The 113798-nt window shown below is 37.7% G+C and overlaps 3 protein-coding genes and 1 non-coding gene across 4 annotated transcripts; 2 read left to right on the top strand and 2 right to left on the bottom strand.

The window, feature by feature from the left end:
• Window positions 1–7062: 7062 nt before the first annotated feature.
• TRNAG-UCC (transfer RNA glycine (anticodon UCC)) lies at window positions 7063–7134 on the top strand. Its single transcript has one exon. It is a non-coding gene; the product is annotated as a tRNA-Gly (tRNA).
• Window positions 7135–9917: 2783 nt separating this feature from the next.
• On the top strand, window positions 9918–19402 carry LOC149012912 (uncharacterized protein At4g15970-like). Its single transcript, XM_089158977.1, is given in 4 exon segments — window positions 9918–10400; window positions 14150–14512; window positions 18249–18512; window positions 18514–19402. Coding segments are annotated over 4 exon segments (1101 nt in total). The 5' UTR covers window positions 9918–10145; the 3' UTR covers window positions 18733–19402.
• Window positions 19403–24017: 4615 nt separating this feature from the next.
• Window positions 24018–82239, bottom strand: ARC3 (GTP binding protein). Its single transcript, XM_089159661.1, has 16 exons — window positions 81765–82239; window positions 73778–73836; window positions 67331–67395; window positions 55332–55466; window positions 51938–51986; window positions 39897–40009; window positions 39748–39819; window positions 31224–31334; window positions 30802–30983; window positions 29974–30225; window positions 29787–29878; window positions 29075–29475; window positions 28397–28501; window positions 28167–28304; window positions 26544–26710; window positions 24018–24429 (listed from the first exon to the last, which is right to left on the bottom strand). Exons 1-16 carry the CDS (start codon window positions 82097–82099, stop codon window positions 24360–24362), a joined length of 2346 nt encoding a protein of 781 aa, XP_089015787.1. The 5' UTR covers window positions 82100–82239; the 3' UTR covers window positions 24018–24359.
• Window positions 82240–88144: 5905 nt separating this feature from the next.
• On the bottom strand, window positions 88145–93347 carry LOC149012910 (protein indeterminate-domain 4, chloroplastic-like). Its single transcript, XM_089159660.1, has 3 exons — window positions 92646–93347; window positions 92018–92414; window positions 88145–90413 (listed from the first exon to the last, which is right to left on the bottom strand). Exons 1-3 carry the CDS (start codon window positions 92797–92799, stop codon window positions 89126–89128), a joined length of 1839 nt encoding a protein of 612 aa, XP_089015786.1. The 5' UTR covers window positions 92800–93347; the 3' UTR covers window positions 88145–89125.
• Between the last annotated feature and the right edge of the window lie 20451 nt (window positions 93348–113798).

Raw genomic sequence — 113798 nt, 5'->3', positions numbered from 1 at the left:
ACCTCCATGTACACTCACATGTAATTGCACTCAATTGCATCAAAACCACATATATCATGTCATTAGATTGACCTAGGACATATTAGGAAAGTGTATGAGGACATAGGGTTGGCTAGGAATCTCTAAAAACCCCTAAAAACCCTTTATGTACAAAAGTTAGGCTCCTTGTTGCAGACGGATGACTATCTGGCACCAAATAGACGTCCGTTAGGTCATAGTGTGCCAGACGAAATTTTCGTCTAGACCAAATAGCTATCCGTCTAGTCACAGTAGCCCAAATGGAACTTCGCTTGGTTAAAATAATCCTAACGACTATATTTTAACAATTACTTTCTCAGACGGATTTTCGTCTGAATTAGACAACCATCCATCTAGATTGAAATTTCACAAAAATTTCTAACCGTTGGGAAGTTGGGCCAAGCACTTGAATGTCATCTTTATAAGCCCAACCAACCCATTTGAGAGCCTCTACTATTGAGTAATTACTCCCCAACAACTCTCAAGCTCTCAAATATGCAAGATTTACTTATTGTTGCCTTCCATCCTCACTCAACCTTGAAGAACGTACCAAGGTGTCTAAACAAGTTCATTGGAGCCAAACTTGAGGTGATTGAAGGCTTTTAGTGTTTCATTGGTGGTGCATCCATTCTCATTTAAGCATATACTTCCATTGCATCACACTCACACAAGGGGTAAAGTATCATACCCCTTGTTAGATAATATCATTTCATCTCTTGTATTGTATTTATTCAATTATAGTTTAAATTGATTAAAATTGGTTAGGAGTGCTCTTGTCCTAAGATAGACAAATATTGTAAAGGGTACTCTTGCCTTATTGAACATAAATTGTAAGGGTTCGACCTTTATCCACCGTATTGAAAGAGAATCACTAGTAAAATACTCTCTTTAGGACAAGAAGGAGTGGACGTAGACTTATATAGTCGAACCACTATAAAATCTTTGTTTTGTGGTTGATTGCAATAGTTTAATTTCATTTGAATTTACAATTAATCTTGTATTTGCAATTAAAACAAAAAATTAGGCAAATTCACTAGTTGAAACCTATTCACCTAGGTTGTATTACCAATTAGTATCAGAGTGGAGCTCAACTTGTGACTGAAGTCGATATCTAAACGAGTAAAAGACCATGGTATCATCATCAAATCAACCTTCCTCAAGACCCAAAGGACTTAACACTTCTAGACCTCTATAATTTGATGGATAAGGGTTTGCATATTGAAAAACAAGATTTGAAGGCTTTGTGTGTGCCTTTGATATGATGTTTGAGATACTTTTACTTGTGGACCAAATGAAATTACCAAAATTGATAAAGACAGTAATAAGATACCCAAACCCAAGGTTGATTGGGATGCAACTGATAAGGCCAAAGCACAAGCAAACCATAAGGCAAAAATGTTCTTGAGGGGGAGAGCTTATATTAAGGAGTATAATATGCTTTTGGTCATATTTGTTGATAACAAAAGGGGGAGAAAGTGTTAGTGTGTAATACTTCATTTTCACATTATAATTTACAAAGAAATGTAAAAACATGCATAATAATTGATGATTTTGTTGTTTTTAATGATTATTCATTGTTCCATCACTCTTGTGTTTGTCATCATCAAAAAAGGAAAGATTGTTGGGAAATGCAATGTCAGCATTGTACTACATCAGCCTCCATTGGTTTTGATGATAACAAAGCTACATAAATACATCAAATTGTTGGGAAATGCAATGTTTATACTAAGTTGTGTATGTTCAATTTAATATGCAAGCAAGTGGACTTAATCCAACTCACCGGATGCTCAAGCCCAAGTCAAGAAAAAGCCAAGTTGGACATGGAATCTAAATCAAGATGAGCACGAAGATTAAAGCACAAGAAGATTCAAGAATATCAAGTCAAGCTAGCTCAAGCAAAAAGACTTAGAAAATTTAGGACTTTAGGACACCTTCATATACACTCATATATAATTGCACTCAATTGCATCAAAGCCACATATATCATGTCATTAAATTGACCTTGGACATGTTAGGAAAGGATATGAGTACACGGGTTGGCTAGAAATCCCTAAAAACATGTCATGTACAAAAGTTAGGCTCCTTGCTACGCAGACGGTACACTGTCAGGTCACAGTGTGCCAAATGGTAGTTTGTTTGGTCACACTATGCTAGATGGAATTTTTGTTTAGACCAAATGGCTAATTGTATGGTCACAGAAACGAGACGGAATTCCATCTAGTTAAAATAAGCCTAACGGCTATATTTTAAAGATTACTTTTGGAGATGGAACTCCATTTACTTGTTGTTAAAATAAGCCTAACAACTCTTTATAAGCCCAATCAATCCCATTTGTGAGCCACTATCTTGCCTATTGAGTAATTACTCCCGAACAACTCTCAAGCTCTCAAATTTGTCAAGATTTACTTGTTGTTGCCTTCCATCCTCACTCAACCTTGAAGAACATACCAAGGTGTTTAAGCAAGCTCATTGGAGCCAAGTTTGAGGTGATTGAAGGCTTCTAATGTTTCATTGGTGGTGCATCCATTCTCATTTAAGCATATACTTCCATTGCATCCCACTCACACAAAGGGTAAAGTGTCACACCACTTATTGGTATAATATCCTTTCATCTCTTGTATTGTGTTTGTTCAATTATAATCTAGTTGACTAGAATTGATTAGGGGTGCTCTTACCCTAAGATAAACAAAAATTGTAAATGGTGCTCTTGTCCTATCTAGAACAAAGATTGTAAAGGGTGTTCTTGCCCTATTGAACATAGACTATAAAAGTTTGATCTCCATCCACCATATTGAAAGAGAATCACTAGTGGAATACTCTTTTGAGGCCAAGAGATGAGTGGATGTAGACTTGTAAAATCCCCCAGATTTCTAACCTATAAACCCATGATTTTAGGACCGCGAACCCGGGCCTCGAATCGGAATCAACATTGTAGACCATTCAATTGGAGCCCGAAGTTTCTCATGTGGATCCAATGCAAGTGGATGAACCTTGTGATGACTCAACCTCTCTCCTAGGGTTTGAGAGGAGAGAGAAGGTCAATCACGATGGCGTTAGAAGACGATTTTGTCACATCCGTAGACCGATGATGGAGAGTTCAATTGACGAGGTAAACATACCCAAACGAAGACATTCGATAAAATTTCATTCTAACCAAAAATCATCGGATTCAGACCTTGGTTGAGGGGTCAACTAGGGCCGGTCAATTGGACCAGTTGACCACCCTGAACCAACTGCCTCTCCCCTGTGACGAGGAAGAATCGGGATTTTGTGTGTTTAAAACCCTATTTTAAGCTTCTATTCACTCCTACATGCATTTTATAATGCTAGTGCGAGACTGAGGCTTAGGGGAGAGGAGAAACCAAGGAGAAGAGTGGATTCTACCCTCACAAAGGCAAGCTGGGACCCGGATCTTTGCGGAATCATTGGGAAAGGTAAGAATCCCTCAAACCCTCTTCTTTAAACATAGGTTTGTGTGGTTTCTTCACTTTGAATGTTGGATTTTGGTAGTTGAAGCATGTTAGGTATATTGACAGCCTCCAATAGTTGTTTTTATACTTCCCTTTAGTTTGTGAGTAAATTTGTGCGAATCGTTGCAAACGATTTCGCATCTTGCATCTCAATGACTCCTGTGGGCACTCGCGAGAGCCAAATTTGGGGCTTTTTGATTTAGAACGAACTGGGTCAAATTGATGGTACCCTTAGGACCCTATTAGTTCCAATTAGACATTCCCAAAGTTTCCTTTCAACTTCAAATCGGTGGTGAAATAATGATTTTTTGCCAAAACTAGGTTGAGAATGGCGAGCTTGAACCTATATGATAGATTAGGCTTTTGTTGGGTGATTTTGGAAACTCTTTTGAAACCCAATTGACTTTTAATAAATGTCTATTAATTTTCTTACATGATTAGGATTTTTACGGATATAATCACCAACTCTTGTGAGCGAAATTGTGACTTTGAGGAATGAAATCAAGTTGGAAGGTGAGGAATGACTAACTATGTCTAGTATGCTTAAGCATTGCTATTTTCACTCTATTGATGATATAAATTGCTTTAAATTAATATCTATCATGATATGCTTGTGTGAGACTTTGCGCGAACGGAAGGTAAGGTTACATAATTGTGTATTATTCTTTCTTTTGAATCTTATATTATCAATATGAGAATGATACGAGAATACATGAGAATGAATGATATTGCTTGAGATTGATGCTCTTATTCTATTTTACCAACTAGGGTTGTGGGCCCGCCCATTACCCTAATGACTTTCTTTATATGGATGCATCTAGACCTAGGTACATGAATGCTTGGTGTCTAAAAGTGTTGGCTAGATGACCCTATGAGTACTACTGCCCTTTTGGTAGAGGTATTGAAGCCGGTTAACCCATTTTGTTAGTGGCTGGGTCCTAAGTGTCAAGCAGACCTACTATCATCATAGAGCAATAGGGTTGCATATAATAGATAAGGGCTCCTGGGCGCTCAAGACCGGTAACCAACCCGTGAGAGGATATGGAGAGCATCTTGTCCATTATATGTGGATGACCACTGTGTTAAGAAATGGGATTCCAATAAACGCCTCTCATTGAAAATACCATTCATAGGTGGGAAGGTATCGAACCAAAAGGGCAACAGGCATGAGGGGAAATATCTGGACCATATGTTGTACAAGACCGTATGACTTTGCATTAGGGCCTAGGAGTATCCTTGACATACACCAAATCTCATACCAAAACAATGATGTGAGAGAGTGGAGACCTATATCCCAACCATGGCTTGATAGGACTTTATCCAACAACTGCGGAGAACCTAATAGACGCTTTTTGTTGAAGGAGAGTGACTGAGACCGCCCAAAGGAGATTGGTGTTTAAACTTAATATGTGTCAACCATAGAACTTCATGATAAAGTTAGGAACATCATATCATAATCATGCATCATTTTATTTATATTATCATTTACATTGTTATCTTATGAATGTGATGTGGAAGTTTCTCTTTGATGCATGACATGAATGTTAGTTAATCTCATTGAGTTTTGTGGAACTCATTCCTTTATATGTATGTGTTCTTTAGATTTCTCTATAGGTTATGAGGACTCCTCTCAAATGGGGATTCATCCCAGGGAGGCTTTTTGGAAGGAACAATTGAAGAAGAAGTGGAAGCGCATGAGGCTTCATGCTCGTGCTTTGACTATTCCTAAGTAGCCGGCCTTTAGTAAAAGAGATCTCGCCGTCCTTAGGAAAACTCTTGTGTCATCTATGATACTATTTTATATCTATACTTCGATTTCTTTTGAAGAAAGGCGAGGGTATCTTTTACCAAGATTCCTGAATATTTTCCGCTGCAGACACTCTTTCTTTCTTGAACTTTGATGTCCTAACCTTTGGATTTGAGTCTTGGATGATTGTAATTGATATTTCACATTTTAGAATTTGATATTTGAACTTGATTTATTCTTGTCCTTTCGATTATGCTATATCATATATTTGTATGAAATTGTTACTGAACCTAGGTCCTACAATGTATCACTCCCTCGGGTATTCGGATATGACCGGATCTAGCTGGGTGGGATGTGACACTTATAAAGTCGAACCACTATAAAATTCTTGTGTTTTGGTTGATTGCAATAGTTTAATTTTATTTGAATTTACAATTAACCTTGTATTTGCAATTAAACTAAAAAATTAGGTAAATCTACTAGTTGCAACCTATTCACCCCTCTCTAGGTTGCATTAACAAAGGACATAAGTGGGCATAGCATCATTTGGTGTAACAATAATTTCCATAATGTTGGAAGAAAATTTTCAACTATCAAATGTGCAGACGCATAATCACCTGAAGTAGAAAAGTTCTTCTAGTACAATGATGACAACTTTCTATATAGAGCTAGTAAAGTGCAAGGAGGTTATGAGTTTGAACTTCCACCCCTACCACATCTTCCCCCTCCCCCCTTGAGCATGTGGGCCCTCACTCGTTATGATGAATTCTTTTTTTTTTTTTTTTTGGGTAGCAGCAGTATGGAGTCCTCTACCCCAAAAAAAAAAAGAAGTATGGATTCCTCATTGCGGTTAGTTCCAGATGTAGTTAAGAGGTGGACCCACGGGAGAAAGTGATGACGTGCGGGGGTTTCAACTTGTTGTAGTTAAGTCCATTTGAAATGCAAGTGACCTGGATAGACAACCTTCAACAAAATGTTAGAAGTCAAATCCAAACTCCTTGACCATTGTGCAATGTTCAAATCGGTTTTGTTTACAGTCATATGTTTGGATTGTTGTAAGCCCTATAATTGTTGCAAGTAACTAAGTCCCCATAGAAATTTCTTGGGTGTTGTGCAATAAATGTGCAGTACCGCGCAATGCATAGCCGAGATCAAAACGAGGGTCGAGATGTCAATCTCAGCCATTCATTTCGCAAAAATTTCTTTGACACTTGTGGGAAATAAGCAGTCAAGATTGAAATCTCCACCCCTAGTTTTAATCTCAACTCTCCATGTTGTTAGCGGTTGCTTGTCCCGCCGGAAAGTCGAAGACCTAAGTCTACCCACACCCACCCACCTTTCTTAACACGACACCTTGCAGGGGCCTACAAATGATTCAATGCGCCTTTGTTGTTGCTTTCTACTTCACTTTATCGGGGTAGTTTAACTTTGAATGGGTTTGGGGGGGGTGGGGGGGGGGGGGGGGGGTTTTGGTGATTGATAATTTTAAAATAATAAAAAATAAAAAAATTAAATTTCATTTTTATATTGTTTTTTGGGTTGGTTTGGTTGGGTGTTGTTTTTGGGGGTTGGGGTTGGGTTGGGGGTCGGTTCGCTTTCTTTTTTTTTTCTGCGGGGGGGGGGGGGGGGGCCGCGGGCCCCCCCCCCCCCCCCCCCCCCCCCCCCCCCCCCCCCCGCACTTGAGTCTCCACCACCATAGACTGGAGATTTAACTATTCAATTATTAGTATTTGTCAATTAAGTTTCAAGAAAGAGCGGCAACTGACAAGTGCTGATGGTCATTTTTTAACAAATCTTCTAAATACAGAGACTCATTGCACTATAGCAGCGTTTGTAGTCCAACGGTTAGGATAATTGCCTTCCAAGCAATAGACCCGGGTTCGACTCCCGGCAGACGCATTTGTTAAGTTTATAATTTAGCTAATTTTTTTTTCCCATTGGTTTTTACTTTTTCTTATATTGTTATTTAATTACTCAATTCAACTGGAAACTAATACTGAATTTTATTCATTTGGGTAAAAGTCGTGAATCAATGGAAAATTCTGAAGAATAAATTCTGAGCAGGATCCCAATTTGCCAAACCAGGATTGCTATTCCTCTTACTAGAGGACTTACCTTGCGATCAAATTGCCGAGAAAGGATTGGCGTCTCCCAAGTTTTGACTTTTATTGTTCTTGTGTGTCTAGAGGTGACTATGTTGGCATCGATAGCATCTTTCTAACGGTTGGATTAGTCAAATGTTAAATGATTTACAAAAGGAAGAATCTAATAAAAATAAGCATAAGTGAAGTATATAATTGTTATAAACTAAATAAGAAAAAGGAGATGAAGCGAGGAATTGAATCGCATTTAAGTCTTAATTAGTCAAATGCTGTTGAACCGAATACCAATTGCCAAATACACAGCACAAATCTATTTAGGCGGCAATACAAGTGTGACTGTGATTAGTCCATCTTATCCATGTCATTTTTCTTGACACGATACAAAAGAAGACTTTCAAGAGTCACTTAGCCCCCCTGACCTCTTATCTAAAAAAAGACACTGTGTGGGCAAGTTGATCAAAGTAAGAGTGGGGAGGGAATGTTTACAGCTGTTGTAGTACGACTTTGAATTTCTTGTTCGGTCTTTCAATCGCAAGCCTTGTAGTCAGCTAAATTGATTGAAGCCCATCCCAAGTAATCGTCGTAGAGGTTAACATCGATCTGAATAGTCGTAGGTTCAAATCCTACCTGGGAAGCTCCATAAGTCGTGAATCAATGGAAAATTCAGAAGAATAAATTGTATTATTTGAAGTCGGAGAATAATGCAAATTAAATAACTATGCTCTTGACCTTATATAGTCAAAGTATGTCAAATTGGTACACATACCTCCAAATGTTACTTAAAATTACAATATAGTACTCCACTTTAACATTTTCCGTTAAATTATAATTATATTATTTTATAATCCCTAAATTAGCTTTTGTCTTCGTTGCCCTCTGTAAACTAGAATGGGATTTTCTCCCTCGTACCCAAATCACTATAAAACCTATGTTCAAACGATCAAGACATGAACAAGATCTGATCAAAACTTAAATAACAGATGGCAACAAGATACTTACTCATTGGACTAATAATAAAATAATGAAATATTGAAGAAAAGCTTCCATAGTTTCATTAAAAAAAAAAGAAGCCCAAATTGATTTCAAACCTTCTACAACTTAGGTTAAGTTGCAGGTTTCGATTTTAGTATAAAGATGCTAGAAGATGCATAATGATAATTTTGATTATTAGTTGTGTTGCTACGTAATCTTGCTCGTTCAATCAATTGAGAGTACCTGCAAAAATGTGTTTGATTGGGGTGGTCGAGTAACACCTCCGACGATCAAGTTAGACAAATTTCCTTGACAAAATCTTGGTAGGAATGCAACAAGCAATAAGAATAATAGCTTTTTCAAAAACATACCTCATTCCTTTATTTATTTAGTGGTGCAAATTTGCTTTTTCATATCCAGGAAATTTGGGTATTACATATTTCGTCAACAAGGATTTGATCCACGACATCTTTACTAAGAGTTTGTTGGTCTTATAAATGAGTAACTCCTGTGTTGATTGCATATATATCTTAGTACACACAAGGATGTGTATATGAAACACCAACCATTGGATGCTCACTCAAAGAGTTTCAATGAAAATCTAACGACTATTATATGATTTATATCTAAGGGTAAAACCAAAGATTAAATATTGGGGGCCAAATAATAAGTCCGATCACTTCCCCAACAATTAATTTAATTAGTTCAGTAATTAATAAAAATTCAATTTGGTGATTGTTTTTTTTAAAAGGAATAACAGAAAAAATAGAGATAAATAATATTTTTTTAAATAATGTTAGAAAAAAACAATTAGTTCTATAATTAAATTAAAAAAGAAAAAATGAATTGGTTCATGCCTTCTTGGTTTTCTAAGTTTTTCAAAAGAATACTAGAAAAATTGAGAGAGAGAGAATATTGATAATTGTAAAAGAAACTTTTAAAGTGTACAAGCTTCTTCAAATTTTCCTGAAGTACCTACGTAAGTTGCTTTGTGAGAGATTTGAGGAAAGAAGAGAGAGAAAATAAAAAATAAAAAGAGACTTAGGAGAGAATAAATAAAAATAAAAATATAAACATCTCTTCTCAATGGATAGATCGTAAAGATCGTAATATCTTTATCCCCAATTTCAAATTGAGAGAAATTTTTGGATAGTGGGTTTGTGTAAAATAGTTTTTACTTTGAGATTTTATTTTTTGTTCAGTAAAAGTAGGAGTTTAGTAATTATTAGATTACGATTAAAAATGACATCTATACCCATCATCATTATCGTAAAGATTTATTTTTAGTATTGAGGGGCAAATAGTAATATTTCAAAAATGTAGAATGAGCAAAATAAGATAAATAATAATAATAATAATAATAATAATAATAATAATTAAAGAAAATAATTAAATTTAAATAATTATATCGCACTCACATCCAGATACATGCACCACCACACTATAGCTGTTGGATGCCTTATAGATTCCCACGGTACATCCTCATGTACGATTCCACGCTACAACATCATGTACCTTATCACTTCTCATACTAATCTCACATGTTATATCTATTCTATAAATATATATTTTTTAATTTTCTTCTTTTTATTGAAATAGCAACTGTTCCGTGATACTATTAACAAATCCGAGTATTTTCTGCAACAGAGATAATCTTCTTCATCAAATCCCAACAAATTTCACCTGAAAGTCACTGATGCTGTTAGGATCGTTACAGGAAAAACGAAACCAATCTAGAAGAGGAAAGATGCTGGATTGGTCAGTTAAAACCCTAACTATATTCTTGGATTTATATACTTCTCTTCTTCCTCTTCTCCAATTTTTAGGTTGAAGTTTATGAGGAAAGCAAGACGATCGTGGTTACGAAGAAGACGATCGATGACAATGCTTATATCTAATATCGAAAACAAAATCGATCTTTCCACGGATTATGTCGCAGTCCGACGAGTTCTTAAGTTGATTCTTGTCTTTGCCTTCATTGTTTTACCTTGTCTCGTGGTATACGATATGGCGTATAATTCTTCTGTTTCATACGATTCTTCTTTGGCAATGAGTCACGTCTACACTTACGGGGGTGATTCTTATACAGTAGTGAGTCCTCTATTCTTTCTCTCTCTACCATTGTTGTAATCTGATCTAAATTAGTCGAAAATACCCCGTAGCTATGCAAACTAGGGTTTTTTCAAGTCTGAAGGAGTGAAAGGAAAGGAAAGAAAAAAAGAGTTGTCTGTAATTATGATTGTAAAACGTACTTAGATCTGTTACCAAATTTAGTCGCTAATGTAATCTTTGTTTTATATGTTTATTATATTTAAGGAATTTGGTTGTAAATTAATGCTTTGAAGTCAATTACTTTATCATGTTTGGTAATTATCATGTTGAAGGTAAAAAAGGGGCAGGAAGAGGAGGGGAATTGACTTAAAATAGGAAATGGTAAATAATAAAGCCAAAAACAGAAAGTGACAAAACGCAAATCTTTGAATATTAGATAATATTTATGATCTAAAAAATTATTAAAGATGAAAAGTAGCAGATCATCCTTGCCTGTTAAAGTTCAGTTTGTTTTGGCCAATCCTTTACTAAACTATGATCACTGTTGGCACATTCATACCTGGAAACGTTCCAAAGTTCTTAATCTTCATAGCTTCAACCCATCTCTCAAACATCGGCAAACCAATTGATTTTCCAAATGAACCTAGCATAACCTGCATATTTAAACCCTAACCCTATTTAATCCATAAACCAACTTTGACCCTTCAAAGGTGCCTCTTTATTAAAGATTGTGGAAGAATTGGCTCTTAGTTGATCTCTCAGCAATCTACAACTACATCAGCCTACATTTAGTAAAAAGTTTGGGAAGTACTGTATAGTTTAGGAAGTATTTATAATTTATGCCATTTCACTTGCTGACTTCCTTTGTATAGATTATAATTCCAAATGTATACCAAAAAGATTATAATTTCAAATAACAAGTGTGGAACTCTTGGATTACTTCAACCACCACTGCTGCCTATTTAGTTACTGGCTGATTTGTTATCCATATTGTTAACTTGGCAATGTCACTATGCTAACTTGACCTGGTAAATGCCCTTCTTGACGAGACTGGAGCCTTTGTGTCTTGATGAAGATTAGAGAAAATATTAGGCATTAACTTATCCCCCTATTGGCATGAAACTGTGTCACCATAGTGTTTAGATTTGTCAGAACACTTTGGTATTCTTCTTTTTTGGGGCACCGTAGTGTTCTATCGTAGGGTAGTCCAACTTAAGCCATTTGATGGGATTGAGCAGTCGTCTTAGTAGTTCGATGTCAGCAATTCAGCTCGTCTGACGTCTCTATCTCCTATCTCTGAAGTCGATCTTATCTTACCCTATTCCATAATATCTTAATTCTTGACTTCACAATCCAAACAAGTTCAAGATTCAATTCATTCTTTTCTATTCCATGCACTTAACATTGATTACAGGCATTTGAATAATAATTGAAACAAACTTCAATAATAAAACAATTATACTAGGTCTCATAACAGTTTTAAAACTTACAAAAACTATTCATTCTTATGTATCTACCCAAATTAAATACCCTTTTGCATAATTATATTGAAAATATAAATAATAGAGCCCCAAATATCTACTCCTAAAACCCATATTTGGACCAAACAGATTTGGGTTGGTCCAAGGCTGTGCTGCATCAGTTTTGGACTGCAATAAAATTTTAATCCAGCAGACTAACTTACTCCCCTTTTCACCAACTTTCCTCAAGTATAATGTCTGGAAACTTTCAATTAGGGAATACTAACATTTCCAAGTCACATTTCAGATATATTCCAGCCCATTGCTTTAAGATATTGATAGCCATATGGTTTGAGAATCCCTGGGACTTGCAGATGATTGCTCTCCTTTGGTTCTAAGATAAAAACATGGATTATGTAGGGCACATTATTCTAAAGGCAGAGTGGCAACTGAAGCTATGAAAAGTGTTTTGTGCCTGTTAAAACTAAGGTGGATGCTTTAGAAAAATAGCTATCGCAATAGCAGAAGTTGTCCCTTGGAAGTTACCTATTTTCTTAATATTTCTTTATAGCATGGTTTGGAATGCTAGAATGTATGTAAAAGCTAAAAACCATAGCTTGTAAGACCCAACATGACTTTACCTTCTTCATGCAAGAAAGTCCAGGAGGAGGATAGTATATAGGCCATTAGGCTGTGCCAACAAGCAAGAAGAAGATGTATGTACTAAGCTACCAAGCAACGGCTGAGTAAGCTTCTCGTAGACTATTCTTTCCTGATGGTTGGGCTTATCTGCGATCACCTCCTCTTTCTGCCCACTCTTTTGGAAAAACAGAACAGAGTTGGTCGAATGGTCTATGCTAACAGTAGAACAGACATGCAGAAGTTAGAAAATTTTATAGCAGTAGAATGGAAACAGTAGAATAGTATCAGTGGTAGGAAAATAGCAGAAGTGAAACTGAAGTATTAACTAATATGCTAAATAAAAGATTCAGAATTTCAGACAACTGGCAGTCAAAAACTAAACTATCAATATATAACTGGAAAGAATATGGGCATCAACCTTCAGCAGTAACATGAAGGAAAACAGGGGAACAGCAGATTTGTAAAGAATTACAATTCTGATGTTTGGAGTAAAATAGATAGGATAAAAGAGATGACAGATAGGCAGGAATCCAGCTCATGCCTTCACTTGGAATCCCACAAGCAGCACTTTAGAATCCGCTTTGACATATTTCCGGCTCCCACTTGAACTGGTAGCAAGTCTAATTGATAATAAAAGTAAAACAATTAAAAAGTGGCAACATAATGGACTGAAAATTTTCTGTTGACAGCAGCTAGACTTCCCTATTCTATAGAATTCATATTAAGATTTCAAGTATCCTATTGTATCCACAGATGTTCACCAATTTGTATTGTATCTTCAAGGTTCTGATATGACACCTTAATTATAAATTGATAATAAAAATGTATCTAATATATCAGTTTGATACATGACCTGTTAGGATTAGTCTACTTGATTTAATAAGGGCAAGCCAGTGCATGAGGCTCCTGCCACTGCTGGGGTCTTGGGAGGGTCATAATCCTTACCCTTGCTTTTGTAAAGAGGCTGTTCTTGATATCTCTTATTAACCATAGAACATGAGCTTTGAATTGCGATATATTAGCTGAGGGTGGCAAAATCAACTTTGTAGCTTGCTTCTATGACAAAGAAATAACTCTAGTGATATTAGTACAATTAATCATTTGGGGATTAAACAACTTACCATCAAGGAGTTGCGGTTTATGCTTTGTGATACAACACAATACGTCTCATGAAATCACCCTCTTTGTACAATACTGGATAACGTACTTTAAATCTTGTGGCATACTAAGAAGGTAAATAAGACCGAAGATCTAGCAGCTGCCTAATCCAGTCAGGAACAGAAATTAAAAAGAATTAAAAGATGGCACCATTACCCTGGACATGGCTTTTCCTTCTTCTTCCAGTATATCTTAGGACTCTTTCCTGTGATCTTTACCCTTGGGCTTGATGGAGTTTTAAACCAATGCATACCCTAAAGCTCCTGAGGAAAGATAACTGAATCATCTTTGCCTCTTCCTTGGTAGATTTCCATTTGTTACTCACTCCATGTTTCTGTCACATATTTGAGCAGCACTTGAGTTCTGCAAAATCTGATGTGCATACCTTTGGAAGTTGGAAAGAATCTTATTGTTCTGTAGCATTTTATTATTCTTGATCATAAGGGTAATCTGAGTCCTGCCTGGAATGTCGTTAAAATGATAAAAATGTGTTTCTCCCTAATATTAAATTTTTAAACCATTTTGTAGGATACTGAGGAATTGAGGCTGGAAAGAATTTTGAAGGATGCAGCAATGGATGGGACAGTTATCCTCACTACGCTAAATGAAGCATGGGCAACTCCTGGTTCGGTTCTTGATCTTTTTCTTGAGAGTTTTCGAATCGGGGATCACACCAGTGGCCTTTTGAAACACTTGGTAATTGTTGCTTTGGATGAAAAAGCATATACTCGTTGCTTGGCTGTACACAACCATTGCTTTGCTCTTAAAACTGATGGGGTAGATTTCTCTGGTGAGGCGTATTTCATGACCCCTGATTACTTGAAGATGATGTGGCGAAGGATTGACTTGTTACGATCTGTCCTTGAGATGGGTTATAACTTTGTTTTCACGGTACTCTCTCTCTCTCTCTCTCACACACACACACAAACAAAAGACACACACTAGACAAACAAAAGACATGTTTCTGTGCATGTGCAATAAGTTTTACTTGTGGTCTTTCAATTGGTAATGCATGGCTTTATACCTGAGATTGTTCCTTGTATTTATTTATAAGTTACTGGTTTTGCTTCAAGAATTGGTAAATGGTGTGTTGATGGAATCTTCATGTTTTAACCTTTTGTGTCTGCTTCATTGTCTGAAGAGACATCAGTATTAATCTCCACTCAACCTGGAACTATGTATAATAATCATATGGTTTTCCTTGGCCGAGTGCATGCTAATAATCTCGGTTTAAGGAAGAATCTGCTGAGCAGATAATGCACAATGTGATGTCACGCAATTCTAAGGGGGTTTTGTGATTGTTTCCCTAGAGTTTAGGGTTGGGCTAGAATCAGTCCACTTAGACCAGCAAAATAAGTAACAATCTAGGGATGGGATGGATAAAATCATTAAAAATGGGTATGGAGTAATATGGGATGTAGATATGGAGAAGTAGATAAATCTGGGTCTAAATGGGTATACTTGAGATAACTAGAGATGAACAATTTAATATGGTAAGGTTTTGGGTAAGATTTGGTTTAACAAAACTAAATGGGTTGGTTTGAGAAAATAGGCTGTGTTTGTTTGCAAAGGCTGGGTGGAAAAGAAAACATGTGGGTCCCATGTGTAATGGGGTGAGGGAGAAGGAAATGAAAGGAAATGAAAAGAAATGATTTTGTGGAAAAGTGTTAAATGTGGGTCCCACTTTTTCACAAAATTCCACATATTTGTGGGGTTTTGAGAAGGCATGGGGTGGGAAAGTTATCATGCTACCTCATCAGACAAGCTTCCTTAACCTTAATTTAAGGAAGCTTGTCTCCAACTTTCCCACCCCCATCAACCAAACAAACCACACTTTTGGGATTTAATGGAAATTTTTGCTTTTTCAAAATTTTTCCCACCCCACCTTTATTCCAACAAACAAACACTGCCTTTGTGTTTTAACAAATCAAGATGGTTGTGAACTTGGGATACCCAAACTTGTCCTAGGATGATTAGGGAAGCCCACGGTTGGGTGGGAGGGCTTAGGGATGATTTGGGTTGGTTTCTTGTGAATCTTGGAAGGGATTTCTTGGATCTTGAAGGGTTCTTGGGCACTCTTTCTTGATTCTTCCTTTCTTTGTTCTTTTCTTTTCTTTTTCTGATTTCAGATCTGCCGCAAGAAAGCGGGAGGAAAAAGAGAGGCCGAGTGGAGAAAGAAGGGGAGGGGGTGCTGCAACACTTAATTATCCACAAGGAATCTTAATTAAAATTAGATTCCTAGTGGCATTCCAACTCTAGCTAGTATTCACTTAAATAACTCTATCAAGGAAATAAAAACAGATTTGGACTCATAAAAATAAAACAAGATTACTGGAAATAAAATAATGAACTAAATAAGAGGGGAAAATGACCAAATTGTCCATAGTGGGTTTTAGCCGACCCTAGTTGTGCCACACTAGTTGGGCCTTGGGCCCAAATTAGGGTTTCCTGCTTACATCACAATGACAGATGGATGAAATTTCCATCACCTGGTACAAATCACATGCCATGTGTCTTTTATCTGTTGCTTGTTTTGTGTGGCTATCGATCGGTGAGAATTTCTCCCTCTTCTATATTATGCTAGTCATATGCATGCCTTGAATTCTTCTCACCAGTTTTGAAGATTGACCTACTTAGAAATACTTTGGTGGAGACTTGAATTTTCAGAGACTTGTGATGAAAGCAGAGGGCTTGTGCCATTTTGCTGATTGAAATACTACTTCTGCCTTGTGCTCTGTTGTAAAGTCATTGTGAGGTTTGGGGATTTTTGCCTTTAGCATTTTGGGTGAGAGTCTATAACATCACTTTGGGTGTTTTCAGAGATCTCCAGTGTAATCTTTCCATACATGCTGAATGTTCTTCAGCTTCACATGTGGACATAGTGCACCATTTTAGTTGTGAACCGTGTTGCCTTGATTTGCTTCCATTTCTGTTCTGTTCTTTCTTAGTGCTTGTTCTCACACTAGTTAATCTCCAAATGGAACCTTGATATGAAGCATTAAGCATGGTCCAAGGACGCAACAAGTTTAACTGCCTATGTAGGCTGCACATTATAGGCTTAGAACAGGAACACCATTTGAAGTAATTAGGTTGCTAGGGTAACCACAATTGTCTAAAATTTTGAAGGAAAGCAATAGGCAATTGTATGGATGAATTATGATGTTGCATGAATGGTAGAAAATAGAGAGACTAGAAGTAAGGGAAGAAGCAGTAGGAGGAAGAATTTTTTTTTTTGGATGAATAGTTGGAGGAAGAACTTATACAAATAGAATGAAGTAAAAGATGGCCAGAAACTCTGATATTGCAATATCCTAAAGCAGATAGTGATAAGACTTTCATTGTTCTTATAACTTCACCAAGAACAAGAATATACTCTGAGGGTGCATATGGTAATAGGCCAAGGAATAGTTTTTAGCGTTCTTTCATTCTCAAAAAAACGCCAAAAAGCATTTGGTAAAATGGGTCGTTCTTTCATTTTTAGGAAACAAACCGGTTCAATTTTCGTGTTTGAGAAGGTTTTTAAGAAAACAACTTTAACTTGTTTCACCATTCTCAAAACAAAAAGCACGTGTCTAAATTATGCATAAAGAGGGACACTCAACCCAAATTTCAGTCAACACAACTTCTAACTCCTTCCCGCCTTCATAAGGAGGAAAAAAGAAAAAAAAGAAGAAGCTAGAAAAAGATTCTCAAGTGTTCTCAGGACAAATTTTACCAAACAGTCAAAATTGTGCTTTGACCGCTATTCTTTGATCAATACATTAGAAATGATTCTTGAAAAGAATGCCGTTCTCAGAAAAGACTGTTACCAAATGTGCACTTAGTTTTAAGTGCATTAACACCTTCATGGGCCACTTAGATTCCTGCAGTGAATTGCTGTCCTGATTTTGTTTATATGCTTGAAAGCCCTGAATTACAACAAATTACAAATTAGAGAACACAATTCTCAATTTGCATGAAGCTGTATGTGAGTTGAGGCCGCTGTTGTTGATGTAAAGCTGCATCTGCATTACTCTGGTTACAAGAGATGAAGCTGCTTTGGGTTACAGAAAGTGTGCTACGTTGTGTTGCATGAACTCTATTGTTTCCAACTGTATTTAGTTGAGTGGAGAATACTGAGGTATGTAATCTCATTGGTGGGGTGTTCTTGAAAGGTGCCACACTTAAGGTTTTAAGTATACTAATGTCCGCTGAAACTAATTGATATGTATCTTATTTTCACGGTATCACACTATACTTGAAAGTATCAACTGTATTTTAGTGTACCAATACGGCATCCATGTGATACTTATAAAATGTATAAACCATAGAGGGTTGACATGGCCTGGTATGGTTAACACTCTGTTACAAGATAATGCATCTCCTAAATTCATCTTTCTGATACAATATCCACTACCGATACTATAATCTTGGTCATAACTCTCGCATAATTGCGAGCACATTGCTTGTACACTGTGCTCTTTATTCTCTGCACATATTTTCTTTGAAATGGAATTCTTTACTATGGGAAGGTGTAATTTGTTATTATTCTTTGCACTTTTCCTCAGTTATCCCTGTCAGCACAGTTGAACTTTCTTCTTAAATATATGTATATCAATTCACTCCTTTTGGGTATTTTCCTTTTCAGGATGCTGATATCATGTGGTTTCGGAACCCATTTCCACGCTTTTATCTAGAGGCAGATTTCCAGATTGCATGTGATCACTACACTGGGGACTCCTATGATGTACAAAATAGTCCCAATGGAGGATTTAATTATGTAAAGTCCAATAACCAGACAATAGAGTTCTACAAGTTCTGGTATTCTGCTAGAGAGACCTATCCAGGACGCCATGATCAGGATGTGCTTAATATTATCAAATTCGATCCTTTTGTCTCAGAGATAGGTCTGACGAATGAGATTCTTGGACACTGCTTACTTTGGGGGTCTATGTGAGCACACCAGGGATTTTAATAGCATATGTACAATGCATGCAAATTGTTGTTATGGTTTGGATAGTAAACTCATTGATCTTAGGATCATGCTTGAGGATTGGAAAATTTTCTTATCTCTGCCAGCAAGTATGAAGACATCACCGCTATTATCTTGGAGGGTTCCGAAGGAATTGTAGGTATGATTGATATTGTGCTCATCTACTTCTGAGATAAAATCGTCCTTCATTTTTTAATGTAGTTGATAACTGATGTGAATTTTGGTGATCATGTTTTCTTCAGTCTTGAACATCGTCGCTCTCCCCAAAGTAGCATGCCACCCGAACAAAGCGAATCGCAAGAATGAAGTTTTTTCTTATGTTTCAGGATGTCTTGGGATCCATTTTGTAAAGGTAAATATTTATATTCAGGTAGTATGTACCTTGTGCAGAAACGCCAAAGGTTAGGACCATCTCCTATCCATCCTTGGAGATGAGGGATTTAGTGGTCACATTTTTATTTTCCAAACAGTATACGAATTACTTAATAGGAAGTGGTGATTAGGTTGCTTTGATGTTCCCCCCATGGGCTTAACTTTATCTTGTTGGGCTGAGTCTATTCATCATATCTATGGAAGTCTTCTGATGAAGACTTGACAATAAAGAGATTCCTCAGAGTGATTGTTTTAGGTACCTAGGTTCAATCATAAGTAAAAGAGGTGATTTAGAGGATGAGGTTTCCCAAAGAATTAAAATAGGGTGGATGAAGTGGAGAGGTGCGTCCGGGGTCTTATGTGATCGGCGTATTCCATTAAAGCTTAAAGGAAAATTTTATAGGACCGTTGTTCGACCAGCTATGATGTACGGTGCAGAGTGTTGGGCTGTTGAAAAGAATCATATAGATAAACTCAGTGTAGCAGAAATGAGGATGCTAAGATGGATGAGTGGCAAAACTAGGATGGATAAGATAAGAAACGATCATATTATAGTTGGTTTGGGAGTTGCTCCCATAAGTGATAAACTTAGAGAAAGTCGTTTGAGGTGGCACGACCATGTTCAACGGAGACCTATAAATGCTCCTATTCGGAGAAGTGATATAATCCATATTGAAGGAACTAGAAGAGCTAGGGGTAGACCTAAGATAACCTTAGGAGAAGTGGTGAGAAAGGATATGTATAGCTCATGCCTTGTATCTAGCATGGCCTCGAACAAAACTGATTGGAGGGCAAGAATCCATGTAGTCAACCCCATTTAGTTGGGACAATGCTTATTGTTGTTGTTGTTATTATAGTATAATTTTTGTGCATTTGATTTCCCTAAAATTTTAGTACTTGCTCCATAAGCTTTGTCCATCCTTGTTACTATTCTTACTATTTGGATCTGGTACACTTTGCTTATCCACTTTATTTCATAATATCTTAACTCTCAACTTCACAATCGCAATACACAAACTTGTTGAACCTAGTGAGCCAACCTGATTTTTTTTTGCCTCCATCTCTAACTTCGGTTGTAGGTTCACAGATTAACAAATACTAGTTGTCTTGGATTTAGAACTGGTAATCCTGGAATTTATTTTCTTTCTTTTTTGGGTAGGAACTCCTTGAATTTCAATTTTGTTATACACGCATTATATGGGAATCGTTGGACATATGCCTCAAAAGACTGTTTGGACTTAGATGCAACTGAAGAAGGCAAGGTGCAGGTTTTCACAAATTAACAAGTAGAATATTTTTCTTTCTTTTTTGGGTAGGAACTCCTTGAATTCTAATTTTTATTGATGCATATTATATGAGAATCACTGAACTTGTGTCTCAGAAGATTGTTTAGAATCAGGTGCATCTGAAGGAGGCTCATGCGGCGTCTCTAAATTTTTGGGCACCTCTCGCGTTCAGCTTCTTGATGTACAATTTGTTATTTCTGTACATGAAATAGTAGCGACAATGGCAAATGTCAAATTTTGAATATTTTTTTGGCAACTGTTTTACCTCAGCAATGAAGGTTTCACTTAAAATTCAAATCTGGTGTCACTTTTTAATTTTATGCATTTCTTTTTCAGTGCTTGTTTTTGCTTCATGGTTATTGGTTTATATAGAAGGTCCTCTATACTACCAAAATATCTGCAATGTTGAAATAGAGTTTTCTAAAAGTTTATTCAGACAAATGGATGATCTTTCGAGAGTATTTGTGTAGAATCACCAGAAAACTACTAGCCATAACACAATGAAGAAGAACCAGTGTGATAAACATATCACGCGGCTGCTCAGGTGAGTTCCACTTTTATTAGACTATAATTAAGATCTTGGATATTCCAGTGTTTGATTAAATTCAGGAAAAAATCAACTAGACGGCCACAGATGTTTCAAACAGTCAATATATATATATATTTATATTTTTTTTTGGTACTGGTGATCAACCAGTCAATATTTTTGAGCCATGTCCAAGTCTAATCTGTACTTATGAAATATATTGAAATTTATCACATAAAGTAGGGACGTTAACGAGTGAAATTGGGTCGGACTAGTATAATGATAACTCACTGAAAAACAGTTTTTTGTATTTCTTGCATTGAGAAATAAAAAAATTAGTCGAAAATCATTTGATAAAATTGCTTTGTTTTTGTGTGATTTTTAAAGATAAAATGAATTTTATGAAAACATCTACGTCAAAAAACAGTTTTGAAAATAGGTTAGAGAGGGGTATTTATGGAATCTGACATTTTAAACATAAGAATTTTGTTAAGACCGTTCGAATAATATTTCTACTTCTAAAAGCAAGTTTTATCGAATACAAAAGTGTTTTTGCTTTTAGAGAAACGCTCAAAATACATTATTTTTTCTTTTCCGCATCCACAGGTTAGTTTATCAATTCTGCTCAGTGTTTTATAGGGCAAGATTATTCTCAGCTTCTTTTTCCCATGTCAAAGGAGATGAAATAGAATAAATTACATAATAAAAGGAATCACTCAAACATTGGGTCTTGAACTAAGTGCATGGGAATTATGGATGGGTAGAGAATTGACCTGGCTTTTTTTTTTTTTTTTTTTGTTGTCAAGATTAGTATATTTTAGAACCTACAAAAATCATTTTATTGAAAGAAACAACAAACATATTTTTTTAGTATGAAACTTATTTATATATTGTTTATCAAAACTGAATTTTTTAAAATAGATAAAAATAAAAAGTAACACTATACCGAGACCTTAAATCAATTTTCTCCAATATCTCAGTCTTTGCACTTAAAAGTTTATCATCACAACTCTATTCCATATTATTCTCACAACTTTTATTTTAAATGTGAGAGAGAAACCCGAAATAAAAGCTTTACAAAGATTGATATAGAATCATATGAACTTGTAACCGTATTTTATAACAATTATACATGTTAAGATTATGGGTTTATTGTTCATAATTAAAGCATGCCTTTTTTTATATATGTTTTGACAACACATACGGTAGGGGTGTCAATGGGCTAGGTTGGCTAAACCCAAACGCTACCTTAGGGGTGTAAACTTAAACTTTAACTCTATCCAACCCTATTAGGGTTTAAGAATTCCAACAAAAATCCCATTAGGGTTCGCCACTGGGGTGGTGGTCTAGTGGTCCCAAGCACACTCGCAAGTGGTTTGGTAAACCTCATGTCCCAAGTTTGAATTTCCTCTACTCCTCTGTTTCTTGCATTGGACAGTTGCGTGTTCTTTGGCCTGGGCATGAGTATTACCGGTTTTTGTGGACTATACTAGTCCTCCGGTGAGGCTCCGCGAGGGGCCGCTGTGGGAATGCCGGACAATGCTCTGGTTGCACTCAAAAAAAATCTGAATTCGGGCGGGGGGGGGGGGACGGTTGTTTCCGGATCCCCTCTTTTATTTACAACAAAAAAAAAAAAAAAAATCCCCTGGTTCTTCTACCGCCTTTTCTTGTGTCGGGCCAAGCTAGCCCCGATATACACAGACCTAGATTTTTAACCCTCCAAGCTGACACACCAGCATGATGTGTTCCATTGAGAACAAAACAACAAGCATATGATACAATTCTAAATATTTTTAATTGAAAAATTAACTATAGATATCTTAACCCAAGAAAATGAAAGAACCTCATTAAAAGTGGTTATGTGGAGAAAATATTAAGGATGAAAAATTGTTGGAAATAAGAAAAAAAAAATTTGACTTTTCATTCTTCAAATGTGCTATTACAATAGCAATATCATGAAAAAAAGTTTTAAGAAGATATCATGTCTTTTTGTGATTGAGTAAAATAATGGACTATAAATGAAAATTCATGAAGCTCATTCTATTGGTTCGGTTCCATTCCTTGAAGTGAAAAAATATATATATTCTAAGCAAACCTCTTGGCTATCTCTGCACCCCTACCTCCTTTATCATTGAGCGGTCATTTAGGGGCCTTAGCTGGTGATCTGGGCTGTTTCCCTCTCGACGATGAAGCTTATCCCCCATCGTCTCACTGGCCGACCTTGATCCCTTTTGGGGGGGGGGGTGTCATAGCTAGTATTCAGAGTTTACCTCGATTTGGTACTGCTCTTGCGGCCACCGAAACACGGCTCTTTACCCCTAGATGTCCAGTCAATTGCTGCGCCTCAACGCATTTCGGGGAGAACTAGCTAGCTTTGGGTTTGAGTGGCATTTCACCCCTAATCACAACTCATCCGCTAATTCTTCAACATCAGTCGGTTCGGACCTCCACTTAGTTTCACCCAAGCTTCATCTTGGTCATGGATAGATCACCCAGGTTCGAGTCCATATGTATATATATATAACAAAAACAAGAAAATTATAATAACACAATGTATTAAATAACCTAAGAAACATTTTAGTTAGGCCTGTAAACGGACCGGATTCGGCTCGGATACACCAGTATCCGAATCCGAATCCGATTAGCAAATCCGCTATCCGAATTCGAATCCGAATCCGGCAAAAATTTAGAGAAGGCATCCGAATCCGAATCCGAAACTTTATCGGATATCCGATAATAATCCGATCCGATAAAATATCCGATTATTGATTGATAATTGTCACTTTTTTACATTTTTTACTATAAATTTCTAATTTCCGATTACCGAATACCGGTATCCGAATCCGATTACCGGTATCCGAATCCGATTATCATCTATTTTTAAAGAAAAAATGTTAAATACTTTACTCTATCCGGATAAAAATTTATCCGGATATTATCCGATCCGATAAGCAATTATCCGAATCCGAATCCGGTTGCTTAACGGACGGATACGGATATTTTCCGATAGAAAATTTCGGATCGGATACCCTACGATCGAATGCGATTGGGGCGGATTTCGGTTATCCATTTACAGGTCTAATTTTAGTCCCTCCACGTTTAAAATTTGAATATTCTTAACAACTAACGGTCTGGTTAGGACTCACACATAATATATTACACTAAGAGGACCCAATATTAGCTTGCAATCCACTAAGGGACCAAACAAAAAAACTCAAAATAAAAAAATAAAAAATTGTGTCCAAGAGGGTTGTAGATAAATAAATAAATAAAAAGAGAAATCAAAATGCACGATCCTCCCACAAGAAGTTTGTGTCGATCAGATTTTATGTATTTGAACATCACAATTACACCCCACACTCAAACTTAACAAGACACTTTTCTTTTGATTTTGCATCATTAATTCTAATAGACGGCGAAATCCTAATCTGATTTTCACTATTAGATGGAAAACACTAATGTACCGTAACAAGTGGATACAATTTATGAGCAAATGTAAAAAAACAAAATACATGTAGAAAGACATATCCATGCAGATACAAAAATTTACAATCATGCATGGGCCGTTCTGTATTTTGAAACTTATAAAGCACTTGAATCAGAGTCCTGAGTACGGTTTAGAAGCATTCCTTCCTGCCAAATTTCAATCCACCTGAAAAGAAAACCATTCAGATAAATATAGAAAATTACTATTTTATTCATGAAAGCTTCAAGTTTCCAGAGACCTTACATGCACAATCATAAAGATGAACAAAATTGCAGATGATCCCACAATTCTTAAAAGGGACAATGGTCCAAAACTTCTCAAAATAATCCGAGGGGTGGCTCGATTAGCAAGAAACCAACACCTCCAAATAGATGGTCAGAATTCCAATCTCCTCAGGCCAAGGGCGGAGCCTCGCCTTATATTATTATGTAATACCCATTCCCTCTCATCTCTTCATTTCATGCAAAAACAGACTGACTATGATAGATATATCAATACAAATTTAGATTTCTCCAATTAGAGTTAAATCAGAGAAGTAGTTAAACCATCAGTCAGAAACTATAGTAGTTTCCCTTGCCATGAGACCTGAAAAGCAGCATCAGAAAATGAACCGACTTTCAAAGCTTCAATGGAGACTATAACAATGCACAACTGTGTGCGAACGGGATAACCCATAAAGTGATACTATAGGGTACAAATTGCACCACTGCAATTGTGGACAAAACAAACCTCACTTGTGCAATCCACAATAGCATTATGGTCATTTTACTTCTATGGGAAAAAGTTCAGACAAGGTTGCCAGATTGCAAAAGACTGCTCAGTTGTGAGTTCTCTTGGATTGCTTAAATCTGATTTATATTGAAAGAACTATGTTCTCATCAAACATTATTTGGTTGGGGGAATGCTGCCAAAATCACTTTGGGTGAAAATATTTTCTAAGTTGCCAAAACAAATGTTGTTGCTGCTTCAGTTTTATATATATTTTTAATTTTTACGTTTTATCATATAAAGATTTGTAGAATTTTTAGATTTGAAAAACCCTAACATAGAAAGTTAAAAATCTCAGCCACAACTAAAAATCCAGCTTTTGTTCTTGAACTTGTTGACTGTTTTACCTTTTGGAAGCTTGTTTACCCTTCTATCTATCTAGTCTATTGAATGCAAGCTATATTAATCCTTTATTTCCTCATAACATTTATTAATTCTAAGCTCTCACCTGTTAAAGATCCTAGCGTCCAAGATATCAATCTAATCCTATGTTTTCGGACTAGATTCTTTATTAGTACTTGTCAACGACACCAGACCCTTGCCTTCTTATTACCACATCTTGGCGCCAACATGGCATTGTCACTTATGGGGGACACCCTAGCTAACCCTTGCCCACCTATCACTACACCTAGGCCATAGTGCAACGTGTCGCTTATTTTGTCAAGAAATGCCCTAGCGTAGCCATCTAAGGCTGTTGAATCCATGAATAATATAGTAAGCAAACATAAAATAGTTAGTTAAATGACACTTGGCATAACTAAATCACAAAATACCACATAAACCATTATATGTATTCTCGATGTAAAACTAATACGTGGATTCATCTTCTTTGATGTTTCCTCTAAGCTTCAGCTTTATCCCCACCCTTGGTTTTGGATATCCTAAGGAACAAGCACTTTGTTGTTACCTAGGGTCTTGGTTCTTCTTTGCAGCCTTTTAGTAAGTTGTACGCTGCTTCACCCACACCCACTCTCCACATCTCCCCCTTTACACATTTTCTCCTTTGGGATTTAGTAATATTATGTTATTCACCCAAAAAAAAAAAAAAAATGCATGGGCTAGGTTAAAAATGTCAAAAATAGGAAACACAACAAAAATCAGGGCAACAACTTTTGGGCCTTGAAAGTCAGAACCAAGGTTTTAAGTTGGCCAAGAGAAAGAACTAGGTTTTGACCGAAATATTGTTAGAACCTAACATATCTCCCTTTCGGGCTGGCTGAAACCAAGACTTAGAGAGCCTTGTTACTACTACATTTTAACACATTGACATATGGGAAAGTTGAGGTGGACCCCAGCTATGTAAAGTTGCTCCACTGCAACCTGAAGGCCACAAGCTCGAGTCAGAATACAGCCTCCCCAGGAAGCAAGTGGTTAAGCTAGCATACATATGAACCTCTCCTGACCCCCTGAGCCTGGGCCCCGTGCGCTGGGTACACATTTTTTCACTGTCACATGAAGAACGGATAAGGAACTAAAAGAAGACCAATGAGATAACAACTTTACTCACATACCTTGTTCCATCAACATCAATATAAAGGAAGTGACCATGCCGCCAGCCATCTTGAAAATGGCCAAAAAATACATCTCCTGACTTTGAATAGAAACGGGCTTCACCATTAGCTTTGCTTTTCCAGAAGTTTGCGAACCACCGATCTCCAGTGTGAAAATAAAACCAACCCTAAATGGTATAGATATCAAAGTTTAATGCAAAAGTGACACTTATCTAAAATAGTTAATAACAGCAGATGATTGATAAAACCTAATACTTAGAAATGGAAATAAAAGTTTCCTATTACAAACTCAAAGGAACAGAATCAGATAATATAAGGAACTCAAATGCGCACGTGGAAAAAGCACCCAATATTGTTTAGTGGATATTTGAATTCTGAAGTTCAATATTTGTAATTTTACTAAGAATAAATCTTTTTATTCATTCAAGACTTTGCATAAATATCAATAAGGGAAACAAGCAACATGCACTAAACGACCATATCCTACTTCAACATCATGGCTCCTACTCACGTGCCTTCTCATGGAGCCTAGTTTGACCTAGGGAAATCTCCTCATGTTGTTTGTTTATTGTCTCCATGTTATTTGTTAGATCCATACTTCAATTATCATTTATAAAGTTCAACCTTTTATCCGGCATCCCATGCTAATTTGTTAATTATGAGTTCTGCATATGACAAATCCATGTTATATGCAGCTTTGTTTGACAACTATGGAAATCTATCTTGGAAACAGTGAAGGCACTTAAGTAGCAAGATGGGATATCTAGAGAAGAATAGGACATGGTAAATTGTGGAGTTTCTGAGGCAATTACTGGGGTACAAATGGATCTCATAAAGTTGAAGGTTCAACATAAAAATATAAAATTGACTTGGCAACTGCTATACTCAATGCTGAGTGAATTGAACATGATACATCATACTTTTATTGCCAAAACAGAACTGAGTTATAGTCCTCTCTCCTATGATCACCAAATAAACTGGCATTTTGTATTATTGTGATGCCAAGATTTTCTTAAAATGTAATATTTCATTAGAGTACCAAATTTAGTTGTATTTTGCATTGAGTAATTTGCTAATCTTTCTCACCAAGAGGTTAAATGAATACACATTTCCATGACATTGCAAGCATACATCCATGCACGGTATTCATGCATAAAATTGAAGGGGAATGTTTGGTAAGGTATTGAACTCTGTTGATAATGTAGTATGTGCATTCCATAAGCACTTAAGTTTTCCAAAATTTTCTTTCATTTGACAAGTTAGACAACCGTTCAGTTTTCTAAATTTATTTCTAGTTCTTTCTTTCTCTGTCTCTATTTTATCCCACACAACATCTAAAACTAACAGCCAAAGAGAGGAAAGGGTGGGGTTGGTTGACATGCATGCATAGGTAAAATACTAAGAATTGGATGCTACCAACTTAGATCAATGATGTTATTTCAATTATCACAAACATATCCAAAAGACAGAAGAACAACATGCCTACTTGTGCTGTTGTGCAGGATGGAGTGAGATATAAATAGTACCGGAGAAGAGCAAAGCAGATACGCCAAGGATCAAACAAATTTATGTATCACAAGTTAATAGAGAAGAAATATCCATGTGCACATAGAATACATGTACCTTGCCATGCATCAAGTCATCCCTCCATGTTCCCTGGAACACATCCCCATTACTGTAGTATAGTGTACCAGGACCTGATTTTTTACCATAGCGCCACATACCATCATATATGCTTCCATCAACAAAGGTTATACAACCCTGCATAGTAGAACAATTGGGATTGCTAGAAAATGACAGAACAAATTATTTCCAATTCTGCAGCAAGACATGTACTGGCCATTTCAAAATACCTTTCCTTCAGGGAGACCTCCTTGGCAACGCCCCCTGTAGATTCCACCTCGATATTTCATCTCAGTAATAGGACTCCATTTCTTCTGTGAATCCCTTTCAGCTTCCTGTATTGAAGTCTTCATTTAAAATGGAGCCCCAATACTGAAAATAGTATTCAAAAGCTACCAATGGGCATCATATTCCTGTTCTCAAAGTTCTTCAGAAAGTTGAAATGAGAAATATGACAAAAGAATTTTCGAGTTCATCATCATTATCAACAAGGAAAGCATCAACATTCACTAGATACTTTTCTATGTCCCAAATAAAACCACTATTAAAGAGGATCACAGAATAGCCTTGGCCAAACTTAGTCCATGAAAAATATATTAAGCTCAAAAGGAGAAAAGCAAGCAGTCACCCTACTGGTAATACCAACTATGGTGTTTCTCAAAGAGGGACTACCATCTTCTTGCCTATTGCTCCTTTATACCCACAATTTTTTATGCATTCATATTATGATGATTACCATAGAATAAGTTTTCTTTTGTATTTACACATAGGATTAGAGTCTACTCCCCCACCCCACACCTCAGGCCACTAGAAGGCATTGAAAATTACAGGAAGTACAAGTAGCTCACTGGAGACTTACTACCAGAAAGAAGAACGCCACCAGAATATAAAGGAACTTCTTAATTTACCAGCATGGATGCTGCACGGACAGAAAGTTGTCCTTGTTTTTGAGCAGCCGCAGCATTTTTCCCCTTCAGATATGTAGATGCAGCATTGCGAATATCTGCTACTGCTTGAAAACCTACGTCTTTCAAAGCACCCCAAGAAGGCAAGTCTGAAAAGCCCAGTGTCTCACCCTTAACAGCATCCAATGTCGTTGGCTCTGAGGGCTTTGTAGTGTTAATAAGCTGGGGAATGTTTCTAGATTGTTCTGAGGGTCTCACACCAACAGGAAGGTTGTAGACACTTAAGCCATCAAATGTGGGAGTCATGGAGATAGCGGCCCTTTCTTTGGCCCATTCTTCTGCAATGTAGAATCCTGGTCCAACATTCCAGCTAATAATTTGTTCCCTTTCCAGAGCAGTTCCTCCTAGACAACCACAACATATCTAGTGTAAACATGTCTCCCCGGAAGACAAAGTCAGAGTCAAGCCAAAAAGAATTTATCAATGATAATCAACAGCTGTCAAGGTACAGCATTGGCATCCAGGTGCCTTTATTGCCTTGGTTGCCTTGATAGTTTAACCTCACATCTAGGCCTCTTCAACACCTTGTGATGCCCAGATGATGTGACAACTATAGTGACAGCTCAAATTAGCCACAAAAAAAAACTAAACTATAGTGACAGAAGACTGCTAGTAATTCACAGCCTCAACGCCGAATGAACACAATGATGCATACCTGCTGTTCCGTGATCATTAAAATTAGAATCCAATTCTGTGGTCGTATTAAAAAGTCCAGCATCTTCACTTTCACTTTGATTACTACACTCACTACAAGCACAAAATAATATCACATTTGTCATGAACAGTAGAGAGCTTCTTTCCAATACAAACCCTTCAAGGTCAAGAAAAGCAAATCAACAAACCTGGAAGCAGAAATTTCATCATATTTGTCGCTTGATACAGTGTCAAGTTCTTCAGAGTAAGCATGAATTTCTTCACTTGAATGTTCAGCAGCATCTGAATTGGACATATTCTTACCATCTGGTGAACTCAATAATTCTGAGGACTTACTTGCTTTTGGGTGGTCTCTATCCCATAGAGAAAAAATGAATGGGAAATGCAGAGCTAATCTGGACAGAAAACTATTTTCCAAAGAAACCTCTGGTCCATCACAGCTGACAAAGAAATTTAAGCATCAGAGAAAAAAAGGAGCATAACAAAAAAAAAAGTTGATGTAATCGATGGCCTTAAACTTCAGATAAATGGCATATTATTAAAATGATAAAAATATTATTTTGCCACTTGAATGGATGATCTAAAACAATCAAGAGAATCTCACAGTAGGGCATTTATTAAAAAAAAAATTGAAGATATGAATCGTGCATGCAACCACTTAGTGCAATAGGATAACTGATCACCATGAGTCTAATTTGTATAGGCAGAGAAATTTAACTTTTGGTAGCATGCTAAATTGTATAAGGAATAAAACTAGCAGAGCATAGTGGCAAGAGAAAGCAATGGCAGTACATCATATCAGTTACCAGCATGATATCAATCATGCATGCAACCATTTAGTGGGATAGGATAACTGATCACCATGAGTCTAATTCATATAAGCAGAGAGGTTTTACTTTTGGTAGCATGCTAGATTATAAAAGGAACAGAACTAGCATAGCGTAGTGGCAAGAGAAAGCAATGGCAGTACAGCATATCAGTTAACAGCTTGTGCTGAGTGAAGTGAGGTTCCTTACCCTAAAACTACAATTGTTGTTGATATAAGGTTTGGCTCCAAAGTAGGTTCACAAGTCCCAGAAATAATGATTTCCCCACTGCATCCTGTAGACTGACGGAAGGTATGCAAGGAAGTGCGAAGATCATTGATGTCTATGATACTGGCACTAGCCAACGTGCAGAGAACCACACCATCACAACTCTGTGCACAAACAAACAAAATGAGTAGATGACTCTCAGACAGTAAACAAATGCACAGAAGAAGAGCTACTTATTCCATTTGGTGGGAAAGGAGGATTTTTATGTTTTGAAAATCACAGAATTAATGAAGCTCCACTGGAAAGTGTATATATTGGGATCACACTGCAACTATTATACTCTTAACAGGAAATGATGAGAATGAGAGAAGTAGGATCATTGGGAAAAAAGTAACAAACCTTACCTTGATATCACCACCGAGAAAAGGGCACTCAAAGATAGCTCGTCTGATTGAGGATTTGATATTGTAACCAGAACCAAATCCAACTTTGGCTGTGTTGTAGCTTTTCAAGATCTGTAAATGATATGTTCAAATTTTAATATGTGAATGGCATAAAATCAGTGATTTAAAATGAAAAAGTCATGCTACTAATACAAAATAAATACCAAAGATACACAATAAAAATTCGTACTACTAGCTCAAAATAAAAAGAACATAAGTCACTGTTTTAGTGACCTTAAAACTCTCCCACTGATTGCCAACCTATGACAAAGATTATTTGGAACTATGGACCATGAAAGGCTTAATTTAGCAAAAGGGTCACTCTGTTTGTGTGTGTGTATAAGATATTTCTACAATCAAGTGAAGGAATGCTACACCATGCATCCTTTGCCCTTGGTCCAATATTAGGTGGTTTGAAGGTGACATCCCCAGCCATAGCTTGACCACTAGGAGAACCCTTGAGCTTTCCTACCCACTCATCCACTCCCTCAACCAGCACATCCCTACTCCCTTCTTGTATTATTTGTTAGAATACATAGAGAACACCAACCAACTTCCACTAGCAAGGGGAGTGGCTTTGATCAAGTAGTGCCTTCTTGGGCCACACCGCTGGTAATCTTGTGTTAAGTGCTACTACATCTCAGATTTGGATGGAGAGGAATCTCCAAAGATGAATCTGCAAATCTTATTCTATAGACATGATTTTGAAATCCATCATCCAATGTCAATTCCAGCTCCACCTACCACTTGATGATACCCTAAGGTACGGGTTTACTGTAGTTGCCTTGAGCTTACATGTTCCCCTCCTCCACCCTTTGGACCAATCGATTTAGTTTTGTGAGATGCATTCCACCCCCCCCCCCCCCCCACAAAAAAAAAAAAAAAAAAAAAAAAAAACCCAGAAAAACAATGGTTCAGTTCAAATAACTGAATATTATCTCTTTCACACTTGCACACACACAAGTAATAATAGAAGCTAAGCAAGACAACATAGCAGGCAGTTTGAGTTGCATAGTGCAATGAGTTCTGGTCAGTTCAAATTACGAATATTACTGATTCAAATTGTGCGTCACAAGTAGATAATAATTACAAAACTAGCAGGCCTAAACAAAAGGATGAAAAATTGAAGGGAAGAGAGAAAAGAGGGAAAAATCAGCTACCACCAGCAAAGTGTGTAGACTCAAGTAATAACGGTATGGATTAAAAACAAGTCTTCTACTTATTTTGGGAGATTTGATGCAAAATAGGCTACAAAGTAATTCAGACCATTTCTTGTTAATCAAACATAGAGTCGGAAAGGTTACTGCACTAATTATTTATGTAGATTATATAGTGATCATTGGAGATGATGACAATGAAGAGATATCTCTTCTAGAAACTCAATTGGCAACCCAAGTTCAAAAACTAAGATCTAGGGAACCTCAACTACTTCTTGGCATACAAGAAATTTGGTTGAAATTGTCAAATTTCGAACGAAATGCCTGCATTTTTTAAAACCGAGACAAAATTCCAATTATGTCGGAAAAGTAATAGGTTTCGACCGAAATTTCAGAAATTTTCAACCATTTCGGAGGTTTCGACCGAAATTTTGACCATTCCAACTTGTTTTTCCTCAATTTTTGTTGATTTCTACCCAATTTTCACCTAATTTTCACGATTCATTTGCCTTCAAGCACCTTTTTTGCTCATCTTTTGCCTCCAAACACCATCAGCAGCAAAAGAATGTGAAGCATGAGCCATAACCAACAGCTCAAAACTTTCCTTTTTTATATTTTTGTTTTGTTCATGCCCTAAATGATCTTGTATTGCCTTGAATTAATAGATGTTTAGCCTAGGACTATGATCTATGATTGTGTTTTCTTAAACTTATTATTTTTATTATTTGCTTCCATCTTTTTCATTTTATGATTTTAATAATTATTTTCTAAATTATGTATTTTGAAAAAATACGTATGTATATATGATATATGGGCTTCAACTTAATATATGTGAGACACCAGCACTTGATCTAATTGGTCATTTTATTTGATAGGATGGTTACATAATTGGTTATTAAAGCGGCAAAGCAACCAAAGCGCCTGGGGCTCCGTCTTGGTGTTTAGGCGACTAAGCGGCGCTTAGGCGGCAATAAAGTGACCAAAGCGGTTTAGTCAATATTTTTAGTATAACTACTTTTAAACTACTTTTTAATACAAATACTTTTTATAATAAACTAAAGTACTAAACAAACATTCAACAATCACATTCATAAAAATAAAAAAATAAAAAACATTCAAGAATCACAATTATGAAAAATTATCCAAAAAAAGAATAAAAACATAACTTCATCTCATCAAGCATCATAAGATTCATAACAATAATTATGTAGTATGTACTAATGTACTATATCAGTAATCAATGTGAAAAAAAATAGTATGTACTATGTCAGTAATCATTGAATATGGCTCATGCTTCACATTCTATTGCCGACAGACACTTTGAGCCTCGATTCCGAAATGGCTCACATATTTAAATTTATATACGGCATTGTAGAATAAATTATGATTAAAAAATAATAATAATAATAATATGCACAAATTACAAAATGTAAAAAAAGCGGCTGCTTTAGCATCTGGCGGCGCGGTGTGCCTAAGCAAAAAAGCGACAAGAAATTAGCCTGTTAGTTAAGCGGTCACAATCCGCTTTGTCGCTTAGGCGCGCCTAGGTGGACGCTTTGATAACCATGGTTGTATATGTAACCATCCTATCAAATAATTCATGTATGTTGATGATCTTATGCATGTATGCAATACAATTTGTACTTGTTGGAACCAGTCATTTATTAGTATACTTGAATGATAAATTTTAGTGGTTTTTTTTTGGCAAAATACTAGTTCCATTGTGTTTATTATGCTTTAAATAGGTAAGAGCCAAAAAATCAGATGAAATGGATGTCATATAAGGCCCGAAACCTAGGATCGAATTTTTTTATAAAATCATATGTTTCAACCGAAATTTGTTCCTTGCTTTTTGGTTATTGAGACAGCTAGATCCAACAAATGAATTCCAAACAACATATGTTCTATACCTTTGGAAGAGATTGGGATGCTTGGTTGTTAAGCCTGCTGATTCTCCTATTGCAGTGAACCACCACTCGGTAGCACCAGTTGAACTCCCTAAAAAAGGAGTCTACATCAAGCGGGCAAACTTGCTTTTTTATCTCAAACACAAAGCCATATACAACCTATGTCATAACAGTTGTTAGTGATTTCCTACATGATCCGAATAATATACATCTTGAAGCAGTTCATAGAATCCTTCGATATTTAAAAGTCCTATTCTGCACAGGGTATTCCAATCTAAAATAATGAGAATCTGAAGCTAAGATCTTTCACTGATGCAGACTTGGGCTGGTTCTATTGATCGATGAACATCCACCTTAGCTACTATACATTCCTTTGAGGGAATTTGGTGACTTCGAGGAGCAAGAAACAGTCCATAGTTTCAATGCCTAATGCTGAGGGCTTTACAAACTCATTCAGCTGCAGAAACTTTTCCAGGATCTGAAAATAGCACCAGAAGGATCTAGGCTCTACAGTGATAATAAAGCCAGCATCAATAATGCTTATAACCCTTGTCAACATGATAGCACAAAGTATGTGGAGATTGAGTAACACTTCACCCACTTCATCCATAAGAAGATTAAAGGTATCCTGATTTGCATTCCTTTTGTTACAAACAAGAATTAATTAGCTCATGTTTTCACCAAAGGTCTGACTGTCAAGTCCTTCCATCCTATCAATTTCAAGCTGGGTACGTGTAATATCTATACGCCAACTTTTTATTTTGGATTTTTTTACATGCACCCCCTTGAAAAGTAGGCCCCACTTGTGGCACCTTTCAGAAAATCACCCTTACATTTAGGTCCACCAAAACTAGCGGTGTCAGTTGCTTGTTAATTGTTCGTAGGAAAAGACAATTATACCTCATTCATAAAAAGGAACTTTCTTCAAAATGACCTTTATACCCTCACTTGTTATCAGTACAACTGAAATTACCATTTGTTGTCACCTTGTTATGGGCATCGCACAAAATCGATCGAAACCATCGAATGTTTGATCGAAATTTTCCATTTTGAGAACCTTGAACAAAGCCTTGGGAGATAGAAAAAAAAGTCCCAGGTTTCAATTGAAACCTAAAAAGTTTCAACCAAACCATGCAAAACTGGGAAATTCCCCCCAACTAGGTTGAAACCTGGTTTGACCCAGCTAGAAACAAAGAAAACAAACACACAACGGAAGAGAGAGAAAAAGATCAAACAAGAACACAGAAGACTTTATGTGTGTGTGGGGGGGGGGGGGGTACCACCCCTGCAGTCACAGAGAATCGAGCCCACATACATAACAACCTGGGACTTTTTCCTACAAGTTTCATGATTTCCCCAAATTTTTTATTTTTATCTTTCTTCATGTTTCCCCAAATACCATGACTAATACCCCCTCCATTAGAACTTCCCTATCCAAATTGTGTATTCCCTCAGACTAGTTATCTTAGGCATGTTGATGACCAGACTTATAAAGTTGCAGTTGTCTATTACCTCGACAACCATAGGCATAACATGTTGTGAGATGTCTATGTTTGTTGGTCGGAGGAAAGGATGTTACAGGCATAGTACTACTCCGCTTACAAGATGGATCCAAGGCAATTCTCTTGGCACTAAGTTGTACTTTCCTTTTATTGTCAGTTACTTTGTATTTGATGTTTTGAACTTAGAAGTTATATATTGAATGTTATGTACTTAAGTAATTAACTTTATAGTGTACTTCTCGAACAACTCTACATTGATGCTATGTACATTGAATGACTTATCTACATTGATTTTTTTAGCAAAATGCATGTGCCAATATGTTCTTTATACTCTAATTAGCTTAAATGCAGAGTCTCACCCCAAAATACTCCCTAAAACCTGTCGAAACTTGCACGAAAGTTTCCTCGGTTTCCACCTAAGTTTTCCATTTTCATCTGGTCAAAACTTGAGTTTCCCTTGAATTTTTTCTATGGTTATGGGCAGAGAGAGAGAGAGAGAGAGAAGAAGGGGGAAAAAAATCTTCCCTTTCTTCAATTTTATCCTCTTAACAAGATATTTTGCTGAGAGGTGGTTGAACCTCTGTCCCAACCAAAAATATCTCTTACCTTTGGTTCCATTCTTCAACATAGTTTAGTGATTAGGTTGGAAATTGAAGGCATCAATATTTTAATTTTTTGTAAAATATGTTTCATCTTTTTGGTAGAACAACTCCACATTTTGGTTTCTACCCAAAGAGGAAAACATTGCATCATAATAACCAGAAAAATTTCCTGAAAGTAAAACCTCAAGAATCCATCCATTTATGTGATGAAAAGAAAGGAAGAACCAAAAAAAAGAGACAGGATGAAAGAAAACTTCATCAAGATTCAAGACTAAAATAGGAGATGGGATCAAAGAAAACTTCATCAGGATTCAGGACTAAATAGAAGAGTGCTTGTTGCAATGTAAGAGATGTAATAAAAATCAGGACCTCCAATTTCTCTCTTCCTTTTCTTCCTCTGCTACTTGAGACAAAGCAAACCGAGAACATCGCTACCTGCCCTCCTCCCATTCTTTTTCCTATTTCAGTTAGGTTGCTGTATAGGAGTGGCACAGTGGCAATGTGGTTGGGGCTGTGGCGACACAGATAGTGGGGACAGTGGTGCCCTGCTGGATCTGGAGAGAGAGAGAGAGAGAGAGAGGCAAGGAGGAGAAGGTGGCTATCTTTGCCAGCAATGGAGGCGATGGGCAAGGGTGATGAGTGGTGGTGATGGGAAGTCCATGGTTGAAGCTGAGAACACAACATTTAGTTAAGGGTGGTCACTTTACCCCCTATAGGGATATTATGGCCTTCAAAATTTTGATTTGAATAATAAAGGCCTTTTCTTTGTGGCATGTACCACTGTCAGTTTTGGAGCACCTAATTGTAAGGTATGGTTTTCTAAAGGCTTTAAACTTAGTAGATCGAAGACAGAATATCTAGTTTGTAACTTTAGTCATGATCGGGCAGATGATGAGGTGGTGATACTTGACGATAAAGAGATTCCTCAGAGTGATTGTTTTAGGTACCTAGGTTCAATAATAAGTAAAAGAGGTGATTTAGAGGACGAGGTTTCCCAAAGAATTAAAATAGGGTGGATGAAGTGGAGAGGTGCGTCCGGGGTCTTATGTGATCGGTGTATTCCATTAAAGCTTAAAGGAAAATTTTATAGGACCGTTGTTCGACCAGCTATGATGTACGGTGCAGAGTGTTGGGCTGTTAAAAAGAATCATATAGATAAACTCAGCGTAGCAGAAATAAGGATGCTAAGATGGATGAGTGGCAAAACTAGGATGGATAAGATAAGAAACGATCATATTAGAGTTGGTCTGGGAGTTGCTCCATAAGTGATAAGCTTAGAGAAATTCGTTTGAGGTGGCACGGCCACATTCAACGGAGACCTATAAATGCTCCTGTTCGGAGAAGTGATATAATCCATATTGAAGGAATTAGAAGAGCTAGGGGTAGACCTAAGATAACCTTAGGAGAAGTGGTGAGAAAGGATATGTATAGCTTAGGCCTTGTATCTAGCATGGCCTTGAACAGAACTGATTGGAGGGCAAGAATCCATGTAGCCGACCCCATTTAGTTGGGACAAGGCTTATTGTTGTTGTTGTTGTTGTTGTTGTTGGTTTTCTAAGGGGGTGCCACATGAGTGTGGCCTGTTTTTCGAGGTGTTGCATGAAAGCTCTCCTTTTTGTTTTTTGGGGGTGGGGGTGGGGGTGGGGTTGGGAGTGTTGAAGAATGCCCATATGCTGGACGTAGAACCCATATACAGTGACTGTCCAGGTTCACTATATACATTTCACTCATATGATTATGCTAGGATTGTACTTCCATAATTCTAATGCTTTGTAATCATGAATAAAATGGAGGTGGCCTTTGTCAATTTGACAAGCCAAATTTTCTCTCAACTATTTCTATTCACCATCAAAAGCATAACTGCACCATTTACTGGGATCAGAAGGGAATGAGAAAATAGGGGCAGGCCTTGGCACAACTTCAGTGGAACACAACTGTAGCCTAAGGTCGACCTATCGAAATGGCCTCTCAGCAAAAATTGTTGGGTATGGCAGCATAGAAAAAATTGACCCCCCCCCCCCCTGAACTCTGCTTGTGCAGAAGCCTTCAGCATCGGATTCACCTTAGAAGGAATGACAAATTCTATAGTCACATGTAAAAGAAGAAAGAACCATCGGCTAGAAATTGCAGAAGCTACCAGATAACCAAGGGAACAAAAGTCGTTTCCAAACTGGTTTGGGTTTCTGTATCTGCCATAGCACAGTTGTCATTTGTCAATGCATCACTCAAGTGGTGCCTAGGCAATTGGGCTCTTTCTTGGTCTGAAGCAATAAAATGCGTTGCTGACACATCATGAGTTTAGTGTTGATTTTCTCATATTAAGGCTTACAACATAATTACATCATATTGCATCGATATGGCTTCCAAATTGCATATAAAAAGTAACTATGATATAGAATTACCATTGTTATACTACTGTAATTTATTACATGCCTAGGTTGGTTCCTTGTTGCCACTGCAATGCCATGAGTGGCCTAGTCACCTTGAAAACTATTGTTATAGCGGAGGAAAAGCACTAAAAGAACAATTTAGATAACTTGAGAAGCAAGTTGCACCACCCCGCCAACCTACAATTTTATCAGGTCCATTTCTGACAAAGAAATGGACCACCCATTTCCCTTTGGATGGAGGACACATGTCCATCAGTCACATCCAAAGATTATGATTAAATTAAAATAAAAAAATTTATATCTTCTAAATCTTACCTCAACCTTTGGATGTGACTGATGGACATGTGTTCTTCATCTAGAGGGAAATGGATGGTCCATTTCTTTGTTAGAAATGCACCTGATAAATTCCCCCCCCCCCCCCCCCCCAAAAAAAAAAAAAAATATATATATATATATATATATATATATTATATCTAGGGATCCAAGACAATCCACTATTGTCATTCAATATTAATGGATGGCTTGATTTTGACGACAACCAAAAAAATGTGAATCAACACCGAAGTCAATAATTAACAAATAATCTCATTACAGTGTGAAAAAGGGGCAGAAACAATTGACTGAGATTATTGAGTACAGCTACAGCAACTGTGTATCCTTGGATATAATATATAGAGTAAACCAAAATTGGAAATTGCATACAGGTCCAACCTGGATAAAATATCTACCCTTAGACAGCACTAGATAGGAGGGGTTCAGCTCAGGTTCAGGTTAGCCTCAACAGACCTGATTGTAGGTTCACCAGAAATATAACTCCAAAACCAACCACAGATAACAATTAAAAGATCATTGGAATACAAAAAAGCTAGTTCAAAATGCTTGCTTAGTGACAATTCCTTTGATAATAACTTTCTGAAGGAAACACACCTCCAAAACTTCAGGGACACTGAGTTCCTTTGTGTTTTGACAGGATGCTTGAATTAGTTTGGTGTGCCTGTCCTGCAATCACAAGGTATGTAAGTATTTTGCATAGAACCAGAAAATACTAGAAGCTTAACAAATTCTCAGCAACTTACAGATGCAAGAACAGAGATGGCATTAATACATGACAAAACAGCATTGTTTGCACTTTTTAAAGCATCTGCTAAAGTTACTGCTTCCTTTTTGAGCAGAGCATCAGGGTCAACCACTGGCAATCAAAAGACAGGGCAGTGAAAAAGAAAGCAAATACAAGTTATCGAGTTATTGCAGTATATAATGAAACACAATAGTTCATGAATACCGATCAGTTAAGAAAAGGCAAATTCAAGGCTGTTCCTTTATTACAAACTTCCTGAGTTATCATAATGAATCAGAACACTGCATATTTTTTAACTCCAGGGACCAATGTGGAGAAATCATGAAGAAAAACATCTACTCTGACCTTCTCAGGCATATCCAATCAACTAAAAACAGAAAATAGTTGCAGTACATTTTTACCATGCTGCAACAATATGAGATTATGAGTAGATCCTGAATAACATTAGTAGGCAGGATCAAGGTAAAAAAATCGATCGAAATGAACATTTCGACCTTGGAAAAGGTCGTAGGTTTCGGTCGAAATTTCGACCAAAACTGGATACTTTTTTCCTGATTCTTGAAAACTCAATTTCGAGCCTCAAATACACTCAAATTGATTTGGATTTTTGCATACTAGCTATTTCAAGCATAATAAACACTATAAAACTACTAGTTTATTAAAAAACTACTGAAAAAGTAACATCCAAGTATCTAACATTCCAAGTATATAGTACATGAATCAAAGAAGAAGCGGGAATGTTATTACTTACAAGTTACAAGTCTATTCTAATCAAGCCTCAAGGTCTCCCTCTTCCGTCTGCACCCAATACAAATGACAATATAACTCTCATGATGTTTGCCCCCGCCCCATATAGTTTTGGACATAGTCAAGAACTGCATCTCTGTATGTGGCCTCATCTACATGCATAAGATTTCCTAACGGTGGGAAGTTGTGAATCTCCAAAGGAACTGGTGGTGGTGGGGCTTGTGGCTGTGGAATAGTGTGGAAGATCTGCTCAACAAATGAAAGAGCACCTTGCCCCCTGGCTCTCAGGAGAAGGATAAGGGTACTGATAAGGTCGCAGTGGCTGACTCCGATAATCGACAGTGGGAGGGACACCATAAGCTCCATAGGCTGCTCCATAACCATAAGGCTCCAGTCATGGCTGACTGGCCTGACCCTGAATCTGATAGCCAGGAGGGACACCATATGGTCCATAAGGACCATAACCATAAGTCGACTCGGTAGAACCAATACTCTCCACAACAGTATCATATGAGGACTCTGCAGGCCTATGCCATCTGGATCCTCTGGAGGTGGAGGAGTCTCTAGCATCATCAATGCTCATTGATCTCATAGATCCCACCAAGCTCTCGGCATCGGATGGACAGTATGACCCATATGATGGCGTGTCGTCTGTGCTCCAGCCATGCTGTCTCTCCTTCCCCTTCCTCGAATATGTAGAGGAAACATTTTTGCCTCGAGATGCAGCTTCAGTATGGTCTGAATCCTATGTCGCGTGGGTGAACTGACTCTCTCCTGTGAATCTCGGTGGTCGTCCTCCCCCACCCTTGACTCTCACGTACTAGTGGTGGTGGTGGTGGTGGTGGTGGTCTGTCCCTATGATCAGCTGAATCCTGATCATGAGGTCCCACACCCTCCTCATCCCCTCCATCATCACCGTCATCATCACCACCATCGTCATCATCGCCGGAGGCCTGAGTCACCTCATCCTCAGTGTCGGACTAGAAAATCAAATCCTCACTCTAGGTGGATGCACTAGGGTGTGGCACGAAGGGACGGGCGGGCTCTGCATGTGGCCTCCCCTCCTGGGCAATGAAGTCCCCCACATCAGCCCCCATCTCCTCTGCAATCTGACTATTGGAAAGACCTCCATCCTCATCCAGCAATCCATCTCCACTATCCCTGATCCAGTTAACTACTGGGTTATCATCATCATCCATCTCAAATATGTCGGCCAACTCGATATTGGTGCTCTCTTTATCCATCCTCTGTCTAATATGATCCTCTCTCAGTCTCATATTATAGTGTAGGTAGACAAGGTCCTTTAGACGCTTCACACCCAATCGGTTGCGCCTCTTCGAGTGAATGAGGCTGAAGGTGCTCCAATTTCGATCACAACCAGTGGCAGAACATGTTTGGGAGAACACTTTGCTGGCAATCCTACTCAAGTTGTGAGAATCACGTCCAAATTGTAACCACCACTCAACTACAACAAACATAGACTCCAAGTCATTTTAATACTTAAATAATTAAATTAAAGATAGAATATAAATGTATAATGAAATAAATGAATGAACTTACCTGCAGGGGCGGTTTCCCGTCCCAATACGGCCACAGCACAACCAAAGCTCCCAGTGGCATCCTTAAAAGCCTTTATCTAATATATAAAGAGAAAAAACAATAACTAGTTAGTAGGTTAATGACTTAGTATAAAACTACGAATTGTGAATATCAAATGATTCTAATCACTATCTCACCTCCATAAGGATGACTGCTTGTTTAGCTGTATCCGGTTCGAACTTCTCCACTACAGTTTGGACAGCATCCATCAAATCTTACCTCATCCCAAGATTGTCCTTGTAATGGTACTTGGGATTTAAATAGTATGCTGTGTAAAGAAAAGTATGTCATAAAAGGGAATAGCTAATGCTTAATAGTGTGAAAACATAATGAAAATTAAATTAAATACTAGACTTAACAACTCACTAGCCTTATGCAGTGGATGCTGCAACATAGACTCCCATTACTGTTGATGATTTGAAGGACTTTCTTGTTGCCGTGTGGGTGGACCTGAGCAACTTGCTGCTTTATCCTATCTACTGCAGCAAATATGTGTGCTAGAGTAGGTTTTCTTTGCTGATCTACCATCCTCAACACATTCACCACAGGCTCAAACATCTTCACCACTATCCTCACATTGTGCCAGAAAGTCTCATCAAGGATAGTCAACTGAGCTCTCCTTCCTCCCACTGATGAAGAACCCTCCCAGTTAAACCACTCCTCTGATGCAAACATACTCCTAAGGCCAGTCTTCCTACTCTCAAAGCTCTGCAGTGCTATCCAATTAGTAGCAAATCTGATTATGCCTGGCCTCACTAACTCACCCTGACACTTGTCCCTCATCATCCTTAATGCATAGGTGTGGTTATATATGAAGGTGCTAACATGTCGAGCTTGGTCCACGGTATTCTTCACAAGCTTGACCCTTCCAATCCCCTTCAACATTAAGTCAATGCAGTGAGCAACACAAGGAGTCCAAAAGAGCCTATATTTGTCCATCCATCAAGGCATCAAGCCATCAATACAAAGTTATAAAGTGTACATGTATATGTGTAATGTAAATATATGTATTTACAAATGAAAATTAATACTATATGTTTAGACTTTAGATACCTGGAGTTCTCCTGCATCTTCAACCCAGCTTTCTTGTAGTTTGAGCCATTATCAGTCACAATTTGAACTACATTTTCCACTCCAACCTCCTTCACCACTTGCTTCAGTAATTTGTAAATATATTTTGCATCCTTCTTCTCACCAGATGCATCTACTGACTTAAGGAACACTGTCCTCCCATCACAATTCAACATGAAATTGATGATGGACTGTCTAGTGGGACCAGTCCAACCATCAGCCATCAGAGTCACTCCATAATGATTCCATATGGGCTTTAATCCTTTAATGTACTCATTTATGTCCTCTTTATGCTTAGGCAAATACACATTATATATCTCATATGGAGTGGGGCCCTGTACACCACTCCCAGCCCTGCCTATCTGCTCAATCATATCTCTGTAGTAGGGCCCCTGGGCTGTATGTGCTCGAACACTATGGTAATGCGCCCATTTGGAGAAAGCCATCCCCACTTTCTCCTTCACACTCCCCCATAAGTGCTTCAACTTTTTCTGTTTATGCTCAGGCCTCGCAAATAGGGCCGGATCATTGCGAAGAATCTCAAGATCCGAATCTGTAGGATGTGCTGAGGAAGCTCGACCCCTTGTAGGGGCCCGTGGGATAGGAGCCTCCTGCCTCACACTCTGAGACCTCCTCATAGGGACTTGGGAGCCACCTGTGCCTCCCATACCTACTGGCTCTCTAGAGGACCCACAACCCAGACCCCTCTGTCGCCTCTTGATGTCATCAATCCTCTGTTACTCCCTACTCATCATCATCGCCCTCCTCAGCTGATCGGCCTCTGGATCAGGGTCACTGTCTCCTGGCTCATCCCTACCATAACCCTCAGGATCTGGAAGGTCATCTAAGCAGGCATCCTCGAACTCATCCCTCTGTGTTCTCTTCTCTTTCCTCTTTTGCTTTCCACCACTAATATATGAGGCCATTGCCCTCTTGACCTCTACAGGCACCTTTGGGCACCCTGTTACATCCCTGTTGCCACCAGCTAGATGCACCTTCAATCTAGTGGCCCCACCTCCTCCTATTTGTTTCTTGCAGTAATTACACTCGCTCTTCCTCTTATCAGCTGTCAGTGGCCTCCTATGGTCCCAAGCTATGTCTGACATCTTTAAAATAGAGTGCCTGATACAAGAAACACACACTAAGTATCTTGAAAAGCTCCACAATATGCTCCAAAAATGACATACATGCTTCTAATAATAACCTCCTATATTTAAATATAAAAAAAATATTTATAACTATATAAGTTTTTTTTAATATATAAATAATTTTAAAATATATAAAATACACACTATCTTAAAAATATCCACAACATGCTCAAAAAATTACATACATGCTTCCACTAATACTCTCCTATTTTTAAATTTAAAACAGAAATTAAGATTTTTTTAATATTTAAATATATTTTTTTAATTATTTAAATATATATTAAATACAGTAAAATTACATAATTAACAGAAGAAAAAAAAATTAATTCAACACCATCACAGCAATATGGTGTCTTAACTCTAACATACATTCATTTGAAGCTTATACATGTACTATACATATACATTTTTAACAATATACATAATTTAGTAAATAATTTTTAATAACAGAAAAATAAAAAAATAGTAGGAAGAATAAAAAAATAATTTTGACACTACAAATTCATAGATCAACACTCTAAAGTAAACATATATAAATTTGGAAGCAATCTAACATGATTTAAGGCACAAATGAAACAAAAATAAAAAAATGAGAAAGTTGGTTACTCACCTTGCAAGATTTAAGAAAATGCACAAATGGAGGAGCAAATCAAGTGTTTGAAGGAAATGGAATACTAGAAATTAGGTGTAGAATGGGATGAAAGCAAGAGAAATCAGCAAAATCTTCAAAAGGAGGTCGAAATCTCCAAGGCGATATAGCTCGAAATGTCGAAACAGCGTCGAAATGTCGAAAATGACTCGATTTTGGGTATTTTATAACCTGTGGAAGTGTCGTTTCGGCCCGAAATATCGACTCGTATCGACCGAAATTTTTGGTCGATACGAAACGATATGGATACATTTGGTGCCTACTACGACATTTCGTTTCGATTTGGATTTTTGCAGGCATTTCGATCGAAATTTCGACCATTTCGATCGAATTTTCTTCCATGGGCAGGATGAATCCCCATCCCCAAGTAGGTTTAACACTGCCCAACCCCATGTTTATTTAAATGACTGACATCATCATTTGAAATGTTAGGGGTCTCAATTCCCTAGCTAAGCAAGCCAAATTAAAAAAATGCATCCGTCAGTCTAAGGCTTCTTTTTATGCACTGCTTGAAACCCATGTTCATTGTGACAATGCCTGTTGGATTGCCAACTCCATTGACCTTCTTGGTCTTTCCTCTCCAACTCCTCTCACTCTCCTAATGGCCGAATCTGGATCCTTTGGGATCCCTCAAAATTCCAGCCCACTCTTCTTTTCTCCTCCTCCCAGCTCTTACACTTTCATTTATCTTCTACCTCCTCCCCCTCTTTCTACCTCTCCATAGTTTATGGCTTCAACCGCCCGACCGATAGGACCCCTCTTTGGTCTAATCTTCGCTCTATCTCCTCTTCTTTGGCAGATAAACCCTGGGGTATTGGGGGTGACTTCAATATAGTTCGTTTCTCAAATGAGCGAATTGGAGGCAACCCCCTTGACCCTATGGCTGTTGATTCTTTCAATTCTTGGATTGACGATGTGGGTATTTCTGATCTCCGTTGGTTTGGCCACCGGTTCAGTTGGCAAAATCGAAGATTAGGAACTGCCCGTATTGCCTCCAAGCTTGATAGACTTCTTGTCAATACCCCCTAGATCACTCATTTCCCCTCCTCTCATGCCCTCTTCTCCCCCCCCCCCTCTCTCAGATCACTCTCCTTGTCACCTTAATCTCCTTAATCACCCTTCTTCTGGTCCTAAGCCCTTCAAGTTCTTCGATATGTGGACCTCCAACCCCTCCTTTCTTCCCACAATCACTAGTGCATGGTCCCAGCCCGTCCATTGCTATTCTCTTCCCCTTATGGCCTTTGCTCGTAAGCTTCATAATACCAAAGTGGCCTTCCGTTCCTAGAACTTCGCTACTTTTGGTAATATCTCCTCTAGAGTCTCCTCGTGTTGTCCTGATCTCTCTAGAGTCCAATCCCTCCTTCAGACTGACCCTCTTAGCCAATCTTTGGCTGAGGAGGAAAAGTCCCTCTCCTCGCTCACTACCCAATAGGAATGTTTTCTCCGCCAAAAATCCCGAATCAAGTGGCTTGAGCTTGGATCAACATTGCTTTCTTCCACCGCTCTCTTAAAGCTCGCCACAACTTCAATAGTCTTCCTTGCCTTCTTACTAGTAGTGGTGATTGGATCTATGACCCCCTAGTATCAAGGCTGAAGTTGTCTCCTCCTTTTTGGATCTCCTTCCCCCCCCCGGTCCCCCCCTTAATCCCTCCATCCTAAACAGGTTCATTGACCCTTCCCATTTATCTTCCCTTTGTTCTATCCCCTCCCTTGAGGAGATCCGCACTACCTTCCGATCCCATAAAGCCAAAGGGCTCCTAGTCCTGACGGCTTTAGTATGGGATTTTTCCTAGCCACTTGGGATTTCATTGAGCTGGACCTCATTCATGCTATCCGTAGCTTCTTCCTTAATCCTTCCCAACTATCCTCTATCAATAATACTTTCCTATGCCTCACCCCCAAAAAGTCTAGCGCTTCCTCTCTCTCGGATTTTCGCCCTATTTCCCTCAGTAATCTCCTCTATAAATTCATCTCCAAAGTCCTAGCCAACCGAATTAAATTGGTCTTTCCTCTCTGGTGAGCCCCAATCAATCAGCTTTCATTGCTGGCTGTAGCATTTCTGACAATATCCTCCTCTGTGCTGAGATTATCCGAGGATTTGATAGACCTACTCATTCCCCAGCTGCCCTCTTGAAGGTTGATCTCCATAAAGCTTTTGACTCTATCCGTTGGGACTTTATTAACGAAGTTCTCTCGGCTATGGGCTTCCCCCCCCCTCCTTCATCCACTGGATTGAGACCTGTATTTCCACCCCTCACTTCTCGATCATCACCAATGGCTCCCCTGCTGGATTCTTCGCCTCTCGAGTTGGTATCCGCCAAGGATGTCCTCTCTCCCCCTATCTCTTCACCTTAGCTCTTGAAGTTCTCTCCCGCCTCCTTCAATCCATAACTGATCAAATGCTCATTTCTCCCATTCCCAAGTGTAGATCCCTGAAGCTCACCCACTTGTCTTTCGCGGATGACCTTATGATTTTTTCTAAGGCTGACCATTCATCTATCTCTTCTATCCTTTCCACCCTCTCTTTCTTTGAATCCCTATCGGGCCTCAGAGTTAACTTTGAGAAATCCACCATCTTTCTCTCTGGCATCTCTGACTCTACTAGAGCTGCCCTCCTCCAATTAATTGGGTTTACCCCAGGCTCCTTCCCTGTGACCTATCTTGGTCTCCCCCTTATCCCGGGTAGGCTCACTCGCCACCACTGCTCCCCCATGCTTGATCATATTCGGAAAGAGCTCCAACTCTAAAAGAGTAAGCTACTTTCATTTGCTGGGAGAGTGGTGCTTATCCTTTCTATCCTCCAATCCTCCTATCTTTATTGATGCGGTATCTTCACCTTTCCCAAATCCACCATCCACTCTTTGGAATCCATCTTTTGTGCCTTCCTCTGGAAAGGCCAAGAAGTTTCCCGTTTTCTCCACCCTATTTGTTGGAAGACCATTTGCCATCCCAAATCCAAAGGAGGTCTTGGAATTTGCCGTATTTTTTATATGAATATGGCTTGTCCCATGAAACTCATCTGGAAGATTGCCTCCAAACATGATTCCATTTGGGTCTCTTGGGTTTATTCCTATCTCTTCAAGAATGACTCCCTTTGGACTGTCCCGCTCCCTTCTAACCCCTTTTGGATCTAGAGAAAGCTCTTGCTTCTCATGGCCGTGCTCTTCCTGCCATTTCTATCCAGATTTCCACTGGTGTCTCCACTTCTTTCTAGCTCAACCCTTGGCATCCAATGGGTATCCTATTCACTCTCCTTGGCCCCATAATCATGTACAATTCTCGTATCCCAAAATCCACCCCCCTCTCCTCCTTTATTTCCTTTGGATCTTGGTCAACCACCCCTCCCAAGTCTCACACAGGTTTGGAACTCCCTCCCCCCCCCTCTCATCCCACTCTGAGGACCGCATTACATGGCTTCATTTCCTTTCTACCCCTTTTTCCACCGCCTCGGCTTGGAACCTCCTTAGAACCCCCTCCCCCCTAATCCCATGGTGTCAGCTTGTTTGGTTTAAAAGCCACATCCCTCGCCACTCCCTAACTCTTTTGAGAGCCCTTAACCTTGCCCAACCTACCCAAGCATTTCTCATTAACTGCCACATCCCCGCTAGCCCCAATTGTACCATTTGTTGGAATAGTTTAGAGGACCTTGACCATCTCTTTTTTTGTTGCTCGCTCTCCCGCTTTGTTTGGACCCTGCCCTTGGCCTCCATTTGGCCCAGATCACCACGTTCATTTGGCTTTGCTCGAGATTGGAAATAGATCTTGAAAAACTTTGCTAGTGCCACTATCTGTGACCAAGTAGGTAAGCTTGTCTTTGCTGCCATTATCCACCATCTTTGGTGGGAGCGTAACTTGAGAAGATGGACTTCCAAATCCCGATCCCGGGATATGATTAAGAATGAAATCTATTTTGATGCTTCATCAATACTTCTCTCTTCCCCCCACCCCCCCTGTTGTTGATTCTTCAAGAAATAGGCTGATTGTTAGTTCTTGGAGTCTATCTTCTCCTATCAAGTCTCCTCCTTGACTGGCTCCCCCCCTTCCCCCCCCCCCCCTTTGTACATGTCCTCTTGTTTGCTTTCAGTAATTTAATTTATTATTCATCCAAAAAAAAAAAAAAACATTCTGGCTGATCTAAATCCTTTTTTTCTTCAGCTGCTGAAGGACTTCATTTTCCTAATATGGAAGATTGTGAAGCATTTTTCTTCCCATGGAAGATCAGAACAAGAGGACTCAATTGGAAAAAGTATAGAGGTATTATCCAACTTCCAAAATAGAAAAAGGGGAAGAACAAAATTTATTTTCTTTCAATTTAATTAATGGAGAAATTCTTTCCTTGGGAAGTGGCATTAAGAAGAGATGGAAAGAATAACTTGCAAGATGTTTCTTATTGACTAATGATGAAAACATGAAGAACTCTTACTTCAACTTGCCAATGTGAAATCATAGTTGTTAAGGTGATCCCTTGGTTTTCTTGCTGTGTCGACTTGACATTTTTGTACACCCCCCCCCCCAAGAGAAAAGAAAACAGAAGAAGAGAACACCTTGAATCACCTAGGCATCACTATTGTGGAAAGTAAACAAAAGTTACAAAATTAATCAAAGGTGAATAAGGAACCCAAGATCAATAGTGATGAAACTTCAAGACTATGACTTACTGTTTATTTTAGAAATTTGATAAACTTCAATGATCTCAATAGCAAATTCACAAGAATTTAGGAACAACAACAACAATAAGCCTTGTCCCAACTATGGGGGCGGCACATGGCCTGCCCTCCAACAGCGTTCGAGGCCTGCTAGATCAAGGCCTAACACAAAATTTGGGCTAGTCTTGGGTTGTGGAAAAGATGAATTGAAACATACAATCTTTGTTTTATTCCAAGCCCAAGCTTTGCTGGGGTCCCATAAACTCAAGTTTCATTGGTGGCAGGTTTACTGGAGCACCTTTTCTTTCAAATAACAAATCACAATCACAAAAAGACTCCTTGAAGGCCTTCTTAGAAGTTGCGGTGGGCACTTTTGAACTCTGGGAGCTGGGAGCCAATACAAGTAGTCCTCAAGGTTCAGAGTTCACAATTTAGACTACCTACATGTGGCAAAGGCAATGGGGTTCCCATCCCTGAGGTGTAAAGATGAATCATGACCAGAAGTTTGTATAACTAGTCATGCATAAGCCTAGGAGGTCATTTGGTCATGTTGACATGTTGGTTGCCACAGATGAGATGAAAAATAAAAAAGGGATTTCAATAACAATTGTCTGATCCAGGAAAAAGTACAGTAATTGGCTAGGAACAAGTAAGAACTGTATGTATATCAGTAAACGCCTGATATTCTGGCTTGATACTCTTTAGGAATCTAAGTAGCACTACCCAACCATGGATAGCTTCCAAATTTGTCATCCCTGATCTCTTTTGTCAGTTTAAAGTTTTTTTTCTTTCCTTTTTATTTAAATGAATAGACAAACAAATAACATTTAAAGCATTGATGGTAAAATGACTTTGTTAAAAGAAAGAGACAAGACACAAGATAACCCCAGAAGAGAAAATATAACTGAGAGGCACCCAAACAACCATTAAAAATAATGCACCAACAAAAGACTATCCTACCCACTCTCAACTTTTTTACAGCAACCTCCAACCTCCCAGAAAAGGAAAAGAAAAGGTTCATCCCAAGAGAACCCCCAATAATGGCATCAAGCACCTCTCCATTGATAATCCTTTTTCTTTGGGACCAGCCATTTCAAAATTTTCCATTTATTTATGTCCTGGCCCTTCAACAACAGAGTTGTCATGATGCCCAAGGCAGCAAGGTGGTCCTTAAGGTCCAAGGGAACCAGTTGCCTTATGTGCCAAGGCTCTGATAAGCCACTGGTAGCTAATGTATACACCCGTAACAAAAGGAGGGGAAGCAGGAGATCAATCCCAGCTGCGTCCACTGGTGACAAAAGCAAGTGAGAAGACAGGTGGCAAGCAAGCATCAGGGAGCAACCAGCAACCATGCACACTACAGCAGAGCTGGGACTTTTCAGAGGTTGTGGCTTACGTGGAAAGAGGAGTTAGTCAGGAGTACTACAGGTATATTGGGACGAGAGGAGGAAAGGGAGAGCAAGGAAGAAGTAAGGAAGAGCAAGGTGTGCTTGCTGGGGGTGGGTTCAACTCTTGGGTAAGGTGTAGGAAGGTAGGAGACCTCTGGTTAGCTAGTTGAGTTGATACATTGAGTTTTGAATGTAATGAACTGATTTATACTACTGTATTGTTCCCTTTTGATGAATGAATGAATCAGTTCTTCCCCAGATCTATTCTGTGGGTGGATACTTATGTTTATGTGTGGTGCATTGAGTGATTCAGCTGAATGAGGAAACAGGGTTTTATCAGGCTCCCATATCCAAAACCTGATGTTCTTGCAATCAAATGTAACTTTTATAATTTCTCCCATTATATGATTTATTGCCTCTAAAGTCTCACTTTTACCATCCTTATGTTCAATTTTCACTAGAACGTTAGTTGTATTAACTATTAAGAAGAGATGAGAATGTACAAAAGTAGAAATAAAACCAAACCCCAGACCTGACAAAACACTAAATCAATGCAAACATCCCTATGTCCTGTACATTGACTTTATTACCTTAAAATAATTTATTTTACAAGATGAGAAATAGCTGAGAATATAGTCTTTGATATAATTTTTCCTTTTGATGTCCTTTCCTTTCTTATATCATTAAGTTCTCAGTGCATTAATACAAACTTGGGTGTGTGTGTGTCAACACTTCAATAGAAAGGGAAATTTTACAATTAATAAGATCCAGCCTTAGATATTGAACCTCACCAATGCAAAAGTTTGTGTGCTCCTGGAGTTTGTTCATCAAATCCTTCACCTATAAACTCAGAAAAAATTAAAGATTTAGTAAATGCATACAAACACGAAAAGCAAAGCATCATAAATTATAACTCACTAGATACCTAACAAAAAGAAGAAAGAAAATCAAGATGCTAAACAGAGAAAGGGAACACCTATTGAGTTCAATATGTAGAAAATCATAGCACTAAAAATTAAGAGAACAAATTCTTGCAACAGTAATGTATAAATAACCTGCCAGAATGAATCTGCACTGCATTCCTCCAAAGAAGTTTGAATTTGGCCTCATCAGTAGAATTGATTATGTTTTCATTTTTTTTCTTCTTTCCCAATAGTTTCTCTCAAAACAGATAAATTAGAAGTGGCAAATTAACTTTTATTGGCCTCATTTCAAAAGAAGATTGCACCTCAAATCCTTGAGAGTACAGCTAACCAATCTAACAAAGATCTTGAATTTAAGATTCTCTCAAGTAGAAACTGAAAAGTGGAAGACTTTACACTTTTCACAACAGGTGCATGGTTTCAAATGAACCACATCCCTAACAAGTCTTAATAGTCAAGTTTATCAAGAATTAAGAGAGAATTTGAAGAAAAGGGTAAAAGAAAAAGAAGATCCACCTCCCATATCCAGAAAAGGAATAGAGAAGAATAATAAGTGGCAGGATAGAAGAAAATATAGAGTAGGGAATTACCTCCAACCCTACAACAACTCAATCTTTATCAACCTTAATGGGGTTGGCACCATGGATCCTAGACTAGTGAAGACAACAAATGAAAAGGAACACAATCAGCGACATAAATCAGACTAAAACAAACTAACTGGGGTTGGCTATGCAATTCCTTGCCCTCCAGTCAGCTCTATTCAACATAAGGGCATCATATTGAAACTTAGACCTCAGCTATATGTCTTTCCTCACCACTTATCCAAAGGTCATTTTGGGATTGCCCTTAGCTCTTTCAGAACCTTCATATCTCCAATCAGATATTCGAAATCTGATTGCTCCTCCAAAATGGGGCGTCTGAGGCCTCTATGAACATGGCCATGCCACCCAAACAGCTTTCACATAGCTTTTCTTAGAATGGGACTACTCCCATACCAGCTCTAATTACCTCAAACCTCCTGATAGCAATATATGTATCTCTAAATGTTTAACTAAGATCAAAAGACCCATACGCTCAACTAAGAAAATAATAAAACACAAAACCAAAGCACACAGAACATAGGGATAATGATTAAAAAATCAATGTGGTACAGAAAATAAATAAATAATATTAAAAATAGACTTAGAGAAACCTAATGATAGTGATGATGGATGTTTCAGATAATGTAACAGACCAAAAGAAATTTCTGATAGATGGTGAAATCAGATGAGTTTTTATTGAAGAACTTTGCTAGAATTCTTTACTAATGCCTTGCCAATGGTGTTTCCTAGTATTTCCTTTTCCTTGTCTGAGCAATTGGACGGAGGGCTTTTACAGACAACCAAAACCTGTTGGGTATTCCCTCCATGTCAAACCTGTTTTAGAATCAATATGGTTTTCAATGACTAGTGTTAAAAAAAGTTTCCTGGAAGCATCCTATATGTGTGCTTCAAGTACAAGGAAAGTGAGGGGACAATAACATCCACCTTTCAACAATCAGCAGAATTGACTGTTGAACCAGATTCAAAAGCCAGATCTTACATTATTTAAGCTAAAAATCCAACAGGACCATCATCTGATGCCTATGAATAATCCATTTACAGGCATCACCGCGGCAAGGTGACCAAGGCATTTGAGGGCCTTCCAAAGCACTGGTAATAGGGTGGCACAAAGAGCATATTATGTGCACCCCTTTAAATCTGACTACTTAAATTTTGATCTAATAAACCCAGGGTCAATAGGTTAATGGACTTTCAGTTTTTAGCAGTAAAAAATACTTTTACCCCTTCTAAAAGAGACTACTAACCCTTAAGTTCTCTAATCCCATTCTTCCCCAAAATTGAGTTTGCAGCCCCAGAAGTGGACTTTGAGTCATCTCTGGTGGAAGCAAGGCTGTATTGAATGGGCTGCAGGTCTCTGATCTGGAAGCCTTTCACGTCAACCTCTACATGTTGCTTTTAAAAACTCATGAATGTAGTATTTTCATGAACTAATCAAGCATGGGCCTTGCTGTACAAGTAGTTAACAGGGGAACAGGCTGATGTCTTTTTGAAGAAAATGGAGAACAGACGTAGAATATCAGCATTGATTCTCTAGTTTTTTTATTAATGGCTATTGATTTCATGGTCTTCTGATGGTTCTCTAGGATTATCTTCTGTATAGCTCAAGCAAAATTCTCAAGAGAGTGGGAAGCTCTTTTTCCTTTGAGTTTTGACTGTGATAATCTGGGTGCCAATGATCTTCCAAATTGTTCTTGCTATCCAAGGTCATCATGCATTGGATGAAGCTACTACATTGAAAAAGCTAGTATTAAGGTAACTCAGTTTGGGATTAAGAACTTGGATGGATACATTTCTGATTTGCTTTCAACGTTTGTTTTCTGTTTCTAGCATCTTACTCCACTTGTGAAAAGAGAAAAAATATAAAGAAAACAAAAGGGTGGTATATTACCCCCTTTGAAGGTTAATATGGCCATTTTGAAATCTTTTCTTTGGAAAACTAATGGCCAAGGGTAACAGACTGGATATTTTTGTAACTAAGACCCCACTGTAAGGGGACTGCATACAATTAGTCCAATTTCAAGGGGACACATGTAATTGGGTCCAAAACTAGGGCTTGCATATAGTAATCTACAAAAAAAAATTATTATAACAACAACAACAAACTGAGTTCATTATACTATCATAGAAAATAGCATATATTAACATCAAACAACATATATAAATTACTTGATATAAAAATAAGAAAAATAATCTGGTAAAATATGTGAAATAGAGGATGTTTTTTCACTTAAGGAGACTGCTTTATGCCCAAGCTGTGATAAGGTGACAATGGCATTGCGCCCACCTTTCTTGCATTCAGAAAAGCGGCCCACTGCCTTGATCTGATTTTATAGCCTTGACTGCTTGATAACTATACATGGATTCAGTGTTATGTAGTTTGTGCATTTTTCAAATTAGCATAAATTTTAGAGTTATTAGGGAAAAAAATAATGAACTTTCCTGTAAAGAAATATTCAAATAAAAAGAGATCAGGTCCAATTACTTTATAACTGTAAAGGTATGCCAACAAGTGCCCATTCAATGGTTCCAAAAATAACTAGTGATAGAAAATCTCATAACAAGATAGAATATTGTCACTAATTCTTTCAGAGTACACTTGTATATCTTCTTCCTCATAAAAAAATTAGCAGGTTGAAGTATAACTCATGGACATTTCCTACCTCATCCTGCCGTCTTTGTCCTTCAAAGCTGAAAGGCTTCAGAATAATACCAACAGCTAATCCATTAGCTGATTTTACTGTTTCAAGAAGTTCAGCTGCTGTGATATGATCTGAGCCATAACCTGCACTTGCCACCTACAACAAAAACAAGTCTGTCAATGAGAATATCAAACGAAGGGAGGGTTAAAAAGAACTGAGAAAAAGAAGAAGAAAAAAAAATTAACAATGAGAAAAGGAAGCCAAAAAATTAACTGAAAAAGAGAAGCATTTTCTTTTTCTAGTCCATTCTTAACCAACCAATAAAGTTACATGGGAGGAAATGTCTGGATACAGCAACAAAAATGGGCACACAACCAGGCACAAGGCTCCTGCTGCAACAGGGTCTGAGGAGGGTCATAATGTATGTAACCTTACCCCTGGCTTGGCTTTTGCCAAAGGGCTGTTTCCAGACCTGGACGGGACCTATGGCCAAAACGTCAAAATGGAAGAACCCTTACACAGTTGCACAAAGGCCCACGCTCTACCTAGAATACAAAAACATAGCCAAAAAGGAATGCATGGGAGACTAATCAAAAAGGAATAAGGACTTATAAGCAATGAGTATTCCTCACCTCCTCCCTTAGCCAAATAACAGTTGGCAGACCTCTCCCCTTGTTCTGCAAGAGATTGAAAAGTTCCCTTGAAAGCTCAAGGACTGAGCATCATGGGTGTGCCAAGTCAACCTGCTGAGTTTTACTGAGCTATCAAAATAGTCCCATTTGAGTCACCTTCTAATGTAGGATGGATTTGAAAACTCCAATCACTCACAGAACAAGATATTAAAATACTGAAAATAGGTAGGTGGAGTACCCAAGTAGTAATGGATTAACAGAATGGAAGAGAATAGAAGGTTAGGCTGTCAGGTTACAGCAAGGGTTTAGCTCTCAGTTTTTCCACCAGCTTCACCAGGACACAAAACCAAAACTCTGCTGAGATCTCAGCTATTCGGTGTCCCCCCCCCAAAAAAAAATTAAATAAATAATGACTTGGTGGTGAGTTTTGGTGGCAGTCCGGCCAATATAAATTTGATGAAGACAGCATTAGAGTAATAGAGTTGATCTCCCCCTCTTCCCATTAGAGTTGGATTACCCAACCCCCCCCCCCCTTTTTTCTTTTCTTTTCTTGAGTGGTTCTTCTCTCACTCTCACAGACTCTTCTTCCTATTTATCTGCCAATCTCTTTCTGCAGGTGCTAGGGTATGTCTGCAGCTTCTTTCTCTCTCCCTATTCTTGTTCTACCATTTTCCCTTCACTGCTGTCCTTTCTTAACAATCTTGTCCCATATAGATAAGATTCAATCAGTTTCTCCTTCTCCTGTTCTTATCCCTAACTATTAACACAGCTCCGAGATTTATTTGCATTGACAGTTTTGCTTTGCCTCAAAATTGGCCAAAAATTTAGGAATCATAGAGCTTCTATTGAGATTTGGGACATTGAAAGAACATGTATTCCTAGGATGCTATGCTGCCTGTGTTCCCCACCCCCATATTTCCTAATGAACCTTTGTTTGACAAATGCATATCACCTAGGGTTTTAGTTGCTTATTACTTTGTAAAGAATATGGGTCTCAATTTTCAAGTTTTATATGCTCCTTCCAGTCACTAATTCAGCAGCTTCAGCCTATAACTAGGGTTCAGTGGCTTCCACAGCCTACCCAAACCCAACCATCTTTCTGAAGATCCATAGTTCCTAGCTTTTTCCCTACATCATTATCAGTACTGAACTGATCTTTCTCAGTGATTCAACCTCTTCCCAGCCTACATGGTACTTGGAAAGGCCAAACATTTATCCCGACTTTTACTAACTGATGTGAACCCAATTTTAGGGTTAGGGTACTTGGAAGGGTTCCCTAAAATTAAGTTTTGCCCAGAATCTTCCAGCAAATAATTTTAAAATCCTATGGGTGGAATAGGTATAGGAAGGAATCACAGAAAGACAAGGGGATAAAATTGGGATCCTAAGGGCTGTAGGGTTTTAACAAATCTATGTGGGTTGGGATAATTGGGGAAAAGGGTAAAATTAGGGTTTTATCAATACTTACAGGATGTAACAAAGTAATGGGGGATGGATAATACTGTTAACAAAGATGAAGATCTAACTATGGTTTGGATCTTGAAAGGAAAAGAATCTTTTCTATCTCCTTCTTGTTCTTTCCTCTTCTTTCTCTCCTTCTTGTTCTTTCCTTTCTTCTTTTCTTTTCTTTCTTTTTCTTCCTTTCTTCTTTTCTTTTCTTTTCTTTTCTTCCTTTTTTCTTTTCTTTTCTTTTTTCTTTCTTCTTCTGCTTCTGCTTCCTTTCTTTCTTCTATCTTCTTCTTCTTCCTGTTTTTCGTTTCTTGTTCTGCCACAAGAAAGGAGGGGAGGGGAAGGTGCAATGAAGAGAAGAGAGGGAAAGAAGGGCTTCCATAGATTAGGGGATGGATGGGGAGGGGCTAGCCTATGTTGTGGGGAGGTAGGGGAACGGTTTAGGGTGTCGCAGGGGTTGGGAAGGCTGCTGCTAGAATGCTAGGGCTACAGTAAACAGGGGAAGGGGGGAGGGGCTTGGGCAAGGTTGGGGAAGGGGACTAGGGGCTGTGACTAAGGGGAGAGGTCTTAGGGCGGCTGTAATCGAAGGGGAGGGGCTGTGCATACCTGAATTGGAAGAGGGAGAAGACTACTGTAATTGCTTGATTGATTGCTTGATCGCTTGGAATTAGGAGAGAGCTAGAAAATCAGCAAGGTCCTACACAAATAGGACCCTTTTGCTCCCTCTTGGCGGAAATTCTCAATCAATTTTTATTCATCCAGGCTTAAGAAACACAAAGAAAGAATAGGCTATTTATAAGGGCCCCCCCCTTCCGAGGGCAACCCCCCCCCCCCCCCCCCCCCAGGGGGGGCCCCCCCCCCCCCCCCCCCCCGCCCTACTAAAAGACTATTGGAAGTATGATTGAGGTTTCCTAATTGGAGTAGACTGCTCTTTTAGTTATATCTTTTGTTTTCTTATATTCTTTCTATTAGTTTCATATTTTTCTATTTGCTTTGTATTTCCTTATCCTACTCCAGTAGGTTTTTACTCAAATTGAAACTATAAATACCCCACTATGGGCCTATGGCTATGAATGAAAAATATCTTTTGAGCAATAATTTCTTCAAATTCCAAAATGAAATCAGAGCCTAATTTCTATTAGGGAAGAGAAAGGGAACTAGAGGAATCAAGTCCCTCTCTTTTCCTTCATCGATGTAGCCGCTACTACCCCTTCCATCGCTGCAACCAAACCACATCACTGCCACTGCTACTATCCCTTCCACTGCTGCAACCTGAGCCATTGTACCACCAAAACCACGTTGCTGCAACCTGAAAATTCTTGCAGAACCACCGCACCACCAGAACCATCACCTTCTACTTTTTTTTCTCCATTTACTACAACCTGAAACTCATAGCCTCTTCTTCTTCATCATCCTGCAACCTAAAACCTTCCATCGAATCTCCTCTCGCTGCCACTGCAACCCTCCATCGAACCTCTAATGAAACTCCACCTGCCGCTGCAACTTGCAACCTACAACCTCCATCGAACCTACAACCCACAAATACCATCACCCAAACCTGTAATTACCTAGGGTTTCCCCTCTTCTGATCTTTTTCTTCTAATCACCATTGAACCAGAACCAGACCTTCCACCATCTTCAAAATTGCAAGAAACATAATCTGTGAGAACTTCTTTAGCCATCCATTCACCAGAATCTCATTCCAGATGAAGCCATTTTATACTTCTAAACCAGATCAAACCACCTTCCATTGAACCGACATGGAGTCATGGACCAAACCAAACCAGGGTTATTTGTGAATCTGCATATATTCAAGGATTGTTTTGTGAATTCACATATATATAGGAGTTTTTTTTTGTGAATTTGCATATATTCAGGGGTCTATTTGTAATTTTCTATATATCCAGGGTCTTTTTTGTGAATGCACATACATTTAGGGGCATGTTTGTTATTTTCCATATATCAAAGGGTATTCCTGAAATTTCCCATATATACAGGGGTCTTTCTAAAATTTCCCATATGTACAAGGGTCTTTCTGTAATTTCCTATACATACAGGGGTCTCCTTTGAAAACAAAAGGTCAAAGGAAAAAAGATGCAGCCCTTTGTCCTATGAATCTTATTTACCCACCATTTTTTTTTTTTTTTCTTTCAGCTCACATTACCTCTTTTAACTTCTCCTTTTTTTAGGTAACTTATTTAATGATTTTTTTTCTTACCCTGATTTCTATCCATACATTTTCATGCTACTTTCATCTTCCTCAATTTCTTTCTTTTCAAGTTTATCCATTGGCTTAAATTTTCTCTTCTAAGAATTCTCCTAATTACATTTGGGCTATTATCTTACCTTGGTGGACCACGGACCATATCATTTAGGGATTTTCTTTGTCATTGTTTTACCCACATGTAAAGCTACACGTGAGGGGGAGATTGAAGATATCTACAATTCAATATTTACTTCAACAATATTGTCTACATATTTTAGGTCATTATTCATATTGAAGGAACTATTGAATTGTACGGAGAAGTGATATAATTCATATTGAGGGAACTAGAAGAGCTAGGGGAGACCAAGACCTGGAGAAGTGGGAAGGATAGTAGCAGGCGTCTGCCGACAGGAGGGCCCAGGCCCCCCATTAGTTGGGCGGCGTGTTGGTGTTGTGTTGGGGGTTGCGAATGCCTTTCTTTCAAACTTCCTCATGTAGAAATTTGATCTTTGTCACTTTCAGACTTCTTTATGCAAAATTTGATCTCTATTACCTTCAAATATTTGTCCCTTACCTTGGCAATCTTCCACTTTGGAGATCTAACTTTTTTGACCTATGTAGAACATGATCTCTTTTACCCCTGGAGATTTGCCCCTTCTCACTTGACGTCTTCCACTTTGGATATCTAACCTTGTTGAAGATTTGGTGTTTGACCTTTGCAGAACTTGATCTCTATTACCTTTGGAGATTGTCACTTATCTTGACAAGTGTTTCCCTTACCTTTGGAGATTGTCCATTTACTTGGCAAATTTTCCCTTTAGAGATCTAACATTGCTACAAATCTAAAGTTTTACTTCCGCTGCTTGTACCCTAGTAGTCATTACCCCAAAAATATATTTTCCCTCAAATTTGTGCAAAAATTTGGTCTTCTCAACATTTGAAGATTTTACCTTTTTCTTGGGCATTCTTCCTTGGAGACCTAAAGTTGCGGTAGAGATGAGGACAAAGCAAGTGGAAGTCTATAAGATAGACATAATCTATAAGCTATTAATGAAGTTTGAAGATCAAGTTGTAGATGTTTACCTGGATAGATGTTTACCTGGACAGATGTTTTATACTATTTTGGCCAAGTTGGGCATATGTGATATCCATGCCTCAACTTGAGGAGGAGTGTTGGAAGTATGATTGAGGTTTCCTAATTGGAGTAGACTCCTCTTTTAGTTATATCTTTTGTTTTCTTATATTCTTTCTACCAGTTTTATGTTTTATGTTAAACTAGGTTCCCTAATACTAGGATTGGTTTTTCTATTCTATTTGCTTTGTATTTTCTTTATCCTACTCAAAGTAGGATTTACTCAGATTATAACTATAAATACCCCATTGGAGCCTATGAATGAAAAATACATTTTGAGCAATAATTTTTTCAAATTCCAACAAAGACCTTGACTCTAAGTGGGATTCCTATAGAGATTAGGATCCCACCATGTTAATCACAACCGTCTAAATAGATAATTAAAGCTCTAATGGCATCTCCTTGAAAATAATGCTCCCTAAGACATAACACTAAAGGAACTCTTCTTGTTGGGAGTCTAATCATTACAAAAGAGTCCCAAGACCAAAGAACTCTTTCTTAACATAAACTGGACTTTTAACTGACTGAAACTCTTCAAGAAAATTCATTAAAAAACAAAAAGAATCTGAAAAATAAACCAGCTAATGTAACCCAAGGTCTGGTTAGATCTACCAAAATCTTCTAGACAAGAACCAACACTAATAGGATCTGATTGATAGCAGAAATAAGGGTTTTCAAGATTTTGAAGTCTTATACTCACTGCAGGAAATTCTGAAAAAAAAATTGGTTCCTTGTTCTCTATCTTGGATAGAGAAGATAGAGAATGGGGGTAGGGAGGCTCCTAAAGGTCTGTGATAGGGCCCTTGGGATCACGGTATTATGTTACATTGAGAGGAGGGAGAGAGAGAGAGAGAGAGAGAGAATTAGAGTTGATTAGGGATATAAATGGGGTAAGATGTGAGGAATGATTATGTATTATTCAAGTGAGTGTTTGGGAAGCCGTAGGCTGAGGGGCAGCGATGTGCTGCTGGGGTGACTGGCATCATTGTAACCAGTTTATCATTGTTCTTCATTATTTTATTAATCAAATATTATTCTTTTTCATGTTCGATTTGCAGTTTCCTAACAAATTGGTTTCAAAGCGAGTTTCGATCCGCGGGAAGCGTTGGAAAATGGATTATCCATGTTTCGGGCGAAGGCAATGTGCAAGAATAGCTTCTCGAAGTTTTGTTATTTTGTTGGGAACACAAAATTGAGGAGTGAAGGTTGAGTATGGCTCCCCAACACCTAAAAGGAGTTATTAGTACTTGATTGGCGAGTTTCAAAGAAGCTTTGAAACTCAATTTCACTAAAGACAAGAACATTGGAAGGGGTTTTGAATTCATGGAATCATAAGAGATTAATGTGCAAGAATCTCTCAGAACACCTGCGGCTGAATCTTTGGAGTCTAATGTGAAGATTGAAGACATGAAATCTTCTTTTAATCAATTCGGTATTTGGCTTCCACATAGAGTTGCAAACCAGGGGAAAATTTGCGGCAAAATTTTTAATGAGTTGTCCACAAAAGAAAAAGAGAAGGATGAGAGGAATGTTGAGTCCCAGTGGCTTTGTCCGAAAGAAAAGAGTCAATGGATCACACGAGCTCCGGCGAAGCCTCCATGGTTAAGGGTAAAGGCAGCGGAGGAAGTAGCACTCTTGTTGCAGATTCGACAATGGCTGAAGTCATGGGCGACATGGGTGTGGTCACAGGGTACATTCCTAATTCAATTTCCCTCGGGAAAAGATGTTGATGATTTGGTTACCCAATTGAATTTGACGGCAAAATCTTTTGAGTATTTTTTGGGATTGTTTACAACTCAAAAGAGGATGGGAAAAACACCATCGGCGGCAAAAGAATAAAGAAATTGTTGGGTTTTGATTGCAAGAAAAGTGAGGAAGAAGAAAGGGGTTGAACCAGCGGCTCAAGTTCAAGTGTGGTTCAACTTTATTGAACTCCTGGGTCGGTTTTGGTATTTGGTCCAAGGTTTAATCATAAGGAAATGGGCCTTAAGTGGGCCATCTAAAGCCCACTTGTTGGGGACCCATAACTGGTTTTTAAAGGGTGAGCTCAGGCCCAGCCCAGAAGTTGCTTTAGTGCTCAAACATACAAGGGTCCAAAAATCAAATGGCCCCATTTGCCAAGCATCATAAACGGGGGTATTTAGGGAACTTTACCGTTCAGTCTCCTTTTTCCTTTGACACTGATATTTCCTCAACGAACCAGCGCATCCAAAAGCTCCTTGCAGCGATGGGGCTGCCACCCGTGGTCAACGGCGACCCTCGGAAGCATGTGGACATCTGGCTATTTCAACAAGGACTCCATTTTCAGTTGAACATGTGTATGGGGACGAACCACAAGCCTTCTACGGGGGGAGAAAAGTTGAAAGTTGAGGGTGTTCTCGGTGCAAGCGAGTGTGGGTATGATGACACTTCATTGCATATGCTAACAGAGACACTTCCATTCAAGCACTGGAAAGCAATTGTTACGTGCCTCCTTCCTTCTATGATGGATGCTTTTAGAACTTCAAAATCTGTACGTGCATTTTCCTCCTCTTCTTTGCTTGAACAGTACGCAAAAAGCAATTGCTACATGCTTGAGGAATTGTTTGCTGGTGCAGTAGCTTACCTTCTAGCATCTATGAGGTTGGTAGCAGATGTGAGGGCTGATGACACCTTGCCTGCTACTGCAAATCAAGATGCATCATTCATCTTTTTGATTTCTACAAAAGCAGGAGGAATCAACCTGAATCTTGTTGTTGCTGATGTTGAAATACCTTATGAACAAGGCATTCAAATCTCTGCAGCAATTATTCTTGAGGCTGCAAATATTTCTGATGTTTAGAGGTCAGCCTTTGAGTTTGGGGGCCCACATCTTGGTGACTTGTAGTTTCTACCAATCAACAAAGATTTAGGTGAAGCTACAACAGATGTAAAGTTTACTCAGTGGGTGGCTATCACACTAGAACGATCAAGGCAGTTTGTTTTGGTTGGTTGACAATGAACTAACATGGTTGTGTGGTAAACATGTGAAGACCAAGATTCCAATTTTCCATCACCTTGAGGACAAGGTGATTTTCGAGGGGGCGGTAGTGATAGGGCCCTAGGATCACGGTATTATGTTACATTGAGGAGAGAAAGAGAGGATTCCAATTTTCCATCACCTTGAGGACAAGGTGATTTTCGAGGGGGCGGTAGTGATAGGGCCCTAGGATCACGGTATTATGTTACATTGAGGAGAGAGAGAATTGGGTTGATTAGGGATATAAATTGGGGTAAGATGTGAGAATGGTTATGGATTATTGAGGTGAATGTTTGGGCAGCGGTGTGCTACAGGGGTGACTGGCATCATTGTAACAGTTTATCATTGTTCTTCATTATTTTATTAATCAAATATTATTCTTTTTTGTGTTTGTTTCACAGGTTCCTAACAGTCTGAAACAGCAAGGGGGAAGGGTTTCTAGGGCTTGCAGGGTGTGGGGGTGCCGCTGGATTGATGCGGCAGCAGGGACAGGGGGCTGGGAAGGTTGCACTGGAGAGGGAAGGGGTGGAAGAGGTTGCGTAGTGCAGGGGAGGGGCTGAGGGTATGGTGTGATGGCTTAGGGGGTGTGGGGAAAGCAGTGGGGAGCTTCTATACTTACTTGAAAATTGAATGGGATTGTTGGAACTGCTGATTGACTGCTGGAAGAATAAGAAGAATATGCAAATAGATCACTGTCACCCAGCCGCAGATCACCCCAAGGGATCCCACAACTTTCTCTCAAAGCTAATTCTTCAAACTCAATTTTTATTCATCAAATCAACTGCCAATTACATCCATCGACTAGCCTATTTATAGCTTTCAAACCCCAAACTGACTCAACTTAGAATTCCCTAACTTATAGGGATCCTACTTTTTAAAACCTAAACTTTAAGAAACAAACTTACTAAATAGGGACTCAAATAACTAATTTCAAGATAAAACAAACTCTAAGAGATAAAGCCCCTTAAGATAAAGAACCTTCTCACAACCAACTAACAACCTTATCATAAATCAATTAACTTCAACTAAATAACTTACCAAACTAGGATTCCAAATAACAAAATTAAAACATATTTTGATTCCTCAAAATTAGTTGGACTAGTTCCCACTAAGTAGGACTAAATCCAGGGGATGGATAATGACCAATCTGCCCCTGGACTAGTTCGGTCCCCTTGGTTTGGCTTCAATGTTTGAGTTGGCTTGGGCCCTCTTTTGGCTTTTCTGGGGATGTCTAGGGCTGGTTACGCCACCAGCACCTAAATTATGGCTAAAGTGACCCAAATACCCCTCCTAGGGGGGTTTGGCCAGCCCTGGGTGCACCCTGGGGAGAGGCCATGGGGCCCACTCCAGGGTTTCGGCCAAGGGGATAAATTTTGGTTCACATCACTAACCCTATTCCTGCTTAGAATATTCTGCAACAAACTGTATACTGCAATCTTAACCAACAGACTTGCAACCAAAAGCTTGGATGTTTGACATACAAAGAAATAGAATATCACTTGCATTCTTAGCTATCAATTTCATTTTAGTTTTCCCATTAAAGCTGAAACACTTCCAAGTCATTTGACAGTAAAACAAAGCACCACACTGTTACTGATAGCTTTTATCTTCTTTGTCCAATGGAAAGAACGGAGGGATTTCAAGTCATCCTGATTCCTGACATATATTTTATCTTCGAGATTCATACTTTCCAGTCATTTTTTCTCCACTTTGGACCATTTGGGACATTGAACTAAAATAGTGCTTTCATCAGAAGTTGATATTGCCATGGATTTTCAATCTCTAAACTCAAACACAAAACTGGACAATAATTTTGGCTATCAACAGCATCATTCTTTTCATCACTTTGTAGCAAATGAGAGATTCCTCCTGTCTTTCCACTGGACAAAGAAGAAACAGACCCAAAAGGTGGAAAGGATTTCCGTGGAAAGAGTATTGAGGTTAAGTTGCAGAATTTGAATGAGACTGGGGGAAGCACAAAATAGCGAAACTTCTTGCAATTACAGGAACCAATGATGAGCTTGATAGTGGAGATGCTTTAATGATTGTTGGAATTCTCTCTTCTGAACCTGGTGTTAAAAATGCTGATACCGTCAACAAGGCTGCGGGGTTTGTCTTCAGAGTTTGAAACTCAAAGCATCCGTTGGTCAAGAGACCAATGACCAGGATTCAAGAGTGATTACTATGTGGCCTCCCTTTGCTTTTCCAGTGGAGAAATGGCAAAGATCGGTTCCATTTTTTCATAGACATTTTTTTTCTGCATGGAAATGGTGGAGTATATGTAGGCTAACAACCTATTTTTCTCAATCAAATCACACAGTATAGACTGACAATCTTTATAGGTTCATCAATGCATTTGGTTATTTCATTTATAGTCTACAAGTAATAGGCATGCATTTTTTTTTCTTCCAAAATTTTATTAAAAATTGAGAATTATCATATCAAATGGTTTTTCTCGGATCAATATTGCAAGGAAGGAAATTTGACCGAAACAAGAATTCGACCTGCAAAGGTGATTGAGTTCTCAACGCAACGACACTTTTTTCGAAAATGAACTTCAACCGGCCCTTGGACTCAAATGATTTGGATCTTGCATTCTACCTATTTCGCATTAAACACATGGATTAGTATTTTCACCCAAAAATTGCATTTATCTTCAGTATACTCAATGGGTTCCGTGCAACTATATCTCTGATTCGTACTTAATTGTTTGGTTGGTTCTTTAGTAATAATGCGTTGTGTGATGTGTTCTTATTGTTGGCCTTTTCTATTTAATAAATATATTTTTGAATAATTATTAAAATAAAATGAAAAATAGTAGAATATAAAAGATATGTTTAAAAACCATCTAGTTGTTGGTTTTTTTTGGGTGTCTTTGGTGCATTGTTTGGTTTGGGTTGGTTGCTTCTTTTTGTTGGGTTTCTTTTGTGTGTTGTGTTGGGGTGTTTGGGGTTGGGTTTGGGGGTTTTGGTGAAAATTGAATAGAAATCAACAAAAACTAAGGAAAAACAAGTTGGATATTGAAATGGTTGAAATTTCAGTCTAAATCGAAATTTTGGTCGAACTTGTTGAAATTTTGGTCGAAATGATCGAAATTTGACACTCTTCCAAAATAATTGGAATTTCGTTTTTTGAAAAATGCAGACATTTCGGTCGAATTTTCTTCTATGCAATATTTTAATTTTTTTGTGGTGAGTTAATATTCTAGAAGATATTGTAGAGGTTGTGCGTATTCAAGTTATAATATACTAGTTAGTTTATACTTTATAATACCTTTCTAGAATTTATAATATAGAATTTTACCAAAAAATTTCCCTGAATGAACCGCTATACTCTAAAGATGAGAAGTTTCATTTTTGAAGAACAAATTAATCAGGTGTCAAAATGAAATTTGAAATTAAACTTTCATCAATTGTTTGTTTTTCAGTCCTAAGCTTTCCAATTCTCATCTACCATCCAGCTCCACACTATCAAGAAGCACAATTAAATGACTACTGAATTCCAAGCAGAAAAAAAATGAAATTATCATATAAATATATAGAAACATAGAAACAGGAAACAAAAGTAGATTGATGAATAGATAAGGGTGATAGTTGTACAAACAAGGACAAGAACCCGAGGACATGACTGTAGTGATACTGGGCCTTCCACATTCCTTAGCACAGAACCTGAAGAGTTATGACAAACAATTAAAACACAAATGGAAACTGTCATTAAAAAAATTGCATATGTGAAGATGACGAAAAAGCTCACCCCTTCAAATAAGTTGATGATCCATGTTACACGAATTTCAGTACATGTCAAAGAAGTCATACCCACTTGACTTCCGTAACTTAGAAGTTGGGAGTCTTCAAAAAGGGGCATTTGTATTCATACTTGTATTGGCACTCAGCTTAGACACATATATGTTAAAAAGTGGTTGAGGTTTGACAAGGGTTGTTAATCTTCTTATTCTTTGCATCCATGAAAAAAGAAATCCAATTGCCATGCGTGTCAAAATCATCCAATGTCATATAGTGTCAGAATAGGTACTCCAGGGGTACATGAAATGTCCAGGTAATAAAGGAATGACGCAGCACAACAGAATTAGTAAGCAGAAACTACACTTCCATGTATCATGAGATTAGAACCAGGGATAAAACTGAAAATATTCTTGCTTTTTCTTTCAAAAGCTTTATTCAAGCAAGGATAAAGATCTGGGTTTCAAGGCTAGTATCAACCAGCCGATTCAAAAAACCATGTCAAGACCAGGAAATTTTCTGTTAACACTTGACATGCGATGGGCTAGTCAAAACTGGTGGAAACTACCAAAACTTATTGAAACTTATCGAAACTAGCCGAAACTGTTGAAATTGAGTTGGTTGGGATTGGTCATAAGTTGGCATTTAATGGTTGAAAGTTGAAGCAACCAAAAGTTTCAAAATATTGGTTGGAACTACTGAGATCTCAAGTTATCGCTGAAATTTGTCGAAAACCTGGGATTTAAAATAACCCATGGTTTTGTCTCAGTTTCTTGGGAAATCGAGATTTAATCTTGACCAATCTCAGTCGCAACTTGAACCATAATTTTAAGTAGTATGTAGTGGATGGTGACGAAATAGGAATTGAAGTGTTTTATTCTTGTGTGTATTATTCAGAACTTTACAATCAATATATACACAGCTGCTATCTATGAAATAGGAAAGAATATCCTACCTAGAAGATTAGAATAAATGAGAAAATCTACCTAGAATAGAAGATTACAATAAATGAGAAATCTACCTAGAATAGAAGATTGCAATAAATGAGTAATCTACCTAGAATAGAAAAATACAATAAGAAAAATACCTGTAATAGAATATTGCAATCTGATCTACTTAGATTAAAGATACTAATAAAATATTATGATATGATTCTAAGATTTTTCACACTCCCCCTCAAGCTGGTGAGTAGGCATTCTCCATTCCCAGCTTGGATATGCATTTTTGAAAGGCGAGTGCTCAATCCTTTAGTAAGTACATCAACAAGTTGACTATGTGTAGACACATCGGCGTACAATCAATCCGCTATCCAGCTTTCTTTGATGAAGTGTCTGTCAATCTCAATGTGCTTGGTTCGGTCATGTTGAACAGGGTTATGTGCTATACTGATTGCTGATTTGTTGTCACAGTAGAGTCTCATTGGTCCACCCCATTCAACATTTAGGTCTTCTAAGATAATCTTCAACCAAAGTAATTCACATATTCCTTGAGCCATTGCACAAAATTCGGCTTCTGCACTTGATCGGGCCACAACATTCGCTTCTTGCTCCTCCATGTCACAAGTTGCCACCAAGAAAGGTGCAATATCCCGTGGTTGACCTTTTATCTACTGTTGACCTCGCATAATCGCATCGTTGTATGCTTCTAGTATCATTCCTTTATTCCTTCTAAATAAAGGCCTCTCCCTAGCGTCCCTTTTAAATATTGTAGCACACGATGAGCTGCATGCAAGTGAATTTCCTTTGGACTATGCATGAATTGGCTGATTACACTAACTGCATATGCTATGTCGGGCCTTGTGTGAGACAAGTAGATTAGTCTTCCTACTAGTCTTTGATACATCTCTCGGTCCACAACAACATCTTCTTCGCATTCCCAAGTTTATTGTTGGGATCTATTGGAGTGCTTGCTGGTTTACACGCGGCATTCCTGTTTCTTTAAGGAGATCGGTGATATACTTTTGTTGAGAGATGAAATGCCTTGTTGAGAATGAGCAACTTCAATGCCAAGGAAGTATTTTAATCTTCCTAAAGCCTTGATCTCAAATTCCTTAGCCAAGCATTGAGTCAAATTTTGTTTCTCTTTTTCTTCATTTCTGTCACTATTATGTCATCAACATACACAAGTAGTGTCGTGACTCCCGATGATGAGTGCTTGATGAACAATGTATGGTCTCCTTGACTTTGCTTATAACCCATACTAATCATGACTTTAGTAAATCTGCAAACCATGCCCGCGGTGACTGTTTGAGTCCATATAGGCCTTTTAAACTTGCATACAATATTAGCAGCTAAATCATTCTCATAACCCGGTGGAACCTCCATGTAAATTTCTTCCTTTAGTTCACCATGCAAGAATGCATTTTTACATCAAGCTGTTGCAAGTCCCAACCATAATTTGCCGCCAAGGATAGTAAGATTCTGACGTATTCATTTTTGCAACTCGAAGCAAATGTTTCAAGGTAGTCAATCCCGTAAGTTTGGGTGTAGCCCTTGGCTACCAACCTTGCTTTGTACCTATTTAAAGATCCATCTGCTCGATACTTCAATGTATGGACCCATTTGCACCCCATGTTTCTTCCCTTCGGTAACCTTACAAGTTCCCTGTGTTCCATTGCTTTCTAATGCTTCCATCTCCACATTCATAGCTTGCTTCCACTCCTTATTGGATAAAGCCTCGAGATAAGTTGTTAGGAATGGCAATGGTGTTTAAACTTACCGAAAGGCTCTATGAGATGGGGAAAATGTTTAAAGGACAAGAATTGGGCAAGAGAGTACATGGGTTTCGTTGTGCATTCTCTAGTGCCTTTCCTAATGGCAATAGGAAGGTCTAGTTCATTACTATCTGTGGGCACATCAGATTCAGTTTGTAGTGAAGGATTAGTCATTTGTACCTCATTTCCGAATTTGGATTGGAGTCTTGAACTTGCACGATTCTGAACAAGATTCTTCTTCCTTGAGAACACCTTTCCTTTGTCAAATCTCACATGCTCAATATCGAGTAGGCTCTTTCATTTCAAAGTTTGACATATGTTCATGTTGTTCACGTTTGATACAGTGAGTCGACACAAGTTTAGGTTGTTCACGGTTTGACTCGGGTGACATAGTGAAGTATTTGGGAGTGACTCTAAGTCAAGTAAGGAATTCCATTCTTATCTTCCATTATTGAATGCTCCCCCGAAGATGAGATGTGGAAAATAAGACCTATGTTCATGAAAAGTGACATCAATGGAAACATAGAACCTTTTTTAAGGAGGGTGATAGCACTTATAGCCCTTTTGAGTGGAGGAATATCCTATAAATAAACATTTGAGTGCTCTAGGATCTAATTTACCCCGATGTGGTCCATGAATATAAACAAATGAGACACCCAAAAATTCGAGGAATAAGGTTATTTGTCGTTTGTAGGTTTGGGTAGAACTGGGAAAGGACATCCATTGGACTCTTGAATCCTAAGACTCTGAGGCAGCCGATTTATGAGATGAGTTGTCGTGAGGACTGCTTTCCCCAAAATGACTTAGGCACATTGTGTTGGAATAAGGAGGCTCTAGTTACATCAAGAAGGTGGCCATTTTTCCATTCAGCTACTCCGTTTTGTTGTGGGGTATCAACGCACGATGACTCATGTATAATTCCCTCCCTTTGAAAGAATGGAGTTAGAATTTGATTGAAATAGTCTCTGACATTATCAGATCTAAATCTTTTTATACTAACTCCAAATTGGTTTTTAACCATGGAATGGAAGTTGGGAAGAACACAACTAATGTCGGATTTGTTTTTGAGTAGAAAAATCCATGAGACACGAGTGCAATCATCAATGAATGACACGAACCACCTAGCCCCAAACACATTAGGAACTCTAGAAGGACCCCAAATATCACTATGAATGAGATAAAAAGGTATGGACTCTACTACACATCCCTTTCTCTAGCATGTCCAATCGTCCTCCCTGAATCCTTGTCCTGAAATACACAATGACTATGGTGAAAGACTACATTACAATGTAAATCTTGCGTGAGTTTCTTCACGAAATGAGATTTGTAGATAGTCTAGGAACATGTAGGACATTTTCAAGGTGAGGGAGGAGTTGAGCTCAATATTTCCAGTTCCAACAGAGGTTAACGAGCCATCAGCAGTAGCTATCTTCCTACTACTTGGACAGGGAGAATATGTGGTGAAAAGATTTGGTGAGTGTGTCATGTGGTCAATTGCACCTGAATCTATGATCCAGGGGTTTGAAAGAGAATTACTAAAGACATTTAATCCAATAGAAAGTGGAAACTCACCTGAATATGCCAAAGAACATGTACCTGGTTTTTGTTAAGGTTGCTCAAAAGAGTTTTAATACGTTCATGTCCTCCGATTAAGGCTAGCAACCTCTTTATTAGTGGCTTCGGTTGTTGTGCGGATGTAACATGTGCTCGACCATTATTTCCGGATTTCTCTCCTTTGTGCCCCCACTCTCGGCTAGGAGGTTTACCATGAAGTTTCCAGCATCTTTCCCGTGTGTGACGAGCTTTCTTGCAATAGGTACACCATAGATTGTCTCTGTTTTGCTGTTTGGATTGCCCAATTTTCCACTTTCAGCAGCAAATGCCTTGTTAGTTGTGGGAATTGAATGCTCTCCTCCTTGAGATACCATTGCAGAACTATCAACACTTGTAGGCTCTAACATCAGTCCTCTTCTCTCTTCCCCTCGAACCAATGCTACAACTTCATTGAAACACGGCACATCCGGTTTTCCAAGAATCTGAACCCTTATTTGGTCAAACTCGGATTTAACCCAACCAAAAAATCATAGACTCTATCTTGCTCAATATACCGCTTTACCACCGTAGCATCCTCGAGCACTTCGTCTTGATGACTCGGTAATGGTCCAACTCTTGCCACAAAGCTTTCAGCTGGTTGGCATATTCTCAGAATCGTTTTATTTCCTTGTTTGGCTGCTACTGTTTTAACCTTGACCTCATAGACTTGGGCCACATCTCTCACCTTAGAATACGTCTGTTGGATAGCCTCCCAGATGTCTTTGGCGGTTGCCAAGAACATGCATGTATCATCGATTTCGGAATCATAGAATTCCACATCCATGCCATAATCATAGAATCTTCTTCGTCCCATGCTTCATATTTTGGATCTCCTGGTTTCGGTCCATCTCCAATCGGGTGGCTCATCTTTCCTTTGCCCTTCGAATGGTCCGAATGAGTTGAGACCATTTTAAATAATTTCTTCCATCGAGCTTGTAGGCAAATTGAATATTCTGCAATTCTCCATTCTGCAGATTTTTGATTGTCTGATCAAATGCGGTCCGGAGTAACCTCACTTGGTTCCGACATACTCTTTGTAGGTGCTTAAAAATAGTATGTGAAACAAGAACCAAAGATGCAGCAGAACGCAGACAAGACGGAGAAAGAAAAATCTGTTTTTCGGTAAGGGAAAAAAACAGAACAGAGCTGAATAAAGAATGGCGATAAAGGCCAAAGGAAGAATAATCTCTGTGTGGCGGAAACACCAGAGATTAAAGGCAATGAAGGCCTGAAAGCTGAACAGCAATCCCAAGATTGGTTGGCTCGATGCCATGCGAAATAGGAATTGAAGTGTTTTATTCTTGTGTGTATTATTCAGAACTTTACAATCAATATATACACAGCTACTATCTATGAAATAGGAAAGAATATCCTACCTAGAAGATTAGAATAAATGAGAAATCTACCTAGAATAGAAGATTACAATAAATGAGAAATCTACCTAGAATAGAAGATTACAATAAATGAGAAATCTACCTAGAATAGAAGATTGCAATAAATGCGTAATCTACCTAGAATAGAAAAATACCTGTAATAGAATATTGCAATCTGATCTACTTAGATTAAAGATACTAATAAAATATTATGATATGATTCTAAGATTTTCCACAGATGGGTGACAAGAATTTAGGTTAAATGCATGTGGCGGATAAAGATAAAACTCCATCTTCCGTTGCATAACGTAAACCACTTATGATAGGATCAGACACATCAATCAAGAAAATCAGACCATTCAATGCAATTTTTTTTCAAGTTGTCTAAGCTGAGTTGGGTCAAAATTTCACCTCAAATTGCTAGAAAGCCTTGTATTCCCTCTACATATCAATACTAACATCTTATTTTCTGGCTCATAATAGGAAGCTTGTTAAGCTTCTCAAAGTAAGTCTTCTATTTGTAGAAGAAAATAAACTGTCTACATATTCAGCCACAGATGTGCACAACTGCACATATCAAAATCCCCCTCCCAAAAGAAAAGGAAATGCATAATAAAAATGGGATGCGCACCTTCTCCAATGGATCTCTGTAGTAACTGCACATTTGGCAAACCTTTCAGGATGATATTCCTATCGTACAATTGATGACAGAGTATAAGTGAAAAGAAGCTATACCATACATCTATGCAACCCAGCAAGGTACTGCTGATGAAGTTGCAATTAAACACGTAATTTAACCAGAGATTTATTTTGTTGACCATAATAACTCATCAGTAAAAGTAACAGTAATAGGAGACAATATCAACGATCAACCCACATCCCTCAAGTGATATGGAGAATGAAACTGCAAGTTTCTTAATCTTCACATGCATCACCATGGAACAGTCTAGAAGCTTTGCCCCCAGGGGAGCAATGTAACTCAATGTTAAATTAAAATGTTAAAATATAAACAAACTGATCAAGTTCTTTCTCCCAAGTTGTGAAGGGCCAACAACTATCGTCCATCGTCAAGTACAATATCTTGTTTGTAATTCAACATGATTGAGGAAATGTCCCTATTGTGGTATATGAGTATATCTTGAGATTTGTTTGTATTATTCTTTTGTAATCAAATTGGTACTTTTTTCCTAAGTTATGAGTGAGAGTAGCATTTCTACTTTTCTATTTTCACGAGGACTACAATATGATAATGGTTTATATTTATAAACAACAGATGGAGGACACCAATCCAGGGATGGCTCCTCTACATCTCTCCTTTTTCTTCTTCATCAATTCCTCTCTTCTTCTTTCTTCTATTCTTGATTGCAGTTACTGTTGGTTGTTTTTGGTATTATTACATGGTATCAGAGCCCACTTGTTTGGTAACTGAAATCACAGACTATTTTGAGGGGTTATTATTTCAATTTCTCACCAGTGGGTGCAGCTACCATTCCTGCAATTTTAATTGATGAAGACCTGGTAGCAAAGAAGAAAGGGCATACCAGTGCATGAGACTCCCAAGCACTACAGGGACTGGGCTCATTCCGTATGCAGCCTTACCCACATCTCAGGGAGGATATCTCCCAATTCAAACCCACACCCACTAGGTTGCACCCAGTTGCTCCATTGAACCCTATAGTTATGTTGATTGAAACTAGGGTTCTCCCTGATTATTCTCTCTACATGATGCACCTAGCCAGAGGATTTCTAAGGAGTTATTCATTCACCTACATCAAGTTTATTGATCATTGGTAGCACAGAATGTTTTAAAAATTTTCTTTTCTTGTGATTACTCTTCATCCTGGCAGCAACACTCTATCGTTTCATTTGGACTGGGTGTTTTTGCTACTTTTTCACCAGTTCACAGCAGTCCAGTCTTATCATGTGGTTTTGTATCCCCTATTGGTCTTTTAGCTATCCATACACTTGGAGACACATTAATGGATTCCAAATTTCCATATAACAACTTCTGACTGAATATTATTGCTGCAGAGCCATTGGCTTTCTACCATTTGTCTCTATTCCTGTTGCCAATCCTTGGTTTCCTTGTAAAGTTTGTGCATCATGGCTGATCCCAAATGCAATAGCCGTGCTTTGAATAGAATAAGTACTTCTTCTTTTTTAAGTTGCGCTTTCATCATGACTTGCATTGTAGCTCAATGGTAAAAGCAATTTAATTAAATAAAGATCTAGAGCAAAAATCCCCTAGGTGCATAAAGTACTTTTCTATAAGCATTATATTTGATTTTGCTAAAAAAGCAATTGGAAATCGTGTTAATCCTGAAAGGTAGTAAGAGAATTAAAGAGATAAAACTGAAAGGATGGGGAGTTTAGAGATAAACTAGGAAAAAGAACTATATAAAGTGGTTGGTAGGCCAATGCACAAAATAATAATAAAATAAGGAATGAGAGAAAGAGAGAACGGAAGAGAAGAGGAAGAAGAGAAGGGAGAAGAAGGGTTTGAGAATTAGACTTGCTGCCTAACCCTTGATCTTTCATGTTCTCCTTTTTTTTATTTTATTGTTTGAGACCATGGTATTGGGGTGGGCCTTGTTGCAATGGTCAGTGGACCACAGTTGCACCCTAAGGTCAAGGCTTAGAAACAGCTTCTAAGCAAAAAAATTGCTGGGGTAAGGCTGCATGGGAGAACTGCCCCCCCCCCCCCCAACAAAAAAAAATACATAAATAAAGACTGCTTGTGCAGAAGCCTTTGGCACCAGGTTCCCCCTTATTCTTGACCAAGGAATTCTATACCTTGTTTGTGGGTTTTCTTATCCAATTGGGTAAAGTTAATTGATGGTTGTTCTTTAACCACTGATGGTGGTTGTATCACATAGCAAGAAAATCGTGTGATCTCTGGTTTCAACCCATCACCATGATGAAAAACTTACAACCACCCAAGGATTGAGTCTATGCAACTATAGGAAAAGATTACAGTATAAATCATTGTTTTTTAATTATGTGACTAACAATTAAAATTGATGAAGACAACTTTCCATATCCTTGTCAAGTTAGAGTTGGATCTTTTGTAGGGGGGGACTGATTCTATCAAATCATGAGAGAATATGGGTATCTCCAAATTTACACAGAAAGTAGATTTGAAACTTTTTTTAGGTTGTGGATGACTTATAAACAAAGGACTCCACCAAATTTAAGAACATTTTGACCTAGTGGGATAATAAAATACTATAAGTCAGACTAATGGACTGGAATTACATTCTAAACCTCAATTTTTGTAAAAAAACGTATCTTGAGTTCTATATGGTATTCTATTCTAAAATTTGTATGATATGTTCAAAATTAAGTCTATATATATGAAACAAATCAATCAAAATATTAAAAATAAGAGTTTTTGCATGGCGCCCCCTTAAATGGGGCCCAAATTCGTGACAACCCCCTTAAGGGCGATATATTCCACGGCGCCACCTCTACATAAAGTGAAAAATTCTGAGTTATCCCCCGTAAAGGTCAAGCGTTTTGACCATTAAGTTAGGGTTGTAAAATGACCATTATACCCCCATTAATGTGTAAGGACCAAACTACCCCTCATTAATTCTTTTTTCACTTCCTTGCATTTACCTCCATCTTCTTCCCGAAGAAACTATTTCAAAACAAAGCTCTTTCTCCTCCTCCTACAACTCCGGCAACCTCCTCCAACTCTAGCAAACCTTAATTCCATCTTGTAAGCTGTCCAAATTGGTGAATCATGGGTTTGATCCAGTCTAGTGTGACTTACGGTGAGACCTACGTTTTCTAGAACGTTCATGAGCCTTCTCCCCGCTATGTACTTACCCTAATCTCTCATGGCTTGCTCTTTTGTTTTTTTTTTTTCTTATATTTTCTCTTACATTGTTCATGCTTAATGCTATGGGCTGTTGGGATTTCCGTACAATTTTGAAGACAGACGATTTGGTTTGATTCATAAAGACAGTGTAGCAAGTAGGACTTTATGTTCCATCATCGAATTGGCCCTTACATTTGTGGAGAATGGAATTTTGGGTACCTGCCATTCCACCCCAGATCTCCTAGTTTTCTCTACTTCTTCTATAGAGTGACTAACTTGATGTGAATATTTGTTCTTCATGTTGTCACCTTTCTTTTGAGAAGTAATGCTTTAGATGAGATGGGTTTTTATTTTATCTTTTCACTCATGGTTCTATGTAGTGGGTTCCTTGTCTGTTAAAGTATGTTCTAGGTATCAGCTTCCAAACGGACAATGAACCCTTTAAGGTCTCTTCTTCTACTTCATGCCCCTTTTCCTTCTAAAGATCATAATTGGCGAATGTATCTCCACCTACAACAAATACATTGGAGGAAATATGGTTTTATGTACTCTTCTAGGCTTCGCCGAGAGTCAAAGGAGTTTGCCAAAGTCGGAGGCAGAGGAGAAAGAATAAATGAAAGGAAGTGAAAAAAAAAATTAACAAGGGGTATTTTGGTCCTTACACATTTTTTTGCAAAAGGACAAAAACAAAGAAGAAAATAAAAATACACAATTAACCGTAAACCACCTCCCCCCGTCCCCCCCTCCCCGGTCCCCTTCCCTACTTTCGATCTGGCGCGGGCTCCCTCGTTCTTGTTCGGTGGTCCGTTTCTTGCCCGGTTCCGGTGTTTCATTCCACACATTAATGGGGGTATAATGGTCATTTTACAACCCTAACTTAATGGTCAAAACGCTTGACCGTTAAGGGGGTAACTTGGAATTTTTCACTTTATGCAGAGGAGGCGTCGTAGAATATATTGCCCTTAATGGGGCAATCACAAATTTAGGCCCTACTTAAGGGGGCGCCATGGAAAAAACTCTCAAAATAATTAAGTATAGTTCCTGGAGTTGTCTTTCTACCATGTACAGAAACATGATGATGTTGAACATTATAGTTTAAGGTACTAAAACGCAACCTAGGAGTCAATTTTAATTCTTTCAAGGATGTTAGTTTTAGAGGTCTAGTTTAAGTGAAATTAAATTTAGATCAAATTGAGTTAGAGATCTATTTAGCCCATACCTTATGGTTTTAGTGCATAGAATCGGATAGAATCTGTGAACTAGAATTGTGTAATGGGTCATCACTAAAAAAATTCATGGATTAGGTCCCATGCTTTTAAATTTTTGTTCCTTAATACCTAATGGTACTTTTGGTTTATTGGTAATGTCTTATTAGGTCCAGACTCCAAAGACTAGTGATCATGAGGTTGTATCAGGTGTTTGATTCCTAATACAAATTGAGCATCGGTACAAATGAATAGGATTATTTTTGTTTTTGCAAAATTTTTGTTATATTTTAGCATTGTGCATCATTATTATCCTTATTTGATCATACTTAATAAGTTACGGATTGTCATTGATTATGTGGTAATGTGGATAATGATGAAATTATGAAGCATTTTGGTTAATCTTGTGATTAATTTGGGTGGTTTCTCATGATTCTCTTCATCACTTATTACAAGAGCACATGTGGCATAGGATGCATGACAATTGTAATAGGTCATAACATTATGCAAGCCTTGTGTGGATTTGGTTAAGTGAACATAGCAAGTACTACAACCCTTACAAATAGGTGGTTTAGTTGTTGGATAATCCTCAAAACATAAGGATACTATCAATAAGATCATTTTCCAGGATACCTGTCCTAGAGTTCAATGTTGATTCCCCTTCCCAAAAACAAGTGGGCGTTGGGCCCATTGTGAGTGTGTCCTATGTGGAGGGCAATAGCACAAGGTTATCTCGAGGGTTGTCAAGTGTTGACCTAGACAGCTTTTAGGGCAATGGTTTTCGATCCACTATGCCTCATTGCATATGGAAAAGATGAATATGAACCTACCTAGTCTATCATAATAGTACCAAACCAGCATTGACTTAATGATGGATTGCTAAGTTGTATTGTTTTATTTTCTAATAAATTGGTCATGCATTATCATCGATTGTGGTTTCATCTAATCGCTCACTTGCATGGTTATTTGTTACGATGGTTTTATCGATGCATGAAGAAATATGACATGTTAGAGATTTGCAATATATTTGCAGTTCCCTAACTAAGCTTGGTTGGAAAGCTTACTCCTCAGGATATTTGTTCCAGACATTGTTGCAGATTATACTACAGCAGGAGGAGTATGCTTGGCTAGTGTAGAAGGCAGAGGCACACCACCCTTGTTGTGCATGTGATGATAGCATCTATGGGCACTAGAGACTTAGTTACTAGTTACAACAGTTACCTTTATTGCTTTAATCATAGATGTTGTTGACTCACTTAGTATTGATGCCATATAATGGGGTTCTGGATGTAATAAGAAAGAAGATAATATTCTGATATTAGTTATGAAAACCTTAAATCATTATTAATATAATTTGATTTCTTTTTGCTGTTACTGATTAATGGATTGATACTGAATCCATGAAGTGGATGTGAGATTGCCTCAAAACTATAAGATCTTGGATTGCGGTGTGTCAGTGAAGCATATCAATCATGCCTTGACCTTGGTAGTCCAGGTGAGGTGTGACACCAAGTCTACTTCAGACAACACCAATGTTCAAATCACCACCATGAACCTAAATGAAGGTGGTAATTATTTGGGTGGACCCTGGCATCTAAGGTTTATATTAATGCAAAAGGAAGTTGAGGTAACTCTAATTTGATCCCACAAAGGCTCATTCTAAACTAAAGAACCTGCAAATGAGAAGGTTTATAAGGAGTAGATGTGTAAGAATGACACCCTCCTTATATGGTTGTCTAACAGCATTGATCAATATATTGCAACAAATGTAATGTTCCACTCCACTAGCAAAGGAGTGTGGGATGACTTGAAGCAAATATTCTCCTAACAAAAGAATATATACCCAATTTTTATTTACATAATATCTATTGATTACTAAAAGAAGGGGAGAGGTCCTTAAATGAGTAGTTTAATGATTTTACCTGTAGACTAGAGGAGGTCAATATTCATCACCCTCTTAATGCTAATCTAGAAAAATTACAGCTTCCACAGGAAGAGTTCAATGCTGTAAAGTTTATGGCTCGAACTAATCTTGATTATCAGTCTGTTAAGAGTAACTTTCTTTTACACATCTTCATCAGGTTGTCACTTCTTCTAGAACTGACATCTAACCTTCTCTTATAGACACTTCTGCATTTCTTGCTTGCTGTAGCCAAGGTTCTATCTTCTTAGGGAGAAGACATGTTTCATGGGGAGGTCATGGCCATGGTGGCAGATGTACAGGCACTCAACAGAGTGGCAGATGTACAGGCACTCAACAGAGTGGCAGACCCTCAAGACTGTATGTTTGTGGCAAGCCCAATCATACTTGATAGAAATTGGGCTGAACATGGTTGTCCAGAGCTGATACCACCACTAGCTATCATACTGTTGTGCATGGGGTAATTCTGTGAAGGTGACCTCTGCCAACATCAATACTGCATCTTCATCTTGAGTGTTTTCATCAGGTTCTATGTCTAGAGATGACCACAAGCTCATATTCAGACTTCTCCAGAATCTTCAGCTATCTATCAGTGCTTCTTCATCTACAGCCAGTAGCCACTCTAGGCTACACAGGTACATCAGCTTCCTAAGATACACATTGTCCACTCTCTGGATCATTGATTAGTTCTAGTACCCATATAACTGATAAGTCAGAACTATTTTCTTCATATCATAAGTTTCTAATTCACCACCTCTCGTTCTGGCTAATGGGTCTTCAATGCATGTGACTGGTCATGGTATGATTACATTACTACATCCATCATCTTGTTCTCTGTTCTTCATGTACCACAGTTACCATTAAGCTTGTCATCAGCTAGTCAGATTACTGAAACCATTAACCTTTATCCTTCTTATTGTGTTTTACAAGATCTTTAAACAAAGAGGGAAATGGTGACAGGCTTAAGAAGGTTGGAGTCTACTTTGTGAATTGCACTAGTTGGTGCTCTGTCTCATATCTATCTCTTCTATCCAAGCTTCAAAATTTGGTACTAGTTGTAAATCAGTGTTTTACCTTGAAAGTGAAACCTGTGAATATCACCGGTCACCATTACTACTAGTTTGTCTAGAATCAGTAATAATAATAAATTCTTATTATTCAGTATTTTTCGGTTGAAACGCTTGGGCACCCTTGGCTTTCCTTATTATTGAAGTACCAAAGGTATTAATCTATCACAATGCACATATGTGTTAGACCTGTTAAAGTGGGGACTCATCAAAGATTGATTCATTAGTTGTCGAATGTGAACTCAGTGAAAATAAAATCATCAGCTGTGGAAAGTGAACTCACTATTACCTAGAACTATAAACTAAACGTACAAAATGTCTATAGCTAGTCTCAGAAATCTTTCAGCTAGGAAGCCTTCAGTCATCACATGCCCAGGCATTGCAAGATATCCAGCTAGTCCTCATTCAACCAAAAAATTCCAATATGTATGCAATAAATCATGCCATCATAATACGCACTGTTTTCAAAAGTTAACACGTCTTTTCAGTTAATAATCAAGAGTTCCATTTCAAACCCCAGTTTCCACCGAATTTCTCAATAATCACAAGCGCATAGAGACAACAACAACAACATAATGAAACACACTATGAAATTTGAATACCAGAATCTAGGAGACGATGAGCGGATAGGAGACTCCCGACAGAAATCAATAACGGAATCCTTCCTGCTTCCGATTGCAATTACGTCAACAAAATCCTTCGAATCTGCCCAAAAACTATCGCAATCTCCATTTGATTCTTCGTTGTGGTGACTTTTCAACGTCGAATGTTGTTCTAACCTCAGAGTAATCCGAAGAGGTTTGGTCCCAAGATTATATTTTGTAGGTAGTTTTCTCTGGTAAGAGAGAAAGCCATTACAAGGAAGTTTCAAATAAGAAGAACGCGGCAAGGGTACAATTTGAATGGTGGAGAGACTCGTGAAGAGGACAAGCTCCATTGAAGTAAACCAAATCAATAATCATCAATTGCTTGAGAAAAGCTTGTGAATGACGGAGAGCAAGAAGACACCATGTCCAAATGATCGGGGTTCAATGCTGCGTTCGGTCACTTGGAGTTGGGACTACGCTTGTGCAGTCGAAATGGGACGACGGAAAAGAAAAAGGCCCTTTTACTTTTCCTTCTTTTTTTTTTTTTTTTTGGGTCAAAGAGAAATGTCAAATTTTCTTTTAAAGAAAAATCTTTTTTTATTATTATTTTTTTTTTTCTCTTCCAAAAAGAGAAGATACCTACCATTTCAACGATTTACTAATAAATCTCTCCATTGGATTCTCATAGAAAGAAAAGAAAAAAAAATATTTCCGTTGGATTCTCATCATTAACAATAAACCTTACCTCAATTAAATGGGGTTGTTTCTGGTTTTGTTTTCAATTAGTTCTATTTAAGCCCATGTTATATACAAGGCATTAAGCTATACATATCATTTCTCATCACTTTTTTTAAGGTTATTTTCAGTCTGTCCCCGTTCTTTTAGTTACTTCAATCTGGATTATATCACTTTTTCATATAAAGGCATTTATAGGTCTCCGTTGAACATGGTCATGTCACCTCAAACAATTTTTCCGAAGCTTATTACTTACGAGAGAAACTCCTAGACCAACTCTAATATGATCATTTGTTATCTTATAATTCTTAGTTTTGTCACTTATCCACCTTAGCATCCTTATTTCTACTACATTGAATTTATCTATATGATTCTTTTTAACAGTCCAACACTTTGTACCGTACATCATAGTTGGTCAAACGATTGTCCTATAGAATTTTCGTTTAAACTTTTATGAAATACGTCAATCACACAAGACCCCGGACACACCCCTCCACTTCATCCACCAGATTTTAATTCTTTGAGAAACATCATCCTCTAAATCACCTCTTTTGTTTATGATTAAACTTAGGTACCTAAAAGAATTACTCTGAGGAATCTCCTTATCGTCAAGTTTCACCACCTCATCGTTTGTCCGATCATAACTAAAGTTACAAACTAAATATTCTGTCTTCTTTTTACTTAATTTAAAACCTCTTGATTCAAAAGATGTTCTCCATGATTCTAACTTGGTATTAATCTTCACTTGAGTCTTATCTATCAATACAATATCATTATCAAAAAGCATACACCAAGGACCTAGTATTGAATGTTTTGAATTAATTCATCTATTACAAGTAAAAATAAATATGGGCTTAAAGTTGATCATTGATGTAGCCCAATTGTAATTGGGAATTCATTACTTTAACCCCCCCCCATTATTCTTGCATTTGTCATTGAACCATCATACATATCCTTAATTATGTCTACATATTTACTTGCAATACTTTTTTGCTCTAGTAACTTGCCAAATTGACGCTCCAAGAACTCTATCATAAGATTTTTCTATGTCAACAAATACCATATGAATGTCTTTTCTACACTTTCTATACATTTCCATAAGTCTCCTAATTAGGTAAATAGCCTCTATTGTAGACCTTCCCAGCATAAACTCAACTGGTTCTCCGTAATTGTGGTTAAGTGTCCCAAACGGGTTTCAATTACTCTTCCTATAATTTCATAGTATGGTTCATCAGTTTAATACCCTTATAGTTAGTACAGCTTTGAATATCTTCTTTATTTTGGTAAACTAGAACAACAATGTTTCTCCTCCATTCATTTTGCATTTTCCTGTGCCCATATTTTTATTAGACAACTTAGTCAACCAAATTAGCCATATAGGTTCCTAAGCTTTTCCATACTTCTATTGGGATTTCATTAGGACCTTATTATGTCTTGCCTAGTTTCATCCTCCTTAGTGCTTCTTTTACTTCGAACATCAAAATTCTCCACCTATATGTTTGAAAATTGATGCCTAGGTAAATGGTGTAATCGTCTAGATCATAGGTGCTTGAAGCATGCTCATTTAATAGACTAGATAAATAGATTTTTCATCTTTTCTTAACGTCCTCATCACATACTAGTACTTTACCATCTCCATTTTTAATATATCTAACACGGTCAAGATCTCTATGCTTCCTATCCCTTATTTAACCATCCTATAAACAGATTTCCCCCCTTCATTCATGCCCAATTTATTTTATAACTCTTCATACTTCTTCTCCCTTGTTTTTTCTACAATTTTCTTACCTTCATTTGTAGCCAGCCAATACCTTTGAAGATCCTCGATATCCTTAATTCTTTACCATGTCTTAAAACTAGTTTTCTTATTCCTAATGGTAACTTGAACCTCATTATTCCATTACCAAATCTCTCTATAAAAATGAAGTTTTCCTTTTGATTCACCTAGGATATCTTTAACCACTTTCTTGATACACATAACCATCTCATTCCACATCACATTAGTGTCCCCCTCAAAATCCTACTTTCCTTGTTTGATTACTTCATTAGTGAAGGATTTCAAACACTCTCCTTTTAAGTTCTACCATCTTATCCTATGATAGTTAATCGTGCACCTTTTATGAGTTTTTAGGGTTATGCATATATATCCAAGACCACAAGTCTATGTTGTGCGCTTAAGCTTCCCCCTAGTATTATCTTGCAATATTTATACAACAATCTATCAATCATTCTAGTTAGAAAGAAATCTATTTGGCTTTTATGATGTCCATTTTTTAAGGTAATTAATATTCCTCTCTTGTTGAAGTAAGTATTTACAATAGATAAATCAAAAGCAACGACAAAATCTAAAGTTTAAATCCCTTCCTCATTCTTCTCTCCAATACCATATCCACCATGTACACTCTTATAGCTTTTTTGATCTTTTCCAATATGTCCATTTAGATCACCTCCTATGATAATCTTTTCTCCTTGGCAAATTCTTTGCATTAATCCATTAATATTTTTCCAAAATTCTAACTTTAGACTTTCATCAAATCTTACTTCTGGTGCATATGCACAAATTATATTTACAATCTTTTCTCCATTACAAGCTTGATAGCAATAACCCTATCACCGACTCTTTTAACATTCACCACATCATTCTTAAAATCTTTTCCAATATTATACTTCATTTTTATTAGTTTTATTCCCAGTGTACCAAAGTTTAAACTCATTCAACTCTTTAGTTTTTTTACCCTTCCATCTAGTCTCTTGAATGCAAGCTATATTAATTATTTTTTCCTCATAACATCTATCAATTCTAAGCTCTTACTTTTATAGATCTTATGTTCAAAGATGCTAATCTAATCCTATGTTTTTGGACTAGCTTCTTTACCCGTAATAGTCCATAGCATGGGAACCCTTGCATACTTATCACCGCATCCAGTCTCCGATGCGACTCGTCGCTTATAGGGAACGCCCTAGCTAGCCTTTGCCCACTTATCACTACACCCAGGCTATAGTGTAGAATGCTGCTTCTTTTGTCGGGACACCCTAGCATAGCGTTTATCATATAAAGTCGAATGCATAAAAAAGGTTTGACTATATTTTTTCTTGTGCTAGCTACTGACCTGATGCACCAACCATCCTCATCTACCCGGGCTTGGAACTGGCAACAAAACACTGGCCGAATTATTTATAAAATCAAACTAGGCACAATGTGCAAATGCACATGTAACATAACTAGTGTACATAAAAGGAATACAATATGGCTATCAATGCAATGATCCTATAATTACACACACAATATGGTCATGCAAATGATTGCCGCATGCTTTGGGATGTCAATTCTTTCACGGGGACTATTGATCATCTTATATGACTTTATCCCTACGTGTATGAGGCAAGTGGCACATGCTAACTAGCAGTTTTGTTTTTCCTTTGAGCATAGGACGGCTCATGGTGGCTAAGGGGCAAGGAAACAGGTGGGTTGCATGGAGTCGGGATCAGCTCCACCGACAGGGAGCACAGAGTGCTCCCCGACGGCTTCCCAACCACAAAAGCCAGTGGGTCCCACTGGTGAAAAAAACACATTTTGGGAAAGAAAAAAGAAAACTTATTTTTTCACCTGTGGAGCCCATTAGTTTTTATGGTTGGGAAGCCGACGGGGAGCACTTTGTGCTCTCCGGATAGGGAGATGATCCCGATCCTGTTGCATGCGTGTTGTAGGGTGTGTGTGAAGCATGGCACTTATGGGTTGGGATGTGATTCTGCTGTCATCACACCTCCCCACACATATTTAGGTGGGGTTTCACCTCTAATCCATCTTGTCAAAAATGAATTGCTCTTCTAAATGCATGATGAAGACAACTCAGTCCACTCTCTATTAAAGAATTTCAGAATTCAGAACACAATAATCAAAATCGTAGAAAATTTTTTTTAATCCAAAATAATCGTAGAAATTAAGAGCTTAGAATTAATTATTGGAACCTACTACGTTCTAATTAACTACTTCGTTCAACTTCATGCCCTTTTATCTCATTCTTAAAATGTTTTGTAATTCAATAGCTACCAGGAGTTTTCAAAATTATGAGTATGTTTGTATATATATTCATCATTATGCCCTTCTATGAGCTATCATTTCTTTGCGTGACATTCGAGTATAACACAGCCCAACTGTTAAAAAAGTGAATTATGATGCAATAAAAACGAATTGGTAAATTATTTCACAACAAGAGGTAAAATTTGGGAGTCTACGTTTTAGAATCAGACTTATATTACTTGGCTACAACTGAATCATCTCTTTGAAGTGCACAATATGTGGTTCTGTATCCAAATAAGTGAAGTGCATGAATAGTAATATCCATTCTATATATAAAAACTGAGAAAAATTCTTCCGATCTTCGTGAAATGACCAACACCCAACAAAGATTTTTTTTTTAATTTAAAGTTTATCTGGACTAGTTTATGCATACCTTAATTACATCTTCAGAATAGCCTTTATATGTAATAAATTTTTAATCTCGTACTATGAAGCATTTGTCTTTTGCCAGTTATCCATTGTATGGTAAAATTAATGCTTTTCAAAAAAATCTTACTCTTGATGCATGCAAAATGCATGCTTTCATTGATGCCGCTATACATCCTGGGCTATGCATCCTGATTGAAGAATGATAAGTGATAAACACTCAAATCAGAAAACCTACCTGGTCTTTTGCCATAGGAAGGAGAAAATTGCATGCAAAACCCTAGAAAGAGGAGGAGGTTTCAGAAGAGGGGGGGTGGGGGTGGGGGTGGGTTGCTAGGGACTTAGGGTGAAGCAATAGGTTTGTTAATGGAGAAGGATAGAAAGTGCATGGAATCTGTGAATATGCTCAAATCATTAACTTGTCTAGAGACAAAAAAGGCCACCTTACACAGAGATCTAAACTCACATGCAGGAGACAATGACACTCACTAGTAGTTAGGAAGGATAAAGATGACACCACAGAGAGTAAAACTTTTTGAGTTACAGTTACCCAACCTCACTTTAGTGTTTTTTCAGTAGCCTTTGCAAAATTCAAATTATAGAGTCCTTTTGTGACAAATTCAAATCTGGAATGGTAAAAATCTTCAGTTCCTCTAACAATTACATCACTTATCTTATTTATCCATGGTGAAAAGAAGCTCCAGAGGTATACACTGGTCCCCATGAAACAACCACTCTTAGCAGTAGCAAAAACATGAATAAGCCAAACCCATGAAGACAAAGCTAAAAACAAATCCCTTTGCTGTCTTTGAATTTATAATTTTTGTACATATATTCCCTCCATTAAAATTTTCCAGGCCAGGATCTGTCTAACTTTGTCACATACCTCTTATTACTTTTTTTTTCTGATTTTATTTGACTACTCTCATTTCAGAGCCCGGTGACCCAGAGTTTATGCCAATGAAATTCTTCTTTATTCGTTTAGGATTGATTTAAATAGTGTGTTATACCATGGAAGGTAACTGTAATGGTTGTCTCTACTCTGGGAAACTAGATTCCAGATTTCTTAATATGAATAATAGCTTAATTTACACTGCTTAGATTATTAATTATTTCTAAATAAATGATTTATAATCGAAAGAGAGATGCACTTCACATGAGAAGTGAGGACTGGGGAGTCAACGAGAGAGACAGAGAGAGGAAGAGTTGAATCGAATGTCAACTGAAGCCATGAAGTAAGAATTCATAATTCAATTTTCCTGAGAATAATTGGTAGCAGGTACGAAGCATTTTTCTGCTGGTTCAAACTCGAAAACCCATTTGAGTATTCTTCCTTTTTTTATAAAGATGAAAGAATCTCTGTGAGTTGTAACGTCTGTGTCAAAAATGGATACAAAAAACAAAGAAGAACGTCTGTTGTGTCTAACAATGGCGTACAACTACCATTAATCACGCCATGGGAGACAAGAAAGCTCGACCAAATCTAAATAATTTTTATATTAAACATTCATTCACATTCTCTCTCTCTCGCACAGACACTCATGTAACCCATCCTTCACGCCGTCCTTCTCCACCAACACGCTCACATGCACCAAACTACACACCACAGCGCAAGGAAGAATTCAGCTTCTGCACCCTTACACGCCAGCATATTATTATCACACGTGAAAACTCACTACTTCGTTACATCTCTCTCACACTCACACACAAACACACAGACACACAAACGCATGCAGGCTCGTGTTTGACAATCATTAACCTGATCCAATCTGTTCAGGCTATTATCTACCATTCAAATCCATGCTGACCCGGCCGGCTGGACCTGACCCGGGTTTGAATTGATAATTGAATTCCTACCCAGGTATCTCATCATATGGTAGTGGTTCGAGAATTGGCAAAAACAGGTATATGATAATCTGCAACACTTCATCATACATAAAATGAGTCATGGAGGAAAGGTCCTTTTTTCTATAATTTCGTTGTCTCCCTGCCAGTGATAGCCAGCACAAGAGAGGAATAGAGAAAAACCAAAACACAAACACTATAAACTATCTATCTAAAATCAAAATAGCTGCTCAAAAAGGAGGTATCAGCAACAGCTTCAGAAGCTTTCTCCTCCACAGTGGAGATTGACCCAGTTTGTTTAGTTACTTACCTAATTAAAATTTATCCTCTCTTCTTCCTCAATTCACCTTCACTGCAGATTTCCACCTCCATATCGACCTGCAGCTGATTTCATTTCTGGGTCCAAAGAGCTGATATCAATACCATGATGTTGTTGATGATCTCCTTGTGAAAGCCCTCCTCCCATGTTCCTCACCATTCCTCCTACACCTAAGAAGTCTCTGGTCAACCTGTCAGATCCTCCAAGATTCACTGTGAGATTCTGATGCATCTTTGGTTCATCCATGTTACTAAAATCTCTATTATGATGATGTTGCTCCAATGACATTCGGTTTGCATTATATCCACCAAAGCTTGTCTCTTGTTCATGTTCACCAGTGGTGCAATTCACTCCATAGTTTGGGCCTCCACCAGTAGCAGCTCCAAAAATGGAGGAGCTACCGCTGGCTAGAGAGTTCATTAGGTCTTGGAGTTGGTTTTCATTTTCTACCTGTGATCTTAGGGTTTCAACTCCACCTCCTCCAAAATTAGCTCTAAAGTTAGCAATCAGGTGAGACCTGTCAGGTTTAGGACCACTTGATGAAGAGCTACCAAAGCCTCTAAGTAAAGCACCACTGCCACTGCTTGTTGTTGAGCCCATTTGAGCAGCTTTTTGAAGTAGTGCAGTTGCAGACATTTGAGCAATGACAGTATCATTTTGCACTGAATTGTTGTACAGAGAAGATACACTTGAACCAATGTGATCACCCGTTATGTTACCTGAAAAGAGGGAAGCTGCTCCTCCACATGGATTTCCATTATTGAATTGCTCAGGAATTAGTAACCCGGAAGAGTTCAGGTGACTGTTATTATTGTTGGCGTTGTTGTCACTGTTGTTGTTATTTGAAAAGAAGCTGAGGTTGAAGGAATTGGCAGCTCCAGCTGCAGAAGAAGACGAATTGTTTGTGCTATTTTGAAGCTCAGGAAGTTGCATTAGCCCATGAAAGGGCTTAGTTTGTAACAGCCCATGGTGGGATTGGGGTTCTTCATGGAATTCTTGGTTGGAAGTCCCTGTAAGAAAGAAGGGAGATGAATGGGTTGATTGCGGAGGACGAAAGGAGGACGAAGAAGGATTGGATGGCGAGATGAGGTGATCGAATTGTGCTCCCCCGGTGGCGCCACGAAGTCGCAGTAAATCACTTGATGGATGATTCTGATCTTGTAATGAGGAAATCTGTGAACCCATTTGTGATAAACCTAAGCCCATTGTGTTGTTTCCATACAAGTGACTTCCCATTGTGTTTAACCCAGTGGGTAGCCTTGCACTCTCTTGAGCCAGTGCATCACAGAAGGCCCTGTGTGTGATGAAACTATCACGTCTGCAAGAAGTTAAAAGGAAACACGTTAGACCACCAGGTCGTCAATATGATTTATGGATGGCAAGCTTTTTATTAAGGAGGGGTGGGAATTATTCTTTACTTCAGCTACAAGAAACTGCAGTAAGAAGAAAGCTAAAAACAAGTTTGGCAACAGAAATTTATGTTCATTATTTATACTTGTTAGTATCTAAAGTCCAGACACATTACTTCAAGAAAGAATTTTCTAAGAAACTAATTGTCTTCATCATCAAGACACCTTTTGATATATAGAAGGAAAATGGTGAAATTTAGGTAGAGATTCAAGATCTCCTTGACATGAATCCAGTTTTATGAGTTTTTTATTCACTAAAAACGATGTTAGTATTTACCAAAGGAAGCTAGCTGGATTTTACAAATATAGAATTATGCCTGAATCCTTAAGTAATTGAAGAATTCAAAGCTAGAGAAAAAATGGAAAATTTTTGGAAGAAAATCATTAATCAAGGCACCCAAAGAGGAATGAATGCAATTTCCAGGGAGCTAGCAGTCCTACAATATGGGAATAGATTTGAATTGGAGGAGGAAAGAGAGAGAGAAAAGAAATTTTCTCGAATTGGGAAATGATGCATGGATTAATCAAGAGCTCCATTTTCAAAAATTGCTTTTCAATAAATGCAAGTAGAGAACTTTTTCAATATTTATGAAGACCAGCAATCAAAAAAACAAATTTCTAGGACTTCTTCTCTAATTACTGTGAAACCCAGTAACAACTGTCCCTTTTCCAACGAGAGAATTTTTCTAAAACCATGAAAATTCACTACTCAAACAATTTTAGGAACCCTTGGCTCAATTAAAGAAGAATATCTTATAGTAATTTGTTTCCTTGTAATGCAAGAACCAAGCTTCAGCATTGGAGTTCCTTCAATGGTGAGAGCCCGTCCTATGAATTCAAAAGATCCATAAGAGAGAGAGAGAGAGAGAGAGAGAGAGAGAGAGAGAGAGAGAGAGAGAGAGAGAGAGAGAGAGGGAGAGCATCTTCAGACTGCAGCATAAACAGTATACTGGTCTATAACGTTTTCATGTAAAAGGAAACCTGCAAGAGCTGAGCTCTGGTCACGTATAGCCAACCCACAAGAGAACAAACCTGATAACAACAGCATTCGTTACATGTCATAGCAGCACGTGAACAGGAAAAGGAAGGACGGAAGAGAGAGAGAGAGAACAAAGGGCGGTTGTTCCGAGGAAGAAGAAAATATATGAATCCCTTTAAAAAAATTGGTGTTCTTGAAAAAACCTCCATGACCATGGTAGTTTCAGAGATTTTTCACGTGGGATCAGTCCCTCTGTCACTTCCTTACACGTAGTTGTTGTCGTAGTACTGTTCGAAGTAGAAGAAACTGAGGCAGAAGATTTGAAAAAAAAAAAAAAAAAAAAAACAGAACTTGAATTTTTGAATTTTCATGTCTTCTCCCATCTGGGTATCCTCCTCTTGTCCCTGTAAGAATCTCAATTTTGATACCTAAAAACATGATAAGAAGCTACGATTCTCTCTCTATTTCTCATCCATGGCAGATGAATTATTAGTGTTAGAGTAAATTGAACTAATGGGTTTTAGAGATTGTTACCTTGAGAAGAGAGTTCCACAATCACATCTGTATTCTCTAGTGCCACAGGTTTTGGAATGGGCTTTCCAATCAGACTGAACAGCATATCTCTTTGAGCACTTATCACACTTCCATTTCTTCTCACCATGTTTTCTACAGAAGTGTTTCTTGATGCCTGTAAGGTCGCCGAGAGCCCTTGAAGGGTCATGGTGGACGCATGTGGGCTCAGGACACAAGTAAACTCTTCTCTTCACCTCTTTTGTTGTCTTCTGCCTTAGCTTCCAAGGGAGGTTGTGTCCTCTTCTGTGGAGCTGTAAGTTTTGCTCTCGCTGGAACCCTTTGTTGCATACTTCACAAATGAATCTGTTTGTGGCCATTAGAGTCTTGGGAGATAGTGCAATCACCTCCGCGTCTGGATCTGTCGTAAAAGAAGCCAAAAAAATAAAAGAAAAAAAATGATGATTAGAACCAACAAGATAAGGGGAGAAAGAAAAAAACAACAGAAGAAAATAAATCCATTTCATATCCATCCAAGAGGTTCTACAACTAGGGTTTGTGAGGAGAATTCTTGAAGACGAGGAGAATTCTTTTTTATATGTTTTGATTATTATTAGTATATGTTGATAGACAGATAACAGCTGCTACTTGCTTGGTGTTCCTGGGAGATTCCTCTTCTTCTTCTGAGGTGCTGTGGCTGGGGCAATGGATGAAGTGGGTGTTGATGATTGTTGCTGCTGCTGTTTCATCTGGGTTTGATGATCTTCTTCTCTGATTCCAAAGAAAGACGGCGGAGGTGCAGCCATCTCCGGCAACTCCTTCAATTTATCTTCCTTCCCTCTTTTTGTACTTTGTATTAGTTCCTGCTGTTGCCGCTCTCCTTTTTTCTTTTTCACCAGCTAACCTAAACACTCAAAAATCAGCCGAATTTCCACCACACAACATGAAATCTCAACCTGCTCTCTAGTTCCTACCTTCCTCCCTTAGAATCCAAAAATTTGAAATTCTAGCTTGTGGGTATTGATCTACTTCAAACTCCCCAACACAATATTAAAACACAGAAGCACAGACAACCACAAAAGATGAAAATAAGAATCTAAAGCAACAGTTGCACTCAAGACATGGAGAGAAGAAACGACTAAGAACAAAGACCCCTTCCTTTCTTTTCTTCTCTTGTTCTTGTTGTTCTTAATGAGAAGACTGTTGTTATTCTTCCGCTGTTATTCTCTCATTCTACTGTGATTTTATTTTCATACCCATACATGCATACATCCCCATCAACACATGCATGCTTTCCATCCTCATTTTCTCATATTTTTCTTGATTTTCTTTGCCTTTTCCCATCGTGAAAAGAAAATACAAAAATGAATATCATATGGGTATGTGAGCTTCTGTTCATGCTCTCTCACGCAGGCTACCATGTCGTCATGCGACCATGGATTGGGGCCACCGACCTGTAGGCCTTACCCTCTCCCCATCACCTTCTGATCTAATAACGTATCTTCTTATTCACATCAAGACAAAAATTTCTTACCTCTCTCTCCCCTTTTCTCACTGTTAGTAACAATAAACAAATATTGAAGCTGCAAAAACAGTTTTACCTTCTCTGTTTTCTTGAATTTGAGGAAAAGGGTTTCAAGTGCAGTAACGATCCTGATGATGTGTGAAATTCTCTTTCAATCACAGAGAAATATTACGAATTGTACCCATAGGTAGCGTCAGTTAGTTACATTTTTGACCTTTCTTTCCCTCTTTTTTCGGGTGAGATTCTTTCACTGTAACCTTTTATCGCCTTCCATGTTTACATATTTCTAGGGTACGGTGGAGGTAAACTTGTAAGAAGCTATGAGCATCTGTTCCTTTCTCTCTGACATACATACGTTCTACATACATTACTATGAGCATGAGAGATACGGCAGCTTTCAGAGGTTTGTGACATTTGTATTATTGTATAGATGGGTTGGATTAGGTGGTGGGGTCATTTTGGTCTTTTCAGGATTATGAACAATTTTTAAAAAGGCCAGATACTTTCCACCAAGGCAGGCTATCCACCCATTCTCCCACTCTCATAGTGGGTCTAATACAAGCTATGGGTGGCCTAGTTGGAAAGGTGTGTAGATCGTTGTTATCAGTTGTGGCCTCCTTTTGGTCCTGTGAATTGGAGAAAGGAAAATGAAAGGGAATAAAAGTGAATGAAAATATTTGTATTTCCTCGCAACCTATTGGAGTCTAAGTTTCTTCTATGCTTTTTTTCCTCATTGTGTCTAAGTTTCTTCTATGCTTTTTTTCCTCATTGTCTTATATTCATCTCCCCCTGAAAGAATAAGAAAAAAAGCAAAAGAAAGAACAAACAAACAAAACAGCTTGATGAACTACAGTCAAGAGAAGAAAATGGTTATTGCATACAAATAATCTTAATTTGTGTGTCTTCTTGGCCTATGGGCTATGATACTCTAGTTGTTAGTTTAGGTAGTATTTTTCCAACAAGTTTTAAATTCAAATGAATTAATTTTTTACCAAAAAAAGGCAAAAAAGAAAGGGCAAATTACATGTAGGCCTCCTGGATTTGCAATCAATTGTATCTACTACCCTTGGGAAAAAAAATCAATTACGAATGTCCTGTGCTATTAAAGATTAAAGCTAATGATGATGTTATCACTAAACAAATAGTTGAAATGCTAATTTTATCCTTTTATATTCAAGTATTTTTCTCAATGCCAATTTTATCCTTCTCTCTATCTTATTCTCTCTCTTGTCTACTCTTCACCGACCTTCTCCTTTTTCTCCTTCTTTTGCTTTGGCAGCACTGCCAGTACATAATGGACCAACAAACGAAGAATCCAGGTTGGAAAATGGAGGAGAGAGTTACAAAAAAACCTCAGACTTAGGGGGTCCGATGGTCAAAAATACCAGCCAAAGGTTGTCGGTTTGGTCTACGCTTTCTCTTCCATTTGGTTTGGAAAATAAAAAAAAGAGTGCATGGGATTGAAGAAGATGTAGGAGCAACAAATTCTCTTAGGGCGCATTTGGTAACAGGCTAAGGAACATTTTTTGGCGTTCTTCCATTCTCAGAACTTAGAAGGCCGAAGAACACCAAAAAGCGTTTTGTTAAATGGGTCGTTCTTGTCTGAAAAGGCTTTTTACTAAACAACTTTGATTTGTTTCGTCGTTCTCAAAAGCAAAAAACATGCCAAAGAGGGACGTTCAACCCAAACTTCATTCACATGCAAATTTTGAGTTACTCTTACCTTCATAAGGATTTTTTTTAAAATCTCCATCACCTCAAGTTCTTTGATAAAAATGATTCTCGCAAAGAACGTCATTCTCATAAATGACCAATACCAAACACATCCTTAGGCTTTTCTATAGTTGGGTATGGGAAGATTTCTTATCTATCATCTCAACATCTCATCCTTCTTCTCCACCTTCATTATCATCATCATCATCCTCTTCACTGGTTGTTCATCCATGGTTTTTTTTTTTTTTTGAAACTACTGCTCGATCTCCTCAAGCTTAAGAAATCCTTCACCAGTGCTGACGCCTTTAAGTCCTAGTCCGGTTGATTCCACACCATGTTCAGAAGATACTCCATGGACTGGTGTAGCCTGCTTCAAGGGCATCGTCACTAGTCTTCGTCTGGGCTGAATGGGACTCTCCAGTAAGATTGACATCGATGCTCTTGGCGAGATTCCAGGGTCTTGAAGTCTCTGTTTCATGGGCAATGAATTCACTGGCCCTAATCCGGAGTTTAATTGTCTAGGTGCTCTTAAGGCTATCAACTTGTCTGGAAATAAGTTTTTTGGTGAGATTTCATCTGATTTCTTCTGCTCCATGGCGTCCTTAAAGAACATATGGCTTTCTCAGATGGACTAATGGGGAAAATTGCAACTTCCCTAGCCTCTCTTCCCCGTCCCATTGAAATTCATCTTGAGTACAATAAATTCTTGGAAATCCTATCCCTCGAACAAGCAAGTCTGAACTCCTTCAATGTCTCCAACAATAAATTACAAGGCCAAATCCCCACATTTGTAGAGAAGAAGGAGAAGGCTTGTGAAGAGTAGAGAGGAGAGAGAATAAAATAGAGAGATGAAGGTGATTGGCATTGTAAAAAATATTTGAATTTAAAAGGATAAAATTGGTATTTCAACTATTTGTTTAGTAATAGTATCATCATTTAGCTTTAATCTTTAACAGTAGGGAACGTTTGTGATTGATTTTGTTGCAAGCGTAGTAGATGCAATTGATTGCAAATCCAAGCGATCTATATATAATTTAGGAAGAAAAAAATGACCTACGAATAATTTCTTCATGGCGTATGGCCTATGCTTTTTCTAGGATTGTTGTGTGTCCTACACCTCATCGCTCTTCTAGGGGAAAGAGAGAGGTTAATTGTTTTGTAGTGGTCATTACCACTTAGAGCAAAGTCTAAGATCCATATGCAACCAATTCTTGCTGGCAAAAAGAAACAAGAAACGCCATGGTGTTAAGATAATGGACATGGCATAGGACTACCATGTGTCCTCTACCTCATCCCTCTTATGAGGGGGGAGAGAGAGGAAGAGAGAAGTGAATTGTCTTGTAGGAGTCACCCTCTAGAGCAAGGTCTAAAACCCACAATGTAAACTTGAGTTTGATTGGAATCAAACGTACGTACCTTTGGGGACTGACTAGTCTGTTGGTCTAGATATGGCTCCGATGAAGGTATTAGGTACATAGATCAGGTTACCTTGTCAGACCAATTGTCCTGTATTATTATTATTTAATTATTATTATTATTATTATTATTATTATTATTATTATTATTTGGGACAGTTGTTCTATATCTTGTCTAGACAATAGTACTCAAATATGCTTATGGAAAGAAGTAATGTACATGAATATAAAGACTCAACATATATTAGAGGATTAGAAGACTCACCTGAAGCTTGGATGCACTTCAGGGTTAGTATTGTAGAAACAAAGAGGTGAAAAATAAACATGCAATAGTAGATGTATGGCAAGCGTGTAAATATGAAAATAATGACGAAGAAGATTAACAAAGATAATGCATAGATATTATTACATTTTTTTTTGGGGGGTAGGGGTGGGGGGAGGAAGTAGAGAATCACAAATGCAAAGAGAATAAGAAAAGGAAGAAACCTAATCCATATACATACAAGAAGAGCAGAGTCAAGCATAGAGCATGAGGAAGCATGAAGACAATCATCATATGAATTTAAACGAGGAATAATCGAACAACAAATCAGAGATACATTAACTGCCAGTGATTGTGAAAAGATACAAAAAATTGAAATCATAAGTTAAAGGGAGCACATGAAATAGAAGATTGTAAATGGCAAAGAAATATGAAAATTTCAAAAAATTAAACGCATAGAGAATGGGAAGGGGGAGAGTCCAAACCCAAAGTATATGGAAAACAAGTGAAAAGCTAATTAAAAAAAAAAAACAGTAAATTTTTAAGATTACCTATTAGAAGGACTTGAACTGGAAGAATTGCAGAGGCTACTCTTCTGTGACTTAGGGGTGAGATATGATGGGAATGAAATTGACAGTAGTTTGGAGTTATCCAGGTCTCCCTTGGACAACTCTACTTGAATGCCGGGTGAATAGAACTGAATGTCAATGCAAAAATCGAGTGAGGTAGGAATAAAAATGGTCGACCAAACTCGAGTAAGTTAGGTTTCAGGTGACAGTCTATCAATGTGGCGACCATTTATTCTTCTTTTATTTCTGGTAGATGACCATTAATTACATTTACTTTTCAGTGATTACATCCTTTAACAGCCATCAAAATTTTTTTTTCTTATGTCATGGCTACTCGAAAATCAAGGAGATCGATCCATTTTATAGTTATAGAGGTGAAACACAACCAAGTTTTCCAAACTCAAGCCCAACCCTAGGACCCATGAGTTCACCCCACCACTACCCTAACCCTGACTTAGGGTTAAAATGGCTCAACCTAGGTTGTACCCTACCGAGTACAAGTCGACCCAGGCCTGCCGTAATTAACCTTGATTGGCCTAAGCCAAGCAAGGTTGGCCCAGATTAACCTGATTGGCGCTAGCTGACCTTGATTAACCTTGCATTGAAAAGAATAATAAAAATGCACCCTTTCAGAATTTCAAATTTTTCTTTAAAACAGAAAGAGAAAGAAGAAGAAGGTGAAGGAGAAGGAGAAGGAGAAGGTAACACATCCAATGGTTCAATGCCATATTGAGCAGATGCCTTTAAATGCCCTTATACAGAGACTTGATCTAATCCAAATCAAAGGAATTAAAAGAATTAGGTGCATACCTAAGATAACCTTACGAGAAGTGGTGAAAAATGATAGCATGGCTTAGGCCTTGTATCTAGTATGATATCAAATATAGCTATTTGAAAGGTAAGGATCTATGTAGCCGACCATTTAGTTAGGATAAGGCGTCTTCTTGTTGTTGTATCAAAATATTAACAAAACTCAAAAATTGAAATTGGCCCACAAGTGTATGTGAAATATACCTAACTATAAGATGAATTACATGTACTAATCATTCTAAAAAAATATTTAGGCATCTACATTTCATACAATTCCAAAACCTAAACGACTATAAGAAAGATGGAAGTTCCATGTCCTCAAGCAGATGCATTAACTACCTCATTCACCATAAATTATTATTTAGGTTACGGTCAAAATCAAGATTGTGTATGGCTGGGCCAAGGCCAAAACTGTAGCCCAACCTTGCCTTGCCCTGATCTCAGGTTTGCATTTATTGACTCTAATTCACCCTCAAAGTTGGAAAAACCAAAATGCCTAGAATGCATAGAATTAGTGGGGCTAGAACCCTTAATTTGGCAAGGCATCCTGGAAGAAAAACTTTCAATAAACATCTTAATTTATTCAAATTTACAATTATCAATAGAGCTAGCATATGACTTTTTTCCTTAATAAAGCATCAGACATTATTAAATATTAACTAAAACAATATATACACATAGGAACCAAACACTCAAAGTCTGCAACAATAGTTGTCCCTAGTACACCCAAACTCACAAGTTCCTTTATCGAAAGATAAAGCAAAATAGAGACCGGCAAGCACCCCCTATTAGGGGCTATGATACTCAGCTAAACCTAAACCTCAATAGTTGCAAGGCATCCATTGCAATTCCCTTTGAATATGCTCAGGTCACTCTCCAATAGGGGTCAAAGTTTGATCCTTCACCACTAATTTCACAAGATAATCGACAATTGGATTTGCACCACGAAAGTAATGGGTAATTCTCCAATCTATGCTCTCCAAGTAGTTTTGCAATCCATACCAGAGTTGCAACACAAACCATCGGATCCGAAGCTCCTGCACTGTGAGCACCACCAACGATGTCTCAATCTATTTTTTATCCACACCCAATGAACAAGCTGCTGCCAGTCCTTTTACAAAACCAAAGAATTTGGCCTCAACGCATGTTTTGACACCTAAATACCAGCAGAAAGAAGACAACCCCCTGGCACTAGAGTCACGAATCAACCCACCCACTCTGGCTTGTCATGGATTCCCTCGAACTGACTATCAATGTTATGCTTACACCAACCCACTATTGGTCACTCTCACACGAATCCGGATCATCACCTTGTCGGGAAGCACAGAGTGCTCCCCGACGGTTTTTCCACCACAAAATCGGTGGGCCCCACAGCTGAAAATAAAAAAAAAAAAAAAAAAAAAAAAAAAAAAAACTCTCATCACCCACCCCTGGGCCCCCCCTGTATTTTGGGTGGAAAAGACTTGCAGATCCGGACTCCTCTCACACCACCTCTTTTGGAGCATTAATGCTTGGCTTCACCTTTTTACTCGTACTACAACTCGTGAAGCCAAATCTAGATCAGACCTCCCTAGTCCGCCATCCACAGTATACTTCTCCATTTGTAGCTCCAATAGGATTGCCCTAAACACCTATTCCACCCCTCTTCGGACACTTTTAAGCTCCAACCAAGTGAAATAAGGGATCAACACGAGACCTTTCATCAACACATTGACTAGGGATGTGACTTTAATCTTCCTTCTCCACCATTCCCAAATCTTTGTCAAAAACAACCTCAGGACCGAAAGGATTGCAAATAAAAGCACAAAGTTTCTCCAGAGCACCTAAACAAAGTCACAAGGCACAAACAAATGGTCTATGCTCTTGCCTTCCACAAGGTGACAAACTTTGAGACCAAGGAATTGCCACAAAATTACACAAGAGTCTATTGGGAGCTTCTCCAACATCAACTTCCACCCAAAGAGTACTCTGCCGAGATAGCAAGTGCACCCCCCACACTACCATATGCCAATCTACCTTCCGGAACTTTCTTTAAGAAAACTCCACACTGACTTCACGGAAAACAACCCATTAGATTTTAGCTCCAATGACATTGATCAATAGTGTTAGAATCACTCAATTCAGTAGCTTGAGCTACCTCTATTATGAATCTCAATGTTTTCGATCAGACTAGAGGAAAACTCCAGTCTCCCTGATCATGAATAAAATCAGCAACTCTTTGGGAAATTTTTTGAAAAGCAGAAGCCTCCAACAGAGTGCTCTCCGCAAAGATTAGAGCATATGACTTGATTACTAATAAAGCTAATAAAGTACATCCTATAAAACTTTAAAACCTTCATGCTTTATAAGGCAAAATTGTAAAAACCCTTGTTTGAACACCCAGTTGATTTTGTTGTTTTCAACTAAGAAATAAAGAAAGAGGAAGGGGCTTTGAATCGATAAAAATAGTCTTGTCTTTGTAGCCAGTGAAGATGAAAGTCAATTAAGAAAAGATATAAAAGATTTTTCTTTGTGGTGAAAAAATATTGAAGATTTTAAGACTCTTCTTATAGCTTGGTCTTCTGAATATTGATAGAGGTAACTTGGTTATTTTGTATCATCAGATGACTAGTTAGATAGAAGTTGGGTTGGTAAAATCAAAGTATATTCAGATTATAGGGTTTGATGAAACAAAAATATATTCAATTTTAAAGCACCATCTAGCTTCACCTATAATAACTCTGGCAGGTTTAAGTTAATCTTAAGCGATTTATTCAATTGCTATAGTTAATGCCGAATAGTATATGGTCAAGAGTTCGAATATTTTTATCATCAAGAACAAAGTCTCATATATATAAAATAGTTTATCTCCGTCTTATCTACCCACCCCCAATACAAAGCTATTAGATCTGGCGGAAAAAGCCTTGGGAGGTTCTCAAGTTAATGACTTTAGATCAGACCAAAAAAAAAAAATTTTTATATGAAACTCATGGCCTTCTAACGCAAGTTATGCATAGGGGCTTTTATTTGTTTTTTCATACAGGGAGAGTACTCTTAGCCTCAATTAAATCACTTAAGTTAGAAATAGATAAAGGCAAATCTCTCACTGTCACTTCTGGACTTCTTAACTAATTATTAAAGAATGGAAGACTCAAAGAAAATTCTGGATATTAGTGAAGCCAACCACTTCAGAGAACCTTCTGTGACACTGCACTGTATTTTTATCTCATTCAAAACTTTGAAGTTATTAGTATAAATAACCAATTTGTCTTCTCACTATATTACTCTTTTCTGAGTTTGCTATCTGAAACGCAGGTGAGTGTAAATAGGGTTTACCTTCATTTTGAAAAAATGTTAAATACAATTAATAAACAGAAACAAAACCAATTACTATGGTAAAGACAATGAGTAGTTGAGGTGCATTCACTTCTTTTAATACAACCTTTCTTGCTAAAAGGATCATATACAGCTTTTTATTTTTATTGTAAAATAAAAATCCTTTCAATGATTATATCTGTTTAAAATCATGAAAAAACAAAAATGTTTGAATGTTTCACATATATAAGGGTCCACATAAACATGATTAAGTTTTTTTTAAATTATTATTATTTATATTTTATCTAGGCCAGCTTTTGTACATCTTGACTACATTTTCAGGAATATTTTTATACATAATTTAAATATACCATTAGGGTTTTTCTCTAGCCCCAAAAACATTCGAACTCTTGATCTCATGCTATAAAACATTAGTCCTTTACCAACTAAACCAACTTCTTGATGTTCATACTTAAGTTTTTCATCAAGAAACAATGTCATAATTATATACTAGCTCTACCGAAAGAAACAAACTACAAACAAACAAAAGGAGAACTAACTCACTCAATACCTAGAGAACGAGAGAGAGAGAGTTTCCAAAGGTAGGAGGTGTTGGGAAAAAATAGCTTCTAAAGTCTCAAGGATACTTCAAAAGAAATGCTTTTAGTCTTGTTTTTGAGGACAAAGCTTTTGTTGACTATTGTACAAGAATTTATTGTTAGTTTGTGAGTTATGACGACTGGCCATCTGAAGGCTTCTTCTGTCAAACCTTATCTGTAATATATTCCTTTCTTCTTCCCTAATCCGTCGCCTCTAAATGACGACAAGTTAAAAGGTTCAAAGCTGTTCTAAGGAGTAACAACTTACTTGTTTTTTTGGGTTAAAAGTAACAACTTACTTGTTAAAAGTCATACTTGTGCTCATTTTCCTTTCATTTGAAACCTATGGTGTGTGTTATTAGGTGACATGATAATATTCTGATTCTCTGGGAAATTGAGAATATATGCTTTAGCTTTTAAGACCAGTGTCCTCTTTGGTGCGTCCTTTGTTCCATGATTATTGCTTTGAAATGCAGTTGTTAGGATGAAAGGAAACTAAAGGTACTGTGGTGTTTACCTCCCTTAGAGTGTTCTGTTCTCGTATCAAACACCTTCTAATCATCCATACGATATAGGATTGTATCAGATCACTGCAGGAAGCTTACAAATAGGGGCAGAACCAGGATTCAACATGTTTAGGGGGGGAGGCAACGAATGAAAGTCCAAATCATCTCCCCGTTGGGAGAGCACATGTTTTTTCACCACATTATTTGGGCTTGTGTAGGACTCACTGGGTTGAATTATTTTATTATATTAAGATGCAAGTCCACATATATTATGGGGGGCCCACACATATTATAAAAGGTAAGATATTGATACTAACTTTTTTTTCCTAAAAAAATATAGGTAAATTAAAGGGGGAAAAAAAAGATACATGATTTCAACTGTAAAAAGTTAGATGCAAACCAAATTATTTTTTATATAGGAGATGCAAACCAATTTTTTTTCCAGGTAGGAGAGGCAAACCAATGGTAGTTAGTTACCTTACTAACTATGGATATTTCATTCACAATATAAAATCAAATAACAAAAATAGCAAAAAAAAAAAAACAAGAAAGAAAGACTATAAAATCAAAGAAAAAGAACAAAAAAAGAGAAAAAAGTGAAAAACAAATAAATTGAGAGAGAAAGAGCACCTAACTATGAAGAAGTGTTTTTTTTCAAATTTTCTTTAACCCACATTTGTAGAAAGGGAAGAAAATAGATAAGAAGAAAAGAGGAAAGATGAGAGAGGAGATAATAAAAAGGAATTGAGGAGTTAGTTTCTGTTAATGCAACATAGAGGGGGGTGAATAAGTTGCAACTAGTAGATTTGTCTAATTTTTTGATTTAATTGTAAATTGTAAATTAATTATTAAATAAAAAAAAATGAACAATTGCAATGAATTAACCACAACGCAAGGATTTTATGGTGGTTTGACTTTACAAGTTACGTCCACTCCTCTCTTGGCCCAAAGAGATTATTCCACTAATGATTCTCTTTCAATACGGTGGGTAGAGAGTCAAACCCTTACAATCTATGCTCAATAGGGCAAGAACACCCTTTGTAATATTTGTTTTAGATAGGGCAGGGACACAAATTTATGATCTTTGTTCTAGATAAGGAAAAAACACCATTTACAAATCTTTGTTTATCTTAGGGCAAAAGCACTCCTAGTCAATTCTCATCAACTTAGACTATAATTGACCATACGATATACAAGAGATGAATGGATATCACCTAACAAGGGGTGTGACACTTTATCCCTTGTGTAAGTGATGCAATATGAGATGTATGCTCAAAGAAGATGATATGCACCACCAATGAAACTTTAACAGCCGTTAATCATCTCAAGCTTGGCTCCAATAAGTTTGCTTAAACACCTTAGTATGTTCTTTATGGTTGTTTGAGGATGAAAGGCAATAATGAGTCAATCTTGACAAATTTGAGAGTAGTTGGGAAGCGGTTACTTAATTGGCAAGATAGAAGCTCTCAAATGTGGTTGGTTGGATTTATAAAGATGACGTTCAATTATTTGGTCCAACCTCCCAATGGATAGAAATTTCTGTGAAATGCGGTCCAGATGAATCCTCGTCTAATTCAGACAGACATCCATTTGAAAAATAGCCGTTAAGGCCACATTAACTAAACGGGCGTCCATCTGGTCAAACAAAAAATCTGTCTAAACCACTGTGACTAGACGGACGATTGTCTAGGCTTTGTGACTAGACTGATGATCGCTTGGGCTTCTGTGACTAGACAGACATCCGTCAGGTGCCAGACGAACATCCATCTGGAGCACAGAAGCACAAGTTGGGACTTGAAAAGTATTTAAGGTCCACAAACACACTCCTAACATGTCCTAGGTCAATCTAATGACATAATACACTTGATTTTGAACAAATAAATGCAATTACATATAATTGTGCACAAAGGGGTCCTAGTCCTAATTTGCTAAGTCTTATTGCTTGAGCTTGAGTTGATGTTCTTGAATCTTCTTGTACTTTAATCTTCATGCTCATCTTGACTTAGACTTCATGTCCAACTTGGCTTGGTCTTGACTTGCGCTTGAGTATCCGATGAATTGGATTAAGTCCACCTGCTTTTATATTAAACTGGACATACACAACTCAATATGACCATTAGTACTTCATGTTTGTTAATATCAAGACTAATGGAGGCTGAGTTGACATGGCATTTTCCAACCGTTTCTAATTAAGAATGACTTTTGTACCCATTATTTTATCTTTAAAAATTATTCTCAATATTTCGGGGGGCAAATAGTAATATTTCACAAGTGAAAAGAGAAAAAACAGAAAAAATTAAAAAAACTAATCAAAATTTTCAAAAAAATGGGGGGGGGGGGGGCATGGCCCCCTCTGGCCCCAACATAGGTCCCCCTTTGCTTACAAAGTCTCAGAAGACCATATGCACTGGCTATCATGCATGCATGGCTATGCAAAACGTAAGACCATTTCATCAACAAGTAAAACATGTAAAAAAGTAACATACTTATAGCTAAGAAGGTTTAAAATAATAATAATAATTTTGTCAATCATGTCCAATTTTTCTCTTTTAGGTATGGCATAATGTACCATTAGACTAATGTTAAAAGAAGGTGAACCTAATGCTGAAGGCTTCCAAACATGAATTAAAAATATCTGTGATATAAACATTTTATCAAGATAGCTATATTACTCCTTTGAAGAATCAAAGTAAAAAATCAAAGTTAAACTTCAAGTTAATTACTATCAAAATCAAATTAAGCGTTAGATTCTAGCGATACTGATCCTAATTTGGGACCAAAATATTCCTGTCCTAATCCGTCATTAGGACTAGAAATTTGAGCCCAGACCTTGTTTGAAAATTTATCCAGTCCACCATCTATTTCCTTGTAGATATGTGACATGTGTCCTAACATCATATCAAATGATTGAAATCCATTTATAAGAGTTATGATTGAATTAAAAATAAAAAATAAAAAAGATATGACTTGTAAAAGACCTCAACCTTTTAATTTGATGTTGGGACACATGTCACACGTCTCCGACCATGTTTAGGGTTAAGATAAATCAAAGTTAGGGTTGAAACAATATGAGCTGTGACTTAATAGTCAAAATCTAAAGGACCACGAAGAGTCATCAATTTCAATCAACATCGTCATCAAAAAATGCCTCCTTGAAATTCTAAGACACACACTTAAGAAACAGGCTATTTCCAGTCAGGAATTTTCTAGGTTGTATAGACTATGACTGATAAAGACTCTGAGTTGATTCAAGCTCTTCCAGTTATTTTTCCTTCCAAGTCAATTTATACGCTGATCAAATTACATGATTTTAGAATTTGAGTACATCACCTGCATGCATATGACATACATATAATGTATACATCTTAACAAAAAAACATATTTAGCTTATTTAGTAAGAAAAAATTAGAGGAATTTAAAAAAAAAATAGAGAGATGATTAATGAATATAATGTATACATCTTAACAAAAAAACATATTTAGCTTATTTAGTAAGAAAAAATTAGAGGAATTTTAAAAAAAAATAGAGAGATGATTAAAGACATATATTCATTATTTTTTTTTTTTTTTGGGGTGGGGGTTAATAATGAGTGGTATCTTCATCTCAAATATAGCAATGCAGGGATGTATTTTACATATATTAGAGATAAAAGTTTGGACATGTTAGCTTGAACCAATAATAATGCGTCTTGATCCTAAACAAGGTTGAAGCCGAGATAGTACGTAACACTAAGATAGGTTAGGGCTTAGAAGTTTTCACCCTGAGCAAGGACCAAACCTAGATTGAGACGACGTTGCGCTGAGCCTGATTATCATCTTCTTCCTACTTGTCCACATGTTTTTTCTTTCTTTCATATTTTTTTCCCCCCCCCCCCCTCCTTACCCAACTCAATACTTAGCATCTCCCTTTCTAATCTCTATGGTTGGAGTCAATAAAGATCAAACTAGCTTTTCAGGGCTACTGAGGCTACTTTTCAGACTTTTTTAAGTTATAGGAAAAATCTCAGCCCAACTCAGTTCAGTATGCACCATGCATGTGAAAAGGCCCCAAGAATCCTAGACACAGTGGAGAAAGGAAGCATTTTCTCTAAGCTCCCATACTCATACTAAAGCAGAATGGGACTAAAATTCTCAAAACAAAGATGTGTGAGACAAAAATGGATAAATTACAATCAAATAAAAGTTTTAATCCTTTAAGAATTCTTTGTGAATAAACTTATAAGAGTATTTTTAATTCAAGATTTATGAATAAAGAGAAGCGACAATTGGTAGATGTAGTGTTGCAGCAAGGTCGACTTTTAAGATGTAAACTCTATCTTAACCAGGTTTAGATCCAACCTTGACTCAGGACTAGAAAAATTGAACTTTAACCCATTTTTAGGACTGAGTAGTACAAACCTAATCTGAACAAATGGAGAAAGGAAATATAAGAATTATGTAATACCACTATAAATTCAGGAAAGGATCCATCTTAGTGTTCAAAAAAATGTCTTTCTTCTAAAAAATACTTAAGATAGAATCTCGATTATGAGGCAATGGATTGATAACTAGTCACAAACCCCAACTAACGGGGGTTGATCCAAGTGGTAAGCAGCTTGGTCCGCTTAAGTAAGGTTCCGGTATCGAAACCTTGTGGATGCAAAAAATCTCTGCTGGAAGACTCACCCACCACAACCAAGTGTACGAACCCGGATCGAACACCGGATTAGTCAAGGCAAAGCTTTGAAAACCAAGGTTGACAAAAAAAATAAAAAAATAAAAAAACTAGTCACAAACCCCCCAAAAAAATAATAAATGGTCAAATCATAGCAAAAAAATGGCATAGTAGAGCTGGCAATGCTTTTTGAGAATTATGGAACCATGATCCAACATCATTTTGAGTGTATAACTGGGCCCACATTCTTAGTCCCCAGGAATTGACCTTAGTGGGCCTCCATATCTGTGTCGGGCCCTTTTCAAGATCTCTGTTTTTTTTTTTTTTTTTTTTTGTAGGGCACACTTCACGTGCATATTGTTTATGCATGCAGTCCTTATATATAAGTAAGCTATAGCCTATAGACATATGTACAAACACTAAAATGTCTTGCAGTGAATTGACTTCCAAATCTGATCTGATTTCATGTTATCTCCCTTTTCTGAACCCCACTGGTGGACCAAACTTGATAATTGAGCTTCCATGGACAGAAATAATGGGATTCAGTGATTCTCTGGCGAACACTAATTTCTCCATTCTCCACCAATCCAGGAGTTTTACTCATCTATTAAAGGACCTTCATGCAAGTCACACAGACAACTAATATATGAGCAAAAGATGGATATGACCTTTGAGATTTCAATAGTTTTTGTTTTCTTCTTGGTTTTTCCAGTTCGATATTTCCATCATGAATTCCCAAGTTATCATAAATAGTTTTCTGCATGCATCTCTTCACAAATCAAATTGGAGGAGGATCATCATTCATGTATTCAATCCTTGGATCTGAGTTCAGATAATCCTATTCTGATTTCTTGCCGTCATACATGTAAGGGAATTAACTTTATTAATTAGTGTTCAGAGATAGATTCATCTCCTAAATGTAATAAATATATATATTTATCTTCGAAGATAGAGGATCAGAATTTAGAGGTCCTGTAGTCACTGTCCATAAGGAAGCTTATCTCATGCAGTCTCTATCTGATACAGTGTCTGACGTGGCAATCAAACTGTGGAAACATTTTAAGGGAATGGGTGATTATACCACTTGGAAATGAGAGGATAAAATCATTGCCAAGCAACCCAAATGAAGATACCACAAAAGACATTCTTTCGCTGGCATGTCCTTATGAAGGCAATTCTTTGAACGGTTATTCTTTCTTTGTCTTTTTTGTTTTTATTTTAATTTGGTTATAATATATTAGTTTAATCTCCTTCTTGGGTATTTTAGTCATTTCATCTTCTTTGAATCTAGTTGAAAGGTGGTCAAATAATTAGAGAGGATTTTGATCTTCATTTCATTTATTTTTCCGACATATGACTGGATATAAACGTCATGATGTCACATTATGTGATATTTTCCCCCTTTTTTAATTTTTTTTATTGGAAAACATACCATGAGTTTTTTAATGTTTCTTTCAAAATAAAAAAATACTACCAAAATTGTTTTTTTTTTTGGTAAACCACAATTTATTCAAAAGTAGAGCGATTATACAAGCCAATCTCCAGGGACAGCAAGTCCCGGAACCAGGGAGAATTCACAGGCCATAAACACCTAGAACCAAAAGAAAGACCACCACGAGCCAAAGAATCCGCAACCAAGTTAAAAGAGTGCGAAATCAGAAGAAGGAAAAAGATAGGGAAGCATATGAAGAGCTAAAATTTCATCAACAACGGGGGAAATTTTGTTTTGACCTGGTCATAGACATAGGGTAATCTTTAACAAAAACAAGGGGAAAAAAAAAAAAAAAAAAAAAAAGAAGAAGAAGAAGCTAGTAATAGGGTAATGTAAATCTTTCTTATTAAATATTTTTATACAAAAAATAGTTTTTAATAAAGAAATATTCATAATAGCAGACCAGTTGCTTTATAAAACTGATTTCGCACCTAACCCAACATCCAAATTTTCATTTATATTAAAATGATAACATTAGAAAGGTGGGGTTGGAAAAAATGATAATTTTTTATTACATTAGGTTGGTCAAAGAAGAAGAATTTTGAGTTGTCTTCTGCCACTTTAAAATGTTGCCATAGTAGAATTTTATACTCTCATAAAATTAAATTAAAAACTTCCTTTCCCTCCTGCATTAGAGAATCCTACATTAGCGGTCCCCCACTAATGATGTTTATTGAGAATTACAAGGTTGAGAAACCCTAACTTCAAATAGGTCCAATATGTGTATAATTATAAGCAAGGTGCGAACTTTAGGCGAATTTCGCTGATTTCGCCCCCTTGGCAAACCTGGCGAATGGGCAAAATTTTGCCTAGTTTTGGCCAAATTTCGACCTCCTATTTCAGGGGATATTTTTGGTCATTTTTTGCTGAAATTTAGTATCTATACTAATTTGATACTAATAAACATACTAGGACTTGGCACTTGAAAAATTTTAAGTATTTCCTATAAATTCTTCCATGCAAATTCTCTTTTCTAGTCACATTTGGCATGTTACCTTCTAAAGCCTAAATCATTGGGGCACAATTGGAAAAATTGTCCGTTGACTTTGAAAATTTTGCTACAAAATCCCTTCGTAATTTGAATGGTTCTATAAATTCTTTCATGCATATTCTCTTCCCTAACCAAATTTGACACGTTGCCTTTAGAGGACTATATCATTGGGATATAATTAGTAAAAATGTCCATTGGTCTTCAAGATTCCGCTACAAAATGCCTTCCTAATTTGAATTATTTTCATAAATAATTCCCTATAGATTCTCCTCCCAACCCACATTTGGCACATTGCCCTTTGAGGCCTAAATCATTGGGAAAGAATTGGTAAGACTGTCCATCGACCTTGAAGATTCTGCTATAGAATCCCTTCGTCTTTTTGAATTTTCAGGGAATTTCCAAGATAATTGTTGAATTTATCATAAGAGATCGCTGAAAATATCTCTAGAAATCACTAATTTCTCATTATATCACCTGAACTCCATCAAATATCATTTCGCTGGCATTTTTGTTTTGCCATGTGTCTAACAAGTGAAATATCACCAAGTTTTGGTGATATTTTACCGATTTTCCTTCCATGGTTATGAGACCATTGAACTTGTTCACGAGAACATGCCTTCTAATGGATTGTCAAACCTAAGATCGTTCAATACGACTTCAAGACTGATGCTCCTGTTTCCTCAGCTTCTTTTATAACATTGTCTCGTCACTTCTCAATGCACGTTTGGTAACAGGTTTTTGCCAAGAATGACGTTCCTTGCGAGAATCGTTTTCTAGCGTTTTTATCAAAGAATGGTGGTTTGAGCACAATTTTGACCGTTTGGTAAAATTTGTGCTAAGAATGCTTGAGGTGATGGAGATTTTAAAAAAAAAAAAAAAAAAAAAAACGGAAATTTCTCATAATAGTGGAAGGAGTTCGAAGTTCCATGTAGATTAAATTTAGGTCGAGTGTCCCTCTTTGACGTAATTTTAAGACGTGCTTTTTGTTTTTAAGAATGACGAAACAAGTCAAAGCTATTTTGCAAAAAGTCTTCTCAAACATGAAAATGGACTGGTTCATTTCCTAAAAAACGAAAAAATGAACAATTTTACCAAACACTTTTTGGTGTTTTTTGACGTTCTGAGAACGAAAGAACACCAAAAAAAGTTCTTTGAAATGTGTTCTCAAGGTACTTACAATCCAAATAAGAAAAAGGAGAATCTACTAAATGATATTACATGCTTTTGTAGTGATAATGTTTATATGGATGAGGATTGATGAAGTCCTGATTGGCTATGAGGACAATGTGACTACAAAAATTTATAATTTTAAAAGTGATAATTTGGCTTCTAAAGCACCCACCAGATGAAAAGAGAGAAATCCTTTTCCAAGTACAGTGCTTTTGTGTTTTATGCTGTTGGAACCTATTCATTAATATTTTCACAATTGACCCTGATAAAAGTTTCATTTTAATTATTTTCCCTCGACTTCTTAATTCTGAGCATACATGCAACAAAAAATGAAGGTACAATCAAAAGGATAGAAAGATGAGACATACCAACATCTTCTTTTTGTTGAAGAACAAGATAGAAAGATATCATAGTGTGAAATTTGACATTTCCAGGTGCGTTATAGTTGTCGCTTTCCTTGTGACAACATCTGCCCCCACAGAAGGTGTCATATGGGTTGCAGTGAAACTTTGCTTGTTTTGCAGCTTTTGCAAAGCACAGTCATGATTCTATTTGTGCAAATACCTTTTTGTAGAGATATCACTATCTAGATCAAGCTATTTGATCATTCAACCACACCATATGAAGGTCTAGACTATATATATTCTTGTAATGGTTAAATCACTAAGGTGAATCTTACCATTTGGCCCATATGTGTGTATGTGTAATACTTAATTCTAGTCTCTTCATAAAATTCAACTTTGAACGTCTTATTCATCCCTCTGAGCACAAAACACAAGTCTCACTTTCAGGTTTTTATCCATTTGGTTCTGTGGCCCTTACGCCTATACACGATGTGTGATCGAAATCACCTATCACACTTTCACAAAAATGAGCCATCTTATCCATGTTGATACTCTTATAATATTCTCATTAACCCCATTGGTGAAAGATCGACTTGTTCGATCCAACAACAATTTCTTACCCTAAAAAGTATTTGACTGAAGAACTACTAGTCTTCAAGAGTGCACATTAGGCTTCAGGGGTTCAGGTTGGGCTGGGTTTCTTCAAACCCAGGCCTTGATCCTAAATACCTCAGCTCCTGCAGGCCAGGCAGGGTTAAGCCAGCTTTGACACTAGTCATTGACTCTAACCTGTTCTTGTCAAAAATAACCTACAAGAACAAGAAGGTAGGGTCAACCAAGACAGACAAAACTAGTTAAATACTCAACCTTGATATGGCAATGACCCTAATCAAACTCACCATGAAATCCCATAACCCTTCTCACAAGTCACAGCCAACCCTATTCGGATTTAAGAGTGGACTACAGCAAGTTCAGGCCATCAAGATCAAACTTACACTCATAATGCACATTAATTCTCTTCTATATTAATCCTATAACCCACTAGAATATATAACTATTTTTCTGCCCAAAGCAAGGAATGTTTAGTATTTTGGGTATCCTAGAAATTTCTAACTTAAACTAAGTAATTAATGTGTGTCCTCCCCTCTCCCTCCCTTTCCCACATCTCAGGCCATCTTTGTTACTTCGAAAGGGTTTCCCTTTTCCATTCTCCTCTCTCCCCCATAATTGAGGCATTGAGAACTGCCAAGAAGAAAGTTACAGGAAGACCCCATGCCAATCACAACACATCATCATGTGATTTACCACCTGATGGTGCATGTGAATGAATGTAATGCATAGCAAGAATATACCATATTCTGAATATCCTACAAAACTTGTAACTTAAATTTAAATACATGGAACCATGCTCTCCGGCCCCTACCTGGCTACCTATCTCACAGCCCACCATTGGTGTCGCAATGTTGTTTTTTTTTCTTTTCTCTCTCTTTCACCAACAACCATGTCAGGAATTGCCTTATGTGTGCATGTGAATGATTGCGATCATCATATCAGTACATTTTCATGGAAGTAGTGGTGGACCCATCTCGTGTTGACACTGGAACCAGACTCATATGTAAAAACTGATATTACTGAGGGAATTAACAGTCAATAAAGGAGAGGAAGACTTGTTGAGAGAAAACTGTAAGCAAAAACTTTCTTTTCCCAGTTGGGTTCTAAAGGTTGGTAATTTTCTGATGTACTAGAAGGGTTCACGGGCCAAGTCCTCACAGACACACAGACAGAGACTGACAAAGAAAGAAAGAGAGAGAGAGAGAGAGAGAGAGAGAGAGAGAGAGAAGGATCTACTGCCTTTTTAATTTCTACAGATGATGCAGCAAATATCTGGTGATTACTTACCAACATGACAAGCTAACCACCAGCTTTCTTTCACGTTCCAGTGTTTCTATCAGACATGAAAATGCCCATCTGGAGTCTTGGACTTTCTGTTCTCTGTCTCATATATTTGAATACAGTTTATTGAAGCTCACATCTGCATACCTTTGCATCAATGGATGCTCATGTGAAGCTATACTACAGCAGGAGAGCTATCCAGGTTAAACCTACTAAATAAGGAAGACTTTTTTCTCTTGTAGTAACTGAAAAGGGACATCATATCATATGCCTAGCAAAACTTCCAGGCATGCATACGTTATCCCATACTCTGGTTATTTCTGGTTAGCTGCTACTGCAATAGTAACGTTGGGCCCATGCAATAGGTTCTCCTGAACAAGTGGTTAACAGTTTGTGACTTTGTGGGCTATCTGTCTACTGTCATATGCCTAACATATGCTGTACATAGTGACCACTAGGCTTTTCCCCTTGGACGGTTTTGCTGGTTTGTTTATCAGATATTTTCCTTACTGTAGTGATTGAGTAGCGCTATGGCTTCTTTGCTTTTGTTTACTAATTCTATCTTGTAC

This window comes from Hakea prostrata, chromosome 6 (genome assembly GCF_041222555.1).
Source record: "Hakea prostrata isolate BN-2017 chromosome 6, UWA_Hpros_2, whole genome shotgun sequence".
NCBI classification, from domain to species: Eukaryota; Viridiplantae; Streptophyta; class Magnoliopsida; order Proteales; family Proteaceae; genus Hakea; species Hakea prostrata.
The sequence above is the reverse complement of the archived record's forward strand: the minus strand, read 5'-3'. Positions and strand labels throughout refer to the sequence as shown.

Coding starts and splice junctions, on each gene's coding strand:
- LOC149012910 (XM_089159660.1), bottom strand. CDS start 92,799: ATGGCTGCACCTCCGCCGTCTTTCTTTGGAATCAGAGAAGAAGATCAT. Junction 92,415..92,645: donor GAATCTCCCAGGAACACCAA/GCAAGTAGCAGC, acceptor CTTTTACGACAG/ATCCAGACGCGGAGGTGATT. Junction 90,414..92,017: donor TGTGGAACTCTCTTCTCAAG/GTAACAATCTCT, acceptor AACTTCTTGCAG/ACGTGATAGTTTCATCACAC.
- ARC3 (XM_089159661.1), bottom strand. CDS start 82,099: ATGGAGCTTGTCCTCTTCACGAGTCTCTCCACCATTCAAATTGTACCC. Junction 51,987..55,331: donor GACAAAGACGGCAGGATGAG/GTAGGAAATGTC, acceptor CTGAGTTTATAG/GTGAAGGATTTGATGAACAA. Junction 28,305..28,396: donor GAGGTCTCCCTGAAGGAAAG/GTATTTTGAAAT, acceptor TCTACTATGCAG/GGTTGTATAACCTTTGTTGA.